The 144179-nt window shown below is 44.9% G+C and overlaps 2 protein-coding genes across 3 annotated transcripts; one reads left to right on the top strand and one right to left on the bottom strand.

Moving 5' to 3' along the window:
* Positions 1 to 29326: 29326 nt before the first annotated feature.
* Positions 29327 to 37706, top strand: ODC1 (ornithine decarboxylase 1; the record flags this gene model as incomplete). Its single annotated transcript, XM_082302569.1, has 11 exons — positions 29327 to 29440; positions 31072 to 31220; positions 31387 to 31560; positions 31714 to 31886; positions 32175 to 32309; positions 32467 to 32548; positions 32719 to 32802; positions 33910 to 34072; positions 34160 to 34272; positions 34555 to 34769; positions 37565 to 37706. Exons 2-11 carry the CDS (start codon positions 31119 to 31121, stop codon positions 37704 to 37706), a joined length of 1383 nt encoding a protein of 460 aa, XP_082158695.1. The 5' UTR covers positions 29327 to 29440; positions 31072 to 31118.
* A 13318-nt stretch (positions 37707 to 51024) lies between these two features.
* Positions 51025 to 120413, bottom strand: HPCAL1 (hippocalcin like 1). Of its 2 annotated transcripts, XR_014227344.1 has the most exons (6): positions 120334 to 120413; positions 104895 to 104941; positions 62045 to 62447; positions 60922 to 61027; positions 57383 to 57733; positions 51025 to 51158 (listed from the first exon to the last, which is right to left on the bottom strand). XR_014227344.1 is itself a non-coding variant. In XM_082302754.1 (5 exons), exons 3-5 carry the CDS (start codon positions 62420 to 62422, stop codon positions 57636 to 57638), a joined length of 582 nt encoding a protein of 193 aa, XP_082158880.1. In that variant the 5' UTR covers positions 62423 to 62447; positions 104895 to 104941; positions 120334 to 120413; the 3' UTR covers positions 56550 to 57635. The 2 variants fall into 2 exon arrangements, 1 of the variants encoding a protein (XP_082158880.1); XM_082302754.1 differs by lacking the exon at positions 51025 to 51158 and having other exon boundaries at positions 56550 to 57733.
* Between the last annotated feature and the right edge of the window lie 23766 nt (positions 120414 to 144179).

The following is a 144179-nucleotide window of genomic DNA, read 5'->3' as shown; positions in this document are numbered from 1 at the left end:
TCCCCACGGTCCCAGCACTAGGAAGCCACCAGCCCACATGCTCTTCTGACACTGGAATGGGGCAGAGGAACTGAATCTCCCTAAAACTAATGTGACAGGAGTGAGATGGACAAGGTCTCCTTATGGGACTCCCCCCATCATCTTCTGATGAACTAACTGAATTCTACTAAGCAGAAGTCACCACAGCCTCCAGATGAGAATGTGGACAGTCTTCTGAAAGGTGAGGCCCTAGATGCTGCAAGGCAATGCAATTCACGTTGGTAACTCAGCAGATCCACTATGACTTTAAGGAAAGTTTCTCAAGGCTAGGTGACATTTTATTGACTGCACTGAGATGGACATTTCTTAAGTCGTTGTGAAAGACTTATAAAACACGTGTATGAAAATCATGTGAGAACAGGAAAGGCCTCAGGTGGTTTATGCTAACCCTGAAAGAAGAGCAAATGGAAGTGTTGAGAGAAGTTCCCGTTGTCAAAAGCATAGATCTGTTGAATGACAAGGATCATGTTAGAAGATGGAGCCTCTGTAACAAGGTGTTATTAGAAACTTTTGTCCTTCAGCTAAAGAAGTCATGCATTTGGCGAGGGAATCCTGCATATCAAATCTAATAATTTTGCTGTAGTATCTGCTGTTTAAGCACATTGCTGTCAAATACAGGCTTTGACATGAAACCATCCAGTACAATTATCCCCAGTCCAACAAACTGGTGGAAAATCTATCAAATTCACAGGAAACAGCTGTGGCAAGACAAAGAGAAGTGATCAGAAGGCAGACAAATGGAGAATAAACATGGGAATGCTCAAGAGTTAGGAAATGGAATTTGTCATTTTGAAAGGAAACACAAGTACACATTAGCTAAACTGTCTGTAATAGCCTTCATCACATGGGGAAAGAGCTGAAGAACTGATGGGAATATAGAAATTCGGTTGTGTGGAAGTAGGGGATATGTTTTAGAGAGATATATATTGAGGAGTCCAATGTAGGTCTGGGAATTCAAGTCAGGGATAGCTTTGCCTCAGAGGGACAAGTGTAGGGAGTTGCTCTCTGAACACTTATTTCTCATTTGTGAGCACTTGCTATGAGTAGTAATGAGTGGTTTACCTTCATGGTAAAAAAACCCAAGCTGTTTGTCCCAGTGAAGGATTTTCTTCCAGTTCTCATCTACGATATTTTGCACAACTAAAGCTGGGAACAACGGTGCGTGGCCTGCCAGAAGCTGAGAGTAAGGTCACTGTGCAGAGAGCCAAGACAAAAGAAGCTCCAGGAGAGCTGGGATCTGTGGGATTGCCACTTCTCTGTGGGGAGGAAGCTGCCTTTTTGGGTGGTACTAAACAATTGCCACAAGCAGCTGTGGGGAGCCTTATGGGGGAGGTTATCCCAGAGGACACATGGGAAATAGGCAGCATCTCCCCCAAAGCCAGAACAGAGAGCCTTGAGCTGGCTGCTCTGCCCAAGAAAGCCTCAGATGAGCCCCAGCCACAGTGGGCTGAGACAGCTGAGCCCCAGGGCATGGCACAGCCAGAACGAGGAGCCTTCTGGTGCTTTGTAAGAGTGTGCTGATGTCTGGCTGGAGACACCTTCCATTAGAGCTCGGCACATGCACAAACTACACATGCGCTCACTCTCTGGTCTCTCCTTTCTGGAGGAGATGCACGTGGTACATCGGCCTCAGAGGTCACCCCTTATATAAACTGCTGGGAAATAAACTCAAGAACAAATGCTTCAAAAGATTGTATTTTTATAGAAGAGGTTGGAGTGGGTGGGGATTTCTTTCAGAATTCAGTCACCAAAAGAAGGGAAGAGCCTCTCAGCTCTTCTGGTTCAGATGCTGAGTCTCTCTAGAGTATGGCATAATTAAGTTAACTGTTCTGCCCCTTCTTCCCTGCTGTGAAAAACAGACAGTGAATTCTCAATGCCAGGCAACTTTATTTAGAGTTTAGATTATTTAAACAGATGATAAATGCAGTGTCAGGACTATCCATGACTGTGGAATGGCCTTTCTCCCAGTGTGAGCACCAGCTCTAAATAATTAATGCTTCTGAGACTTCTCTAAGCCCCCAAATTCACATGGGACCAGGGAAACAGGAATGCTAGTTGTAGAATCATTAGCAACTTTGCTGGACAAAGCACTGAACTCCTCTTCTTCAGCTCTTCTATCTCTAAAACTGGGATGTCTGTTGGTTTTACAGTCATGTAGTGAAGATTGATTTATTGTTTAATTTGTGTAAAGAATTAAATAAATGCTAAGTATTATTATTATCAAGCCAGAACGGTGAGTCAATGACCCATTTCCTATCTGAGCTTGCCTTCAAGGTTTGATGTTTCTGGCAGATTACAAGAACTGAGTATCTGCCATAGGTTGTATTCATATAGAGATGCAAATAAAGCACTTTTTTTGGGCATTGTGTTGCTTCATGCCTTGTGATTACAGAATAAAGGTGCATAGATTAAAACTGCTTTGGGATGCACAGCATCTCCACAGGCTTTGCCATTCTGGGAATCACAGCAGTAGGTTCCTACAGACACATGAAGAGATGGGTGCATGGGGCAGATGCTTAGAGAGGAAAGGATGTTTGGTTCTCGCTTCTGCAGATTTCCTGTATGTCTTCTGCAGGTCAGCTGGGAAAATCCTCACAGACTACTTTGGAAAAGCTCAGATGTCACCCATCTGCTATGGCTGTTGGTAAGGCCATGTGTCATTTGGGCTGTGCAGAACCGGTGACTTCTTATTCCTCGACCATGACATCAAACAGGGAGCTCACCTATCTCTGCCATGTAGTCACTGAAGTACAGGGGTAGTGTCAAGACCATTTCTGCTAATTATTCACTGAGAATCATTGTTCTGATATCTATCATCAATTTTGCTGAAACTTACGGGATGTATGCCAACCCCCATGCTCTCCTGAATTGATCCCAAAGTGCAAAGTCAAAGTTTGCATTAATTACTCAACCATTCCCTGGCCTTTCCCTGTTTTCCCTTGTCCCCTGCAGCCATGTTCATTCCAGTGGAAGTGCTTATGATGGCCCAATCTTGTCCTCATTAAAAACAATGGGATAACTGCCACTGCCTTAGAAATTAATATCCTAAAAGTCATACTGAAGAGGGAGTTTATCTGGATTAAGGTAGACTGTGATATTCAAAGCAAAATAGCATCTTTCCAGAAGGAAAATGCCCTGTCTGAGCCCTTTTATCCAGAGGCAACTGGGAAAGAACGTTTAATTTTTACTTTTTGGGAGTAGGACCTCACTGAAGCTTCTTCTCAGATACTGCTGGGATATTATTTCACAACCCAAAAAACTCCTCATTTGTTAGTGAAATAAATCTCAAGGAATTTTGTCAGTATTTCTTTTTTCAGTTGTGAGTGTCTAAAATGAAGTCCTGAAGCCATTTCCCAGTTATTTAGGTAGCTAAGAAATAGATTGCTGAATACTGACCTTTTGTAACCTTCTACTGAGGTTAGGCTGCTGGTTTTGAAACTATCATTAGTTTTCCACTTGCACCTTTTGGTGCTAAAGTACCTGTGCAAATCTGGCCCACAGTTCCCAAGGACAAAAGGCAAGTGGAAATGGAAAGAGCACCTGCAGCTTCTGTAACAACTCTTCATGCATCCTTGGTGCTGTGAGCGCTTCATTTCATCCACAAACACATTCTGTTCGGAAAAATACAAAATCAGGTGCTTCAGAACTGACTTTTTGCTCCACTTCCTTTCAAGTCTGAATGTAAGGAGTCAGTCAAGTACTGAATTCTGAGTCAACCATCAGTCCTTGTCAAGGGGATCAGCACTGGCACACGATCTTGCCTGATCCTGTTTCCTCACACTCACCTGTTCCTCGTGTTTGCTTTAACCGCTCCCTTGGCTTTTTGTCTCACTGCTGACTTGGCACCATGCTTCATCTTGCCTTTTTTCCTAGAGCAGCCTCCCACTCATGCCTGTCAAGTGCCCACCATCCCCCATCAAAAATACCTTTATCCCAAAGGAAGTTCCTTTGCAATCTTCCCTCAGTGTCTCAGGGTGTGATCCTTGCCTAGTGAGATGGTATCTGCCTCAGTAAACTGGTGTTTGTCTGTGCACTGAAGTCAGCAGAAGGTCAGCAGGGGTGATGCCTGCTAACCTTTGTTGTAACTGGGTCTGTAATGGTTTTGCACTCCCATAGGCCTGGTGCTGACAGCCTAATTAAAAGCAGCAATTTGCTGTAGGGTTCTGGGATTTCCACTGATGTCATTGCTCTGTTATTCCTGTTTGAAAGTCTGCTGAATTCTGGTGTTGTCTCTTTCCTGCAAGGAATCACCCTAAACCGGGATGTTTCCACCATTACATAGAAGACACATTTATGTCCCACAAATGCTTTTTGCATAGTACAGTGGAGCTTTATATACCTTTTTCTTGTATTGAATATGTTATCATAACCATTAAGATGAGTAATACAAAAAATAAAGGGGACAACCATCTCATTCAGTAAAAATTGATGGCAGCTACTGAGGCAGTCTTAGAAGGGACCCTAGAAAGACAGAAAACAATGAAGTTGGCTAGATACAGAACCTTCTCTCTGCATATTGTGCTTAAAGAAGCAAAACTGTCTAGATACTGCTTGATAAAGTCAGTGGAAGAGGAGACCTTTTGGATACATGGACACTTGCAGAAAAGGACAGAATTGGGACAAGAATCTGAAGATGTGATTTTCATCTTGATCACCTTGCTTTCTTCGTACATTTCTAAATCTACCTCAGTAGTTGTCTTTCATCCTAAAGAGATCTTTCACACAAGATAGATTTTTCCATATGTGGTGGTGTTGCGTATATCCTCCTTGTCCAGGTCCAACTCTTTGACAAGGACATGTGAATAATAAAGGCAAGAAAAAGACACCAGGCAGTAAAAGAGGAAAAGAGTTGAGAGAAATGTACTAACACCAGCATAACAGACAAAGGAATTACGAGTCATCTGTAGATAGAAGGAAGAATAAAAAGATATCAAAAACCTAGGACTTATGTGGGCAGGCGAAAGGAAGGCCTGTACAAATGGGCATTGCTGATCAAGAAGAATCTCTGTTCTGATTGTCCTTATGTTTGCAGAGAACAACAAAGTATCCTGGCTTGCCACATAAATTGTTCTGGGAGTCAATTTGACAACCACTTTTAACAGATGGCCAGAGTAAATTGCAGACCTGTCAAGTGTAATGCCAGACTAGATGAGATACATGATGTTAGGAGTTAGCAGTAAGCCTGCAAAGCATGGAAGAAAGCATGGATTAGCAAGGAAAATGGTGTCTGGACAACTGCCAAAACCCAACCAATTTCAGCCTTGTAAAACGGATCATAACAAATGGCAGACTTCTTTGCTCTATAAATTAAAGGAGAAAAGGAAGAGGAAGTGGTTCTGCTTTGCAGTGAAAAGCAGCAGAGATTAAAGATAATATAGGTTTGGCTCCAAAACTGAGTGAGTACTTCACTAGAGATTGTCATTAGGACACCATGGTAAAACCTGTATGCAAAAACACCTTGTCTATTGAGAGAGTCTCTATGTAAATGAAAACTACAGCAGTTGTGGTGGAAGCAAAACCCAGAGGGTTCACTGTGTACACACCAAAGGAAGCTGACTGTATTTTTCTGTCAATATTAAAGAGCTTCTAGGTGAAATTGCAGTTACAGCAAGGAGTCAGGCTACCAAATCCAGCTTGGTATGTTCTGGCTGTAGGGTTGCAGTCATAGTGCTTTGACAGGTAGATGAAAAGCCATCTGGAAACCTTGAGCCATTAGTCTGACACTGAAATAAATACTTTTTTTAAAAAAAGTGTGGCTGAAAAGCTAATTAAAGTCATGTAGGTAAATGGAAATGAAAAAATGCTATAGAGATTTATCTAAAGATGAAGATCATAGAATTAACACATTTCTAGACAAATGATACCTTAGGAAACTGCAACAGATCTAGTCTACTTGGACTTCAGTAAGGTCTTTGTTATTGTACCAAATGAGATAGCTACAATAGGATGAGAAAGAACTGGTTAAAAAGAGGATGGCAGATAGATGTGTCCAGTGGGAAGCTGATGGGCTTGAAGGAGAAGTTCCTCTGCAGAGGATGAGAATTCAGATGGGAAATACTTAATATCCTTATCAATGACTGCAGCAGAAATGGCGAAAATCCAGTGTATTAGTAAAACACGATGGTTATCCTAGGTGCAGAAAAGTACACACCGAAGACCAAATTTAATTTGCAAATTTGCAAATGTAATAAAGAAGCACTTTTCCCTTTAGCCATTTCTGCAAGCTGGTTAGATACCTCTCGCATTTCTAAAGAGTCTCTCTTTGTCTCTAGTGACAAAGGAACAAGTGATTCTTCAAGAGCTAAATCCACTTACTCTGTCTTGACTATGTTGGATTTGCCACATTACTCAGATGAAAAGCGATGTAAACATTTATTTTGGCTTAAGAATGGCCCTTGTAGAGAAGACCTGATGAACAGGATGATGTCAGTTTTCATTTTCTGATCTCAGCCTCGGTTTAAAGATAAGAGATAGATAAACAGCCCCTGGGCAGGTCTGTCACTCTTTGCAGTGAGATTATGGAAACCAAGGAAAGTGGAAAGAAATGGAGAAGAAAATTGCAGTCGAAACACCCCTGAGATGACTTGACCATTGGAATGGTCACTGTGGGGTGGCTGGAAGAGGAGTTTAAGACAAGGCTGCCCTGGGTCTAGCTTGGGAGGTAGCAGCAGAGGGGGAATAGACTTCAGAGAAGTTGTACACAAATGGTTGTGATCCTCCTTGGCTTGTATCAGGGTACTTAGCAGCAAGGGACAGGTGAGCCCCATGGCTCTCTTTGGCCAGGACCTTCACTGGGCCTTCCTGTGCCATGGCCAGAGCAGCCAAACCCTGAGACTTCATCCACAGGGACATAGAGTTCAGTTTTACCTTGACTGGTGGAAAGTCTCAGATTAGCTCCAATCCAGAGAAGTCTGTACTGAATGTGTCATTATGATTAATAATGTTACAATCAAGGCCATTTGCAGTCTCAGACCTGTTTAACACCACTTCCAATGCCAAGCAGACTTCTTTAAGGATGGGTCAAAGGAGCACAGCACAGAACACACTGTATCAATAAAAGGCACAGCCTGAAGCACAGCAGTGCCTGGGCGGAGCTCAGCCAGAAACCGGGGAGGGTGGCAAAACACAGTTGGCGCAAAGTGCCCAGAGTTCAGGGGTGAACAGCAAGGCCTTGCAGAGCAGGAAGCAGAGCCTCTTGGGCCACAGAGCTTGGGGGATTCAGCACTTGTCATCTTCCCCCCTGCTGTGCTCAAGGAGAGGACACTTTATGAACATTTTAGAAATCCATTAGAATTGCATCAAGTACTTTTCAAGTCCTTGTCCCACCATGCTCCCTACCTACATTATCACAGGACCCATTTGCTCTGTTTCTTGAAGTCAGCCTGCAGCAATCAGGTGTTCCATTTTTTAACCTCTGCTGGCACTGTGCAGCAGATAAACTGAGCAGCACCAGAGAAGCTGGCAAGCTGTACACTTAGCAGCTCTATATAGGCATGTCAAAGAATGAGTCATTGACGAGCCTGCAAGAGACAAAAAGATTGATTACAGAAGAGCTGAGAAATAGATTTGATGATGACTCACACTATTCCACCCTTTTTGCATTCACAGACCTGCCAGCTGATTCATAACTGCATTCTGCCTTGCTTCTCCTCCCTGTCAAGGTGATCCATCAAACAAGGGTCCATCAATTAAAATTTCCACTTGAAAGGGGAGGTGTGTGAGGGAGCACCCATCCCTTTCTTCATTCATACCTGGTAAGCCTCTTGTTCTGCCCTTTAGCCTTCTGCAAAGCCCATAATTTAGGATTTAGGATACCACAAAAACTGAGTGATGCAGGTAAGGCCGATTCCTTGCTGAATGTCTGGTTTTATAAAGTGAGATTTACTGTGTTCCCTAGCTTCACCATTATTCTGAGGTCTGGAGACTTTTGGAGGAGTTTATCCATGGTGGCTCACTGTCTGTTTGCTTCTGAAGTCAGGTGAGACATAAGGAATCACAAGCAGAAAGCAAAAAAACTCAAGTAGATGTCATTAGTTGGAACGCGACAAGCAGTTCAGAACATTTCTGAAAATCCCACTCTGTGTTTTTAGTATTTTCCAGGGCACCTAGAATTAGGGATAGATATCTTTTAAGAAGAAAAGAAAAAAAAAAAGTCAAATTTATTATATTTTGCAAGGCGTAGCCTTTTTGGTCTTTTGCCTACTTGCCTGAAGAGTGTCAGGAAAAAAAGGTGAAACAGAATTATCTTAGGGAAGGGTAAATACATGTCTATAGCAAGAACCAGTCAAACACATACAGCTCTTATCTAGGTACAGCCCTAAAAAGCTGGAGGGTTTCAGGAGTGTTCACTCAAGAGGTCTCAATGACTTCACCAGTTTGCTTGGGTTTACGTTTACAAGTGGTGTTATCTGCTAGAACCTTCCCAGCGCACCCGACTTAGCTTCCTATAGCTCAGCTGGGTTGTCATTGCCAAATACATCATCACCAGTAACACGATTGGGGGTGTCTGTCTAAGAGAGGGCTGCTTTTCCTGAACACTGCCACTATACAATCACCTTTCCTGCACCATGATCCCCTGAAGAGACACCATGGACTGGACCCTGGCAGAAAAAGGTGGTCTGGCCACTTGTTCACCACAGACCTGCTCATGTTGTTGCAAACAGAATTTTTAGGAGAGTTGGTGCTGTGTCAAAACTCAGTGACAAGAGAATGGTCATTGCTGTTCCAAGGGACATTTGGGGTGTGAAGCCCTTTGACCAGGTCAAAACCTCCCCCTGGTCTGCTTGCCAACCCCAGTGTGGAGCAAAGGGGCACTCACTGACCCTGCACACAAGAAGAAATTTCATCCTGTATTTCAACCTTTATTACTTAATACCTCAATTGTACTTAATGATGTGTTTTATTTTATAAGCCATTTTAGTTTATGACTGTTCTCTTGGGTGGATTAATCTCTTATTAGTGCATCATGTTTGAAAGGCTTTTGTTTCCCCCGTTAAACGGTTTAATGGGCTCGGCGAGACACTGCTGGGTGTGTGCTGTGCCGTCTGCCTGTGCACGGTGCGGGCGCAGCCAGGAGCCTGCACGCACCCCAGCTGCCTCGGGGGCCAGCTGGGGCTCATTTCCTGCTAGCGAATGCACCCTATGCCACTGCGTAACCTGCACTGTGGAGGACCCAGCAGCAAGGCTACAGACCTGTAGGAGAGGCTGAGGGAGATGGGGTCATTCAGTTTGGAGGAAAGAAGGCTCAGGGGGAACATTATCACTCTCTAGAATTACCTGAAAAGAGACTGTAGCCAGGTGAGGGTCAGTTCTCTTTCACAGGGAACAAGTGTTAGACAAGAGGAAATGGCCTCAAGTTGCACAAGGGGAGGTTTAGATTGGATATTAAGAAAAATTTCTTCATGGAAAAGGTGGCCAAGCTTTAGAACCAGCTACCCAGGGAAGTGGTGGAATCACCATCTCTGCAGGTATTATTTAAAAGTTGCACAGATGTGGTGCTTGGGGACACGGTTTAGTGGTGGACCTGTCAGTGTGAGGTTAATGGTTGGACTTGATGATCTTGGAGGTCTTTTCCAACCTTAATGATTCTATCACTCTATGCACTTGTACCTACTACCTCTTGTCACTGCCAGAGTGTCCTGCCCCTGTGAATCCTGTCTGTTCACAGGCAGGGCTGCAAACCTAGGGTAGGGTAGCATGGCCTGCATGTAGGGAAAAAGCTTAGTTCCCCCACAGCCCTGAGCAGAGTTGGGCACAAGGGGGGAGCAAGGATCCTGTGCATACTCAGGTAGCATAAAGTCAGGCTACGGCCGAAGTGGGAGGCAAATCCAGGCTCCAGAAGTGATTCTGCCTTATACACACAAATAAATACATAAATAAATATTAAAAATATATTTATAGCCTGTGGTAAATAAAACAAGTGAATTATCCCTGCTCAAGTCATACACAGAAGCAGAATTAAGAAGTGGTAGGATTTCAACTTACTGATTGTGTTTGCTTTCAGCTACAGACATCTGTGTAAGAAAATAGATGATATTTGTGCTTTTTTTACATGGAATATGAAAAATAAGTATGAAGAGATGTCTAATTTACACAATTAGGAGTCAATATAATAGAAACACTGATTACTTAACCTACCATGAGATCAGATTGGCCCATGGTCTTTTCAGAGAATTTAAAGGCTGGAGAAACCCCAGAAGATCACCTAGTCCCTTTTCAATGATGCTGCCCAGCAGAATGATTTGCTGGGGCTGACAACGTGCACACATAGAAAGCTCTTTTCTTATCCATCTAAATAATAAGACTATGAATGAAAAGCTTACAATGAATACAATTTTATATTCACTTTAAGCACATATGTGAATAGAAGATGGTGAAACCAGCCATCTGCCAAGGGATAATTAATATATCTGCAAACATGAGAGTCCACAAAAGTGCTGACAGGCACAGAACACAGTGCAGCAGCATGAGCTCATTTCAAGACAGGCATTTCCCTTTGGTGAGTGCATAGTTCACAACAGTAGGTGCAATTTGAGTTGGGCACAGCCCTGCAAGCAATACCACACAGAACCAGATCCTAATCTCCCCTGCACTTTAAGGGCCCTGATCCTGCAGATGTTTGAGGGGGAAACAGAATTCCCCAATAACAAGGTCGCTGCACCTTGCAATGTATAGTCCAGATTTGGCACCTGGCTTTGTGCATGTGTACAGTCATGCTCTGGGGAGATCCCCTGGCTGTGTGAAGGGACTTGCACAGATGCAGAACCTTTCCTGAACTTCTGGCTGCCAGACCAAGGAGGATTTAGATCTCCTGTAAAGCAAAGCTGTCAGACAGCTGTCAAGGAGGAGGTGGAAAGAAGGTAGTACTGATGTCCATCCAGAGATCCAACTCAGACAGCCTCACTGGTGCATGCTTACTCTGGCTCCCCTGAAGGATCAGCTTTGATTAATTTGACTCTACCAGCAGACTGGGCAGCAAGGAAGGTTTCAAAGATTGATGAAGCCATCATGAAGGTAACCTTCTCCAGTGTCTCCTAGGCTCAGATCTCAGGCCCCAGTTCAAACCAGCATTCAGAAGTGTGCTAAAGGACTGTAGATTGCAGGACTTGAACTCAAGGTTAAATTTGAACATGTGATGAAGTCCTTTTCTGTACCAAGACTATGGCTTTACAGATGGTGCCCAAATATCTGGGCAGGACGGATCTCAGTGAAAGCCTTTATGTCCAAAGAAGGGCAATGAAGCTGGTGAAGGGTCCAGAAATCAAGTCCTATGGGGAGCAGCTGAGAAAACTGGGGTTGTTTATTCTGCAGAAGAGGAGACTCAGGGTGGACCTTACTGCTTTCTGCAACTGCTTGAAAGGAGGTTGGTGAGGTGGGGATTGGTTTCTTCTGCCACATCTGAAGTGAAAGGATGAGAGAAAATGGCCTTAAATCGTGCCTGGAGAAGTTCAGATTAGATACTAGGATTTTTTTTTTTTCACTGAAATAGGGGTCAGGCATCGGAATAAGTTGCCCAGGGCAGTGTTTGAGTCACCATCTCTGGAAGTGTTCAAGTGGTGTCTGGATTTGGCACTTGGGGATATGGTTTAAGGATGATTATGGTGGTGCTGGGTTTATGGTACTAGATGATCTAGAAGGTTTCAACCAACCCTGGTGATTCTGTTATTTTGAGGTGAAAATCACGGGTGGGTGTCAGGAGGCTACTGCTTTTATAGTCACTGATATCAGTGGTGCTCACATGAGCTGCACTGAAATGAGTTACCAGCTACTGATATCATACCAAAAGCTCTTGGGGACACAGTAAGACTAAAAAATGAAATTATTTATTAGATAATTTCTAGAAATTGAGGGTTAATTTGTACATGGCAGATACTGCGCTGTGATCTTCAAACAGGTAGAAAAAATGAAAGATTGTTTCAACCAGCTACCTCTTTTTCTCCAAAGAAAGAAAGGTTGCTTTCTTTCTTCCAATCCCTGTGGATCACCTGAGAGACATTTACGGTGGCTCATCTGAAAAGGCAGAAAGCAGCAGTGCTGGAGCACAACAGAGCCATGACTTTAACTAGGACAACATTTCCCAGGGAAGCTTCGCAGCCAGAAATTCTGTAAAGTGGAGCAGCACCCGCAGACCCAAACCTCCCTCCAGCAGCCTCGTAGTGGCTCGCACTTGTGCTCAGGATTCCCGCAGCTTTGGGGATGAGTCACTGCAAAGGCATTTTCATCAGCTGAGTGGCTAGCCCAGCAGGAAGAAGACTTTAGGAAGAAGCAAAACGGCCAGTATCCTTTTGTTTCTCCTTTTCCCCACAAACCCTCTCACGAGCAGCTGAGCACTGAGAGGTGAGCTATGGGAGGGTCAACTGTTTTACTCGAGTCACGCCTGTCAGCTGCAGTTGCCCTCTTGTTCTGCCCCATTGTAGCTCATCCGCAGGCCATCCCTTGAGGCAGGAATGTTCCCAAACGGTGGGAAAGATGTCACAATTATCTCAGGAAAGGGAACAGAAGCAGGGGGAGGTCTGGGCTTTGGCATAGGATTGATGATGCAGTTGGCACAGTCCCTGGAGTGGTTTTGGTAGAGACTCAAGTAATGTCCCAAACGGTGGCCCAGAGGATAGTGTGGGTCAAGGGCTACCAACAGCAGATCTCTCAAGACCAACCTGACCCTCAGTTTCAGAGACTTGAGTTGTTTTGCCCTCTGTTGGCCTCACGACCAAAAAACCCACAGCCCAATTTGTTTGCCAGTGCAGGTGTTGCGGATGCTTCTGCAGAGGAAAGGTTCATTCCTTTGTGCTCCCCCTACCCCCGTTCTTGACTGTCTGGTTCCATGAGTGGAGAAGTTTTAGTATGGTTTTCAGAATGCCTGGTGGTGAAGTGCTTTTTTGCCAAACCTTTGGAATATTTCATTCTATAGAGCAGTGGGCTGCCTCTTTCCAAGTCTTGCTATGGCTGGAAGTGGGCCAGATACATAAATCCGCTAGGACTCAGTGATTAAGCCAGGGGATAAATCAAAGTTTTTCTTAGCTTGAGGACAATGATTTTCATGCAAGCTTTTCTTGCAATATTTAGCCTCAAAACTCTTTCTGATTCATTCTGACAGTGTTCACCCCAAAGGTCAGTGAGTATTACTGAGCCTTTTACATGAATTTTTAACTTTGTATTTAGTTCATCCAGTGGTCTTCCTCTGTCTTCTATTTCCTGGAAGCTTCTGCCAAATAGTCTTGGGGAAAGAAGATTTTTATTCCATTTTATTATTAAATGGGGATGTGTCATAGTTGTAGTCACTTCTCTCCAGCCACAGAATTGGTGGCCATGTACAACATTCAACCTCATTAGCGGAGTCAGTTGCAAGAGATCTCAAAATCTGATTACATCATGGTTCACTTTACCACTTCAATCAGCCTGGCTAAGCTTTCTCTGAAAAATGAGGGAGTGAAGACAGCCAATAAAAACTCCTAGAAAAGGAATGAAAACTGAAACCTTATTATTAGTAGCCATGGACCAATAATAGAATCACTGAATGGTTTGGGTTGGAAGAGGCCTTTAAAGGTCATCTAATCCAATCCCTTTGCAATAAGCAGGGAGAGTAACTAGATCAGGTTGCTCAGAGCCCCACCCAACCTGACCTTGAATGTTTCCAGAGATGGGACACCCACCACCTCTCTGGGAAACCTGTGCCAGGGTTTTACCATGTTTAATCCACAGACTCACTTCTTGTGCTGTCATAGGGAGCTGTAGAGATAGTGGCCACAGGGTCAAAATGGGAGTTGATGAACTCATGGTGAGATGTCCATAGATGGACCTAAAAATGGACTAAAACGGCTGGATGGGGTTGCAGGCTTGAATGTCGCAGTTGACCAAGAAGGTGACCATGCTCATATGCTCTCCTTAAATAGCATCTCCTGCTGCTGTCCTCAGACCCTGGCTACTGCCTGTGTGGTTCACTGGTCTGACACTTCAGGTCCTCTCTAAAGTCCTTTCACCCCTTCTGTCAGTGTCTGCTTCATGTGCATATGGGAAGGAGACACAAGGCAAAGCAGAGCCCAAGCTGTTCCTGAGAGGCCTCTGCTGTGCCCAACCTACTCAAAGGCAGATTGCAAAATATCACACCTGGAGTCAAGAACGAGCATCCCCTACAGCTGAGCACAGTTCTCATGCCCAGATCCTGCAGGAGGGTCAGCTTCAGGAAAGTCAGTGTTCTTACCAGTGTAATAACAGTGCCATCCACAGAGATCAACAATTCCATTTTCAAATACATGATTCTAAAATAGCTTCATCTGTGTATTTTCTCTAAAGCCTGAAAGAGTTCCATATTCATTCAATTCAGCAGAGTTTTGATTTTAGCAGGATTTGCAAGAGGTGTCTTCTAATGTTCTTTCTTCTTTTTCTTTTCTACATAAAATGCAGAGGAAAAGAAATAAGCCAAATGATCACTGCCAAATACCACAACTAAGCATACTTTGACCATCATACATATCATTATCTTTATTATGGCAGCATTTCATGTGGATTATAAAATGTCATAGAAACGTCATTGCTCCCTCTGTCCAAAGATATATAACAATAATAATAATAATCCCTTACAAGTTTAATTTTTTCATCTGTGGATGTCAGAAGCTCTTTAAAAAGGTCATCATCATTATCCTCCCTTTATGGCAGGGGAAAAGAGACAAAGGCCAAGCTGTTCTTTCTAGCTTTAGGCGTCTAGGATCCTTCTGCCGTCAGTGAAGGAAGACAGCAAGATAGACACATGCAAGGAGATCTGAGTTGCTTTTTGAAAAGGACAAGTCCTCTCTGTGACTCCCTCCTACCCAGGAGTCACCTGGTGTCTTGCTGTCAGAAAACTAAAGTCTGGGGGGTGTATTAGAGCCTGACCATTTGTGTCTGGTTTCTACTCATTCAACAACAGAAAATGAAACAGAGCCCAGCTCCTGATTCCCGCCCTCATTCTCCGTCCCCTCTCTCCCTTTCTGAAATAATGACAACGGTGTGCTTCCAGCATTACCCCTGCTGCCAGGCTAGTATGCTGTGCTGCTTTTGGCTTGGGTAGAGTTAATTTTCTTTGCAGTGGCTGGTATGGGGCTGTGTTTTGGATTTGAGCTGAACACAAGGTTGATAATATAGAGATTATTTTTTTTTTCTCCCTGAGCAAGGCTTGCACAAAGGCAAGCTCTTTTCTGCTTTTCATACTGCCACACTGGCAAGGAGACTGGGGGTGCATGAGAAGTTAGTCAGAAAGACAGCCAGGACAGGTGACCCAAACTGACCAAAGGGAGATTCCATACCATAGGACATTATGCTCAGTATATAAAGGGGGGGGAGAAGAAGGAGGAAGAGGGAGATCTGTGAAGTGATGGTGTTTGTCTTCCCAAGTCACTGTTATGTGTGATGGGGCCCTGCTCTCCTGGAGACGGCTGAACATCTGCCAGACCTTGGGAAGAGGTCATTTAATTCCTTGTTGCTTTGCTTGTGCGCATAGCTTTCCCAACTTAACTGCCTTTATCTCAACGCATGAGTTTTCCAGTTTTTACCTTTCTGATTCCCTCCCCAATCCTGCTGGTGGGGAAGTGAGCAAGGAGCTGCGTGGAGCTTGGCTGCTGTTGGGGGTTAAACCACAACACACAGGTCCTTGTGTAGACGAGATTTAATGCTGGATTTGTGGTAGAGCAATTTTTGTCTGCCCATGCCTGATGATATAGTAGATAAATTACTGAAAGAAATGTGCACTCAGTGTACTCTGCAGCCCTGCTTTCCTCAACATCCAAACTGTGTGAAGTAGTTTATCTGAGAAACCTGATCTTCCCACAGCTGTCTTACATCTGGCCATGGCTCTGTGGGGGAAGTAAGGTGGAAGAAGAACTAACCAGCATGCTCCTGTTGCAGATCCACAGCTGTTGGGTCCCTCCCCTGCCATGTAGCCCTGGGAGAGGGGCCCTGAGGGCACAGACACGGGGTTTCCCTGCCCCTGCTCAGCCTCGTTCCCATGGGTTGGTTTGTGTTCCCTGCGCGGGCAGAAGGACCCTCGGGTCCTGGGATTGCCTCAGTTCCTCAGCAGAGCCCCGGCCATGTGGCTGGAGAAATAAACATCTCTGAAACATCTATCAAGAATCGGTCCATATATGTATTTCTTTTCCACAGGCCTCGTTGTCTGATATGTGTGTTACAGTATCCCCACTGTAACAAATGGTAGAGAATTGTGAGCAGAACGATCCCCGATCCCTAAGGACAGCGACTGATTTGTGAGTAAACTCTGGAAACTCTGGATTTCTCTTCTTGTTTTTGTTTTGCTATTCCATATCTAAACTATGGAGGAACTGTGGAAAGACTCTTGGCTCTCAGAGCCGCATATGGACATTTATCTTAAACTTGAAAAGATTCTTGAACAACGATTTGTAAATTTTAGCTTAATTCAAGCTCAAAAGGAACTGAAACACTTCTGGCATGATTGTTTAAGAACTTTTTCTATGTTTCTTGGGATCTGATTCTTACCAAAGACTTTTGGAACACCATTTGGACACAGTTAATTTCTGAGTCAAAATATGTGCTGATGGAAGAATATTTTCGTGAATATTATTTAATTACCGAGACTGTTGAGCAATGTCAGCTGTGTCCTGGCGAAGGGAAGCGTGCCTCAGAGTCCGTGCGACCCAGGCCACGTGGACCGAACCCTCTTCCAGCAGCAGCAAGGCTATTCCCATGCGTGGGCGGAGCAGCACGAGCTGCAGTGTTGGCAGCAGAGCAAGGCGTGGCGGGAGCGGCGCAACCCAGCGGTGCCCGCCCAGCCCCGCACAGCGCGTGGTGGAGCGAGCCCCGGGAACGCCCGACCGAGAGGGGCGGTGAGCGGACGGCAGCTGGCGGCGGTGGCGGTAGAGCAGAACTGCGCCCAGCCGAGATGCATGCTGGAGCAGGGCATGGCGGGGGTCATAGCTCGGGGACCCGGCCAAGACATGGGTGTGGCCCCAGGCAGCAGCAGCACAGCTGAGAGCAGAGGCAGCAGAGCACAGAAAGCTGAGCGGTGCGGCCCGGCCCGGCCCGCATGGCCCCAAATGCGACCCCGGGAAGAGTGCGCAGGCATGAGCAGCCCTGACAGCTCCAATGTGGGAGTGAGCGAAAGCGAAAGAGAAAGCAAAAACGCAGCGAGACAGAAAACAGCAGCCACTCGGAAAAAGGAAAAAATCACTGTAGCTAAGGTTTTAGGAATAGTAAAATGGTATAATGTTAAACAAAATTATGGTTTTATAACAAGATGTGACAACCAAGAAGACATATTCATTCATAGAACTGCTATTAAAAATAATAACCCTGAAAAATGCATCCCAAGCTTGGGAGACAGAGAGGTGTTGGAAATCAAAATTGTGTAAGGTAGAAAAGGGTTACAAGCAGCAGAGGTCACTGGGCCTGATGGTGTTTCTTTAAAAGCCAGTATACATGCTAAATATCGTAGTCATGTTTGACAGTATCTCCATTATAAGCTCCCCCTACAGTCTCCCTTTCCTAATCCCACTTTCCCCTTTTACCTTATACCCAATATGATCCCGTTCCTAAGTTTACCCCATCCCCAGTTTATTCCTAATCCATTTTTCACCCCATGGCTTCCTTATACAATTCCCTTTCCCTACAACTCCGATGCTGAGGGGGGGATGAAAAGGGGGAGGGAAGAAATAAAACCCTCTCCTGCCTCAGTTTCCCCACAAAGCATGCTCAGAGAGTTCTGTCTCCCTTCTGTCAGCCTTAAGATGTTCCAGAGAATCTGTTTGGACATTTAAAGACTCAGGAGGGTGGCTTTTGTTTTGAAACTGTTCTTGTTATGTTTATCCAGTTGTTTTCAATGTTAAGTTTTAAATCTCTTTTTGTTAAAAATAAACAGGTGAAATGTCGGGGTCCCTTCCCCCCTGCCGTGTAGCCCTGGCAGAGGGGCCCTGAGGGCACAGACACGGGGTTCCCCTGCCCCTGCTCAGCCTCGTTCCCATGGGTTGGTTTGTGTTCCCTGCGCGGGCAGAAGGACCCTCGTGTCCCGTGACTGGAACAGTTCCTGGGCAGAGCTCCGGCCATGCGGCTGGAGAAATAAACATCTCTGAAACATCTATCAAGAATCGGTCCATATATATTTCTTTTCCACAGGCCTCGTTGTTTGATACACGTGTTACAGTATCCCCACTGTAACACACAGCATCCAGTCATGACAAAAAAATCACCCAGCTGATAGCCTGCTCTGCTTCCACCAAGAACACCGCGAATCAGCTGCTGGTCATGAATCATGAAGTGTGACTGTCTTTGGCTGTGGAAATGTCCTTGAATTAATGTCTTCCATTGTGAAAGTAATCCTAACATCACCACAGTTTCTCTAATTGCCTTTTTTTTTCTTTCACAGTGGATGGTGTCAGCATTATTACCATTGATTTCACCCACAGCACAGGCTGATCTGGTGGTTTTCCCTGTGTGTTTCTGATATGCTTTTCCTTCCTGGGCCTTCATTACACTGTAATTCTCCTGATAAAATCTATCACAAGTATCTTTTAAATACTGCAACTTCCACACAGGAAATATTTAAGAAACATGATACTTATAATAGAGAAAACAGTGAAGTTATTAATATAATTCCACACACACATACTAGCATTAGTGTCAATGTGTTAATACAAATGTTAATGTAGGCAAGTAAAATACACAAACGATTCTCACAACCCACCTGCAGAGAGGTGCTATGCGTTGAAGCTGCTGTGCATTTATGCACACTGAAGGGCATCCAACCTGATAAGATGCCCCCAAAGTTGGGACTTGTGTTGTGAAACCCACTTGCCTTGTAGACAGTAAGACTCTCTGTCTGGTTTCCGGACTGGGTAACCCTATAGACAGGTAAATTCACTGGGCACATCCATGCTTGGTCTGACAGCTGTCTGGATGTCCATATCTGGTTTGGAGAGCTCTCACTTTTTGATAGTGCTGAGTCCATCTGTGCACGTGACCTGAATCCAAGATGAGTTAATTTGGGAGACTCCTCAGAAGTCAGATGGGTAGTGACAGCACAGTGTTCTCCAGCACACCAGCCAAGTGGAGCAGAAGTTGTGAAGGAGGACTCTGATGCTGTGCCATGAGAGAGCGCTGCTGTTGCTATCTCACCTGGGAACACCCATGTGCTGGATGAGGCTGAGTCACTGTGCAACCAAACGTGAGAGCAGGGAAAGCAGGAAGGAAAGCCTGACTCTGGCCTTGTGATCAGGGCATTCATCTGATGGTTTGGGGACAGGGAAAACCAAACCTCTAACAAAATACTCTACCACCATCACTCAGCCTACTTTGAGCAGGAGGTTGGATTGGGAAGAAAACTCTCAAAACGCTCTCAAATTAAAGAAAAAGTTGAAGGTAAATCCAAGACTTTACCATAGTAGTCAATTTAATTTGCTGTCACCCATGGAAAGACTCAAGAAAATAACAGCAACTAGATAACTGCAGTATGGTTTACCGGTACAGAGCAAGCTGCTTATACTGATCAATTCTTTCATACTTCTTGTTTCAATAGGTTGGTACTCATGGATTAAAACTCAAGGCATTTCTCCTGTGCCACTCTCTATCTGAGGCTGTATTCAGAGCACTTGTTAACAACAGCATGCAGTGAAGGCCACTGCCCAGGGCCAGATGTGTGCAGCTTTGCAGAGGACTGCAATACTGACCAGAAGGGCTACTAGAGAATAAACTACGTTTCATTTTTATTCTGTTTTTTGTTCACTCCATGCCCTTTTGTATGAAATAGCACATGCATATGAAAAATTAAGCAACTGTTGAAGGATTTTTATATTCCATTAAGATTAAATATTTAGATTATCTTCTCATCCTTTTGAAACCCAGAAGGTTGTCTGAAGAGCAAGATACAATTTGATATGGGTAAGAGCAGGGGAATCAAGGTCTTCATTCCTCAGGATACAAAATACTTTGGTCTCATAGTGAAGTGCAGTTCTGCTCTCTCTTGATAACAGCATTGTAACAAGGCTGATAACAACAGGCCATGTGCTGTACCTGTTGCACAGCTATGAATGCAGTGAAAACAAAGGCCAAATGTTACCTACCTACGCAAGGACAAGGTCATTTGATCAGTTAGTAGAAGAAAACATGCCAAGAGTTTGGCTAAATGAGTGGCCTGATAACAGCCAAGTCCTGGCATTGGATTATGAACTGCTACAAAACAAATGCCATTGGTCTATTGTGTTTAGTCATAAATAATTATTATCTCTGCACCTCCAGAGCTCTTCTTGATATCAATTAGTTGATCTGGGCAATCTTCCAGTGGTGACAGGGAGGCAGTGCTGATCTGGGGTGCCCCAGGCTGACCCTGACCTGGCACCCAGGCTCTGCTTTGGCAGCAGACACTGCTGCTGGCATTGCTGAGGACTGCCTGCATGGCCCCTGCAGTGCTCCAGGTCTGCTTGGGCCACGGGACCCACCTGCCTGCAAAAGGCAGACTGTACTTTCTTTTCCACCTCTGTCTCCCTTCTTGGGTGGCTTTTGCAAGGAGGATTCTTCCTCTTATCTATATCCAAAAGACTACACTAGGAGCAGAGTCTGTCTAGCTCCCCATTTTGAGTAAAATCTCATTTTTTTAATAAAAAATTACCACTGGATCTCCTTGATGGCTCTAGTACATTACAGGTACTATCTGCCATACATTCCAACCACACACTCTTGAAAAATGCTCCAACAACCAGTTCATCACAGATTTTACAAAACCTGAGTTATTTTCAGACTTTGCTTTATTTTTCTGAAGTGCAGCTTAAGAAGAGTCACCAAAACACAGCACCTGCTGAGCCAGGCAGTTGTGCACAGCGGGCCAAGGCACGGGATCCCAGCCGAGGGCGGCGGCATGGCATGGCGTGGGTACAAGTGAGTGACACGGGGCGTCTGAGTCATTCCCGCATGCCCGAAGGCGGGGGGAAAGGTGTAGCCGGGAAGGAGTACAAGGCACAGTGCTGCACCGATTGCTCCGTGGGGACGAGGTGCTGAGTGGAGCCCCAGAGCAAGCGTGGGGGCACCCTGGCTGAGGAAGCATCCCTGGAGGCTGTACCACCCTACAAACATCTGAGTCATAATCCCCTGTCCTCCTCCTTCCTCCTGGGAGTGGCAGCAATTTGCTATCCGTGTAATCCTGCCAGAGCAAACGCCAATCAGAGGCCAAGGGATAAGGCTCCACCCTATTGTCCACCTACACCTCACCCTCCTGTTTTGGAAGGAAGGGAACAGGAAAGGCTTTGGCTCTCTCCTCCACGCCTGGGCCCCAGGTCTGAGCAGCTCTGAGTTGTCAGAGGTGTTTTTCCCAGGATGGTTTTCTTCCTTCTATTTAGGTTGTTTGGGATTATTTTTTTTTTTTTTTTGCATTCAGAAGGAAGAATTTGTTCTTGTTCTCCATCCATGTGTGGGCGTGCTGCCAGACACTGGCTCTCAAGCTGGTTTTGGCATCTTCTCCTTAAAGGTAATATTCCATCTGCAACACCAGACCATTGCTAGGTCTGCTCACCCAGCCTTTTCCCAGAGGTTTTACAGAATAACTCTCCAAAGGAGGCTCCAAAGTGGTTCCCAGTGATTTCCTCTTCATAGCTGGGGATGAGTGAAGCTCCTGGTGAAGGATTCTTCCATTTAAAAAAGCAGGTCACTTCCTGAACTTGTCTAGTTCACCAGTTTAATAAATAATAGAGTGAATAATCAATAATCATTTATCACCCTGGAATCTCGATTCCAGCAAGTTATGGAGAAGTGTGTGTCCCAAATTCTGCATGTCCCTCCACTCTGGCCTGATGGAGTATGTGCATTAGTTCATTCACAGATGTCTTTCTGGTTTCCCCATTTAACCTACTTATCTTAAACTATCTTATCCTATTTGCCCCACAATTTCTAAAAAGATCCTAGTCCAGGACAAGATCATTCTTGTGAAATTTTTGTGTGTATTGGTTTAGTTTTGGCAAAGTTAGGAGGTAGTTAAAATGAGTCTTATAATGGAAAGCTAGCTGCTAGCAACTCTCCATAATACATGTCTACCTTGCAGGAGAGTTGTGAGGATTAATTAATTTGTGTTTGTTAAGCACTTTGAGATCCTAAGATTAAAGGTTCTATAGAAATGCAAATTGTTATTATAATGATAAATTCTTTATATGAGCTCATATGTTTTGCCTTAGAGGCACAGTCTCACCCTGAGTTGCGTAGTTATACACGTAAATCTTCAAACATTATGATGAAAATGTACCTCTAAAGGCCTGATCCTTCCTACTGCTCTATCACTTCATGCATAGAGCTGCCCTTGACTTCAGGCAGGTCCCATCCATGGGACAATTGCAGGATTCAATTTGTTTAGGAAAAGACCATTGTGTGCCTCCGGGCTTTGCATTGAGACATATAACTTTCTGTCTCACTCCATAAAACCACTACTGCTGTCAGTAGTTATTCCATCTTATTAATGAAAGGACTGAACAGATGACAAAATCTGGATCTGAATTTTGACTGTCTCAGAATTCAGATTTTCAGAGCTTTATTTAACCTGTTAGAGAATAAGGGAGGTAAAAGCCCACTAATGGATATAGGATCCCATCAGCGTGGCCGAATGTCATTCCTGACACATAAGATGTGCCTGTTTGGCCCGTCCCACTGTGTGCGTTGGCAGGCAAACATTTTCAGGCATAAGTTGCCAAAGGACAACCCCTTGCAGGGAGCAAGGCCACAGCTGCACAAGCTTGGCAGACCCATGTCCCCCTCCCAAAGGCCTCTCTCTGCTTTTCCTTCCCCCTTGCACAGGCTTGGAGCACCACGCTGCCCATCCCCTGCCTGCAAGGGACATTTGACCATCCTGGTCAATGTCCTTGTCCGAAGCACTGGTCCAACACAGGGGCTGTGCAACAGACTGGAAGCAGGTTCCTGGGAGAAGTGGTCACCCATCTTCCACCACAACATGTTTCTGTGCCTTCCTTGCCACATCTCTGGCACACAGACACCTCACCTCACACCATTAAAGGTCTGGGTCAGAAAAATGTCATGAGGGTTGTCTGCATCACCCATGGGTTTATCTGAATGCAGAACACAGTCCAAGAAAAACCAGCTGAAAAAGAAGTCTCCTACCCAACCTCACACCCCAAGTAGGACTATCAGCAGGCACCAGATCGGGTCAGCCATGGCTTTGTTTCACTTAAGCTTGAAAACCTCCAAGGGTGGCCACTCCACCTCTGTCTCAGGGTTGCACCACTCTCCTGGAGAAGAAGTTTCTCCTGATATCCAACCAGAACTGCCAAGGCACAACTTATGGCCATTGCTCCTCCCTACAATATCTGACAACACTGAGAATTTTGCACCATCTTTGTAGCTATCCTTCAGACAATCACCTCTTAAACTGCTCTTCACCAGATTAAACTAATCCCAAATTAAACTCCAATCTTAATCCAAAATGTGAGGCTTTCAGTATGAGATGTTACCTCATGTTTGCACTGGCTAGTGTGTAGGTAATGTTATAACTCGTACATTCCCTGAATATGAAATAAAAGTAAGGAACTCTACCCCTTCAAAGTCTTGTATCATTCATTGTATAGTCTCAAAAGACTTCTGTTGAGAGCCTTTTCAGGAATGGAAGGTATGATAAAGAAATGTATTATTCCCTTCCCCTGACATGAAAACCTTCAGCAGTTCTCAGTATGGGAAGCTGTCTGCTGCATGATATATACCTAGAATTATCACAAAAGAGAATGAATACTTGTTATGTTTAACATATCCAGAATTTATAATCTCCTGGATTTTACACTTGTCTCTTTTTTCCCCCCAAATGTTCAGAGCCCTGCCACAGGTTTGATGCACTATTCAGTATATTCACTTCTACCATTCACATCATCAATTCTTCCTATCAAAGGTGATAACCAAAGACTAATATTGCCACAAACCCAGGAAACCATGCTGACTTCTGATGGGCTTCTTAAATTTTCCATTGCCCGAAGAGAAAAAATGTGTCCTACACCTATCTGAAGACAGCTAAAATCAGAGGAAGGCTGTGGGGAAAACCAAGACACTAAGCTTTACAGCTGTCCTTACTTTTACTGCAAATCACTAGTGTGTACTCAGAGCTCTGCACTGGGACATACATTATGCAGAAGACAAACCTTCGTGAGCAAAGGTCAGTATGAGCAACATGCACACACGAAGCCCAACAGGGCTGGGCTCTGCTCACCAATACATACCATGGGCCACCGTTGTTCCCTGTCTCTTCACACCATGCAGTGAGTTCCCCACCAGCAACTGTAGTTTGCTGGAGCAGTCTGTAATCTCACTGTGTTTGCACAACACCTGAAGATCTAATCTATGGGAGAGATTTTAAGATTTAAATGTGCAAAGTGTTAATTTCCACAAATTGTGGCATATTCAGATCCTGCTGCTGCTCTCATCTGACAGCATTCTACTTTCTGAGAGAGGCAGTATGTGCCAAAGAGGCAGTATGGCAGTATGTGCCAAAGAAGACACATACAGGGGTCAGATCCCACACTGACACATCAATGGTCATCATTTGATTGTGATACTCAATGGGCGTACAAGCACCAAGTGCTTCTTCTCTCAAAACTGCTCAAACTTCCAGGCTGTTTCTGGAGTAAGTCAAGGTCTTGAGCAGGGTGGGCTTAGAAGCTGGCTGTGAATTATGTGTGACAGCAATGCCCTGTGGCCCCAGAAATGTCTTCACTGTGGCAGAAGACAGTTCTTTACATGAGAGAGAGATGCAGTGTATGGGCTGAGCACTGCAGCGCTATGCCAACAGGACTGGCCGTTGCCTCCCCACTTGCTGGCTGCACTCACAGCATCTGCCTGTCACTTCCATGACTCCCTTTCCATTGATCCCACAGAACAGGCTGACCTCTGCTTTTCAAGCTAATGTTCAACAGCTTGCAAGTGCTCTTCTGTTTCTTCCTGACTCTCAGAGAATTTTGACATTGTCTTTGCTGAGAGCAAGATGAGAAGTCTATTAAAATACAAAGTGTTCAAAAACTCTGCTAAACCATCATATATTGCCTACAGAATCCATGTATTAACTATAACAATGCTAGAGTTAAATCTCATTATTTGGCTCACTTCTGGTGGGTGCTGAGCTCTGACAGAGGATGATGATACTCAAACACCTTGATGTATCAAGTATATCTAGCAACATGAAATGAGAGCACTGACTTGTAATTTTATATCTATATATATATCTCAAATATGTAACTATGAAGGATTAGACATGGCTCAGGCACAGAACTGGTGCTGTAATGTCAGAGTTATGTGCTTCACCTCATGGCATGTGAGGTTTTGAACTAATTTTTAACCATACTGTGCTACTAAGCCCAAAAAAGGCAAGTCAGAAAACAGATCCATAAGCATTTCTGGAGCTGAGCTGCAAAGCAAAGCTTTTCAGTCACTTCACAAGAATATTGGTTACTCTATCTCCTCTGGTTTAGCCACTGCAATGAGTTATTTTAGTTTGTGCTCTGACTCAAAATGATGCAACATCAGATTTGTAGCACTAAGTGGCAAGAAACTGTATTCAAATGCCTAGAACATGTGTAATAAAAGATGACAAAAATGGATCCTGGAAACACTGTTTTCTTTAGTGGTCTTTGTTGGATGACAAGGATAATTGGTAGGTTTTCTTTTCTCTGTGCAATGGTCAATGAACTGAAAGGGAACAAAGAGCTGCTGCCCCAGGTGAGCTGGAGGCAGCCCCATGAGATTCCCCCATGCACATATCCTGCATCCCACAGCCCACAGAGGACCTCCACCTTGCACAGGCCCACAGCTCAGCATACCCCTATCTGGAATTTACTCTCTGCAATCCTTGGTAAGTCACTGAATCTTCCTCTGAGTCACTTTTTCATCCATAAAGTGGAAGTACTATTTACCAGCCTCCATGAGCTGTCACAGGGCTTAATTTCTTAAGCGCCAAGTCCCTGGATAGAGGGAAGGAAAGCAGTTGAGAAATGCCAGGCATTACCTTGAGGTTTCCTCCAGCTGCTGTGGTGATGCTGGCCAGCTCATCCCTCTCCCATTGGGCAGCTCTCCCCACCTGGCCAAAGCTGAAGGAACCTGGGGTTTGGCTCCAGCTCCTCCCAAATTTGGGGGTCCGTAAGAGCTAGGACACCCATCATTCAGCAGGGTGAGGGACCACCAGGCTGCTGCTGCTGTGCTGCAAGATGTAGGAGACACTGACAGCTATGGGGAAGTCAGACAGCCCTCTCCATCCCCTGTCCCTCCACAGCAGCAAGGGAGAGAAAATGAGGAGGGGAAACATCAGGAAGATATGGCCACAGTCTCCTACCAACAAATGCTTTTCCAGTGCCCTCTTCTGGAAAACATTTTTGGCCCAAGCAACTGCTTCATAAAAGGTAGTCTGAGACTGGTGGTGGCTTGCCAAGAGCTGTAGGAGCATCCCGCAGCTCTTCACACTCAGGATCTGCTCTGCCCCTGGGACTGGTGGACCTGTGCAGCTGCTCATGCCCTTCAGAACAGCTTGGCCAGACCCTCAGGGCACTAGCCAAAATACAGAAAGCAAAGGAATGCTTCCTTTTCTGTACCTGATATGCCTGAAAGCTGCCCCTGATTGACCCTGGGGTCCTGAACTGGAGCACCTCCTGTAAACACTATGCTCCTCAAAGCCAGCTCTTGTCACCAGCAGCTCTCAAGGATTCTCCAGAGACAAGAACTGGGAGGAGAATGAAATATTTTGGTAATCCCATCCTTTTGAGGAGCTGATAAAACATTGCTATTAAGCATCTGCAAACAGCTAACGAACGCATCAGTTCCTCAGGTAATTGCATCCTCTGGTCATTTTTGTTACCTCGTTCCCTTGGAGCAGTCCAGCCTTTGCTCCCCACCCTTAAGTATTGTTCCATGTTGTCTCACACCAGAGCAGTGCCTACCCACTGGCCCCTGCCCTCCTGCCCCAGCCAAGGTCAGTCAGCCTGGACACTGCTGGGGACAGCTGCAGGCTCTTCTCTAGCCCCAGCCAGAGGGGAGGAGGTGAAGAGGGAACAGCTGGTACCAGGGATGTATTGGAGTGCTGGGGCCAGGTGATGGCCATTGTCCCTATCCAGACCACAGCCCTTGCTTTTGAGCCAGCTCAGTGAGCAGCTGGCTCCTGTGGTGGTGGCACAGCCCTTCCCTTCCCTCTCTGTCTGCTTTTCCAGTGCCTAATTCCAACACAGACTATTCTGTGATTCTGTGATCCCTGTTTGTTCATAGTCAGCAGAAGAAAAATGAAATTAAATTATATCTGCTGCCCACAGAGCCAAATATAGAGGCATGTGAACCCCATTATTTGCCCTGTTAACTGGCAGGGGAGGTGGTGTGAAATTCCTCAGGGATTTTGATGAGTTGTCTTAGCAAAGAGAGTGCTTATGCAGTGACAGGTATTGAGGGCAGGTAGTGTCCTGAGGACCAGCTGATGTGGGTGCTACGCACTGGGACAGTTTTCCCCACTGACTGCTTGCTGTTATTTAGAAAACCTTCTGTAATTCATGCCTGGATATGTGATGATATACACACACCCCAAATATATATATATATTTAAAATATTTTAGGATTTTTTTTTTCCTTCTTTCATTAAATTATTTTAGCCAAAACCAGCAGCTCTATTCCCTGATATTTCTTTTGGCTCTGTCCCAACTCAGCTTTTGTTTATGATCTGCTTGATCTTGGTGTTTTCCTTTATTTCAAGGGATCCTTCAAGGGATTCTTTTGCAGCCCCAGCCTGGCGCCCTCCACCAGCAACCCATCTCCAGAAGCCAGGGTCTGTGGGGTGGACAAGGACATCCCATTGATCTGCTTTTGCCTGAAATACAGTGGATTTTCCACCTGAGCTTGGTGGAAGAGCTGGGAGGATGGGACCTCTGAGCCCAGTGAGCACAGCCTTTTGCTTTGGGTACCTCAATGAGAGCACCCCACACCCCACAGCAGCCAGCATTTCCCATCACTTTTCCCCATGCAGGACAGAGTGTTTTTTCCATGTTGCACTGCTCACTCGCCAGCTCTGCAGGAGGGCAGGGGCTGCCCAGATGTCTACCTTCAGATAGCCATTAAAATTGCCTTCGGTGGCTTGGACATGGGGAGCAGGAGCACCCTGAGCTCTGTCCTGCAGCTTGGGCTGCAGAAAGGTTCCTTGCCGCTCTTATAAATGCTCCAGAGGCGGCAGAGTGTAAAAATCCCCTTTTCAGCATGGCAAAGGCAAGCTCCATCCTCCCACAACATTGACAGGGCAGGGACTCAGACCGTAGGGGATTGCATCTACCATGGGTGAGGCTCGAAGTGTTGAAAGAGAGGGGGAGAGGGGCAGGAAGCCTAGTCGTTCCAGGGCTAAACTAAATGTGGATTGAAAGGATCAATTGATTGTCCTTCTTACACCTTCCATCAAAGCCCATTTTTAAAACAAGCCAGCAATACAAAATAACCTTACAGTGGAAACGGCGACCAGTGTCAGAGCAAGAGCGGATGGAAAAACGGTGGTCAGTGTTACGGGAAGTGTTTTGGGTAAACAACCTCGGTGGTCAGGGATGGAGGCAGGAGCAGCACCGCTGCGGACAGCAGCCAGTGCCGGCGCGCCGAGCACAGCGGCTGCGAGAGCCGCGCACACTGGATGGCTCTGGGCGGAACAAATGCTTCCAGTGTCACCCCACCGACACGCCGGGTGCGACACACGCCAGCTCCCCTGGCTCAGTAGTGCTTTCCTCCAGCATCTGCCAAAGGCATCGCTTGCAGCCGCAGCCCTCCGGCCTCCTGCGGCCGCTTTTTCACGCTAAGGCTGTGGTACCGACCCGGGGGTACCGACCCGGGGGTACCGACCCGGGGGTACCGACTCGGGGGTACCGACCCGGCGGCGGGGGCGGCGCGGGCCGTGCACCTGCTGGCAGCGGGCAGCGCTGGGGGCGCGCACATCACCCCGCAGGTGGATCCCGTCCCGGGCGGCCGCACGAGGAAACGGGCTCCAGGGGGACACAGCCCGCGCAGAGGCTCGGCATGCCCGGCGCACGGCAGGGGCCGGGCAGGGGCAGGGCCGGGTCGGGCCGGGCCGCGCCAGGCGGGGCGGGCGGGGGGCGCGCCGCGCCGTGCGCATGTTCAGCCGTACGTCACAATAGCGGCGGTGGGAGCGCGCCCGGTCCCAGCCGATCGCGGCTGGTTTGAGCTGGTGCGTTGCCACAGCGACGCCGCGGCGCTATAAATAGGAGCGCGGCGGCCGTGGCGAAGCTTTGTCAGCCGCGGCGCCCTGCCTGCCCCGCCTGCCCCGCTCCTCCTCAGCCGGCCCGGTGCTCCCGCCCGGCTCCGCGCACCGCGCCCGGCTCGCAGGAGGAGGGGGAGGCGGCTCGGAGCGAGGGGATCGGCTGCCACCGGGGCTTGACATCAGGTCCGCCACCGCTGCCCGAGGCGAGGCGAGGTGAGGTGAGGCGGGCGGTGGGATGTGCCGGGCTGTGCCGGGAGCGGACCGGGGCGGGCGGCGGGGCCGCGGCGGAAGCGGCCGGCGCAGAGCCACGTGTCTGCGGGGCCGCTGCCAAGCGGCGCGGCCTGGGCTGGGCGCCGGTGCTGCCGCCGGGCACGGGGAATCCCCGGCCCCGGCGGGAAGCCGGGAGGCTCCGGGCGGCTGCGAGCGGGCCAGATCAACTCGCCGGCTCGCCTGGGGAGTGTTGGCTGCGCGTCCCGGCAGCGGGGGAAGGGACGGCCCCGACGTGGCCGCCGGGCTGCTTCCGGGGTGGGGAAAGGCAGGTGCGTGGCAGGAACAGGGCTCGGGGCGCCCGGACTCGCCCTTGGGCCGAGCGGCGCCGGGGCGCGGTGCCCTGCCCTCCTGCACACCCGGCGGGCACTGGCCTGGGGCAGGAGCGAATCAGAGAATCACAGAGTAGTTTGGGTTGGAAGGGACACTAAAGACCATCTAGTTCCAGCTCTGCCTACGACAGGCACACCTTCACTAGACCGGACTGCAGGGTGATGTGAGCTGTAATAAAGGTGCGCCCGGGGCTGACAGGCGCCTCCTCGGGAAGCCGCAGTGTGAGGCTGGGCGTGCAGTGCCCCGCTGCCGAGTCGGGCAGCGCAGCCCCAGCCCGGCGAAGAAGGGCGTCGGTGAGCGCAGGGCAGCCGGCCCCGTCCGGGCGCACCGCAGCCCGCACCGCTCTGCAGACTCCGGAGTCAGGGGCGCCTCGGTCACCTTTTCTAGACGCAGCTTGGCTGTTTGAGTACGGAGCCTGCAGGCGTGACTCAGCTTTGTCTAAATACAGCTGCTTTCTTTGGGGAGCTGCAGACACTTTGCACACAGTCCAAATAGAAACATAGATGTAAAGCTTGCAAGAACTGCTTAAGAAAATCTGTTGTGGCTAGTAAACGTAATTTCCCTTTTACATGTTAATAGGAAAAGTGATTTTCACGCAGTGCTCTGCAGAGGAGAGGTTAAACTAAATTCTTTCTGGTTGTGTTCACTTCTCTTAACCACAGCTGAAGTCGCTCTGAACTGCTTTCTGCAAAGCTGCAAGTCAATGATGAGATGCAACTTCTCCTTAGTAACAAACACCTTCCTGAGAAGTGTTTAATTTGCTGCTTCTTATGGTCCTTTCAAAGAGGCTTTTTAAGAGAAGACTTTAATCCAGATTGTGGGAGAATTAACCTGCACGTGAATGAGAGCAGGGGGAGAATGAGGTTCAATGGATTTTCGGGTTTATTAGAATCAAAGCTTAATCTGTAACAGCTATAAAACATCCTTTTAAAATTGGCTTATAGCCAGACACTCTGCTTAACAGCTTGATGGAGAATGCTGTCATTCTGTATTTGGTCAGTAAAAGAATGCTGTATTCTGTATTTACTCAGTAAAAGGATGGCCCTTGGACTTCATGGGTCATGGATGGCAGAGTAGTAGCCATAATATTAATAGCTTTGATATGGAGGTGAAGGAAAAGACAGCAGAAACTTCCAGGGAGCCAAACTGATTTCCAGGGAGTCTACTGACTATATGAATCCAAGTGAAGTATTGAATGTCAACTATATGAATTCAAATTAAATAATTAACTTTTTTTTTTTCAGCAGTTCATATTCGAGTCCTTTTACATAAACCTGACATCTTGGAAGTCATGAGTAACTTCAGCAAAGAAGAATTTGAGTTGACCTTCCTTGATGAAGGCTTTACTGCCAAGGATATCCTTGACCAAAAAATAAATGAAGTGTCATCTTCTGTAAGTATGAAGGGAAAACCAGTACGTTTCATGATGCTACAAACTTGTAAACTAATAGAACAAGTTGTCCTTGCAAATGATCTGCAAGACAGCCCCCTCGAATGCTGACCTCTAGGCTTATCCTGTTATCTGTTGTTTGTAATGTTAAGACGTATGTTTGCTCTAGGATGATAAAGATGCCTTCTATGTTGCTGACCTCGGGGACATTGTGAAGAAGCACATGCGGTGGCATAAGGCCCTTCCTCGGGTGACGCCCTTCTATGCTGTAAAATGTAACGACAGCAAAGCTGTTGTGAAGACTCTTGCTGTTCTTGGGGCAGGATTTGATTGCGCCAGTAAGGTGAGATCTTGACTATCTTCTGGTCTGTGACATCAGTATCTGTTCAGCTTTACAAGACATGTATATATAAAATTAAGCATTTTCTGTTGTTCTGATTACATTAATCATCCATCTAGAAATATCTTTTACAAGTGTAGTCTTTTCTTTCTTCAGACGGAAATACAGCTGGTACAGAGCATTGGTGTGCCTCCTGAGCGAATAATATATGCAAATCCCTGCAAACAAGTATCTCAAATCAAACATGCTGCCAGCAGTGGTGTACAGATGATGACATTTGATAGTGAAGTAGAGCTAATGAAAGTTGCAAGGGCCCATCCAAAAGCCAAGTAAGTAATGCTAATTGTTCTATAATTCTTCCTTGGGTTCCCAAGATACAGAAATACCTGTTTTATCTGAAACTTGTTATTCATTAGATTAAGATACTCTGCAAATTTGTGAAGTAATAAACATACTTTTAGCCAGTGAAATCTAATCGTGTAGAGCTTACTGGCACTTTAGGAAGAAATACACAGAGGAGCTTGTATCTTTAAGCTCAGTCTCGTTCTGAGGTCATACCTGCCTGATGATGATGTCTGTTATACTGAACTTAACTCCTCATTTTTTCCTGTTTCTAGGTTAGTCTTGCGCATTACCACTGATGACTCCAAAGCAGTCTGTCGTCTGAGTGTTAAATTTGGAGCTACACTTAAGACTAGCAGGCTTCTTCTGGAGCGTGCAAAAGAACTTGACCTTGCCATTGTTGGAGTTAGGTGAGCTGACAGTATCAAAACACAGTCATATTAAATAAGTTTTTTATAAGTGGTCTACCTGACAATAGAGATGCCTTTGCTTGTGGTGGCATGAGTTTATACAAGACTTCTTGACTAATTTGCCAAATAGCAACTGATAATTTGTATCTTTTTGTAGTTTCCATGTTGGAAGTGGATGTACAGACCCAGAGACCTTTGTTCAAGCCATTTCTGATGCCCGCTGTGTGTTCGATATGGGAGTAAGTCTAGTTCTACTTTTGCACTAAAATTGGCAACTCAAATGACTGTTACTTGAACATGAGTTAGCTCTGTTTCAAGTGTTAACGAAATGACTTAACATTACTTTTTAAGCTAAAATGATAAATTATAAACTGATTTTTTGACAGTATTGTTGTTAATCTCATTTTAGGCTGAACTTGGCTTCAGTATGTATCTGCTTGATATTGGTGGTGGCTTCCCTGGCTCTGAAGATGTCAAGCTTAAATTTGAAGAGGTATAGGTTTGCTAAGAACTTCTCAGGTTGTAGCATCTGTTTGAGTGTTGATCTGGATTGAATAAAATCTTGCTTTTTCTGTTTGTATGCAGACACATTTGCAAAAATGTGTCTGCTTGGTCAGAAATGTAATTAAGAGGAAAAGAGGAATTAATCAGAAAACTAAAAATTAGATGAGCTCATTAGATACGTAGCTAAATGACTGCACAAGCATGCAGTGGTCTCAAACAAGTAAAGCAGATTTAAACTAGAGGCTTGATTCTTACTGGCATAGATGTCTTCCATTGATGCTGTTCTTCAGACTGAATAGATTGGCACTGCTGGATATTTGTAGGACTTCTACTTAAAGCAGTGCTGTCAGACCACCTTGTCTTCTAGTTCAAGGAGGTGTTGAATGTTGTTACATATTAACATGAGGAGACAGTAAGTTACATAAAGTTTTCTTGTAATAGTGTGAGCGAACATTGTAGCACTTCTGGTACCTCCTAATGAAGTGTGTCTTCTCATAGTGCAGTATGGGGGCATAGGTGAGGCATCAAGAGCAAATGATGTCATTGGGCTCCATGGCATGATACAGTCATATTGCAGTAGGAGGCAGCTTAATGATAACTTCAGAACTTGTAAATAGCTGTTCATTAAGGCAACTGAATTTTAAGTATGATAGTAAAGCCCTCTGTATTCTTATGATCCCATAAGATGACATCTTTAGGATTCAGTAAGCTGTGGAATAGTGCATGAGTAGCAGCACTACAAGTGGACCACAAATCAAATTTGAAGTGTGGTGACTTGCAGGGCATTAATGTTGCTTTAATGAGCCTAGGAGTGGTGATTTCCTACAGCGTCAAACATGACCTGTTTTGTTACTTAAACTTTAAGGTGCAAGTGATGTCTGCTTTTGTTGCTTTGTATAAATTTAATTGCAAACAAGACTTTGAATGAGGAAAAAAAGCAAGAGCAGTCAATAGAAATTACAATAGATGTTAATAGATGTTATGTGTTTCACTAGTGTATCATTTTGAACTTGAGGGTCTTACTTCATCTCAGACTTCTAAAGTAGCACTTGAGTAGCTGCTGAAATTATAACACTGGCATCTAATTTTTCCTTAGATCACAAGTGTAATCAACCCAGCACTGGATAAATACTTCCCTTCAGATTCTGGAATAAATATTATTGCAGAGCCAGGAAGATACTATGTTGCATCAGCGTTCACGCTGGCAGTCAACATCATTGCAAAGAAAATTGTGTTAAAGGAGCAAACAGGTTCTGATGGTATGTAAATCTAGACTTAGTCTTAGTTCTAGCCAACTGTGTGTTTCTTTCCAAGCGTTTTCTCACTGGTGTCACAACTTCTTCCAGATGAAGATGATGCAAATGACAAAACTCTTATGTACTATGTGAATGATGGAGTCTATGGATCATTCAACTGCATCTTGTATGATCATGCACATGTTAAGCCAGTCCTGCAAAAGGTAAGCCTGTTCAGGAGTACCACATACTGGTCATGTATCATGGATGTAGGAGAATTCTTGTCACAACAGTCACTTCTCAGTTCACTGCTCCCTTCATGTTGCCGGACTTATTTAATTTAATTTATGAAGCATGCAGTGGAATTAACTCAAAGCCAGAGGTGAAGAAGAACCTGCAAGCAGCTCTTCCTTCTCTTCAGAGGTGGAATGTTACACCAACTATGATACTACTTCTGGAAGTTCTATTTTGATAGTCAAATAATTATACCTCACTCTTTCCTTTAGCGGCCTAAGCCAGATGACAGCTGCTACTTCTGCAGCATTTGGGGACCAACCTGTGATGGCTTAGATCGGATTGTTGAGCGTTTTAATATGCCAGAGTTGCAAGTTGGTGACTGGATCCTGTTTGAAAACATGGGTGCCTATACTGTTGCAGCGGCTTCTACTTTCAATGGATTCCAGAGGCCAACAATACACTATGTGATGTCAAGACCAGCATGGTTAGTAACTAAATATCTTGGATCCATCAGTACATTTGAGATCGCTGTAGTGAATAGCTCATATCTGTTGGCTACCCCTTAACAAGCAGGGCTATAGCTTTGATGCCACAGCTCTTGTAAAAACTTCTTGTATGGAAGAAGGCAGTGCCTCTGAAGGTTTTTGCTGTGTGCTTAGAACAATGCTGATGCTACTAATTACTTTTCTGTTGTACACACTTACAGGAGAGGCCCTTTTTAAGGGGTAATGTTAGGAGTCTTCATTAATCTGGATTCTAGCTAGTGTTTTTACTTCTGTACAACATTACAGAATCATTATGAATTCTTTACGTTTAGCTTCTGTGCCTAGTAATCAGAGACCAGTCAATCACAGTTCTATTAATATGTTGTCTTCTAAACTAGTAGCTTACTAAATCCTGACTGCAGGATGCAGGGACTTTCAACAGTGTTGCTTCACAGTATGTTCTCTGTTTGTTTGAGAGCTATTCCTTGGTTTAGGTTGAGCTCTGGCTCAGTGCTCAGTGCAGAGTGCTAGATCTCCATGGGAAGTTATTAAACAGGTAAGCAAAGAAAGCAGGACAACCTTTTAAGTGCAAGGATACTGTGAAACTGCAACTTGAACAACAGTTTGAAGTTACCTGGGTGCTCTTCAGTGCAACACATGTTAATGGATTGTACCTTCTATAAAAGTGGGGTTTCCTGTAAGAGCAAGCCCTTACCTCTCTACTGACATCTGCCTACTGAACTGGCAGAGGGCTTTTGGGCAGAAGTGTTACCCTAAAGCATGATTAGCTCGGCTATTGGGCGGTTTTCAAATTTTTTGAAAATCTTTAAGTTCAGGGGAATTCCTGCCATAAAAGTGACAGGAAGCTTCCTCCATTCTTTTACTAGCTCTGCTGGTGTAAGCAAGGCTTGTATTGTTCCTTCCCCTTAGTGAAACCTGTCAATTGACGCATTTCTCAAACCACATGAAGCTTTTAGACTTCCCTTAAGACATCAAAACTGTGTCTAATTGAACTAAAAATGGCTCTGCAGGAGAATAATTAGCTTTTTCACTGTATCACTAGGTTGCTGTTAAAATTTAATACTTGGTCTGAGGCATGCTGAGCTTAATTATGCAGACACAACTGTTGTCCAAGGCCACAGCACAGCCCTCTTTCAGCCCTATGTCTGTTTTCTGTTTTTGGCAAGAGAATACTGTGATAATTGCTGGCCCTTAACTGAGAGGGATATATCAGTGACATTATGGTGCAGATCTTCTTAGGACAGGCAAAAGTCTTTTGGAATGTCATCTACATATTACAAAGGTGTACAACTGAATTTGTGGCTAGAAACTGAAAGGTAAAAGACAAGACAATTACATGTGTCTAAGTAAACACTAGTAATACATGAGGAGCCGTATAGTGGTACAACTGTTTGCCTTGCATACCTAAGATAACTAGGAACTATAAGAGGGACGCCAAGCTGAGTGTTGCTGTTGGCACACCTGAGGGATGGGACGCCATCCAGAGGGACCTGGACAGGCTCAAGAAGTGGCCCTCATGGGAATCTCATGAGGTTTAACTTGTGCAAGGTGCTGCATCTGGGTCAGGGCAACCCCTCGTATCAATCCAGGCTGGGGGATGAACAGATCCTGAGCAGCCTTGCCCAGAAGGACTTGGGGGTGCTGTTGGGTGAGAGGCTGGACATGATCCCGCCATGTGCCCTTGCAGCCCAGAAAGCCAAACATGTCCTGGGATGCATCCAAAGCAGCGTGGGCAGCAGGTGAGGAAGGGGATTCTGCCCCTCTGCTCTGGTGAGACCCCACGTGCAGTGCTGCATCAGCTCTGGGGTCCCCAGCACAGGAAGGACATGGACCTATTGGAGCAAGTCCAGAGAAGGCCGCTGAGTTGATCAGAGGGATGAAGCACCTCTGCTGTGAGGAAAAGCTGAGAGAACTGGGATTGTTCAGCCTGGAGAAGAGAAGGCCTTGGGGTGACCTTATTGCAGCCTTCCAGTACCTGAGGGGGACTTACAGGAAAGATGGGACAAGACTGTTAACAAAAGCACGTAGTAACAGGATAAGGAGTAATAGCTTCAAATTAAAAGAGATGCCCCATCCCTGGAAGTGTTCAAGGCCAGGTTGGATCTGCCTCTGAGCAACCTGGTCTAGTTGAAGGTGTCCCTGCCCCTGTCAGGGGGGGTTAGAACTAAAACTTAAAGGTCTCCTGCCAACCCAAACCATTCTATGAATCTATGTACTAAGTCCAAAAACACAGTCAACTGAAGTTCTTCTGAGGTTGTTTTAGTACAACTCCTGTCTGAGTATGGAAGGAGTTGCATGTTTCTCACTGGTCTGGTCAGCTCCTTTATACTCCTAGTCTGTCATTCATACTTTTTCTTAATTCAAGTTACCCAGGAATGTGAGAGTGTGGGATAAGTGACAGTCAAGTTGTCAGGGATTTTCACATCTGAAATTCTGAACTATTGAGTACTAAGTCAGTAAGTCTGTATAGCATGAGGTGTACAGATGTAGCTACAGGTATATAGGTGCATCTTTGCAGATCTAAATCCTACACAGAATGGTAAAACCAGCTTTGTATTGGCACTTACCCTAAAGCCTAGCCAGCCACAGGTGACCTGCATGGATTCTGCTTTTACTATTTTTACTTTTCCCCCCTATGATAATAATGTCTGGATTGCAGTTATGCATAAAGAGTTCATTTCATATTCACTGGCAATTAAAAAAATTGTACCTTACTTACATTTTTAGGTAGATTGCAGTGAAACAGTTTTTGACTTACTCTTTTTTTTTCTAGGCAACTAATGCAGCAGATCAAGGAGCAAGGGTTCCTAGCTGAAGTGGAGGAGCAGGATGTTGCTAGTCTGCCAGTCTCTTGTGCCTGGGAAAGCGGAATTGAATATCCAGCAACTTGTGCTTCAGCTAGTATTAATGTATAGGAAATATTTAGTAACTAAGTGCAAGGTTAGTCATTGAATTTAGGGCATTTGGGGGACTGTTAACTTAATTCTTGGTAGAATTTTTAAGTGGTTTTTTTAACATTTAGGTTTGGCATAAATGCAAGAAAAATGACTAGGAGATGGGTCACAATTATCTGTGTTCCTATGGAAACTATTTGAATATTGTTTTATATGGATTTTTATTCACTTTTCATGTATGCTACTAAAGACTGACCCTCAACTGTCGAACAAGTATTTGTAGCTTGTGTATGGCAGAACGGGCTAAGCTTAGTGCTTTGTGACCTACCTGTTTTAAAATAAAGTATATTGAAATAACTGGTCCTGTGTTTGGTTAATATGTAGAAATTTAATGTGTTGTGGATGGCTCTTACAGCATATATGAGGGCAGACCAGAGGCTGCAAGCCCAGAACTTACTAATAAATGCCATTCCCCTACCCTTGCCCTCCCAACTGAAGGAAACCCTCAATGGGTAGGGAAACTGAATTGCCTTTTTTCATATGTGATTAGAAAAGTGTCGACTGTAAACAAATTGAACACTGTGTGAATTCTTGTGAATTCCCATTTTTCACTACTGAACATGGGCTTGACAAGTTGCATATTGCAAGTTCAATGCAGTGCTGGTTTTCTGCAAGTTAGTCTATTGGTGCTGTGGCCAGGACTGAAGGCTATTTATAAACACATCTAGTGGTACATGAGAGAATACAGCACAGGCTCCATGGCTGCCACACTGCTTGTTATGTGTGTGAGAACTAAAATATGTTGTGGGAAAACCCAGGAAGCTGAAACTATGTGGCTGACAGGCTCTCTGACCTGTGCTGCCTAGGCCTTTGATATAAAAGAGATAAGAAATGGGACTTGACATTTTTTGTCTTTGCGATATGATTAGAGGCCCTTAATATTATGAGAAGACATGCTACCCTTCTGGCTTTGGATTAAATGTGATAGATGACACTAAGTAGTACATACTAGGAGCTAATACAGGGGTGTTGGTGATAAAATAGTCTGCTTATTGAATCAAAGCATTCTGACTTACGTTTAACCTGATGCTAGTTTGCTGCCACTTACTGCACTAAAATTGGAAAATGTTTCTGATAAACTAATTGGTCCTAGAGCTGAATTTGATCTGTTTGCCAGAAGGTCCTGGACTGTGGGCATGCCATAGCAAATGCCTGAGAGAGCGGAGAAAGATAAAGATCGTAATGTATCAAATAAATATGTAAAGCTTAAGCTAACTTGGAGTAAGTGTTAAAATTTAAAGGGTTGTCCAAAGGTTGGCATTGCTGATAGAAACAGTGGCTCTAGCAAGATGAGAAATAAAGCAGTTTTCCTATAAGCATCTCTGAAAGGTAATGTTTAACCTCCTTCAGCAGAAATTGTCCATTAGCTGAACTAGTAGGGTAAATAAGAGTGATGGTACCTCATTCCTGACTCTCTTGAAGCATCCCAAGTGATGTTTTTACTTGCTTTATTCCCAGCTTCAAGCTTGTGATTGAAATAGCACTTGCCTTTATTCTTATGCATATGGCAGACTTTAGTACATACACATAGTGGAGCCATAGTCTTAATCTCATAGAAACACTCTGCATCCAAACCAGGGTTTCATTTAGCTTCTCCAACTTCATCTGGAAACTAAATGGTTCTTAAATGAAAGCAGAGATAGTGAATAGTAACCAAATGTTAATACTGTAACAATTCCACATCTAAATCTTGCTCTTAACATTTGAACAGGTATGCAGAAGAAATAGTCTCTGAGAAGCTGCAGTTGACTAAAGGAGATGTAGCTACTTTTTCAAAGTGCCTGTTTGAAGGCTGGAGCTGTTTGAGTGAGAAGGCAGTTCAGCTTAGTGAGATCTTATGTGATACCTGCACTAGCATCTCGTGCCCTGCTGGGCAAGTGGCAGAGTATGCCTTCCTCTACTCACAGCCTGTGGAGACCATCTCCAGCAGGTACTTTGAAGGCAATCACTTATGGAAATGAATTAGTGAGCTTCACTGAGAGGAAGTTGGCAGGTTGCCAATTAGTTTCTTCATCTAAATTTACTTTGATTGGTTATTTTAGCTATTTCACTGGGTTTTGTCTCCAAAATCCAAAATTTACATCTCTGCTGGAGGCCAGGACTGTGGAAACACGCTAACCATCATTTGATCAATGTGGTGCTCCCCAAAGGAGATGTAGCTGACTGTAGTTCTTTACCTTTCTCTCCTATGGCAGGTATGTCATAGACTTGGCTGGTGCTCTCTAAGCCATGTCTAACAAGTGTGTCAGGTGCTTAAAAACTGCTAATCTGTAGCATCTTCTGTGTAAAAAAACCCCAGTGGATTTTGCTAAGGGTCTTTTAGTACTTTCTGGGAGTAATAAGTGTTTACAGTAGTGCTGGTGTGTCTTTAAGCAAGACTTGACTTTCTCAAGTTGGGTTATGCTGAACAGATGTTCTGGGTTTTGGGATACTTCATCTCACAGATGCCTGGCTCCTGGCTTCCACAGAATCTCAATTGCCCATTTGTTAATTGATTTTAAAACACCCCAAGTGACAGCATTTGGTCATAGGGTGATATTACCGCCGGCCTGGTTCCTACGGTATATCACTGTGTCCCACAGCCATAGGGAGGAGGAGGAGGAGAAGGTCCAGCAGGCAGGAATTGTGCAGCAAGCTTGATTTATTATTTTACAAACTCTTTTATAGACTTTTTTTCTTCATAGTCTAATTGGACAAAGGACCAGCCACCCCTTGGGGGTGATTGGCCAAAATCCTAAAACATCCATTGTCAAAATATTTTCTACTATACCATAAACAAGACCTTCCAAGGTTGCAGGTGGCTTGGTTGTTTACATTCCCTGCTACCTCTTCTGTGAGAGAGAAAAGTCTCTCACAGACAGAAAATAACAAGAAAATCCTCGCTAACAGCATTTTTGTACCTACAGGGTGACTGTGGGGATTCCCTAGAATCCACACCAGGGAAATATGTTTTCTACTGGAAGCTGGAGTGAAGACCATGTAGGACAGCAAAGGTGTAACAAAATAAGCAGTGAGCTCATATGGTTTAGTTTGACCTCTCCTTGATGGCCTTTTGGGACATTAAAGCCTTTGCTCTGTTGTGCCACATTTATTGATCAAATACAGTTGTTCTAACTGCACATCTTAATTATTCCTCCCTGGGGCAAGTTTGTCTGATACAGGAAGAAGGGAGGAGCTGCATGCCAGAAAAATTGAGATCAGCTGCATCTGTCTGATGTAATTAGCTCAACAAATACTAAAGTTGGAGCCAAGAATAGCCTATGCCTTTCAGCTTGCTCCTTGCTGGCCTTGCTCTGTATGGTGCTCTGTCTGTCCCACTGTGGGCTTTGCTGGCACATTAGCAGGGGCTGGGGCATCCCTGCTATAAATGGTCCTGGTGCTCACTCCACTCGCTGGCACCGGTGATGGTGATGTCGTTTCTCTTGGGATCACACTTGTAAAAAGAAAGTAATATCTGAGGCAAATACCAGGACATCTGCCTGTGATGCTTTCTCATCATGCCATTTCTCTTTTCTGAACAGTGAAGCCACTTTGAGATCCAGTTTGAGGTCTAGCTGAGACCTTATTTTTAGTCCCCATGTGGCCATATGTGGCCTGTCCTGGAATTCAGCTGACATTCTTTGGTGCAAAGGTAGTATACCAAAATAAGCTGAGAAACACTCATCCTCTGGAACTACATCAGATGGAGAATCAAAGGTGGAAATGTTTTAGGAGAGGTTGGAGAATACTGAAGCTGAGTGGGAGGAAGTAAGGGACGAGGGGAAGTTGCTGATGACAACATACCCTGGGCCGGATAGCCCTTGTCTTACCACATGACTGTTTTCATTTTTAGGCTGCTGACTTCTAGGCTACCACATAGGTCTTGCAGACAAAGTGTCAGTGCTCAATTCCATGTGGAAGAGTCAATTCTGCCACTTCACCTTCACCAGCAGAGAAACCCAGAGCTGGGAGCAGCACTTAGTAGGGACCCCATGACTCCACCTGCAGGAGCAGGAACAAACCTGGAGCTGGAAGGAGCTCTTCTGCCACAGACCTCATCCCCAGCAACTACTATCCTTTAAATAGGTATTTTATAGCTAAACACAGCATCAATTTGCAGAAAAAAGATTGGACAGCTTGCTTTCCAAATCAAAACCAACCCTCTTCCACAAAAAAAGTAAAAAAAATCATTATCCACAAGTATTGCAAGAGGAGCTTGGATGCATATTATTTAATTGGCAAAAAGTAAAAGATCATTATTCATTGCAACAATTATTATTTTTTATTTTCTCTTGAAAGAGGCACTGATCGGTACCAAAAAGAAGTGAGAGTAACTTGCTTTGGAGAAGTGTCCCTGGTTTTGATATGCATCACCTGATTTTCTATACAGTTTGAAGGCATGGCCTTGGTCTGGTTTCAGTACCCATGTCACAAATGCCTCCAATTCAAATTTGTCTTTAGCTCATTAAAACACTGTATTTGACCACCCCAAAAATACACTGAGAGTAGAGAGCATATATGGGGCTGGGACTGGTTTTGTCAAGCCTTGCTCTTGCTCTTCAGTTGGTTTTGTAGTTCTCAGTACAGGAGGTGTTTAGACCAACTCAGCCACGGTGGTGCCACTTTTGGAAAGCTGATGATGAGCACCCAGAGGGGCACAGCCACCAAGATGATGTTGTCCTTTGCATGGTGAGTCTGAGGGTGAAGGTGACTGCTTTGGGCATGAACAACACTGGCGCCTTGATTCCCCTCCACTTTGGCATGGGGAAGCCACAAGCGTTACAGGGAAACCACTGGCAAATGAAGGGAGCGCCCTCAAGGGAGCACACTGCAGTCCTGTGTGTCCATGTAGACTTGCAAGTATTGTTACAGTCCCATAAATATTAGACCCTTATTTGCATGTGTTTCTTGATGCTTACACTGTAGCAACAATTTTCCTCCATCTGTTAGTCTTTGCCTGAGGACAAAAGCATTAGCATGCTGAATCCAACCCTTCTTTTTCTCACTCATTTTAGGGAGCTGGTCCCAGTCTTACCCACAGTATTCCCACAAAAAAGAAGTGCCTTCCAGTTATAGTCTCCTCAGTTCATGCTCTTGGAGTGCTTTGCAAAGGACTAATTGGTTCACCCTGCTTTCCTGGTACAAAGCCAACTGCCATGTTCCAGTCCAGAAAGCAGCCGGAAGACAGCATGGCTGTGCGGCGATTCAGGGAGGGAGAGAAAGGCAGAGACTTTCAGAGCAGCGATGCAGAGACCAGTGCTCCCAGCTGGGTTGCTACCAACACCTTATCACTGCTAGGGATGTGGAGGCTCAGAGTACCTTGAGAACTCAGCAAGTAGTGCATAGGAGCTGAGAAAGGGCAACTGTACCAGCTCAGTACAAAGAATTCCCAAAGTATTTTACAGGTATTATTTAATCCACCCTGAGATAGCAGTTGCCTACAGTGTGAGTACAGGATTTGGACATTCAGTTGTCTTAAGCATCAGCCTTTTATATCTGGCTACTAAGCTCACTAGCTGGCAATCTTGCAAAGCACAGGGTTGCAGTGCTTGAACAGGATAACATGGATGCATTTTTCAGTAAGAACAGAGGTGCTGCTGCCCTTACTGTGAGGGTAAGAAGAAAATCATCTACCGCATTTTTAGATTAAAAAAATCCTGCTTAAGAACTCCATTTACTTGCTGTTAACTACAGTTCATCAGTAGCAACAGCATTGCACTGTAACAGCTCAATAAACATTTCTCAGCGATGGTTGTCCCATTTTTCTGCAGTCAAAACACACATTAAACAATTACAGCATCTGACTGAAAAGCAAAAGAAAATCCAACTCGCCAGAGACTGCTGATTTAGGGGAGAGAGATTCCTCCTGCACCCCATGGGATGGTTCCCAAACTCCCCAGCAGTCAGGTGCTATGGGACTCACCTGCTTCTGCCATCTGTGTTTCATTCCTCAGTGGGTTATTTGGGCAGCTTGGTCTAGTGGAAGGTGTCTTTCCAGGGGCAGGATGTTGGAACTAGTTAAGGGTCCCTTCCAACCCAAGCCATTCTGTGTCCCTGTGATTGATTCTATGATTATACCTGACTGCAAGCAAAGTGAGGCGTGTTCCTCTGACCGGGTCCAAGGGAGATCCTCCCAGAGATAAGGATGTGGTGACTAATTAGCCGCGCAAAAGCCCACAAGATGGAGCTCAGCTCAAAAAAAAATGCATCCAAGAAACCGTGTCGGTCAGAGCCAGGGCAGGAGGAGGAAAGGAGTGAAACGGAAAGCTTTCAAATGAATCCCACATTCCCGATGTTAGACCATAGCATAAGTGAGATGTTATTAGAGAGAACAAATGCAAATAAGAAACTACAAGGAAAAAGTATGTACAAAGTAATAATTAAGCTATTGCACAGCTCAAAAAAACCCCAACCAAACAATGGTCTCATCCCATCCATTCACAGACATGGGAAACAGAGGATGTGAGGGTTTTAATACTAGGAAAACTTCAAAAAGAGCTGGGGTTTTCTTTAATTATTTATTAAGGCTGTTACCTCAAATGTCCTGTCAGCTTCCAGTTTCCTGCTTGGTGCCCAGTCTGAGGCTTGGCTCTTTCAGTAGCTATTACTGTGATGTTTTTTATTCTTCTCTCTTGCTCCTGGGGTTAATTTAGGTTTGCCATTGCCAGAGTTTTTGGGGTTTTTTTTGAGTAACTGCATGGAACTGATTTATGCCGCCTTCTGTAGTGCAGATTTGCAGGATTGCTGATGTCAAATGTCAGTGGACACAAGCTGAAACCGGGGAGTCAGTCTGGATGCAAGGAGCAACTTGCTTCATGGGGACAGCCAGGACTAGTGGGATTGGCCAGGCTCCATCTCCAGAGGCTTTTGAGACCTGACAGGTCAAGGTCTTGAGCAGCCATGAACTGATCTTGCAATTGATCCTGCTTGGAGCAGAAGCCTCGGCTAGAGACCTCCTGAAGTCCCTTCCAATCCTAGTGTGTCTGTCATCACCCTGCTCCCTAGTGGGTCTGGCAGTGCCATGGGTCTGAGCCCTGCAGCACAGTTCCCTCAGTTCAGCAATGGGGTTTGCCAACACTACCACCTCCTTGGCTGCCTTCCCCTCTATGGGGCTTTGCATGGTGAAGGCTCGTGCTCCAGTGCTAAAATGGATCTAAAGGGGCAGCAGCCTCTGAGGAGCTGCTGAAGGGAGAGGACCCACTCCTGCCTCAAAAAAGTTAAAAAGTAGTGGGGAAGAACTGGTAATGGATGCTAAACCAAAGCCACAGTCCGGCTGTTGGAACAAAGGTAAGAGCCTCATCTTGCTCTGTGGCATGAAGAAGATTCCTCACCCAGGAGAGCCCTGAGTGGCTTCTCACCTTCATGAAGCAGTTTTCCTGTTCACCGGCTGAATATGCTGATTTCTGTTTGCTTCTCCTCCTGGGAGAGCGACAGACACTGGAGGGAGCAAACGGCTTCAAAAGCAGAGACCCATTGCCAGCCTCAGGTTTAGGACACTGGTGTTGTCCTTAGGACAGGGTGGTGGGAGAGCCGCTGGATCAATAACCATGCCAACACCAGGGGACGCGGAGTGCCCTCCTCCAGGAGAGGTGACTCTCATGAGAAAGGATGCGGTGCAGCCGGCGCGGCCCCACAGAGCCCGTGGGGAGCAGGGCAGAGGGAGCGGCACGGCTGTGACCCCCGAGCTGCCGCCCCACCGGGCCTGCAGCCGCTGTGGCAGCAGCCTTGGAAAGCGCGGGCTAAACGAAGAGACCTTAAAAGATACCTTCTTCTTTGTGGCTCAGAAGAGGAAAGCCACAGAAAAGCAGCGATGTAGACAGAACATAGCCGGAGAAGGTGGCGTGGGTGAGGGCTGAGCGGCGGCGGGCATGGCTAGATGGCAGCAGCAGCCCGCGCTAGGGCCCCGCTTCTCCCGCACCCTGCTGCATCCATCCCCGAACTGCGAGTCTGTCTGCTGCCACCTGTTCCTCAGCAGCTCCGGGACCTTCCCAAGGCTGTGGTTACTGCCCGCACACTACATTTTTGGGAGGAGAGAGGAAATTTCTCTATAACCAGCAAATAAATTGACTGGCCCTGAGGCAAGCTGAGAGGGAAACGGCTTGCTAATATAATTCCTTAAATGTTTGGCTTTTGAGCTTGAGGAAGGATGGTGGGGAGGGAAGATGGTGAGAAGAGGTCAGAGCAGAGAGGCACAGTATACACTGCCCAGGGTGCGTCCCTCCAGGTGGGTTGCCAGCAGCTCCTGGCATCCTTCTGCCCGATGCCACCAAGTCCAGGGGTTTGTGGGACACAACAGAGACTCCCTGAAGTGTCTGCAGCTGATGAGAGATAAGGGCAGGCTGGTAGAGTGAGGGTTCCCTAAAAAAACCTCTGCAGGAGATGAGCCCAGCTGTGCCCAGCTCCCTGCACTCCTGACCAGACAAGCGTCCCATGGCTCAAGGAGGGCTGTAGACAGGTGTCTTACAGTGCCTATTGCATGTGGGAGGTGGAGGTCACACTCAGGGCTGGGCAGATTTATCTGGGTATGTCCTTAGATCCACCCCAAGACATGCCCTGGGAGAGGTCCTGAGTTTCTTGCACTGCTTGTTGTCTCCTGCAGAAAACCACCCTGCTTGGGCAGAGGATACCAGTGGGACTGCAGCAAGGCAGAGCACATCTCTACTGCCCTGGCTTCCTGATTCTGCCCCCAGAAATGCACAGGGACACTCTGCAACCATCCTCTGCCATCCTGCCAGCCCCTCTCTGCTTTCTGAGAGCCTGTGCATAGGCAGAAAGGGGAAAAGGAAAGACGAAGTGAAAAGGGGAAAAAAGCTACCCTGGTCAAGTTATTTATTACTATGAGCATTAAGTGCTGAATTGCTGGTGCCTAATGAGAGTTTTTTTCTGTGCTGAGCAATACCATGCAATAAAGTACAATTTATCTTTGGGAGAGATGGATGCAGCTGAGCCAGTACGAGACTTGGGACAAAAGAGTATTGACATCACTCTCAGGAGTCCAGTGGCAGATGTTTAGCATCGTCTCCAGCCTCAGGCCAAAGGTACAAGCCTGGTGCACAAATTGCCAAGGCAGATTCGCTGGCCTGCATTAGCTGTGGGGTCAAGAGGGGCTGATCAAAATGTTCCCTGCCCTCATTAGACAGCTGGGAAGCCACTTGCCACTGCTCAGCATGGGTATGGCTGACACTGTACATGATTTAACCAGGTACCAGCTGCCAAGTAGAGAGTTTAAATTGTCAGGCAAGGAGCTAAGGGCACAGGAACATGGGCACGGAGGCTGCACAGGGGGGACATGCTGTGCCAGAGCAGAGGTGGCAGGTTCTGGAGGCCAGTGTAACCCCACATGACGAGTGTGATGCCCAAGGAATCATTTTACCCAGGTCACTAACATCCTAAACTGTAAGGCTCCCCAAAAGCTGCTTTGTCTTTTAAGGTGAGCACTGAGCTGATATTTTCAGACCTCTATCCAAAGTGATACAAATACCTTTTAAATTTGGACCTCAAAGTCTTTGAATTGTTAGAACTACTGTTTTTAGACTCCTTGTTTTCTTTTAGTTAATATTAGGTAACAAAACTAAGTTTTAATTAATGGGTAACTTTGCTGCCTCAAAATCAATACAGAGAAAAAATTCTGCAATATTTTGCCTAATCTTTAATGATCCTAAACAATCCTGTACCACCAGCAAACTTCTTTATATCTATCTATCTATCTATCTATCTATCCATCCATCCATCCATGCATCCACTCCTTTTCAGACCATTTAAGAATGTGTTACCTCTTCATTCCTGCAGAGATCACAGATTTATCAGGCACAACTTCCATTTGTAAGAGCTCATTTTATCTCTTCCCTTTATGCATCACATTTATCCTAGCATCTGCAATGTCTGTACTTTGCTGTATAAAAGCTGTTTCTACAGATTTTTTTCTGGTTCAGACATGAGGCTTACTGATTTGGAGTTCCTTAGACCGTGCCCTGGAATCATTAAAAAAAACCCCAGCTAATAATTTGGTATCGTGTTTGCCTGAGGCTGATTTAAGGAACATTTATCTGTTCTTTGGGTGCACTCAGGTGGCTACCACCTGATCCAAGCAATTTCTTTCTGTTCATTTTAGCAGGCTGTTGGAAAGCCTTTTCTGTGGCATTTCAGGTGGCAGCAGCTCCTCAGCCTGGGTTGCGGTCACCAGTAGCAGCGGTTGCAGCTTTTGATTAAGGAAAAGAAATTAAATAGCTTGGTTCTCACTGCCATGCTTGTGGCATAAACAGTAAAATATCGCTATTCTGGGATGAAAAAAAAATGCTTGCTACTTTAATATACATGGATAAAGGTAAAAACAAGCCTGAGTCAAATACATTCATTTTAGCTCATCTGTATGAAACCCCAGCTTACCCAGGTACTCACTGTGCAACTCCATCCTCTCTTCCAGGACACAACAGCGGGTGCCTGTGGGCTCCAACTCGTTGTAAATCACTAATCAGTCATCCAAGATGACCAGCCAGCCTGGTAAGGCTGTATCAATTCTCTGAAGTACCAACAATCCTCTCAATCCCATGGGAAAAACATGTGAACTTTGAGCTTTATTTCCAGAGGCAAGCCCACCATGCCAACCCCTGCAGCTGGGTCTTAACACCTCCCAACATCACTCTTTTTCACGTTAAAAATAACTTTCTTATTTTTAAGGAAAAGGCATGACCTGGAGGCAAGCTGGAGGGTAAATCTCACTGCTGTTCAACAGTACGGATGGCTACATACCATCAGCAGGACAGACTCCCTCACCCTTCAGGGCTACCTTTCGATTAAGCCCTGAAATCTCTGAGTTCCAGAGGGTGCTGGGCCATCCAGAAAAATCTACCCATTGTGGCCATGAGCTTCTGGTGCAGGTGAAGAGAGGATGCAGGTGGAGATGACTACAGTGCTCTGGTAATGGCCCCCTACAGCACTCAGAAACTCTTTCCTTCTGTATCATTGTCATGCACAACATGACAACTTTTTCCTGTTTGTGCCCTTTTCCTTTCTACACCCACAGCAGAGAAACCAACTGATCCAAGCTTGGCAGCCGCTTCTCAAAAACCCGCTAGAAATTAAACCCATTTCCTAGAAGCATGTTTCTCTTATTTAAGGTGCTAATTTGTCCTTATTGCCACAAGGTGAGGAAATGACTAGTGATTGAAGGGTGATTTAAATCACATTACTGAGGAGGGAATCAACTTCAGCAGTCTAGCTTCATAAAAAGCCTTTAAGACAGAGCTGTGCTGCTGATTGAGGTGAAAATTTTGATTTGACTCAGACTTCAGGGCAGAGATGGGAATTGCTCATCCTAGGGAAGAACAAGGCAAACCCAGAGGCAGGACATTTATCTTTATCCTTAGGAACTGCTTGTGAGTATAAAGCAATGCAGTAAGGAACCACACTACCAGTTGCCATCAGCTTTGGGCACCGCTGGCGGCATCAGCCAAGAGGTGGACATTTGCAAGAAAATCCCCTTGCCACCAGCGGCTGCTGCCTGCCCACATGTGCAGCTGCAAGGAGGCTTGCTGAGATTTGTGGGCATGCAAAGCAACCAAGCATGGGCTGCTTTGTCAATTGGTGCTGGCTCAAGCGTGAAAATGAAGTTTAGAAACACATGCCACATAAAAGCACTGAAACTTGTAGCTGGGTGGAAGAGCCTAACAAAGGCAGCTGGCACAGAAGAAACTACAACTAGAAAAATGATGGTGTAAATGCAAGAAACAGCACAAACCTTTCTGGTTGATCACAGAATCACAGAATATCCTGAGCTGGAAGGGACCCACAAGGATCCTCAAGTCCCACTCCCAGTCTTGTACAGGACCATTCCCAAGAGTCACACCATATGCTCAACTGCATTGTCCAAATGCTTCTTGAACTGTGTCAGGCTTGGTGGTGTGAGCTTTGCTTTGGGAATCAGCTACCAGAATATGGAAATCCATCATAATTGTCCTTCACAGTCCACTCTGTCCCTTTCCCCATATTCTAGGTGATGCCAGATTCCACCAAAAAATGCAGGGGAGAGCAAAGCATAAGTGCCTTGAGTGTAACTTTGCTAGACAACTGCTAGAACGGAGCAGAGAAAGAGAAGACTTGGGTCCCTTCCACTGCCTCCTCACCAGACCATCCCATGGCTGCACTCATGCTGCTGGGCAGGGATGTTGTTCCTTTCAAGCATCCTGCCAAGTGTGGATGCTGTGAACTGTGCAGAGAAGGTGAACATGGGGGGCTGCAAAATCACCCAAAATGGAAGGTGAGGTTTCAAGCAAGTGGCTTTACTTTGGAAGAAAAAAAAAATTAAACTCCTGGCTCCTTTTTTTGTGTTGCCATGGCAACTGAGGTGGCCCTGGCCTCTTCTGTGTGGAAAGCATCAGCTGGGTACAATGTGGTGGGCACAGGAAGGGCCACATGGAGGTGCAGCCAGGATGGCCAGCATCTCCCTCACAGGCACCACAGGAAAGCATCACACTCAAAGGAAAAAAGGGAAAAGACCTTTTTCCCACAGTTTCTAGCAGCAGTGCTGGCAGTTACTAAAGGTCTGAGCAGACTTGGAGTTGGTGAGTTTCATCAGTTGAGCAGTCCTGGAGGCTTCAACAATGTGGCTCATGATGCCTTGGTCCCAAAAGACATTGGGATCCTCATGGGAGAGCTGGACCTCCACAGGGGCCTGCTGGAGGAGCCTTGCTATACACTGCAGCTGTCAGCAGGTCCCACAGGGGACTGGTGGTGACATGCCTGAAAGGTGGCAGATAGCACGAGCAGCTCAATGAGAAGTGGATGTGGAATTCCCTGCCAAGTAGTTCAGAAGGATTCAGCAGCTGCTTTTAAAGCTGGCTTAAGCCACTCCCGCATAAAAGTGAAGTTCTTTTCTTACACACGATTATCTTTAGTCCCCAGGGCTCCCCAGGTGGGGCATGGCAGGGCTACGAAAGCCAGTTTCCACAAAGACCACATTTCTCCAGTGTGGTCAGGGTGTCTGGCAGCAGCAGCTCCCTCAGACATCACTGCACATGATGCTGGTGAGATGGAGAATGGCGCAGTGTGGGGTAAACCCTGGCACCTGAAACCCACTTCGAGCACTGGCACTGTCTGCAGCATGCAGGCAGCCCTGCTCCTCGGTGCCACCACACACATGCAATGGCACTACCTGTGTCCTTTAGCAGGCATCAAACCTGCCTGTCGTGAGCCTCACATGTATTAATAATTCATAAGGAAAACAGCAAAGGAATAACCATGACTGTGCAACACCAACATCTGAATTGCTGAGTTTATTTTATTTTCTCCAAGGAAAGTGTCCGTAATGTTTGTGTTTTGTTCCTGATCATTAATGGTGTATTAAGGCATAGTCGGTGCACTCACGTTTTCCTTGAGGAACCAGCTGCCAGCACTGCGCCTGCTGCCCATGGCATCCGCTCAGCAGTGGAATTTGTCCTGAAAAGGGTCCAGGAAATTATTAAAAAAAAGAATAAAGGGGAAAAATATATGTGTTCAGTTATTGCTGCAGCCGCAAGAGTGAGGTGTTTGCTCACACCAGCTGGGTCTGGTGGGAGGAGGAGAGGTCTCTTCTCTCACTCCCATTTGGCCACTGCACCTTTGCACTAGAGCAGGGCGCACGATGGTCCCACAGCACAACCCAGAGGGAGCTGGAGACAGGAAGCCTGCTGCTCCTGCCAGCTGCAGGAAATGAGGGCTCAGTGTCCCCAAGAGGATGATGCTCCCCATCTCCATGTTGTGATGCTCAACACTCACCATTTCCCCTGGCTGCTCCCAAAACACTTTAAAAACCATTCACAACGACATCTTGCTCCTGAATGACTCCAGCGGAAGACAAATTCCAGCTTCAGGCAGAGAATTATCTGTACCTGTTCTGTTTCTCCCCAACCCAGTTCTGTTTCTCCACAAGAGGAGATGGGCCAATATCCTAGTGAGTTAGCTGGCACTCTCCTCTGAGCCTGGGCTTCTCCATGTTTCTTCAAACAAGCCTGATTTCTCTTATCAGAGAAAGAGGCTGCCTGCCAGATACCTCCTTTGGAGTTCACGACCACTGGTGCAGGCTCAGCACAGTACTGGTTACAACCCAAACCTCACATGGGAGGAACAAGGTGTTTCTTCTTGCACGTACCCACAATGGAGACACCAGTGAGACATGGCAGTTTGCATCTTCTTCTTGTGCAAACAAGTCAAGGAAGAATTAGAGGTGGTTTAGTACATAGAAGAAATACACGGCTGCTCTTGTCACTAAGGACAGGCCTGAGCAGAACCACGCACAGCCATAGCATAGTCACAGAATTATGCAATCATTTAGGTTGGAAAAGACCTGTAAGATCATAGAGTCTACCACTAAACATAGCCACATCTACATTTGGTTTTAATACCTCCAGGGATGATGACTCAACCATTTCCCTGGGCAGCCTGCTCCAATGCTTGATAACCTTTTCAGTGAAGAAATTTTTCCTAATACTCTATCTAAGCCTCCCCTGGTGCAACTTGAGGCCATTTCCTCTCATCCCGTCACTTGTTACTCATCCCCACCTGGCTACAACCTCCTTTCAGGTAGTTGTAGAGAGCAATAAAGTCTCCTCTCAGGCTACTTTTCTCCAGATGTTGCTGAAGAAAATCTGGATTCAATCCTGTGTCAATGTATATATAACCACATTAGGCTTTAAGGATAATATTTATTTCACTTGGAAACTAAAAAGCAAAATGGAAATAGTGACTGGAAAGAACGCTGTGTCCTGACCTGGGAAAAACAAAGTCACGCTGTGGGTGACTTTGACATGGCAGGGCCCTTAGGGCAGGACTTGTCCCTGCTCCTGTTCTCTGCTGCAGTGCAACCCCATCCCCAGGGCTGGGAAAGAGCAGGCACAGCCAAGTGCCAAGGAAAAACAGGCTCCCTTGCTCACACCTCATTTCCTGCAGAATGGCCTGGGTGACACTGCAGAGGCAAATTTCACCCAGGGTGTAATTTGTCATCTTTGCTGTAATATATCTGTGACCAACTTGGATTTTAGAGTGTGACCTGCCTTCTGCACTAAGTTCCCATACTGCTGCATGGAACAGTTTATGCAAAGGAAAAAAGAAGTTAAGGCAAAGGAAGCTGTCAAGGTCATGAGCAAAACAATTGCTCTGTTTTGGAAAGGTAAAAAAATGGTGGGGTGAGAGCCCTGCTAGCACAAGTGTGAGCAGAGGTTTAGTGATGCAGCTCCCAGTGCCAGGTACAAGGTAGAGAAGACACTAAAGATGTGTTCAAAGCTACAGTCCCACAGGCAGGGAGGGTTTGAGGGAGCTGACCGTTATCCATGGTGTCAGTCCCAACCCGCCCAAGCACCAGCAGCTCCAAACACAAAGGTGTGGGAATATGCGTGGAGAGGAGCAAGGAGGGGATCCTGCTTCTCACCTTCATGTGAGAGACAATTCCCTCTAGTGACAGCCCAGTCAATACAGGTTTTGTTTGTGATAAATTGTTCCTCCATCAGGAAGAGCCAGCTTGCTCTTAAAATAACCCACCCAACTGGTGGTCGTGACCGTGCCCGTCTGTCCTCGAAGACATCAAGCAGCTGCCATGACAGCTCCTTGCCTCCTTCTGGCAGTGGCTTCTGACTCATGTGACATGGCTGAAAGCCTGGGATTAACCCGACCCTCTGGTGATGCACTGGTTGCCCTTTAGCCACAGTGAACACGAGAGTGTTTAGAAGTGTGTCTGCCTCCAAACCATCTCACTGGGTACAGGTGGGCAACAGCTAAGGTCCGCTTGCAGGCACACTGCTCCCAGCGATACAGGCACGTCTCCAAAGCTCCTACAAAGAGATGCTCTGCTCTCCTCTCCCACCCTTTTCCTTCTTTTCAATAAAGCATCTCTTCTCCCAAAAGAGATAACAGCAATTATCAGGTTCATCAGCACTGAATCTGCCATGGTGCAGCCTGGGGAGCTCAAAATGCCAGTCTGCCCACTGGACCATTAAAGTCAACGGCTGTTCCTAACCTTTAAATATGAATAGAGGGTGCCCTGCATAATGGATCGAGGACTATCTATGGAGACCATCTGCCCCGTGCTTGCAGAAATGCTCACGTTGTTCTTCACAAGAGTTTATTACTCAGAGGCCAATGCTAAAAATACATTGCAAAGGGCCTGTTTTAAAAACAAATGGCCAATTCAAACTTGGCAAGGGAGACACAAAAGACTGAACCCAAGCATCTCCATCACCCACACTGGAGTTAGGCTGCAACCAGACAGCTTTTAACTTAATCTGAAAGGCAGTGACATAATTTTGAATTAGTTTAACAAGACCTGCAATTCATACAGAAAAGCCTGAATTTATGTAGCAATTAGCCAGAGCTTTCAGAGCATTAGATATCTCCATGGCAAGAAAATAATCACATAGGTTATTAAAGTGAGGTAAAAATGGACACAGTGGTGAGATTTTTTTGTGTTAAATTACTTTTGCTAAGTTAGACTCCATTTTTGACTAAAAATACAATTCACAAAAACACTTAAGTCACTTAATGAGTTGAAATTTTCTATTAATCACTTGGACTTCATTTCCCAAGTGATTAACCCCTCTACACAACAGTCCCTCTACAAAAGACATTCCTGGGAGCCCAACAAGCAGTAAAGCTCTCTTAGCTTTTCATTGATTACTGCATCAGTTTTGAACTCTGCATGCATCAATATTCAAATGACATTCTGGAGAAGGAGCCTGGAAATTGCTCTCCCCTCTGAGTCCTCATTACCGGTAAGGAAAGTAGAGACATCCTTCAAGCCAAGATGATCAAAGTTACCCAGTGACTGTGGATGCACAACCTCAGCCTCTGAAGCAGGTCTGATTTTAAGAGAGCTGCTTGGCAGCAGCAGATAAAATCCTTTCCAGTACTTAGATGGCCTTTTAATTAAAAGATTCCCCATATCAGAAGCCGCCTTTAAAAAGCTCAGCCTGGTTGGGCTTCAGAGCATCTCTCATTTTCCCCGGAATGCCATGCATGACCACCTTTCCTGAGCATCTTCCTTCACTTCTTCCTGAAAGGCAAGCTGGGAGCATCTTACTCACATAATTTGTGCCAGTCCCAGTGTGAAATAATATCATCCTGCCCTGAAGAGAAGAAACTCCCTAAAAGCTATGAAAACAGTGAGGAATAACAAAAAAACCCAAACAAACAAACAAACAAAACAAAAAACAAAAAAAAACAAACAAAAAAAACCAAACCAAAACCCACAAATCTGGAATTGGAAAATTTAAAGAGGCAAAGATGGAAGAAATTGGGTCCGATGAAGCAGGACACAATCCCAGTGCCTGCACAGGGGTGTGCAGGGGCTTGTCAGACCATGGTAGGCAGCAAACTGCATCATGGATACCCTGGCCCATTTCAGAGAAAAAATTATAACATCAAAGAAAGGGGAACTTTCTGTCCTCTAAAATTCAGATTCTTTCACTTTCTTTCTGCAAAAACAAGGTCAAAATAAGCTTCTGTAAGGAGATTTTTTTTCACCCCAAATGAGAAGACTTTGGGCTTTGTTAATCAGCTACTTAAACATGCTATTCACTACAGACAGCAATGGAAACCAGAAGAAGTGAGATGCCAGGAAAAGGCAGTAATATCTCCACTTAGAGGAGCAAATGAATGATGACAGAAGAAGTGCTGCATTTATGAATGCTACAGCAAAAGAGTTTTTACATCTTTGGTACCCAGGATATCATGCAATGCTTGACTGGAAATATGCCTGACTCATTTAAGATTGCACAAACAAGATTCAAATGTTGTGGTCCACCTCAGAGGTACCATCCCGGGACAAGGTCAGACACATTTTTTCACACTCTCCTGAGTACAGAAATGATAAAGCCCATGGTGGCCAATTCACATCTGAACAGCTGCTTTTGGACCCAGCCCATGCAAGAAGAGTCACTAGCGTAAGAACATCTGCAGCATCTCTAACACCACAGCATCTTCTGTCAGACAGACTGACAGCATGAACACAAACAGGCTGGATACAGGCTATCAGCAACCGTGGAATTACATTTTTTTCAATAGCTGGGGTTTATTGCTGGGCTCGCCCTGAGAAAGCAGGCAAGCTTCTGATTAACATCCCTCTTAGGGTGTTTTGGTTGAAAGGACTGTTGGTTTAATTGCTCAAATTTTAATTTCCAGGGGAAAAAAAAGAACACACTCTTTTGCTTGGCAGCACTGACACAAGTTTGTTTAGTCGAACCAAGTCCGACTAAATGTATTTCCACTTGGATATTGCAACCATTCCTGTCTCTTAATATTTTAATCATGTAACCACTACTAGAACATTCTACACAGCAAAAATCCCTTCATTACACGCTCAGCATTAACCTCAGGCCAAATAATTTGTTGATACTTCATTTTGCAGAGAGGGCAGGCTTATGCAGCTACTTGCCAACCTGATCAAAGTGGAGAAAACTGCTTCCCGTGCTACCAGTGTCAAACGTTAGTCCAACAGCAAGTACCTGGTACCTGTCAGGAGTTTTATTTTGTAAAGCTGTGGTCACAGTAGCCCAGCCAACAGGGCCAGCAGTTTTTCCTTCATTGCCTTGAGCTGCTCCACATCCAGCAGAAATTGAGCAATCTTTACCCTGGATTCAGCTGGGATGGAGCTGGATCCCACAGGCACTAACACCACAGCATTAACCCAGCCACAACAGTCGGTTCCCAAAATCCCTACATACTTACAAGGCAACATGTCTTGGACAAGACTGGGAGACGCTGGGCAGAGAGCCATCCATGCCCTTCCCCAAATACCTGACACTAGGAACTTGGTGCATGGTTTAGACCAAGACAGGCAGTGACAAGAAAAGTAGTCTTTTATTTCAATTAATATTTCTTGGCATTAGGCAGATATTAAATAACACTGGAATGCACAAGACTATTAACATATCGACAGCAAAAGGGAGGAGGTGTAGCCAAGTCGAGAACAGCAGTGCCAGTCACGTCACCTCGGGGCACTCAAAAGCCATTTAACGCAGCAACCACCATAAAGTAGGACTCCACTGAGAAATACAAAATGAGGATGAACTCCTTTCAGGTCTTTTGTTAATACAGTAATGCTGGAATGACTGACAGTAAAAATGAACAAATATTTCCATTCAGGAATTAAACAGAGTGAAATATCCACAAACTGCTAGTCATGCATTTCTTTTGGAACAGCAATTTGCTAATGCATAAATATCACAAAAAAACAATCTCCAAGATTTGAATAAATCACAGACGACTAGAAGAAACAAAGCTTGAATTCTACTTTATGCCTTAAATAGATGACCTAAATATTTAAAATTTTACTTCACCATATATATATAATTTATATATATATTAAAAGAAAGTAAAGACCATTAGATAAGTGCAAGCAATTTTCCTCAAAAAGAAAATTGGAACCATGCCCAGGAAAGCTGCTTTTTTTTTTTTTTTTCTTTTTTCTTGGTTTTTTTTTTTTTTTTTAAACTTTCTGCTCCATTCAGTCCACTTTTTTTTTTTTCATCATAGTAATTTCTGAAGCAAAATAAATTATCTACCATCTGCTATTTTGGGTAAAAGTCCTACCTAGCATCTTCTCGGGAACTACGGGAACATCACCTTTCTTACAGACTAAGTGAAGTGGTATCTCACCAGCCATCGAACTCTCTCGTAGCTGCATGTAAACATACCTTTCGATTAATGTTTAAAATGTGCAGAGTGAATCGTAACATTACGGGGAAGCAGAAACGGAGCTGCCGCAGGAGAACTGCACTGGTGTCAGTGGGGGGAGCGAGGGCTGGTTCGCTCGGACACACACGCACACACAATCTGGCAACGGGATCTTATCCGCAAAGTGTGGAGGGATGGTTGAGAAGGCATCCGTTTGCGAGCAAAGCTTGAAGGACACAAGCCGAGATTCTCTGAGCACACTGTCCACTTTCATCAGAATTGACTCGCGCTACTGGGGTCGCACTGTAACAACCGCACGATGGAGGGATCGCTCTTGGCACCTTTGATGAACTCTTCCAGCGACAGCTTACCTGGCGGAGAGGAAAACCAAAATGGAAGCAATTTTTTAAAGTCAGTTGTTGCTGCCACTATTGCTGTAGCAAAGAACCTCTCCTCACAGAGGCAATATAACATCTATTTAATCTATCGCAAAGGCATTGAGGGGAATTTAGTGCAATGCACAGCAGCTAAATCCTACTCAAGCCTTTAAGCCCAAATGCATTTTTCTTCTGCAAAACAATCCAGCATAATAATTGCTATTTCTTTATTTAAAAAGAGAGTCCCAAATCGAAAAATAACTGTTCTGGTATCATTTGGCAGCTTTTTGCTCAGAACCAGACTATACAAATGACATGACACACAAACACAATTATGGTACCTGAACACATGTATGCTTTGAAATGATGTTTGTATTACTGCAACATTTTAAACCTAAATATTCCAAATATCCCTACTTTGTCCTCTTGTTTCTTGTGACACACAGGGCTGAGCAGTGATGGCTTCTCTGGCACCTACAAGGTTGGACGGGGTTCTGAGCAACCTGATCTAGTTCAACATCTCCCTGCTCATTGCAGGGGTGTTGGGCTAGATGACCTTTGACGGGCCTTTCCAACCCTAACTATTCCATGATCCCATGACTCTGCAAGTCAGTTGCTGTGCCCTGCTGGGTGTACAGGAACAGGACGGGTTTTGTTTTTTCTTTTTTTTTTCAAGAAAAGCCAGCCCTGGGGGGGCTTGCCACCTACTGCTATGTGTTCCTCCTGGGCACTTCTGGTTTATACATCTTCAGTTTAGGCACGAGGAGCCAACTTGCATGGACCCTGTAACAGTCTGAGGGTCTGAAAAATGACCTCTGGAGGAGCAACCACCCCAGCGTCCCCTGCCTCCAACAGTCCCATGGAATGGCATGGCACAGCGTGGTACAGCAGGGAGGAAATATTCCATCTGGTCTTTCAGACCTCATCCTCGGGTCACCCAGCCCCCTGGCAGATTTTTCCCAAGCTCAGGACCACTCCCCTGCACAAATACCATCAGGAGCCCATGAGCAGCCTCTGCCTTGCCTGCTGGCACCAATACCCTCCAGCTCCAGCACTCTGAACCATGGCAGAAATAGGACATGGCAATATTAGTGAAAAATGAAACAGTTTTCCCTATGAAGAGGAGGACACAGGCATTCTGTATCCCTGACATCACGTCTAGTGATCTCCCATGTAGCTTGTGCATTCAAGCACAACGTACCCTACCCTCACACAACACCCCAGGGCCATCCTTACCCACCCCAAGCTGCCATGCTGAGACAGGACCCACATCTTGCACTTGGGAGGTGCCTGCTGCCACTTTTGGCCACATGCATCCAAAGAGAGAGAGGCACCAGCTCACTGTGCCAGTTTTCACCAGCCCCAGGATGCTACCAGCTTGTTGTGGGGACAGAAGAGGAATGACCCTGGTGGCCAGCACCCAAAACAGGTTGAACACGGAGGAACTCCTTTCCCAACTAAGCAAGAGGGTGAGAGGAAATGGCCTCAAGTTGCACCAAGGAAGGTTTAGATTGGGTATTAGGAAAAATTTCTTTACCAAAAGGGTTCTCAAGTATTGGAACAGACTGCCCAGGGCATTTAAAAGACATGTAGATGTGGCACTTAGGGACATGGTTTAGTGGTGGGTTTGGCCATTTTGGGTTAACAATTTGACTTGATGATCGTAGAGGTCTTTTCCAACCCAAAAGATTCTATGATTCCATGAATGAGCAAGCCTTCCTCTTGTAGAAATTACAGGAGCTCAAAAACCAGTGGCACACTAATTTCTGGCTTTTGAGCTAATGTTCCCAAACCAAGAGTCTTTAACAAAAAAGAGATCTCCTAACTATCAGGATATTTATTAGTTTGTCCCTTTCCTTGCATTATTTAAAAGCAAAGCCCAAATCAAAATCTATCTGCAATGCTCAACAGTCAGGGAAGAAAATTTTTCTAGCCACCAGACACACATGTGCAGATGTTATTCCTTGGCACTGCATGTCTTGCAGGGCTGGTATTTTACTGGGAATAGGATGATTTTATTTCAGCAACAAAGTGCAACAGATGGAGGATGTATAGATATATAGCAGATTTTGTGTCCACTACTCTGTTATGCATCTGCACACACTGCTAGTTTCCGCAGACCAAAAATATTTTAATCATGTTATTTTAGGGCCCTCCACACGTCAAGCCAGGGGATGAAGTGCTAGTTTGGATGAAGTCAAAGGTAAAATACTTGAGGATTTCAGCAAGGCCAGGAATTTGCCCTGGGGGCTGCAGCAACAGACACCAAAATGCAGCCATAAAAGTCTCTTAAATAAAAACCCTTCTGAACATAAGATAGCATTTTTTAGGTCTCAATATCTCAGTGCTAGAACCAAATCTTTGCTCTCACGGAGCATATCATTAGGACACAGCTCCTGATTTTGATGTGAGCAGTTGCCACCTCAGCCGCTGACAGGGTAATTCCCAGGGGAAACTCCACCTCAACTGGGAATAGAGGAAACATGTCATCAGGCTGATGAGCAGAGGAAATTGATCATTTTTTGCCAGTATTTTTCAAGCCCAAGGAAATGAGCCAGCTCAGGTGGAGGGGTTGTGACAGGTACACTGTCAGTAATTTATCAAGGAGCTCCACAACCTGTCTTGGGAGCTGCTACATCCCCCTGATGCTCATAGTGCAACAGAGGTGTGTGAACATATACATACGTATACATGCCATAAACATGCAGAGAAAATAAGTATTATGGACCCATGGGAATTTTTGTTTTCAGGTGCCCAACCACATTCAGGAGCCGTGTTACTGATGACAAGCCCAGGAGTGCAACTCTATCAAGGGCAATGGGAGCAAAACCTTGTGCCAAGTTTGTGCTATGCCCAGAGAAAATAACCCAAAGACAATGGACTAGGGAATTTCAGAGGAGCCTGTGCAGAAGGGGATTCACCCATAAAATGTTAGGGAAGGACTGGTGGACTGGTCCCCTCCCAGCCCCCCAGCAGGAAAAGTCACCCTGTGCTCATTGCTCAGTTATTCACACTATTTGCCATGGACCAAAGATGCTCAACGAGGTCAGGCAGAGACCAAAGGCACCAGTGGGGACATCCCTGCCCTCTCTCCCCTCTCCCCAAATTCTGCCATATACCAAGGCTGGGCTAGAAAACCTCTGTTTCTAGAGCCTAGGGAGGGGTGCCAGTGGCAATCCTACCGTCATTGTTTGTGTCCATCTGTCTGAAGATCTTGTCTGTTCGCTTCTCAGGAGTGGATTCATCCTCTGGCATTTTCATTACTGATGAAACCATTTTGTAAATTGCCTGAGTATTAAAAAAAATGTTAAAAGAAAAGAGATATAAGAAAAACACAACCCAAATGATAAAGCATGGGACAGAGAAAAAGAATTTAAGCCTGTAGCAATAAAAAAGGCAGCTGACCCTGGCAGGCAGCTGCAGAACCTTATAAACCAAAATGAATGGGAATTTCTGACTGCAGCTTTTTATTCTCCTTTCTTGTATTCATTCATACTTCAAAAGAAGCGCTGGGTCAGTTTAACTGAAAGTCAGGGTCTAGATTAATGTATGAGCACGACTGGGCTAAAATACAAGAGGCAATGCTGTGCAACCCTCTCTTCTGCAGCTGGGCTGAGCCATCACCATCCACCCAGTTACAGGTATGCATGTGGGGTGTTACATGGACTATGGTGAATATGAATATAGAGCAATAGATGTGTTTTTTCTTCATGGATGGGTAAGGAAATGCATCTTCAGATTTACAAGAACATGAATAATGATGAGACCTCTTTAGAGTGTCTGCAGTCCTACCCTTCCACCTAAATTATCCCACCTCAGCCAGGAGGACCAAGTGTCAGGGCACTGGCTGATGCATGACTCCCTTGCACTGCTCAGGACACACATCTCAGCTGCACAGTGTGTCCTCTGCCTTCAGGAGACAGACACACTACAGCCTTTCATCCAGAGTTCACATTGACTCAGATTTGAAGATTAAAAGCACTAATTTTGAGATTAATCAGGTCAGTAGAATTGGCATTTAGGGTTTTTTGATCCCATGAACATCACACTAAGAAACCCCCAGGGAGAGCTGCAGAATTTTGGCTGCAGGCCAGCTGCACAAGTGCTTTGTTCATGTCTCAGGCCCTTTCCTCATCTGCATCTTGTAGGTCCCACCATCTGTCTCTTTGGGTGCAATGGGCTCAGGAACCTGCCTGGGACAAGAGTGAGCCAGCTCAGCAGATCCCTCATCTCCAGCTCCAGCTGTCTGACGACGAAGCGGTTACAGCAACACAAATAAGATGTCCAATAGAGATAATGCCTCACCTGCACTATTTCTAGCATTTCCCCACGGCTGATGTACCCATTGCCATCCAGGTCATACATACTGAACGCCCACTTCAGCTTCTGTTCCAGCTTGCCCCGGGAGGTGACGCTCAGGGCGATGATGAATTCCCTAAAGTCAATTGTCCCATCGCCGTTAGTGTCAAAGGTGCGGAAGACGTGCTCCGCAAACTTCGACGCATCGCCATAGGGAAAAAAATTTGCATATATTTTTTTAAACTCTTCAACAGTCAAATGGCCCGTGGGGCAATCTTTTAGGAAGCCCTTGTACCACTCCTGCAGCTCGTGGTCTGTGAACTCAGTGTTCTCACGCAGGTCCTGGAGCACCTCGGGGCGCAGCTTGCTGTTCTGCTTCCCCATCCTCTTCTGGGTCCGGGTTCAGCAGCTGCAAAGCAAGAGAAAATCTGCCTGAGCTCCAGCCCCACTGGGCAGAGAGGGGCTGGGGAGAGGTAGAACCCTGTGAGAAACACAGACCCCCCTGGGGAAAGGGGGAAAGAGGAGAAAAAGGATGCTATAAATCACCAGGAAAAACCTCATTTAATTTGGCTTCCTTTCCTCTCCTCTAGGCTCTCCCAGTGATTAATATGCCGTGGAAGGGAGGGTAGTTTGGGAGGAACTATTTGGGAAATATTAATTTTTATTATTAATCCTTTTTATATGGGAAATAATAAAGATCTGTATTTTATTTCTCTGCTACAACCCCACCCCTCCATCACATGGCTTGCGATGCCCAGCTCTGGATTCCTCCACAGGCTGATCTGCTGCGATGACTGAGCGGGAGCAGGCAGGGACAGCAGCAGACAGCAGCAGCAAAGAAAAATTCATCTATTCAAAAGTGAAAGTAAATGCAGCTGAACAAGAAGCAGGAAGGGCAGGTGGCTCCGTGCCAGTCACGTTTGCATTGTCCGGATGTTCTTTGAAACTCTTTGGCTTACACAGCTTCTCCTCCCTCCCTGTATCCCTTGCCCCACAGCAGTGGGGGCTTGCCCCTGTGTGGTGGGGCTCGGCTGGTGCTCCTTGTGGCACCTGAGGATCACAGAAGGGTGCAGCAAGGGTAAGCTCAGCACAGCCCATGCTCAACAGCGGCACCCCAAAAGACTTCTCCCTCTTTGTTCCAACTGTGGAGGCAGCATGAGCAGATGGATCACTGCGACAGCAGCACCAGCACAAGGTGCTTTCCAGCCTTCCCAGACAATCAGAGAGCAGGGCTTTCTAAAGAAAAATGTTTAGCAGAACAACTCTTGTCAGGTTTACTGGGGTTTATGCTTTTAGAGAAGCTTATTCAGTAGGTTCTATATTCTGCCACAAGGGCGAAAATGCATTTAAATTCAGGATTTCATCAGGATGTCAGGAGAAGGCTGGGTCTGTCCTCTCCCTTGACAATACCCACGTTGTGCCACACAAGGTGAGACTGCCCAGCAACAGGAGAGCTCCTTTGGCAAAATGAAAGATGGTCAGTCTGCACTTAAGCAACAACAGGAAAAAACCAAAACCTTGGTAATTTCTGGCTTTTATCCCTTGCAGTCTTTCATGGCTATCCAGCAATATCAAACTGTGCTGCTAAGCTAGAGGCTGAGCTGCTTGTCCTTCCCCAAATTCAAGAAGCTTATTCACAAGTGTGCACAAAGTCACATCCAAACCTCTGTGACTGGTTTGCATAAATGATATTACTCTGCACAGACTATTGTGCCTGTTGGGTTCACTCAGAAGACAGGTTAGTAACAGGCCAGCACTGCAGACTACCTGGAAACTGCAAGAGCTGAGCAGCAAAGCATGCAGAGACCAGGAAAAATGGGCTAAGCGCTTCCCAGAGAGTAAAAATTCCAGGCATGCATAAGAACCCCAAAAAAATTTAAAATGCTAAAGGTCAGCAAAAAATAAGTTGCTCTACAGCAGAATGTAAGCTTGTTTTATTTGTATTCCACTTAGTCTGTGCACTGCCTCAGCAATGTAAAAAATCCACATCCTGCTCTGTGGCTTAATGCTCGGAGACAAAACCCAGCCAGCTGCTCGTTAGTTCAGTGCATCGGGCTTAACGGAAAACTCTGCTATCATTAGCACTTCTGTTTGCAAGAAAAGCTGCCAATATTTCAACTCCAAAGCTTTATTTTTGTCCATTATACTGCAGAGTTTTCTCGACATACCTGACATACCTCTGCTTGCCCCCAACACGCAGGGATGCTACAGCTCCTGGTCCCTGCCAGCATCACCCCTAGGAGAACATCAGGCTGCCCTCCAGTTACACCACTAACTTTAAGCTACTGCCACAGCCTTTCCATCTTTGAATCTTCTCTGCTCCAGATAGTCATCCATTGCAGTGCTGAGGGTGGAAAACACAATATTCTACTCTGCTGAAATCAATTTGCAGAAAAGAGCAGCTTGGAGCAAATAATGGATCAGATGTGGTCCTTCTTTTTAAAAAGCAGAAATTGTAAGAGTATGTTCCTGTCCTTGGGTGAGGAGGTGCCTTCAGTTTCCACTGAACTCCTTCAGTAAACCCCTTCACTCCATGATTCCCAGGTGCTTTGTAAGAACTAGTGTCTGGGTCGAAAAGCAGTCCCTGCCTCACCAACCACTGCCACTGCCCTGAGAGAGGGACAGGAGGAACAGTAGAGCCCACTTAATGCAGGAGCTGGGCTTTAAGCAGAAATTACCTCAGCTTTACTGACGCGCAGAGTTAAGGACTGCAAAACTTTCAACTGGTAGTTAAAAGAGGTTTGAGAAGGTTTAATGTAATTTCTCCCTGTTCCTGTAATACCTTTATTATTTCTATTCCCTTAAAAGTAGAGACCCCTAGACAACAGAGAGATAAGGTGATAATTCCACTTACTACATTTCACTGCTTCTCCTAGTGGTAGATTCATCCTGTTTGAAGAGATGCTCATTAAATATCAGCTTCAAAAGCTTTATACTCAAGCAATCTTTGCATTCAAAAGATTACCGGCTATTTCAACCCTTCCTCCTCTTTCACATCGTGTTGTAGCAGAAAATGTGCAATGCTCTGAACACAACCTTTTTTTGCATATGAGCTTTCTGAAAGGCTTCATAACTTGTTCAGCCCAAATGCAATCCTCCAGTTGTAACCAATTTGATGTGAATAACTAAATAACCAACATTAACATTAATTTATTAAAGCCCATCTAAAAAAACAGCTTTGATGTAAATTGTCTTGCAGGTAGCTCCTTCAAAATGAAATGCCTAAATATCTCATTAATCATGACAGCAACCCCTGCTGCTGGCATCCAACTGACATTTCATTCGATTGCTATAAAATGCTTTCATCAAATCACTTTCCAGAGGCTCAGCAGCTGATTTAGCCACAAGACCACTCAGAGGATGGCTGCTAATGGAAATCACAGGGAGCAGGGCTGGGATGGTCTGGTCAGTCCTGTGATTAGGGCTGTGTTTTGTTGGTTTTTTTTTTTTTTTTAACCAGCTAAGTCACTTGTTGCAGTGGGTGTAGAAGGCAAGACAGGAGCGACATCCTTGCACCCAACGTTGCCCTGGGCAGTTAGCAGAGACCTAATTCCAGCACAGCCTGCCTTTCCCTCATTTTCCATCACACCAGGGTGAAATCCAAGGAAGCAATACCACGTACACCGCAGCAAGGTCTGTCCCTGCTTACCTTGATGAGCAAAAGCCCTCAGAGCATCTGGCGCTATCACAGCAGTAAGAAAAACAATCACAGGAATGCCCTTGAGGTGATCAGATAAGGAAAAGCTTGGTAGTCTAAATGCAGAGCTGAGGACTTTGCAAGTCAATAACTGCTCATGAAAGAGATGCTCAGCCATGTAAGGCTTAAACAGCAGAAAATGCAGATGCACTTTTGTTCCAGTTTCACACCAAAATTTTTGTTAAAATTATGTGGTGCTGCTGCCTGCCTTTAATTCTAGCCAGGCTCAAAACTGAGCTGCCAGAGAACTCCTACCTGAAAGTAACCTCTGTCCTTCTAGGCTTACAAAAAATCAACAATAATCTCATGGCAAAAGCCTAGCAATGAGCAAAAAGGTCTTTTACGGAGGCCAAGACACACACTGGTGTCCTGGTTTCAGCTGGGGCAGTGTTCATTATCTTCCTAGTAGCTGGCACAGTGCTGTGCTTTGGATTTAATGGGAACAATGTTGATAACACACTGAAGTTTAAGCTGTTGCTGAGCAGTGCTCACCCCAAGTCAAAGACTTTTCAGCTTCCCATGCTCTACCAGTGAGGAGGTGCACAAGACATTTGGAGGGAGCACAGCCAGGGCAGGTGACCTGAACTGAACAAAGAGATACTCCATACTATCAGAATATAAACTGGGGGGCATTGTCTGGGGAGGGGGCTGATCACCACTCAGGGATGCGCAGGGCTCTGGTCAGCAGCTGGTGAGCAATTGTACTGTGCTTCCCTTGTTTCTCTTGGGCGTTATATCTCTCTCTCTTTTTATTATGTCTCTTTTCATTACAATTATTAGCATCATTATTACAATAAAATTCTATTTTATTTCAGTCATTAAACTGTTCTTATCTCAACCCACGGATTTCACCTTTTTTTCCCCCCAGTTCTCCTCCTCATCCCACTGGGGGCTGGAGTTAAACCACAACTCAGGGTTATGCATCACTGGGGTGAGTAACTAGAAAAGTCTGAAACAGCTAAAGTAGCAATTCTGTGTTTTTACCAACAGATGGACTGGCCGTCAGCATCCACGCACTGAAGTATTTGAAATGCTCGTAACAAAGCTCAGTGCATCCCACTTTCACAAGAACTCTCTGTCAACCACCAGTTACAGCCAGTAGAATCATGCTGTGATCATGTAACGCAGAGAGCCAGAGACCAAACCAGCTTTTTACTGCAAAGCCTGTGAAAGCAAAACCCCCCCCTTGAAATGAGCTCATGATGGGATCCTCTTAGTGAATCAGTCATGGCCGCAAAAGGAGGAATAACTCCTTAGAGATGTATTTCCTTGTGCAAACCCCCTTAGATACTAATTTAGTGCTAATAAAAAGAGGAAAATTGATGAAATGCTTGTCTATAGGACAGAGGTGCTCTCCAGCTGAGAAAGACAGTGCACAGAGAAACAGAAGGAATACTTTTTATATTATCTGAGCTATCTGCTTTGAAGGGGGGGGGGGGGGAAGGGGGGAGTGTAGCACCATTTCTCTTGCAGTGCTCACTTATATAGCAGAATAAGTGTGTCGAATCTGTTAAAGTCATGGAGCTGTAGCACAGTGCCTCCAGGACGGCAGGAGCCCAAAGAAAATGAACAGCCTAAGCCAGGCAGCAAACACTGGTCTGGGCTGGTCTGAAATGCAAGAACCATTTCAACAGGGGTGGAAGATTTTTGTAATAAAAGAGCTCTGTCACTGAGATTCTATTTTTAAAATTCTGATCCTTGTATTAAAAAAACCAAACAAAAACCCAAACAAAAACCTGTAAAGAAACAACAAAACCAACCAACCAACCAAAACCCCACAAAAAACTCCCCACAGGTAGTCCAAATGCAAGGTTCAGCCACTAAAGATCTGTGTTACCACAGTTCATGAACACACCCTCAAGAATACATTTCATGCACCAGTAGCACCAGCTCACACCAACTCAGCCAACACAGATGTGTTTAAGAAACCTCCGGCTCCCGTGGGCCAAGCTGCAAGAGGGAGATGAGTTCCCAGACACCCCAGCTAGTGACAAATGTTTAGGTAAAAAATGATCACGTAGCAACAGGCTGCAAAACAGGATTATAACAACATCCTCTGGACGATGCACTGCCGAGGGCTGGTCAGTGCTTCTCATCTGAGCTGGGGGGGGAAAATGCGCAGTTACATGGGCTGGGACAGATAATGAACTCCAGAGTGAAGAGCAGATTTTGTTACATGTTTTAATGTCAGTATCCTAAGCAACGAACGTTGCAACAGAGAAGGCACAGGATATACAAATACGTTGCTATAGATATCTGGTCCTGCCTGGTAAACTCATGTGAACTTCTTTCCTGCCCTGCGGCAAAAGCTGACACCCACATACCAGCCACTGCAGCACCTGTCTCATTTTCCCAGGCTGCAGACACAGGGCCAAAAGTAACACCTTTAGACAAAGTCTCAGTTGCAAAAAGGAGTATCTTCACCGCTTGAAAAGCTACTAATAGAAGCAGCGAGATAAAAGAAAAACATTAATCAATAATGCCTCGAAAAATTCAAACCCAGCAGGGTTTGAGATGCGAAAGGCTGGTGTCAAGAGGGGCTGAAGTTGCTTCTGCTGCTGCCTTCAGGGAAACAGAAGGAGAAACAAAACCTGCCAAGTGAAGAAAAGACCACTTTAAATAAATAAATAAATGGTCTTTCTAAATTATTTACTTTCAGTGACCATCTCTGCTTTTATTTATATAAGAAACATTGCTTATTTGCAACTTCCTTTCAAGTTCAATCCTTTCCAGAAGTTTATTAAAAATAGTGGGTGAAGGGGAAGGACCACCCTGCGTACCACCCACATTTCAGTTTCAGAAAACTCAGTAACAACTCACATATGTCCATTGAATGTCCTTCTGGAAGGTGGAGTGAATTGGTAAAGAGACCTTGAGCCACCTTACAGTGGAAGTTTATCCATAAACACATACCCAGGAGCTGTGTGGTCTTGAAAACCTGATTCCATGTCTGGGATGACAATCCATTCTAAATAATCACCTACCCCCTACCTTGCCAAAGCAAGATATGATTACAAAGACCCTAACCCTGCAAATGACTGTGTGAGATTAATATTTCCAGGCTGGCATGTTCATTTCATGGAGTCAGCTGCAAAGGCTGAAACGTAAGAAATTCCCTTACAGGTGTCTGGATTGCTCCCATCTATTGAAGTCACTTTGTTCAGGATTATATTCCCGATATACAGGAAAAAATTAGTCACTGACATAGAGCATCAGTACATTAACCTGAGAACCATTTTACGTTCAGATCATAAGAGTGTGGTGAAGAGGCATTTGCAGATCACAGTGGCAGGATCTTTCTAGGTGCTGGAGTCACAGCAAGGAGCCATGGGGTGCTGACACCTGCTGCAGCCATTGCTACCTGCAGTGCCCACCAACACTGACCCCCATCAGCAGAGGACAGTTTGCCATGGATGGCCTGGCTACAAACTAGCAAAAGAAGCACAAACTATCCCCAAATATTCATGAATTGCTGCTAATGAGTAAGAAATGAGACCCATGTTGGGACCAGAAGAGTGGCAGTTCCTTGGGGAGCTCTCCATGATGTTCTCCAGCTCAGGGAGGAGAGTTTATTACTGTAAAGGGCATATATTCCCAATGCAGTAAGAAAAGCACAGAAATATTTCAAGTAAATTAGGAAATTGGGTTAATTTGGGTGGGAGCAGTTTAGGCAGTAATGCAGCTTGTGATTGCAGACAGGAAAAGAAAATCATGAGTGGATTTTCCTCATCTCCTCCCTTTGTCCTTTTTTTTTAAACAAAACCAAGGGAGAAGCAGCCAGTCCGATTTTTTCAGATGCTGTGCAAAGTTGGTAAGGCTTAAAAAAATTACAGTTTGTTTACACAATATTGCAGATGAAGGAAATCCTGTCTTCACAAAGTCTTAGTGCACAAGGTCTTTTTCTGAGACAGTTCAGTTGCATGAGGAAAAACCCACGTCGTGTTCACTGAATATACTACTGTGATACATAATTTTTAATAAAACTCAGTGAGTGCTGGCCTGGAGGATAGGGGAAGGTGCCTGATGGGAACTGGGAAATCAGAAAGAACATTTTTAGAAAAAGGGAAGAAAAGTGATGAAAATTAGCACAAGGCACTGTGTTTTTAATATAATTAAAACCACAGAAGTAGCACAGTTGGGCAGTTTTGTCATTAGATTTTAAAAGTTTCCTATGATGCCTTTATTTAATTGATGAAGGTAAATCACAGAAAAATTCTCTACAGAATAATCACGGCCCTGAGAGAAAGGAACCCAGATTAAATTTCAGAAGAATTAGTCAAACTCTGGCAGTAACAAGAGCCAGCCAATGGCACCTGAGCAAATTCCGCAGCATCAGAGCCACTCCTGTGGAGAAGATGGAGAGTTTGGGGACAATGCCACCAGCTAACCAGACAACGACAGATGATAACCAGCCCTCAGGCATGGTCTGCAAGACCATCCTCACTGCTAATGATGCCTAAATAAAAAACAAAGAAAAGATCTGATATCCTTCCATTCCCCAGCTGCAGGTACTGCGCTGAGATAAGGGCTTAGAGGAATTATGGGGATTTCAGGGTAGCTAATTTGAAATAGAGCAGGGAAGAGAGCTGGTTTTTGTTTCAAAGAGTGAAAATAAACCTTTTTATTTAATTAAAAAAGCATTCTTTAGCAGGCGTATCCTTAGTAAAAAGATGCTCCAAAATGTGGCTTTGGAGATATGCCAACCAGCTACCTTTAACAAAAATTCAACATTAACTAAAAGTACTAAGATACACTGCAGGGAAAAAAAACAATCACCAAAAGAGAAAGATTCTTTGTCACCAACATGTTCAACCTCCAAATATATAGCTATTGCTAACAATTTCTACTACTAATACATGAGGGTTTTTTGTTCCAAAAATATTAAATCTAATATAAATGCATCCATTTATTTTATTAACCTAGATTTCTAAAGTATCTTTTAAAAAAAAATTTATTATCACTTCAAAATAGCACAAAAGCCACTAGTTAAATTCCTCGTAAAAATACACTCCACTAAACCAAATTTTTTCTTGAAACAGTGTTCTATTTTCCCTTCAGTGGTAAATGCTAATAACAGTAATCAAGTTGTTTCACACCTTTATTTTCCTGTTTGTTGAATGAAAAAAACCACTGAAGTTTCAAATCTAATAGCAAACCTAGAGTTTAACTTTTCTGGACTTTTTCCTTACAAAGATGTGAATTAAAAACTGAGACTGAAATAAGTACATGAGAACAGCCTCCCACCATAAGGAAGGAACCCGGTTCTGCTGGATGTAGCAATTCAAGGAGCAGAAGACCAAATTTTCTGCTGGTAGGAATCAGCCCAAGCTCTACAATAGCTAAGGATACTACTCAGGTTCATGAATGCGAGTGTACCAATCTCACAGGGTTTTTTAAAAATTCATTTTTAGAATCAAGGAGCCAAAATTGCAGTGACTACTAGCCTGTGCAGGAAAGCCATGGCCCCAGGACACACCCTGGACAAAAGCATCACACCAGGAACATGACGCAAGGCTTGTGTTCAGGTTATTATCAGGGCAGCCTTCGTGCCTTGAGAACACAATGGAAAGCACCTTGTGCTGGATTACTGCAACATTTATGCTGGTATGTGGACAGCCAGCTATCCTGCAATGTCTTGCTGTCCTCCCCGGGTGGCAAGGACTGCCCATGCCAAGGCACACCCGGGCTGGTGGCTCCCCACAGGCAACCACCTGCGAGGGCAGTTGTGGGCTTTTGCCCAAGGCAGTGACTCGATGGTGTGAACTCCAGACAAACTGATCACAGGGATGAGCAGAGCAGTGGTGTTCCTGTTAGGTGGATCCTGAACGCAGAGGGCCATTTTGGCCAGCAGGGATATGACAGACCATTTCTCTGGCTGTGCATGATGCTCAGGGATACAGTAATACCTTCTCTCATCTCAGCTTCCATCAATAAAAATGGGAGAATTATCTCAAAAAACCAGCAGACGAAACCATATGATTTTATGACTAGTTCCTCTAAAATCCATACAAAAATGGGCACCACCCCTTCACTGAGCTGCCAGAGGCAGCACAGGCGGGACTCTCCCAGCAGTCAAGACCAAGAGGAGGCTGGTGCAGCAGCATGGGCAGGACACTCCCACTCCCAGCCCACACACTTAGTGGCTGCAACTTCCATTAATCCTGAACACTCAAGAGTTTGATTTGCTCTTAAGTGCATTCACTATAAATTATGCAGAAGAACAATATGACACTTTGTCTCCAAGAAAGGGAGTGTTCCATATCAGAGGAGAAAGAAGAGACAATAGTATTTTTAAGGGCACCAAGAACAGCCCTATGAAAATCCTTTCTCTCCTGGCATTTCTGTGTAGGGTTAAACACTTCAATGTAAATCATCTTGGAAGCAAACCATGCAATCTGCACTCAAGACATCACTTTTCTCATTAACCTCCACCACAGGGCTCCATCCCCAGCAATACCCACACCAAATGTGCTTTTTTGAGCGCTGCGGGTGAGGGCTGCCTGGAGCTGAGCCTCTGTTAGCAGGCTGGGTAAGAAGCAAATGGAAAATCAAATCACGCTGAATTTTATATGTAAGTGATGCCAGTAGTCGCCAAATGGTTGCATTTTCCTCCCTAACTGGGTATAGTAACAGGAAGGAGATGTGATGGTTTTGAAGCAGGAAGCATCCCAACAGGCGTGGGATGAGGACAGCTGACCTCCACCTGAGACCACATATGGGGCACATCCTGTCCCCCCGCCTTGGTGCCGCATCGGTGAAGGTCTCGATTGCAAAAACAGGAAATGTGCCTTCTCTCAACAGTGATGTTGAAGATGGACATTCATGTTCACATGAGGAGAAGGGGATGGGGGAGAAAACCTACTCCTGATACCCCTTTTAAAATCACTCTCTCAGATGAACAGATGTTCATGAACTTCATTTCAGCAAATGCAAAAAAGAGCACCTAATCTGTAAGGTTTTACTATATCAAGCCATAGACAGATAAGCTTTCCTGGCTATGGCCACACCAGGATACTGACCTCAGCCACTTTGTAACCTCTTAATTTATCACTCTGGTCTCTGCAAAGACCCTAAACTACACCTGGTATCAACTACTAGTCTGCTCCACTTCTAGAAGGGCTAAAAAAATCCTACTAAACCAAATTCTGCATCTTTTGCAAACCAAGATCCACGCAACATCCACACCAGCCGGGCATTTTGGGTTTTTTTTCTTTTAATTTCCCTTCCCCAAGGATAACATTATCTATTTTTCTGGAAACTTTCAGCAACTTTTCTGCAGGAGAAGAAGGTATCCTGTGCAAGAAACCGTGTCAACAAGATCTTTCCGTAAATGCAACATTTGCGTAAGATCAACACAATAATTTATCATTTATTTTTCCTCTTGAAAGGAACAGGAAAAAAGTGTTTAAAGGCTGCGGCAGTGGTTAAAAGGAGAGCTCCGATGGTGGAGGATGGTGCAGGAATTGAAAGTTTCTGAAGTGATGCTTTCTCCTGGGGTGTGCACACATCATCTTTCAGCACACAACAGCAAGGCCGCTTCCCTTTGCCTTCAAGCCTGCTAACAGCTCTTTGTTGGCACTACATATGTTGAAAAGTGAAGGCCAGCAAATGTACCACCCTTAGGGTCAGAGGAGTCAGTTCCACAACTGATATAGATGTTTGGAGTCACACTGGCACTGGGGAAGAGGTTCCTGCCAGAGGAAGATGAAGTTTGATCTGTTCAGCTGAAGGCAGTCTGCACCGTGGAAGAACCAGGTAAATCCTCCAACTGGCACCTGCCCTGACTGAGCCTGTCATTCAGACTCTTCTTCCCCCTGCAAACACAGGCATGATCCTGCTGCTGGACTTCTCTGAGATAAACGCAGCATAACAGAAATAATCCCACATTTCCCCACCCCTGCTCTGAAGTAGGCAGTAGTACCTTAAAAGCATTTTAGGCTCTCGCATCTTTGTGGTTAACACTATTTTTTTAGCCTCTTGACCCTCTATTGCAGAGATTATGACTTGTCAGACCTATTTTGAGACCTCCTTTAAAATTCACAACTAAAACTCAGTGGCAAGAATCAGACAGACCAAAGAAAGGTCGACCCTCGTATTTCCTCTGCAACACTGACATTTCCAACTGCAGGAGGGATGGTGGGGCAGGGTAGACAGATGGCCATTTATACATCCCATAGCCCAGGACAGAGCTCTTCAGCATTTTGGTGCCGAAACTCTGTGTTTTGGAAGAGGAGAGGAGCCACAGCTAAGGATGACCCCACTGAACAATAGCACACAGCCCTGGAGTGCTGGGTTTTGGAGCGACTCCAAGCAGGGTGGGACTGTAAGAAAGTGGACAAAAGCTTTGGATAGAGATCTACAGGGAGGAAGCACTTCCTACTTCCTCCACAGAAAGGACCAGGGCTTTAAATAAACCTACTCCTGAGCTCTGCTGAAGACCAAAAGGGTTGCTGCTGGAAGAAAGTCTTGTCTGGCTGGGACCCGGCTGAAGGCTGATGAGGCTCTCCCCCAGGGAATGCAGCCACTCTGCTGCAGCTCCCAACATGCTGGTGGCAAGAGGGGGAGGCCTGGGCTGCCCACAGTCTCATTGTGACTGGTATCATCTAGACAAAAAAACCTGTAAAACCTCAAGACAGGGCTCTCAGCTCTGCCACCAAAGCTGCAGAGCCAGACTTGTCCCTCAAGCGCATCTTTTGATGAAAAAGGTAAATGAAAGTGTACATTCACACTTTGCAATGCCATTTCAACATCATGCTATTTCTCAGACCCATTTACCTCCTAGCCCTTTCTTGTATGGCCTATAGGGCTGCAGCAGCACCTTTATTCTGACGGACAGAGACATTCAACCTGCTCCATCCCCGCCAGCTCTTTCCTAACCTCCCCACCTCTGCAGCCACATGGGATCTTCCCCCCTTGCCTCCTTCCTGCCTCTCACATGGTCCCACACTTAGACCGTGAACATGGGATCCAGGGTTGGGCTATAGGTCGGGCAACAGTACTGATAAGCAAATGACTGGCACTGACAAAAAATCACCCCCCTCCTAACAAATACCAATGGAATATTTACTTTTCCTGGATGTAACAGAATCAGATCCTAAATACAGTAATACATACTTGTAAAGCATCCAGATCTTTCCTCATGAATTATCTTATCCATCCATTTTAGTGTACATATTCAGTTATAATAACCCTCATCTTCCCTGTTCTCCACCCTGAGCACTGGCCCACAGCAAGAAGCCTGTTTGTTGTTTTTCAACCTGTCCTTAGTCTACTAGAGCGCCCATTGCTTACAGCCCAAAAGAAGACGACTTGTGCTGTGCCAAAATTGCTAAAACTTACATCTCAGATATTTTTAATGGTCTGGAAGACTTAATAACAGAAAATAAGGGAGAGAAGGAAGGAGACCACAGGTTTGGAAAAAATCAGGCTCGACAGATTAAGAAGCAATGTGGAAAAAATATACCCCAACTTATATTCTCAAAACAAAAACAAAGCTATAGGCAGGTCAGAAAGAACTGAGTTGTGCACACATTTCTGCTACAGTAAGAAATGGCATTGCTCTGAAATGGGATCAAATAAGCAAACTTCACATTCCTGGAGGAAAAAATTATTTCATCAATGGCTTGGCACAAAGCAATTACCCACCAGTTTGGAACAGACATCTGTGATATTGACCTGCCGAGACAACCATTGAAACTGCGCTTGGTCCAAATTTGGGAGAGAAAGTTATCAACTCCTGTCCTGCTTTACAAAGGAGTGAAAGAGTCAAAACTATTTCTTGTAGCAATTATCTGCCAGGCTCTGGCTTCACTGGACAGCAAACTACTCTCAATAAATGTACTGTTCTTAAAAAGTTCCTGGATTTTCTCTACTAATTCATACCCCATGGCAATCTGGTGAGCACCCAGCTGAGGTGACTCTCTTGGGCTGAAATAAGGCAAAGTGCAGTAAGAAGCAGCCCATGCCAACACCAAATTTGCAGTCAAGAGTGAGAGGGGCAAACCTGCTCAACTGCCAGCCCTGGAGGAGTGGCATATCCACCACTGGCATGCACTGAAGCAAAGATGCTGAATGCCACTGTTCCTGCAAATTCAATATGGCAATTATAGTTTATTTCTCTACTTCTTGTTTCCAAGCTATCCTAATGTCCTATCAGCTTTTGTTACTCAGCTTTGTCCTAATGGCTTCTGTACAGAGCTATGTCAGAGTGGATGTATCTTAATATACTTGTGCTTTAATGCAGTCAATACTCATTGTTTTCAATATTCCTGAAGATGAGCTGCTCCTTTAGGTAAAACTATGTTCAGGCCCTGATATGGCAGATGTAGCATCACTCACTGACTTTCTTCCTGAGATTTATCCCAAAAGCCAGACAGGCTTTGCTCCCACCACCCCAGTCAAGGCCTCATTTCTGTACTGGCTCAAAATCATCTTCTAACTTGAGCTCAAATGTATTCAGTGCTGGCGACCACATCTGCCCTGGTCCCAACACCGTCTTCTCTGGAACTTCCCCTCTGCTACACACATGGATAGAAGGCCATCAGTCCCACATCAGCCTTGGCTTCCCTGGCTTAACTGACCAGGTTCTTCTTGCCTCCTCTCAGACACACAATGTCCTTTCCCCACGTCACAGAAATCCTCCCCTGCACTTAGTGCAGTGACAGCCTCCTGACCTCGGCACCGCACGCACCATCTCAACACCAAGTTTCCTTATCTGCACTGGGAGCTCATCCAAGAAGGGGATTTGCCTTTTGACCTTAGTGCCTTGGGTCAATCTGTGTTCAGCTCTGCCTGGGCTCTCCTCCACGCTTCCAGTGAGCAGCTTCTCTCCTGTTCAGGGACAGACTTTCCCTGTGTTTCACGCCTTTTCTGTGCCTGCCATCCTCAGGGATACCCTGCTCTCTCAGAATGACATCCCCATCTTCCATGCTGATGGCAAATGGCAGTGTCACTGCACCAGATACATTACCTGTGCCTCCCCAAATGTGGAGCTTCAAAACCCATCCACTGAGAAGGTCTAATGGATGAGATGTAAAACTCAGAGGAAAAATAATGTCAAGAAGTAAGTGATCCAGCACATTACTGGAACACCTCCATGTATAAAATCTAGTACTACAAGTCATACAAGGATTTTTCCAGTTTCTTCTCCAGCTCTCAGTGTCAGGTGAATGAGGAGGATCATTTCTACCACTCATCCAGTGCGTGAACAGGGAATAATAAGCTATTTGTTTTATAAACAAAACAGTAGGATTGTACAAAGCCAACCAACCAAATGTTATCACACCCTCAACTAGGGGAGACCACAATCACTCTCTATTTGCGGTTCAGTAGGATATGTCTACTACATACGTGTATTTCTATTTTACTCAAAATAAAGTTGGGGTTTTTTCCTCATAAAGGGTGAGATTCAGATCTGGCACGTCAGAGGGACAGCTGAAACAAACAAAAAGGCCATCAGGCAGTTTACCCTGAAAATACAGTAAAAAAAATCCCCTTTACTAAGCAGTAAAAAAGGTGACTGAAAACACCCCTGAATGCTACAAGCGGGCTGCAGCCCACTTGGAGTGTGAGGAGCCTCGGGATCCACTGAAGGGGCAGTGGAAGGAGTTCAGCAAATGTTCATGCACGCTGGATGCCTGTAGTCAAAGACAGATTTGCTGCTGAGAAAAGCACTTTTTTTCCCTTTTTAAAGAAATTTTACATCAAAAGAAGTGTGTCTTTGCTGCTCTAACCCATGGGTGAGCCCACAGGGATCGAGCACAATCCTTCCCCTAGCTTCAAGCACCACTCGCACCAGAGCAACACAACATGACCTTCTGCAAACCAGAAACCTCTGGACTGGATCACTGTGCAAGCCAATGGATGGGGGGAAAACTGTGCAAAAATACCCCAAGTTTGCCAGAGCTTTGGGCTATGCCATAATGGCATTTGGATGCACACTGGGGCATGCAGGCAGCCGTGGCCAGGCACAGGTCTGCACAGCGGGGCACTCACTCCGAGGGCCCATCACTGCTGACATGTGAGTCGTGAAACATGTCTCAGCATGCCACTGAATAAAGCTTGTGTGTGCACATAAAACACCCCATATATTGGCTTTTCCTATGGAAAGCAACTGCTTCTCCACCAACACTGCCCTTTCCAGCAGGGAGGAAGCTGCAGCAGCACATTCCTGGAGGCTGCACCACGAACCCCCAGGGGCTGCTGGGAGCACCTCAGGCAAAGCTTACAGAGCTCCTCAAAAACAGAGCGCCAGTCTCCACCCACAAATAACCCCACTAAAACACATCCAATTTCTTGCTGCTGCTGTTGCTACCAGCATTTCCAAGCCTGCAGCTTTCCAGGAGAAATCCATGGCATGCACACACACCAGACCGTACTACATTTGACAAGAGTAGCCTGGTTTCAAGCATCCATAGAAGCAGTGGGAGCTCCCATTTTTTCACTAGGAGCACATCTTAGGCTAGTACAAATTAAGGTTAACCAGCGGCAAAGCCTGCTGCTCCAGCTCTGCAAGGGGGATCGCACCTGCCAGTGGCTGCCCCAACAAAAAAGCAGGATGCTGGAGGGCTCCTGCTGTGATGCAGAGAAGTGGCAGCTGAGATCTTGCTTCTGCTGTGCCAGGCACCATGGATGGGGCCAAAAAGAGCCTGTTGCTGTGCCAAAAAGTGGGTAATTTAAGCTGAAAGGCAGATGATGGGACTTCCCTGCTTTGCCAGGCAGCTGGCTGCAGAAACACATTTTGCAGCAGCAAACATCACCCGGCACTGATGAGATGGAGAGTCCTTTCAAGTCAGTCCTTAGCAGGTCTAAAGATGGGCTAGAGACAGAGGAGCTGCCTGATAAATGGCAGTGCTTGGCAAGCCAAAACCAAAAAATATGTGCTTCCTCTCTCTCAAAAGGTTATGGTCCTTTTTCCTACTGCTGCCTCCCAGTCCATTAAATATCATTAAATTTACCCTGACTGAAAATATTAGAGGTCTCATGTCTTAAACTTGGAAGAACATTTTTTCCACTCAGAGGAATTTTGCTTACCTTCATCAAGTAGTAGTGCCAACAATTGTTAATGTACAGTATAAATATCAGCCCTTGCCAGTAAACAAATGCAAATTTTGGCACAAGATCACAGTGAAATAATCACATAATCACAGAACGGTGTGAGTCAGAAGGGACCTTTACAGATCACCCAGTTCAACCCCCTGCCATGGTCAGGGACACCTTACACCAGACAAGGTTGCTCAAAGCTCTATCCAACATGGCCTTGAACATTTCAAGCGATGGGGTATCCACAACTCTGGGCAACCTCTTCCAGGTTCTCACCACCCTGACAGTAAATTTCTTCCTTATATCCAATCTAAACTTATCCACTTTCAGTCTAAAGCCACCACCCCTTGTGTTGTCACTACAGGCCCCTGAAAATACCCCACCTTTCTCCATCTCTTTTATAAGCCCCTTTGTATTGAAAGACTGCAATGAGGTCTCCTTGGAGCCTTTTCCAGGCTGAACAACTTCAACTCTTTCAGCCTTTCCTCATAGGAGAGGAGCTCCATCCCTGTGACCATCTTCATGACCCCCCTCTGCACTCGCTCCAACAGGTCCATGTCCTTTCCTGTGCTGAAGGCTCCTGAGCTGGACACAGTGCCCAGGTGAGGTCTCATCAGAGTAGAGGGGCAGGAACACCTCCCTCATACATGTCAACACCTTGCATGGAAAAGCCCAGCTGAGGAATACCAACATGGATTGAGCAATCCTGCCTGAGGGAATGAAGAATGTATGCACAGCTATGGACCACAATAGTTAGAAACTCCATTTCCATGCTTTATTATTTGTATTTAACAAACTAAAACCCTAAGTGCCAAACTGAAGGTTCAGTGACAACTCATACTAAACATATTAACTACTCAGATTATTAAAACACTCAAGAGCTGCTTTACTTCCTTCTGTGTATGCTCTACTAATCTCTACACTTCTCTCAGTCTGATAAAGCAATTAAAAAAAAATCCATTTCACTTTCAGTTTCTGACCAGAGAAAGCACTATGGGTTCACAAGCTATCAAGATTTTTTTTTAATGAGAAATGTTATTCTCCATATACTTTCATTAAATAATCCCAGTGAGTTTAGGTATGAAACAGATTGGCAAAAGTAAATAGGCAAGAATGTAAACTTGGTGCCTCTGCTTCAAAACACTTCCAGCCTCACCTAAGGAGTGACTTGGCTGAAGAGCTATTTATTGGAACAAAGAGGCTGAGTGGTGCAGGAGTGGCAAGGAGGGCAGGGAGTGTAATACCTAAGCCAGTTATGTAAGCGGGGAAGCACGGGGTGAAAGGACGGGAGGACTCTGCGGGACGCGTGGCAGCCAGCCTGGCAAAGCTCATAAGGAGCTTTGGCAGGAGCCGGCTGCCCCGCTGCTGGGGCAGGTGACACAAGCCAGGCTCCAGCACCCGGGCGGCAGGACCCAACCCCGCGCCCTGAGCCACAGACACAGTGCTTTGCTGCTGGGCTTTCTGCTCACGGGGCACAAGAGTGGAGCCCGTGGGATGCTGGGGAAAACAACAACAGGGCTTTGGTGCTTTCTCTGCCATCTATTTCAGGTTTTAATGCTGGTTTTGCTTTTTTCCCCCCCTGGATTCGCTGCTGAAGTGCCCACGGACAACGAGACTATTCAGCATTTACTACCGCGTGAGATTAGTTTGGGTTTCAGTTTCTGCTGAGCCAGCTCATTTCCTTCCACATTCTTACAGGAACAGATGCTAAAATATAAAAGGGCAGTCAGCATCATAAAGGCAGAAAAAGGAAAACCCTTCATACAACAGCATGAAGTTAAAAATACTTTTTCACAGCTTTAGCCAGAGCCATTCAATAGCTTGCTCTGCCATCTAATTACATTACATTAAAGAGACAAAAGATTATTATTTTTTCCTAAGAACAACAAAGCCACAAACACATACACAGCTCAAAATATCAAAAACCCAACCGAACATCCAACAACAAAACTGGCCAAACGGGCCAGATTAAAAGAAGTGTTCAAGGCAGCTAAACAGAAAAATTAGTTTTGTCCCCTCCCATCATGCATGACTGCAGTGCTGCCTTCAGACACCAAATTCAGTTGCTGCAGCAATTAGTCACAAAATTCAAGGGGAGTTAAAACTGCCAGATACACCAAAGAGCATCCCTGTGCTAGAATCAGTTCTTTCTCCCAAGGCAAACCAAGCAGATGGACAACCTGCAGATCACAAAAAGCCATGAGCCATCCCTGGGCTGCAACAGCAGCAAGGATGAGGTGATGGCAGCCCTTGCTAAACAAACACCCGGCCAGTGTGCCGTTCCAGTCAATGCAGGAGCACCTCTTCCTTGGAGCATCTCTTCCCTGGGAGCTTTGGTGCTCAATGGCCACAGCCCAGGGCCTTACAGCAGAGACAGAGCCACCAGGGCTGGTACTCTCTTTTGGGAAAAAGTAGGTGGAAAGAAACCCAGATTGCCTAATTGCACCACACCAGCCACGTTTCTCTTTCCACAAAGTTACATCCATCAACTTTATTCTTGCTCAGAAAAGTCCCAAGCATGGCAAGATGCTTCCCCATGCAGCTCTGACATTCAGATGCTTTGCCAGCTAGATGGGCAACTTGCAACCCCTCCAGGCACTGTTTAAAGTACCTTTTACACACAGATGTAATATCCATTATCCTATAATGTCTTTAAAATGCTTCTCATTAGCCGCCCCAGATGTGCAAGCCACTACTTGGCAAGCCCACACCTTCCTGATACTACTCCACCAGCCCATAGCTGAACCTGCAAGCTCCTGCAAGCTGTGGAAAAATACACTGAAACAGGCCAGAAAACTGAGATCACAAAGGACCAAAGCCACTGATTCCCCCATCAGGTTGTTTCACTGCTTGGTGCAAATTTTTCCAGGAGGTTTCTAAGCCTCTGAGAACTAGCAAGCTGTGAAGTATAAACACACAATGTAAATACAGAGACATTGATAGGACTAATGACATGAAATCACTGATAAAATTTAGGATTGTCAGACCAATCTTTCCAAATCATTAGCTTCTGGATTTAAGACAAGTGAGGCAGGTTCGTGGAGGCTCAAACGAGGTAGAGTAAAGCAAATTTAGCTCACATGGATAACATAAATGTCCCTGCTGGCAGCTTGGACCAGAACCAGGCTCCACAACATCTTACTGACCACAACCTCAGGGAATTTCAATCCTGCCTCTAAAGAGCAGAGAAAATGATGCAATTTCCTATTGCTTTCGTCAACTTATTCATAAATGTTTTAGTATTATGAACATTTTAATCACCTGTGCATTGCCTATACTGTATCATTAGGTTTTCTTTCAAAACAAACAAACCAAAAAAAATGTAGTATCCTTCATGCAAAAATAAACTCCCAGGGCAGCTCTTGACAAGCACAGCTCCACCATCCCTTCAGCCAGGGGATGCCTTTCTCCCCTCCCTGCAGCTCTCCCAGAAATGGCTCAGCAAACCACCCCAGCACCCACTGTTCCTCCCTGCTGGGAGAGCGAAGCCCTGTGCAGCTGGCACAGCTGGTGCCACACAGTGCCCAGTGGCTCTCAGGCCCAGTTTTGGTGCCAGTAACACCACCCTACTGCCACACTGCTGCATCAGCACAAGGGGCTGCCATCACATTATACATTTTTGATGGCTTCACTATTTCCCTGCTTGTTCACCCATTTCACCTAGACCTCTAAGCCATTCCAGACCTCCTAACTACTCTCTGGGATTTAGGGTTTAAAGCCAACCCCTTCCCTCACTGACAAAACATACACTTGGGACTGATGGAGGACCTAAACATTTGCCCCACAACAAATATTTATGGGTGTAGAGGGACTTTGCGCAGCACCCCAAGCAAGACAGACACGAGCTGACTGCAGTGTCACCCCCCAGAACCCAGAGAAGGGACAGCCCCACATCACCAGCCCCACTCCTCACTGGCTGCCCTGTACTCACCCCCTCACCTCACCCCTCCAGGTGCCCTGGGCTCAGGCAGGGGGGTCTCCAGGCTGGACTGGCCACCCCATCCCTTCAGCTGCTCCTTCACAGCCCTGTGTGAACCAGGAAGTAGAGGCGAGCCAGCAGTTTATTTTTAACTTTTTTTTTTCCTCCCGTAAATAAAAAGCTAAACCACATGCATAAACCACATGTTCGCACTAACTCCACCCAGTGACGGGTTTTACATTTTGCATCCTTCCAACACTCAAAATTCCTGGGCAATGATGTAGAGCAGACATCACCCCACAGATTTCCATTACACCCCTCAGTATCCCTGTTCCTACACCGGCAAAATAGGAGTCTCTCAAACTCTGAATTAAGTCTCTCCACAAAGCAGGCAAAGCCTGAAGAGAGAGCTCAGTGAGGGTGACTCTGCTCTCAGCCTGTCTCCCCCTTTCCCTCCCTCCCCAAAACTATCCAGGACATCCAGGAGCACTGGCAGAAGTTGCAGCTCACACCTCCAAAGGTTTGGAGAAAGAAGAGCTAGTGTGGGATTATGAGACCCCTCCCACAAGTTAAAGCACAGCTCTGAATCCCTACTAACCAGAAGTTGGCTCTTGCTTCTCTTCTGCAGCTCCTCAGACATCATTGCTTGTAACATTATATAAATAAGTTACAGGATCTCAAGTGACGCCCCAAATTTTAGTTTCAGAGGTGCAGGCAGGTGGAAAGAGTTAAAGGGTTTCCCAGCAGCTGGTAGTTTTGCAGTCTACAGGTTGAATTTTTGGAGCTAGGAGGAGACTACCCATTCACCATGGGAACTTTTGGTACAGCACTTAAGCTTCCCTCAAAGTTAAAATAAAAAGTTGAAAGATCCCCTGTTTTTTCCAAAATGTCTATTGAAATTTCACCTTCTTTAAAAGGAAGGGGGGCACTAGGTCAGTACACACATACCTACACCTTGAGCAGCAAGACCTCTGAATCAAAGAGACAAAAACCTTCAAGAAGCAAATACATTAACACAAGACCCAGTTTGTGCCCACAGTCTGATGAGGCTACACATTCAGGCTCTAATAGCAAAATTACGTGTTTTCAACTCCTGTGCAAAGAGCAACTCCATACCAGCAGAGTGCCACTTAGACATGAACATTATTAATACAAAAATGCCTGTTTCAGAGCTCTGAAGACTCTAATTAATCACAGCACCGGCTCTGTGAGTGATGATTTGCAAATGCCACACCCGCTCTGCACCACCCTGACATTGCTGGCAGTGCCTCATCCTAGGCAGAAAAATGTCCTCACTGCTGCTGGATACCATACTGCTTGTACAGCAAGTGTAAGCCATTTGTTTTGATGAAAGCAAACTTGAGAGATAAAATAAGGCACTGGAAATCAATAAGAAGGCATCTGCCTCAATTTTAATATTTCCGTACTGACTTTTACCTCCAAGACAAGAAGAATTTGGTGAGTTTGCACAGCAGCTCAAGGATGGACTGGACATCTTCAAGCATTACAAGACTTGAAGATACAAGCTTTGCTCCACAACCTCAACAAGAAAAATATGTGAATATAAAAAGGTGGAAGCTAAGATGGTTGGGTCACTCCAACTACTACGTGTTCTTCTAAACTAGGATGAAAAATAGATTCAATGCAGCCCTGCAGATACATTAATTAATTCAAAAACCTTCCGGAAAAGCTGGCAAACATTTTTTTGTGTATTTTAGGAAGCAGAGCTGAAGTGGAATGTCTTCTCCCAGTCCAGCCTAACAAACACATGGTAAGATGTTGGCTTTAGGACAGCAGATTACATTAGCTAACAACCATCCCTTGCTTCACTCTTGCTCAGCCCTCTTGGCCCATCTCATCCAGCCAAACTGGTTTTCAAAACAGCTCACTTTTGGTTGTTGCAGGTGTCATTAGCCACCTTGTTCATGCTTTATCCAATTATTTACAGTGCCCAACAAACACCCTCTGAAAATGCACCAAGGTGCCTGGTACCAAGTTTAATTTTTCCCTTGCTGAAGAACTGCAGGTTATTTTACACAGAGCGATGGGGAGGTGTATTTGCTGGGCGAAGGGAAAGCCTTATCTTGTGTCCCATTTCCTGAAGGAGACTTGAATTTAAAGCTACTTAACTAACCAACCACACTGTGCAAGGAGCAGTGTGCTTATTGCTAGGAAGCATTGCAGAAGCACCACAGCCAGCTACAATTTCCTTGCTCTGCAGAAGCAGCATATTCCCCTTCCCACTGCCTGAGGCTCTGCCTCACCTCCCTGCCAACGGGGTGGATTTGAAACTGCAGTAACAGCAGCCCCCTGCTCCCTTCCCACACAAGACCACCCATAACAAGGCAGCTCCCTCTTGTCTCACCACAGGGGTGGACACAGACACCCCACAGAGCAGCACCAGAGGGCTGAAACAGGCTGCCAGCCGCCTCAAGGAATGCTGGCACAGAACCCTCATGCCAAACACCGTCAAGTTCCCAAAGGAAAAGCATTTAAGTGTCAAGACCTCTCTGTCCCAGCCTCCAAAGAATCCTACAGATTTCTCCAGCAGCCTAGCTGACTGTGTTTATTGCTGCATCCTTCACTTTATGGCTCAACATATACCAGAGAGACAGCAATTCTCAGCTAATCAGATTTCTGTGTAGACTGACAAATGGCTCCCAATAAGAATATAAAAACCCAGTAAAATCAAGAGTCTCTCTAATCAACTCACTTGATGTGATGCAGTAAGCCTGTAGGAAGCTCATATACTTTGTTAACACATTGGACTGCACTTTATGGCAGGATCTTGGGGGGCTGGAAGCAGTGGGGGGACCCCAGCCCAGGCCAGCTGCTGGAAGCAACATGTTCATCTTTGTTCTTTGTGCTCCACTCAATGCTATGTTATTTTAAAACTAATTAATGGAAATTCCTTGACATACCTTTACTGTGCTTGCCAAATGCCAAAGCTTCAAACTGCAGTGTGAACACACACTCACAAAGAAGGTTCTTGCTCCACTGCTGGATTACCCCAGCCCAGAAACTTCTTATAGGTGAATCCTTCCTATCTCCCCAGGCAGACCTGAAAAATCCATGAACTGACATTGCTGATGGGGTGCATAAATCATCTTTCCCATTTCCCAAGCACCTTGCCTTGTTAACTGACCCTAAAGCTCTGCCACATTCTGTCCTTCCAACCTCCTGATCCTACACACTTTACCCCACAAAGCTCACTCATCATGGAGAAGAGCTTCAGAAATTTAATGACATCACTGACATATACATATGGCACCCCTCCTCTTCCCACGGTAAGGCTCATGGTGACAGCAGGGCACTGCATGCCCAGGAGTCAAACGGCTGAACCCAGTGAGTCAGGAGAAGAGGAGATGATGTGCAGAGAGGCAGGTGGAAAATCACGACCTCCTCCTCCACAGTGGCCCTCAGCTGGTCTTAGAATATGACCAGGATTTCCAGCAAAAACACTGGTGCTCTCAGAGGTCTGGCACCCGAGCTGCTGAGCAAGTAAAGAGGACAGTGAATCTGTCAAGGTCCCTTTATTAGGTGTGAAAGAAAAATCCTGTGCACACAATACTCTTACTGAAGCTATAAATAGTCCCCTCTGCACCAAAGTTGTGCACACTGTATTGACACTGCTGAGTTAATAGGATTTCCTAGGTAGCCTGAACCAGCTTGAGCTGCTGCACGGCAGCCTTGCTGAGCCATTTTCACAACACACGCATACCACTGTGACTGGGGGAAGCATGGGGGATAATCCCATGTTTCAGTGTCCTGATCACACTAAGGCAGGAAAAGACTCTGAGAAACTCCTAGAGGGTCGGAATGAGTTTGCATGCACACCACAATAGGGAGAAAACTTCCAGGACGGCCTTTTAGATGCAACAAGCTTACCTCCCAGCTGCATTTCAGAACTTATTACAAACTCAATTTCTTTCTTCTTTATATTCATCCTTTTTTACAGTGGTAGAGAAAGGTAAAAAACAATGCTCTAATAAAATATATAATATCATTTTTATATCAAATAATGTAAAATACTATTTTCCTACTCAAGAATATCATGTCATTTCAGTTCCTGTAAGTAAATTAAACCAGTTCTCCCACTAATGGCTCATTATTGTCTTCAAACAAACATGTAAGACAAGAATTTAAACATCTCTTATGCTACTTTATTCCTCCTAAAGAAAGCCCACCCTGTTTGGGTTACTGTCTGTTAACCTAACAGGCTAACCTGAAAACTGTTAACCAAATAATCTTTCACTGTAACATTTCCACTACATTATCTTTGCCTTTATGGTGCTTAACAGCTTGCCACTGGTGCTGGGAATCATGTCCAGGTTTTGCCCTGACCCTTTGAGCCTGTACAAGATGTATTCCCTGTCCTTGGATCCAAGGATGGGCTGCGCTGCCGAGCCTATGCCTGCCTTTCCGGGTACAACCACAGTATCGCTTCACCCAGCCCTGCCTCATCACCTCCATCACCTGATAAAGCACTCCAAAACCTGCCCAGTGATCTGCTATGGAGAAAGCCAATATTGATCCTTTCATGCCCAAAAGGTACTCGTACCAAGGGCCCCAGTTAAGTACCTGACTGCATAGCCAGCTACCCCACTTTGCCCCGAAGTTGCAAGGGTTGGGCACCACCTGGCTGAAAACATTATCCCAGCACCTTGGGGCCTGAGTCCCAGACCAGGAGGCAGCAAAACTTTATGTCATACAGATGAAGAACAAAAAGATGTTTTCTGGTACCTTATGTCATTCCCATCATCACTGCCTCACAGGCAACTTTCCTCAGCAAGGAATGACATAGGACAGTTGCCTATTGCATATTTCCTGCCAACCCCAGCTTCTTTCAACTGCACCATCACTACAAGCAACACAGGAACCACGCAGGGCAATTGTACCTGTCCATCCACGTGCTAAGTATTGCACAGTGCTGACCCGACCTGCTCAAGATGAGCTCTCATTTGTGCCTGTAACCCTGGGCATGCTGTGTCTCCAGGGCTTAGGGATGCAAACTTTCTGTGCAGCACTTCTGTGTTTTTCTGGAATGACATTTGGCTATTTGGAGCACTGGGAATTTGTAACACAAGAAGAAGAAATAATAAAGTTGACCTCAAACTGGTTCAATACACTCATTCTGAAACTAAAGTAGCTAGAACATAGTGCATCATTTTTTCCTACCACAGTCTTAGCTGTTATGGAAAATGCAGCAGTGAAGAAAAGAGCTGGTTCATGAGCTAACATAACTTGTCTGCACTTCATCTGCTCCTTCAGTATGCTCTGTACACCACGGCAGTGATGCACATAGTGCTTGCATGGCTATCTAAGAACCCCAGGCAGAAGTGATTGCAAGAGAGACATGTAGTTCAAAATTTCATTAAAGAAATGGCTATAATACAATCACAAGCCACTCAATGCACTGGAGGCTGAATGTTGCTAAGGAAAATTATGAACCTCCTCCTGCAAATATCCTTATCTACCCACAACAGAGAAAGAGCCAATAGTGTAGCAACATCTATATTCAGCACAAGGACTAGACCAGAATAAGGTGATCATTAAATAGTTTAAAACAAAGAAGATAGCAAAATGTAATGAACCTCAACAAACCAAGCGAAACAGGGCTAAGAGGCTCTACCAGCTATGTCTTGCACTTAGTCACCTCTTAGGAAACCTTTTGTAGGAGATGGAAGGACAATCATCTTCCCAAGAGCTTCCACACTGGATGGATGATGGACAGGTGGATCCTTTTGGAAAACTGAGTTTCTTTATTCTGCACAGTGGATAATTCAGCTCAAGGGTAAGGAAAAAAAAACCAGAAGGAGAGATAGGGAAAGTGCTTGAATGTTAAAATAGGCAAATTACTGAGCTAGAAAATCTAGATTAAATTAAGCATTCCTGCAAATGTGTAATAGAGAAATGAATGGCTCCCATCTGGAAGCTCAGCAAATTAACTTGGATCCTGGTTAAGACAACAGCACCGGAGTCTGCTTCCAGAAATGTAAATATCCAGTGTGCATTTGCAATCCAATCACAGGCTAAAAATACAAGACAACTCGGAGTGGAAATCTGATTTTGTGTCTACCCTCTTAATGGCAAATAAAAAAATAATTCTTTAGACACAGCAATCCGGACTTCATTTTTCCTGCTTGGAGAGATGATGCAAAATGTCTTTGCACCAGCAAAGTCTTTCAGCTGCTTCTGATTGCAAGGCCACAGCCTGTTGGAGACCTGATTCTTCTTCCTCCTATTCCACTTCCCCATCTTCTTTTCCATTCTGTGTCCCCTGGTAGCTCCACTGTACTGTCCTCAGCTCTGTATATTTACATCACTTCATTTGATTCTTCTTACTATGAGTATTCTAGTTTCTTTTTCCCTCAGAGATTTATCTCTGGCCTTCCAGTAAGAAAAGGGCTCTTGGTCTCAGTGGGCAGATGAAAAACTCAGCCACAGGCATGAACCAGGCTCAGGACTAAATTTAGCCTGGAAGAGGATAGTCTTTCTGCCGGTAGACCAGGAAGGCAACTTGGAGCAGGAGCCTATTTTAGATGCTCTCTGGTGGTGTCTACCTCCCTCTAGGCTATAGAGAGAGTCTGAGGAGACCAGGCTTAGACTCTGAGCACCATCCCTGAGGACTTTTGATGCTACAACAGGGAGGAAAAGCTATTACAAGTTAATGTCATCCATATGGTTCAAGAGCTGATACTGGAAGGGAAGTTTAAGAGTGTTTCACCACCAGAAGGCATTCATGGGAAAAAAGCACGTTTCTCTATAGATGAGGCATGTCCTTCTGTGATCACAGCAGGCACAGCCAGGAGCTTTAACCTACAGAAAAAAAATACCTCTAGAGACAGGATAATCAGGAAAATAATTTAATTCCCACATCTGGTTTTAATAAACAAATAGGGGGATTGGTAAATGTGGACAAAAAAAGCACATATTATCCAAACTTAGGAGAGCAAAGAGCATATGAACACTAATAGCAGCAGTCAGATAGGATGTTAGACAATTAGCCAGAATTCACAGATGATGAATAAGAAACAAGAGCACGGATTAACATACTGATACCAGGAGAAAGGGCACTGCAAGAGAAAACTCACGGAGCAGAATAAGAAACTCCAAAGGGCAGCAGTGGTATGGGGTCAACACTGCTTGGAAGAAGGAGGGACAACAGCACAGGTTATCCTACACCCTATAGAGTCTGCATGGCAGTGCAATGCAGACTGCAAGGCCCACAGCAAGACAGAAGTGCCAGCAGGGCTTATCTTACTGTGGGACTGCAACTTCCCAAAATACTCAACTGAAGAACCCACTATTAACGTAAAGAGCTGACCACAGATATTCCTGGAAGCAGAAGACAACAATTATAATCCTCCAGCTGCTGAACTAGAAAAGGGCAATTCTAATTTAGACACTGTAAGTAGCTATAAGTGCTCAATGAAAGCAACTCTGGAGGCGATTGTAATCATGGGGAGGTGATTTAGGGAAACACAAAAACTCATCTTGTCAATTTCCCATAAGCTTTGAGGACTCTAAGGAACTCGACATGGAAGCCAACTGGAAGAAGGTGCTCAAGAACACGCTTGTGAGAACCTTAGAATATCTGTATGGCAAAGATGAAAAAAAAAAAAATTGTACTGATCAACCCCAAACAAAGTAGGGGAGATATCTGCAGAATGAGTCCCAATCAACTACAGAAAAAAAAAAAAAAATCACTAAAAAGGGGGTTTTTAGGACTAAGCAGAGTGTATGCAAGGAATAGAAAGGAAGAGCTGCTCATCAAAGACAGAGCTGTGTCAGAGGTCAGGAAACAAGGGGGTAAAGAGAAATTGCCCAAGTCAAAGTGAATTAGATCATGCAAATAAAAGTAAAGAGCAAAGATCAAAATGCTCTTCAATGATGCAAATTTTAAAAAAAGAGTAAGGAAAGTGGAAACTAGTAGCACTTGGCTGATGTATCTTAAAAGCACAAGAAGGGAGAGGAGCTTATACTGTACTGCATCAGGATGGGGAACAGCAGATTGAAAAAATAAACCCACAGCACTGACAAAAACCCCTTCAAACTATTAAACGCCCATGGTCAAGTTGAAATTGAGTGTGGCAGTTTCTAGTCAAGGTGGTGTGAACAGCCCAAGGGGCAAGCACCCAAGAGGGGAGCAGTTTATTTGGACTGAAGTCTACTTTCTGCTCGCTGCAACAACAGGAGATAGTGCCTTGCAATCAACACAGCCTCATGAAATCTGCTATTTTGAAACATGGTGACCACAACCAGTTCACAGAACAACCTAAACAACAGGATGATGAGAGAGTGTCATGATGTGCGTAGAAAAATATCTTAAAAATAAGATTAAATGGTATCAATTGCCATGTATAGCCTCATCCCACAGCATCCAGAGACAAGGGTGCTCTTGGTTCTCCCCTTGCATCCCTTTTCTGACTTCAGCACTGGTCTCCCACACTTGGAGGTTGAGAGGAGGGGAGACTGCTTATTTATAAGCACTCGTCATTTGAGTCATTTTTGAAGAGGCACCAAAGTTATCCCACCAAAACAATAATAATCTGTTGCTGGGTTGGAGCAGTCTGTCTCACGTTTACATACTAAAATTCAGTAGCAAATGCATTAAGACCAAAAAGAAGCTTTGCTCTGAATAACCTTAACATAGCACAGATCTCTTTGGGAGCTCACTCCCAAACTTCAGCATCCTGAGCAAATGCAAACAACATCATTTATAAGCACTTCGGGACTGTTTCTTCCACTATATGGAATTAAGAAAGGTGATTCATGTACCTGAGAAAGCTGAGCAGTAGGAGCCAGTGTTAAAATTTTCTCATTCTCCAATGAAAGCGTTGCTGTCAGAGCACAGAGTTGCCTTTAAGGGACAAGAAAATATTTCCAAGTGCAGACAAAATCTGCTATAGCTTCATCAAGTCATGGTCAACCATGCACACAACAACTGCCTTTGTGCCTGTTGTTTATCGAGAGCAAACACAAAACCTCTGCAACAACAGAATTGGCACCACACAAGCCAGAGAAGCAAACCTATTATTGTCCAGAATTATTATTACATTGTATTATTAAACAAAACAACTTAAGGAAAAGATTAAGAAGCTGTGAGTAACTCCATGACTTATGCCCAGCGCCACCGCTGCTCATCGGCTCCAAGTCGGCTCAACAGGGCATACAACCAAATGTATCATTGCTATTCAGAGTAATGAGGAACAGCTTAACCTCTAACCTCAGGTCACGTTTGAGGACATCTCTTTAAACAGCAAGACAATTAAAACCAGAACTAGCACATAGGCAGGTCCACACCATCAACAGGTGTTGGAGGATTCCTCTGAGTCAGTCTTGATGCAGCACAATACACAAGTGTTATGACTTGTAGCTGTGAAAACGTTAAAAATGTACAAGTTTACAGAATGCATGAAGAACCAAACTGGAATCTTTTCTGTGGTCTTGCCTTTTCTCTCACAAACTATTGGATTTTACAGTGTTTTGTCACCTCCCTGAATTCAGCTGCAGATTCAGCTCAACTAAGCATGGGAAGCTCTCCCTCTACACTACATAGCCAAAAGCAGAGACCTTCTGAGAAGAAAACCAGGATACAAGCAGGTATTCCCATTACAAGGACTGCTCCAGACAATGAGATACCAATGAATATTTTCACATGCTCTGCACCTATGCCACTAACACAAACCAAACCACTTGTGACTCTCATCAACAAAATCTTTCAAGTATCATTATTCACCCAGATTAAGCATGCACTTAAGTGTACAAATAAATCCAGCCAGCCCCAAGATAATTTAAGCATATGCCTCAAATGAAATACAAGACTGGAAGTTCTGGCAGAGGGCAGACTTCAGATACTTTCATTACATACTTTTCAGTGCAAGACAGAAGCACAATGCTGAAGCAAAGGAGGAGACTGAAAAAGAACCAGGCCACACATCACAATTTATTTTATGGTCATTGGCTTATCTTGAAATCAGACTTGCAGGGAAAGAACAGCAGGGAAGAGGCTCAAAAATGTTTCAAAGACACTATTGCACTGGCTGTCTGGTAGTAGATTAATCACTGAGTGTCAATCTTGCAATAACGATAATTGTTTTGGAAGACATTCATATTGCAAAATTATAAGCGCATATAGTAACAGCAAGTCAAGTCAAATCTAACCCTTCTTCATTTTACATTTGCTTTAGACATGTTTTCTCCAGCACAGAAAGAACCAACTTAAAGGAGAAAATTCCCATCATGTAGATTAAAGTTTATTGATTACCCAGACACTTATTCCAGCCCAGATATTTGAGATCTCTCCAAGGGGAAAGGAAGAGATGGTATTTACAGAAACTGCTTCTAAAGAGAAAACCTTAAGGCAAGGAAGGTGAACCTGAGAGCGATGAGTACCAATTTTATAGAATATTAACAACTGTTTGCTCTTGTAATTGCATTTGCCTTTCTAACTGCAGTCCCTATGCTCTACCTTCCTCCAGAAACACCCACTGCTAGGCAAGGGTGACCAAAGCTGGATTACATCACTGTAACTATGGGGAAAACATGTTATGCCTTGCTTAAGCTCACTTTTTTCAGGGAAAGCCTTAAGTTTATCAGTTTAAAAAAAAAGTTATAAAATAAGTGTCACAGAGGGACTATCCCTTTTTCCCCAGTGATTTGAACAGCACAGTATTGAATAGAGCTCTATGATGAAGGACTCTTTTATTTCTAGAGCAAAACCCAATGTCCCGAGCAGCTAAGTTCACATCAGAGAGGGCACCAAGCCCAAGGAAATTACTTTTCTTAAAAAAAGAAAAAGAAAAAAAGCTACTTCTTCCAAGCGCTCTCCTGACAAGCCAATTTTGTTGAAGGTAAGGATGAAGTCTCCTTTGCTGGCTAAAGACCTAAGCCAGCAGGACTTTCACATGGTTTTCTGCAGGCAGAAGACACTCACTCCTGCAAAGCTAATCCTGGTTACACTCCTGTGTGATAGCTACAGGGTGCCAAGGGTGCTGAAGCTCCAACACTTGCGGTGGCAAGGAACCCTGACCACACAACTGTCACACCTTCTCTAACAGCTCTTGGCTCAGCAGGTGCTGGATTTGCCTCCATCAGATGTGAAGTACCTGCAGTTCCTCCATTGCCAGAGGAAGAGAGCTAAAAAAAAGCAAATGAGTAAAAAGCAACTACAGTTTAAAGAATGCTCTGAACTGAGCTACAGCTGAGCTTGCATGCAAAGAGATTTGGCTTTCACGGACAAGCAGGAATGACAGGACAGGAATTAAGTAAACAGACATTTGCCAAATATAACCTTCAAAAACAATTTGTCAGAAAATGGCATCTTTGGTGCAGCGTAGCAATAGGATGGAATGGACGTTCTCACAGCATCACATTTTTATTTAGAGAAGACAACCAAGGAAAAAAATAAATACATTTTGCAGATGGTCCGTCTCCAAGCGGCCTCAATAAAAGCTGCTGTGCCCTGACTCTGGGCCAGCCACATTCCATCTCCAACTGCACAGCCTTCAGAAGCATTAGCAGTAATTAAGAAAAGCTAACCATAGTGATAAGCCAGATGTCTATAAAAGAAATACATGCTGCACTAATATAGATTTATTTTTTCTTTCACTTTTTGGTGGACTAACATGGTACACTCCTTATAAAGACATTTTTCAAGTGATTCACACTTATTACTCCAGTGTTGACTCTCTGAATCCCAGATGGGATCCTTGGCATCACTCATCCCATCAGGTCTCCAGGACAGCACCAAAGACTTCATGTGTGGTCACCGTGCAGACACTGTTCTTTCAAATTGCCACACAAGTGTCTGAAGCACAGTTCCTGGGAATTTGCTGAGATCTCCCAGAAAGCATTGAGAACCACTGATCTAGTCCAATACCTTTTCATTCAAATAATTTCTCCAAGAATTTTGGCACCCAGCCACCACCCATTTGGCCTGTATCACCTGTTTTCAAAAGATAGATAATCCTGACCTAAAAGCCTCCAGAGGATGAGAACCCCCCATAGCCAGAAACAATTTTCTTCCAACACTGATGTTCTTCTACCATTAAGCAAGCAAATGGTGCACAGCTTTTGCTGTGGTAGAGGTAGGATAGGGGAATTTGATCACTCTGTGTCATCTCTCTCTTTGTACCATATATAACTCAGTGCTCAGTTGTGCAGCTCACTGAAAGATTAGTTGGCTCGTTCAGACAGGCAAGGGTAGACTCTTAAGACGTTTAAGTGATTTGGGCCAGGATGATCATGTCTCCTCCCTGCCCACAATTAACTGTTCCATGGTCCCTGTCTGTGCTAGGGCTGAGCATGCTGGGGAAGTGAGAAAAGCAGAGGAGCTGAGCTCCTTCCACCATGACCGGGAACATCTCCCTCACCTTCCAGTGCTTTAAAGGAAGTTGTCACAAAGGGAGCCAATCACATTGATGATCCAGGATCCTGCTTATTCCACCTAAAGCTCAGTATTTCAAATTACAAATTAAACAGGCAGGGAAATTAAACAACAAAGCTTTGCAGTAAGCTAATAAATCATTGTGTATCTATGCTCAGATGGTTGTAAGGAGCACAACAAACTTGAAACAGCCTGCAAATTTCTAAAATTAAACAGTTCTTGATGTTACAGAGGTCAGCCATCTGTTCGCATGTTCATGTTTTAGTTAATATAACCCTTCTTCCACTCTTCTCTCCTGACTCAAGCATACTCCCTAGGAAGAAGAGAATATGACTCCCTAGGAAGAGGATAATATGGCTGAAGTCACCACAACTAGAGAGCCCTCTTCTTCCACAAAGAACTGCCCACAGAAGGCACATTTGTGGTTAGGACTATGGAGGCAAACAAGAAAAGTGGTGGAAAGAGTACTGTGTTATGGAGGTCTCACAGAAGAGCCAAAGCTTGCAGAGAGCCAGGATTGCTGGTGATGTTCGCAAGAGAATTTGTCAGGTTCTGAAAGCTGTGCTCTACATCCCTGACTTGTCAGGAGACCTCTGGACCTCCAGCCCACCCTCCATCACATCCTTCCTAACCTCTGCTTAGTCTCATAGGGCTCCTAGAAATATTAGAAAGCATTTCAACATTCAGCTTTTAAATGCCATCTCATGACAGGGAGAAAGTGAAATATGACTGCTCTCAACAGCTTTCACATACATTTCTAGTGGAACTGCTTGCTTTATAAAAAAATGGGAATTATCTGGAGTTACTCAGCAAGCAAGGCCAGACCCAGGCTGAAGCTGGGTTTTTAGAGCAAGAAGTGGGCTCCAAGTTGCATATGGTATGAAGAGATATGATGCAAAACAACCAAATTCAGCTGTCTGACATCCTTTCACAGTCTGGGTTATTCTGTCCTCTGGTAGTAAAAGGAGGAACAAAAAAACCATGAGTCCTGATAAAAATGAAGAATGAGGGGGTCAGGAAGACAGAAGCCAAACAAGAACTTTCAGGAAGAAACCAAACTTGGGCAGGGGAAAAGCAAAAGTTAAAAAGGTGTGAAAGTGGTTGACTGAGAATAGGTTGCTCTTCTGCAACCATCAACCTGCTTAAAATGTGTCTTCAAGGAAACTGGCCAATGTCTTTCAGATACAGGTAGCCCTTGTCTGTCAGGACCTCTGGCATGAAGGAAAAGGAAAAACATGCATATTTACAGTTTTGGCTTTAGGCTGGGAATGACGTCCTCAAAGGAGACAAGGCAACATTCTGCTTTACTGTGCATAATTTTAAACCAGCAGGAGTTGGAACAGGTTTTGATGAAGACATTTGGATAAAATTCTGTATAACAGAGATATTGTGCAAAACTACCTACTAAGTTAAACACTAAGCTGAGTTTAGATGGAGAAAAGTTTCCCCATACTCACTTGTAAACCCATCTTGGAACAGGTGTGAATCCTTGGTATTACACGTGGCTTAATTCAGGGGAATAACAGTGAATGAATTACTGGAAAGATTGCCATTCATTATTTTCTAACACCTTCAGTTTAAAGACTAGCAAACGCTTCACAGCTTGACCTTTGGGATGAATGCAAAAGCAGTACTACAGCAGCAAACCAAAATATTTTCCTGCGTTTTTTAAAGTCAATAGGACCTGTATTATTTGAAGAATGGTTGCCTCAGGGAATCTGTTTCACTGCTAAGCCATTTAGGCAGCTGTCATTAGTTTAAAAGCCCATTTTTGTTTAATGACTGCTGTTTCACAGACTCCCAATGCCATGCATCATAACTGTCATCCCTAAACCCTAAGATTTATGAAAGCGTATAGCAGCAGCATTATACTCAGGGGTCTGCATATTCCCATTATAAAACCACTTCTTACAAGTTTTGACTTGTGTTTAGGCATAACAAATCCTGTGTTCTGCATGGGTGCTGTCATGGAGGTGGATGCTGCTCCATTCCCCTAGGATGCCTGGCTGTCCAGGCAGAAACATTATCATCCCTGAGTGGGGCATCTTGCAGAGCTTGGGAGAAGGATGCTTGAGATGTAATGAGAAATAAAATAAAACTTTTAAATTTTTTTCAATATCCTTTATCATCCTGGGAAGGATTCAGAAGGGGTGGAAAGCATATAAGGCCCAGTCTCCTACTAAGTCACACTTTATCCAGGGTGCAGAGAAAACCTGTGGCTGGAGGGGAACACTACCACAAAGTTGTTAAACATATGGAAACAACTGAAGAACCAGATAACCTGCAAAACAAAACCCCTTCTCCTAGAGTCCCAGGCTATGATCTTTAAAACACACTGATTCAGGAGGACACACACACAAAATATGTAATTTAGTACCTGCTTGCTGTGAAATGCCTTTTGCTGATCTTCTATCAGCCCTCCACTCAGCTGCCACCTTGCAGGTAAATTCATATCCCACTATCTTTATAGTGGAGAACAGGGACCATTCAATCCTCTCACCTCACTCTGTGACTGAGGAGCAGTCTATGCACTACACGTGGTCAAACTTAAAACAAATAACCAACCAAAACAAAAGGAAAAAAGCTCTTTTCTTCAGATGCAAAACAGTTAGAAAACACATGAAAACTCAGAGAAGGTATTCCTGGCATATTCTGAAACCAATAAGCACAAGGTTTTACATTCTCAAGTTTCTATTTTCAGGCACTTGTATTAACATACCTATCTATTGTGTTCCTTGCTACGAAGTTAAAATATTTCATCCATCATTCAGAGATAAGGTATTTTTACCTAGAAAAAAAAGGACCTAGAAAAAAAACAACCTGCCTTAGTGATTCCAATATAAATTATCAGAACTAGATAGTTAATTATTTTGACAAATAGGCAGTAATGGTAAATACCAAGCAATGAGACATGATATACACCCATAAGAATATATGTCTTAATACTGATGAGCCACAAAATAATTTTTTGATGGTAAATACCTAAAATCAAATTTCCTCGCCAAATTATAAAAAGTAGTATTTTTCCTAAATTTTTTTTCCTGTAGCATTTCATTGAATAAAATAACGAATTATATTCCCTTTGAAATTCAGTGAAGGCCAAATACGATTTTTTTGGTGAAATGAAAAATTCTGCAGTTTAATCCACTTCATTTTTACTGTAACAGATTTACTACACTCCATTTACTGATGAAATCAATATTGAGACAATTAATTCTTGGGCTTTAGGGTGTGAGATAGCCAGCCAGCAAGCACCTAGCAAAGAAAATCCATCCCAGCACTCCTGCACCAAAGCAGAAGCACAGCTACAGCTGGGATCTACAGCCCAGTCTTCTTCCAGCTTTCCAATCCTGTCTGCACTGGAATAGAACAGAGTAGTTTAGTTGGAAAAAGACCCAGAGTGATCATCTAGTCCAACTGCAGATCCCAAAGCTTCTTTCCAGACAACAAAAAAATCTAGACAAGGGACTGATGGCCATGTCTGCTTTTTCTGGGAATTCATGTCAGCTCTCTGGAAAGCAACAATTAGGATTTTTACTGCTGAGAAACCAGATTTTATGGTAACCCAAGGGTGATATTTATAAATACCAAACACCTAGGGAGAAGGAAACAAAACTGCCCAGCTTAACTGAGACTCTCTTTGTTCACACAATAAAGTTTCCACCCCACCAACCCCACTGATGCTCTGCTGGAACTTCACCAGAACACCATGCAGGAGGAGGGCAATGTCTGGACATGACAGCAGATGTACATGCAACACTTGGTGGTGTTGTGGGAACTGCTCCCCTCCCAGAAAAGTCCCAAACCAAGCCTGCCAAACAAAACCATTAACAAAGCAATGTGCATCCTTTGTCAAAGTTATCTACATATTTTATTATGGAAAAATTGACAATTTATGTTCCTCTACCCTAAATGGTGTAACAGAGATAAGACTTCACCAGCTGATTTTCACACCTAATGCAACAGCTTGTGGTCAGCTGGGAACAGGACTGTGCAAGAACCTGGCTGTGAAGCTGCTCTGGCAAACCCACAGCATCTTCTCACCCATCCACTGGACATTCTGTGCTGCCCACACCGAAACGTGGAGCACCCAGACACTACCACAGGGATCTTTTCTATTTACAGTAGTAGTCAAGCAGTTATCGAATGTTGTTCTGCATTGCTGGTAATTAAGGAGAAGGGTGTAAAAATCCACATATTAAATGCCTCCTTCATTTCAAATGAAGGCTTGATGGGGACAGAAATGCTCATTCTCTCTCTCTGTTTGTACTCACACAACTGCAGACCACACTCAAGACAACCATGGCTGCTTGTGGTAGCATTCCCACCAGGATCCTGCTGCCTTTGGGTGCCATGAGCCAGTTACAGCAGTTAAGCTCCTCGTCAAACAGGCTGTCCCAGGATAAAGAACCCAGGAGGATGCCCACATTCATCCTCTCTCTCCCTCACCTCTCCTTCCAAATGCTGATGAAGGCCAGAAAGATTCCTAGAAACTCCCCCTCAGGAGACAGTGTTGCATTCCCTGCCCTGGACCAGCCCCCCATCCCAGTGCATCCGGGAGGTGGGAAGTTTAGGAGGGGCAATGTCCTTTCTACTGAGTTCCCCAGAAAGGGAGCTGCATCCAAGCAGCTTACAGGAAACCTCCCCTGGGCTACTGTAACTCTGCTACGCAATTCCTAGATCATCAAAGCAATGTTGTCAAGTAGTTTTTGCACCCACCATCTTTGCAAACCATGCTGATTTATAGTGGTAACTCCACTCAGACCCATTGCAAAGGAACTTATTTTAATCAACTTCATATTTGTCCCAACTGAGGAAAATCACACCTCATCTCATTGCATTCCCTTTTCAAGAAGGGCCATGATTTTTTTCCTTCCCCTCTGGAAACACAATGGTTGGCAGTCTATCCAACCTGCAGGGATCCACCTGGACAGACATGCTGTCTGTGGATATTTCTGACTGCATCCCTTAGCCTACCTCAGCCCTAGGATGCATGTTTATCTTTGCATTACCAGGATATCAAGCTGCTACAGGTTAATGAGAAGGAGCTGAGCAAGAATCCACTCCAAATTACCATTTTTTTAAAATTAAGACTGGTAGGGCCTGATATAAAAGCCAGCAAGGTGGAGGGACAGAACTGCTGGTCAGGGGAGGTCTCATTTGCTTGAATTAGATGGCTCCTCAAAGATTCAGGTGGGTGAAACCCACTGCACTCCCTTGGTGACTGCCCAGGTAATCCCACTGAGCATCCCCAAACCTTGCTCCCTCTTACACCAAAGCCCCCCTCTTGTACCAAAGCTTCTCCCAGCAAGTACCAAGTCCCTGAGACCATAAGCCAAGGCACCTTCTTATTTTATTCCAAGCCTGCCCCACATGATGGAAGTCACAGGAAAATTAAAAATGTAACAACTCACTGTAAAGGAGAGGGGGAAAAGAAAAATGACTAATCTTTGCAGCTCTTGACATGGACAGGATTTGTACACCCATGTTGATTTTTTACAAAAATAGTTAATCGTATTACACCCATGCTGCAAGACCAAAGATTCACAACGATACCTTAATACAGCTTAAATAAAAATAGCACTACCTGAGTCAATCTGAGCATGATAATACTTTGTAATCCCACACTCTTAGGGGATGAACCGTTGTATAGCAGTGAATCAACACGAGATACTTGCATTAGGAGACACTACTTTTTCATGCCATATAGCAACATCTCTACAAAATGGAGAAGGCAGGTGGTGTTTGAGGGAGCACAATGGGGAACACAGGGCAATTATAGGGCCCCACTATCTTCCAGCTTGGAAATCTTGGCTAATAGTTTACTTTTTGAAAATGAAAGCCTGCTTTAATTTTTCCCCATCACAGTAAAGAATTAAGGAAAAAGTTTGAATTTTAGAAGTTTTTGAAAAGTGAGCAATCCCAAATCCTGTGAACACTCACACAGAAGATTCATTCATAAAAACAAACACAGACAAACAGCAGTGCTCCACATTCATTCTGGGGTTTTTTTCTTAACATCCTTGAATGAGCAAACAGTGTACATGGAAAGCAAATGTGCAGTACAACATAGAAAATTCTCAACAGAGAAAACATCAGTAAAACCTATTTATAATGAGAATGTAAAACACAAACATTCAAATAGCAATTTTTAAAGGTCGTTAAGGAAAAAACTGGAAGCTTTGATTAAGGACACATTAAACCATAATGAATTATTTTTAATTACTTTGTTACATAAGTTACTCAGAAAAGATACTTCATTTGCTATTGTGCTGCCCATTTGTTCTTTTTTAAGACACATTTTCCATTAATTGCATTTCCATCTCCCCTCCCTGCACCCATGGTATAGTTTTATGTATGGCAGGTATCTGGCCCTCACAGCTCCCTCCAGACAGCAGGGAAAGGTAACAGGAAAAGTTAACAGAACTGAAAAGTCTCTCTTTCCCCAAGAGGACTTGACTTTGAGTTCTGAAACAAGGCAGATTTTCAAGGCTGTAGTGCAGATGATGCTCAGGGGAAGGAGAAAACAGCCTCGAATTCCCACTTGTCTTGCCTGCTCCCTTCTACTTCCCTGCCGTGGTGCTCAGCCTGGCACTGCTACTGGCTTTTTTTCCTGCTTGCAGAGCCTGAATATTCACAGGAATGGTGACCCCATGGGACTCTGGATATGGGGACACAGGTGGGCTACAGAGAAGGCAAGGAAATGCTGACAAGGGCAGTAGACACAGAGCCGTGCCAGAAGGCACCAGGACTCAGGGGTGACGAGATCCTGGTGAGGGGGTATGTTCTAGTGATGGAGAAGATCCCAGAGCCACATCATGGGGAGATGCCCATGGCCTGGCGCTGTGCACAGAGCATAGAGCATATTTCCAACAAATATACTAACACCTATGGCAAGAACATTTCCTGATTTCCACATCTTGCCACAGGTAATCCTGAGATATGTTCAGAAACTCAACCCTCCAGTACTGCTTGCAACCCCCCATTCAAGGGGACCCTCCTTCCCACAAATCTCTGCAGAGATTTAAACTCAGCTTTCAGTTTAAAAATAAAATGTTTCTCAAAGCCGGTTTGGCAGGACAGATCTATTGGTCTGGCTGCAAAAAGTTGCGCTCTCACATTGCATCAAACACACCAGCTCTGGACCAGAGAGGCAAGGGGCCCTGTTCCAGACTCAGAGCCCTATGCCCATGCAAGCAACAGGCAGTTTCGGAAATGATGTTCACACCATTTCATGTCCCATGCTCTGCCTTCCCTGGCCATGGGTCACAGCCACTTATGTGCTCCTCCAGAACAGCACGGAGGTTACAGCAATGCCACCACCACAGCCCCCTGCATTGCACCTGGGACAGAGACAGCCCTCCTGCCCACATCCCAGCTCCAACATCCCAGCACAGTCACTCCAGCAGCACCCTGAAACACACCGAGGCACAAGGCCCCCCGACACAGCTGTCCATTCAGGTGTCCTGCCCAGGGTGGCCCTGACAGACACATCTCTCGTCATGTGTCTGGCTCCCTGGTCTTCCCTGCCCAGAGCTGCTTATGCGCTTACAGGCAGAAACACAGGTAAGCAGCTTGCTGCATCAGAGCCTGTGGTATCCCAGCAAGAGAGCACCCAAATGCCAATTTCCCCCTTCCCTGGCCAGCACCTTCACTTCCAGATGTGCTCAGCTGGGGTAAAAGTGAAGCTACTTTTAGGCACATTCATACACATTTTAGTTTTGTACTTTATTCTGAAGCCACCCATGTGCCATTGGCCACACATTACATTTTGGAAAATGCCCATCAGGCTCAGCACTAGTCTGCCTTCAAGTCTGTCTCTTCCTACATGTTAAACATGAACTGACACAGCCAGACCACTGTAAAGCTCCATACAGGAGCTGTTATGCTCTAGAGATGTACCTTCTTCTGGCATGGATCATATAAATTCACAAATTGAAATCATGGACACACCTGAACTTGAAAAGGCAAGGAATATAGACCATTAAAGCATCAAACAATGTGATGTACAAACACCCAACAACTCTAATCTCTGTTAGCTAAAGTGCATCAGGAGCCCAAGCTCCTCTGAAAGACCACAGGAGCTCCATGCTTTTAAAAGCACTGCTCAAAGAGACTATCCAGGAGAAAGACATATTAACTGTGGCAAACAGTCTGGAGTATCAACAAGTGGTTTTTTACTCATACCCTGTTCAGGTGTTACCTGAAACAAGAAAATCCTATTTTAATTCAATTTAAAGAGACAGTTTTAAATTACCTGGATTTTACACACATGGTATTAATGTCATCCATCTCATACTCCCCTGTCCTCAGAAGAAGAATTTTGTTTCTTTTTTCAACCTCTCAAAAAAGATCTGCTGAATATTCAGGTTCTAGTACAGAAATCAGCAGTACAAACCATGCAAGTTATCAATACAGACCCCATCATAGCTGCAGGGCTGGGGCAGAGGAGGGGTTCACAAGCTACTGCTCACAAGAGCATTTTGGTGAAAGGCATATGGGATTCATGATTTGGCCTTGTAAAACTCAAGTTTTAGGAACATAAGCCTCAATACAGAAAATAAGGATAACAGATCTTACTAAGTAAGGGATGTTTTCATTGATGAAAGATGTAGTTGGTAACATACACATTTAAGAGGTGTTAAGTAAGCCCCTTATAAATGGTTAAATAACCATTTTCTAGCCACAACAAACACATATTTAGGTGGACAGACACACCAAACTCCATCATCCTCCCCTACCCTGAGAAAATACCAGTGCAGATGGCTACATTTCAGCTGCACGGACACTTCAAATCAACCTGGGACCATATGTATCAAAAGGCATCTGATCTATGGGAAATACACAGACTTAGAAGACAGAGAAGTCCATTAGAGGTTTGGGGCATCCCGCCATAGTTCATTAGTCAGTCTGAACACACAAGAGCTCTAATAGCTTGTATCCTGTGCACTGGGGAAATGCAACGAAAGAATGAACTTCCTGAGGAATTAATGGGTAATTATATAATTTGGTTAATCTCATGGGAAAGAAATCTAGAATTGAAAGAGGAAACAGTGTATGTATTTCTCTAGAAACAACAAAAACAAACAGCAAAGGGTGTTACAGAGCAGAGTCCCAGCTGGCACCATTGGAGAGATCACCTCCAGCAGAGGAAAAGAAATTGCACTGATTTACATCAGCGTAAGAGGTGCCTTTGCACCTGCAATGGCACCACATTGGCAGTTCTTAGCGATCTCATCCTCCTGATTTAATGTTTCACTTACAAATAAGAACCTAAGGAAGTGCATACAAATTAAATACATGGAAGTCTTGGGTGCAGGCAGAACAAAATCAGTCATATGTGGCAGAGATTAGAATAGGTTATGCAGCTCATTTAACTCTCTGGAAGTTGCATTCCTTTAAATTAACACCTTTGGACAGAACACAAGGGAAAAAACCCCTAAGGTTGCTTTCTGACACAGAAAACACCACTGCAGTAGGATGTGTAGGATTTCAGTAAAAGTACAATGTAATTTGTTCAGCATTTCCCTAAAGTCAAGTATTTTTCAATATGTAACAGTTCACTTATGAAATCTCAGGAAATTCTTTTTAGTGCAAAGGTAAACCTTAACATTTTGATGACAAACCCCTGCTCAAAGATTAGCCCTGCCAGCTTTAAAATTAAAGCATGCCATTAACTCAGCAAATGCAAACTTCTGCACTCAATGAAGAACAAAAAACAATGCTTGCATTTTCTATTTCTCATTTAGTTTTTCTATTACTAAATTAAAGAGTGCTTTGAAAGGAGCAGGCTCTGCAAAATACTCACCACCTATTTTGGAATCTCTTCAGAGAAAGTCCACGGGGCTCTATTATCTGGAAGAGAAGACACAAACCAAACATGCTTTACATTACAGCTTTTCTCTAAGTAACAATCTTCACTCTCTTGGCCTCTTCTGTAAAAGCTACCATTCCCAGTAGAAAAAAAAACTAAACAGAATTAGTCTAAGCATGCAAAAACCCTGCTCCAGTTCTTACCCTACAATGGGGAATAGCTTTGTTGTGCATTTGCATTTTATTATTTGTCCTGAAAAAAGAAACATTTCCATGTTGAAAAGTGCACAGATTTGTCTTGAATTCAGACAGAAAATTCTTCTCATATTCAATAATCTGTTGAAATCACCCTTCTAACTTTAAATACTTTTTGTAAAAATTTATCTTTCAAAATAAGCAAGTATCAAGTTCAGATTCAGAAGGTTTGCTTGACTCATACCACAGAATATTATCACACCAATATGTAAAAACGGGAGCAAAATCAACAAAAAATACGAGCGAGCCCGTTCCAAGTTTACTGCAGCCACTAAGCATTGCTCTGAAACATGCTCACTTTTCTTCCACTGAGCATGTTTCCCAAGGAAAAAAAGAGTATAATAATTTGCATCCCATCAGCATCTGTCAGCTCTGAATGCTGAGGGTTCATCAGCCTTTAAAAAGTCACAGATAAGAGCACCAGGAGCAAGTTCACCTCCTCCTGTGATTCCTAATCTCTCAAAATCTGTGGATTAGAAAATCCAAAGCAAGTGACTTGCTCTGATTCCCTCTCTCACAGAGCTGACCACAATTTTCCTCCACCAACAAGGTGAAGCTCAGCTGGGAAGAATTCATCTTCTCCAACCCAACACACCAGCTTCTTTTCTGCCAGATCCCTGTCTGACCCAGTAACCCTGTAACTTCTACAGACAAAATCCCACTGTGTTTAGCTCCCAGGTGCCTCCAGCCCACACCTAACACACACATTTGGTCTGCCCAATGCCAAAACCAAGCCATGGACATCCCAGACAAAGCCTCCCAACAGTCTCCTTCGACACTTCACCATCCCTACAAGCAGGAATTCCTGCCTTTCATGATACCACTCACATTCATTTCCACTGGCCCTAACTGCTACAGACACGGGGTTTCACATTACAGCAAGCTGCCACTGTTTGCTGGCACTGCAAACTCCTCAGGCCAATCCTGCACCTTCTCTCCAGACCAAACACCCTTACTCCTTCTCATGCAGGCTTTAGTACTCCAGTAATGCCAAAGCACCAGGAAATCCCAACACTGGACACGAAGTCCATCCTCCTGTTTATGGAAGCATGAGTCTGCTGCTGTTGGGACAGGATGACGCTGGAAAAGCACTGTATGACCCACCACGACCCCACAACACTTTTCAGTGGAGGCCCTCCAATCACCCCTGAGTATTCTGTACAGCCAACCCACCCACCAGAGATAACAGCAAGCCCGCACTAAAGCCTTTTGGCGAGAACGATGGACCTTCCAAGGTCATACTCTGGTTCTGTCCAAAGCTACTTGAAAATCTAATACCTTTCTCCCCCCAAGCACTTGTAACATCCCCTAGTTTGGTGCTACTTGTTGAGTCTGAACCAGCATTTTATCAAATGCCTCAATGACAATGACCCATGCCATAGGGTCCACTTTTGGAAATCCTCACACAACACTACTTCTGAATTTGATCACACACAGAAGCTAAGTCTGGATCATGGTCAGCACACCTACCTTGCACCATCCATAAGTTTCAAAAAAATTTCCTTTCCTTAGTTTTTTTTCTATTAGTATCAAAACAGCATCAAAAACCTAAGTAGGATTGGAGTAAATCATATAATCTGCTCTTTTTCTATCTACAGGACCTGTTACCCTGTTCCAGAGGGTAATTAGGGTGTCTGACATTATTTGTTCCAAACAAACCCATGCTTACAGTTACTCATAAGCGTCCAGAAGATGACTAGGTGGGAAATAATTTATTAATTTCCAGAAAAACACTGTAATAAAAGTCTGACTGATTGTGCTGCAATTCCATCTCCTCCTTTCCAAAAATTTAGTACTATATTTTTTCCTTTTTGATTGTTATGGTAACCTCACAAATTCTCCACAGGTTTTCAGAAGTAAACACCAACAAGAAATTGAAAAGAAGTCAAGCAGCCAGCTGAAATGCAGCTCCTTCTACAAATCACAAGAACAAAACAAGTGTCACAGAAGTGAGGTCAGGGTATCCTGCCCTGACATGGGGTCACCAGTCATCCCCTGAAGGTGCCCTCTCCCCTGATCACTGGTGAGTGATGCTGGTTGAATGGCTTTTACTGAAGACCAACCTTCCCACATGCATCGTCCCATCATCTGGGAAGCAGTTTCAAACAAACTTCCCTAAAGCCTGAAGAGCCTGGAAGGAAAAATAAAGAGAAAACCCCTTAAGTGTGTGCCCCCTAAATGACTGCGTTCTTATTTTATCCTGGTAGCTTCCGCCATCAATGCAGGTTTTAACTACATTAGTCTTCTGCTCCCAGGAAGTAAATTCCAAGAAATTTTCTGTTACCATAGAATTTTCTATTACTCTTGACATCCCTGGGCAGACACTCATAAATGTTGCAACCTGGCAGCAACAAAAACATTTAAGCAAATTGTATTGGATTCAACATCTTTTTATGACAAAACTTAGTATCCTCATCGTACAGAGTGATGGATGTTATTTCTCCAAGCTGCAAAACAAATGAACCCCAATGGAAAGACAAGGTAAGGATTGAACTTGGTCAATGGCAAAATAGGAAACACAACCCACAAACTGTTTTAATTTCTCTTCTGTGTTGCTGCTAAAAAACTGTCGGGCCTTCCCCATCCAACAAACCAAATAGTGCAATATTATTAGGCCATATTTATATGCTCAAAGTAAATGGAATTTCACAGTCCAGATGCTAGATTTTGGCATCCCAAAAGACTTTTGGGGATGTCTGAAATCATACAAAATCTTTGCTCCAAACTGCAGGAGTAGAGGGTAACTGGATAGCACACATTAATTTCTATGTTTACAGTTCATGCAATATTCAAATTCACTGACAATTAAAAGTGTGCTATAAATGAATTAGCAGAAGAAACTCATGGCAGAAATCCAATTACAAAGCAGAATTAAAGGAAGAGATGCCAGAAACTTTTGGAGGCTGGGCGGGAAGAGGTGAGTGCATCAGTCTACTATTTTCAGAGCTGCTAGCAAAAAGCTTAAGATGCATGCTCCAAATAACCATGTGTAAAGATCCTACTTACAAAAAGAGCTTCATTGAGGCACCAGAGAAACTAAGGTGACAAATTATTTTTTCAGACCCCATTTTGATCTATCTGACAAGGGTAAAACTCCCCCTGAGTGGTAAGACATCACCCACCCCTGCCTGCCCCATAAGCATTGCAGCTCTGCCACGTCCTGCAGAGTCCTTGGAAAGGCCTTGGCTTGCAGCAAAGACATTGCAGACACCTTTACTTTTCTTTTGTCTTGTTTTTCAAACAATTTTAACCCCATTCCTTTTCTTTGAGTCATAGGCATTATATTTTAAGCAGATTTCTTTCTATTTGATGGAGAAGCCTCAAGTGCTGTGGGTACTTTTCTTCCTTTAACGGTCACCATTTTACCCTGCCCTGCTCTAGCCTCCATTTGCTCCCCTTTGGCTGATACTATCCTTCATCAATCTCGATGCAAATTACCAATAAGGCCCTCCTACACCTCTGAGGTTCAGCTTTCATAACTGCATTAAGACAAATCAATACTGTTATTAACATTGCCACGTTTGTAGATGGCGTGACCTGCCTGCAGACACAGCATGCAGCAGGGGAGATATTCCCAGGACTACATTAAGTCTCTCCACTCCCTTATTTGCAATTCCTTTTTCAACTTGACTCTGCCATTTTATAAATATGGGGTGGGGTTTTTTTCTCTTTTTCTTGCAAATGCAAACTGATGAAGGCTTGTAGGACAGACAATTTTGCCATCCCCTTCACGTGTGGGTAGCAATACTCCACAGACAGCCAAGAACTAATTGTCCTGTCACTTTCTTTGCAGTTGGGCTCAATGATCACTGTAGGACCTTTACAACTCAACTGCTCTATTCTAAATTTACTTCAGTCACCCCCAGCCAGCTCACTCATCACCCACCAATGCACCTCAGCTTTGGCTGTTCACTTCTGCACATGCCTGTGGATGCATCCAGACAGCACAGGCAGCCATACCAGCACTTGTACTGGCTGACTGGCTGCTCTGGAGTGTGTCCACTCACCCCTTCCTCTAATGCACAGTCTCTTCCCACTCACCTCTTGTGCCCTTCTCCTCCCCATCTTTCACACCAGGCCCATAAGCCACCATGCCTGGAGCCCATCTCGACATATGATCCAACCCACAATGCAAGGAAACTCCCAGAGGCCTCTAGGTCCCCACATTCCAGAAGAGCTGTTGGTCAGTTCACTCTGGCCATCAAAGGATGGTCACTACCTAAGAGCATAGTTAACCTGACTCAAGAGAGCCCAGATGCTATCACATCCCAGCACAGGCTCTTGGGCAGGTTTTCCAGCCCTTCCTGACCTCCAGGGTGCTACAATTAGAAAATTAGACACTGGCTAATGTAAAAGGTAATTCAAGCGTTCTCCTCAATAGCCCGCTGTGGCTGCAGTGCAGAAACACCTCGGACTGTGCGTCACCTGAGAGGCTGGTACTGCTGAGAGAGATTGATGATGTGTCCTCAGCATAAACTGCTGCCCCTCCTTTTTCTTCCTCAGATTCCTCTAGTGGCACCTCTCCCATTACCATTTCACCTAAGCAATGTGCTTGCAACACCCCTAATACCTACAATAATAGTAATAATGCCAGAGCATAAAGGAAACACCAAGCACTGACAGTATCAGGAAACAGCAACAGGAAGGAGTTCAAAACATTCCTCAGAGGCCACGTATGCTTATTTGGAACACCTTCTACACCTATTGACTGAGCAGCTTCAACAGGCTCCCAGGCTGCTTTGATTTCACATGTTGTAATGCAGCCTGCATTTTTAGAAGGTGTCCAACTCCTGCCAGCTCTCCGTCTCCAGGGTTTCCCGTCTGCAGTTTACTTAGACAACCTTCCAATATAAATTTTTGCAACCTGAACCCTGTTGCTGTATCACTGGTACTTACATCTGCTCACAAAGCCACCCCAACACTGCTTGGTGAATTTAACCTTTAACAATGAAGTGAAATGCAAAGCCATGTTCTCCCCTCAGCAGGGAAGAAAGAACAAAGAATTGTGGATATAGCATCATAGAATAGTTCAGGTTGGAAGGCACCTCTAAAGGTGATATAGTCCAACACCCCTGCAATGAGCAGTGATATCTTCAAATAGATCGGGTTGCTCAGAGCCCCCAGAGCGTTCCCAGGGATGGGGCATCTATCACCTCTCTGTGCAACCGTGTTTCACCACTCCTACAGTAGAAAACTTCATTACATCTAGTTTAAATCAACCTTCCTTCGGTTTAAAACCATTACCCCATATTGTGCCATTAAAAAAACAATCAAACAACAAAACAATCTCATTCTACAAAAAAAACCCCAGTTTAAAACAAAGGAGAGTGGGTTTGCTGGGTGTTGCAGGGATGGTGGGATAATCTCTACACTGTTTTCCTTCAGTTTCCCTTGGCACTCAGTCTATCAGGGAAGTCAGCGAGTTCTTGAGAGCACAACAAGATACTCACCTTGGAGCTTAAATTAAACTCTCCAAGTGAATAAGAGACCAATGTCTTTTTCTGGAAGGCTATGACTTATGCTCCTGCCCAAGCAGGAACATCACGCCTTAGCTGTGAGACATTGGAGCTGGGCTCACAGGAGCCATAGAAAGCCTACCAAATGAACACATCTATTGCCTTAGATTTTTCCTGTGGAATTTTAGAAAATGCTCCATGCTGCCCTGTACATGTTCTTTGCATATCTGCTGTGCTGGAGCTCTCCTTACAGCGCAGAAACACTTGGAGCACACGCTAAAAAGGTAGGCTCGACATTAGTAGCTTAGGTCTGCAGTGACTAACTGTTGTTCCACACCTCCAAAAACCGCATTCTGAGCATTCCCAAAGGTTTATTTACTGAACACAGCTGCAACATGGTAGTTAAACTATTGACAGCCTGAAGCCTTCTGTACAAGAATCTTATCTCTGACTGATGCTATCATAATAAGCAATTATCCCTGCCAGATTCAGGGAAACAGCAGGGAAATCACCAGAAGCCAGAAGCTTGTGCAAAAGAGAAACCTGCATGTCAACCAGGCCTCTCATGAAATACATCATGGGCTACTCCACCACAGATGCATCTCGGTGGAGGAAGAAGCAATTCCCCCAACCCAAAGTTCCAGATTGCATTTCTGCATTATGTATCAGTTTTGGCTCCTGTCCCTCCCGACTTCCCTTACTGAATTGCAGAGTTATTTGGATGTTGGGTTGGTTTTTTTTCCCCAAGAAGACTATTGACAAAGGCCACATACTGCCTAGTCTGACTTGCACACAAGCAATCAGCCTACAGCTAAACAGGGTACTGGCAGGTGGGGACAGAACCATGCCAGTCATTTACTCTATTTCCTCTTAAACTTTTTTCCAGTACAATTAACTAAATTGTGCAATTACACATTCATTGGCCAGGAAGTTTCTCTCTTCCCCTTTTTAGCCTCCTTTTCAGTTGTGTTTCCCTGCTTCACAGGATGCTCTAAACTAAACATTACATTCAAGCTACACAATAAAGATTTGGGAGGGATAGAATGAATGAGGAAGGTCATGGGAAGGGAGGTATCTGCTAAAACAAGATTTGCTAAGCAGCTACACAGGACCTAGTGTCAACTGCCTTTTATTAAAGGAGACTGTAATTTATATTAGCTAAGCTACCAGATGGAGGGACATAAGAGAGCAGTAGTTAAAATAGCTCAAAAACTTTCCAAGGACTGAATGAAGCCTGAATTAATTCAAAATCCAAATTATAGTGATATAAGCTGTTATGGCAGAGCCTAGGTGCTTCACATAACCTTAATCCTCTCTGAATATTGAGGCTCTTTTATGCTGTGTAAAACCACACTCCAGCTGCAGAATATGCAGCTGCATTTAAATAAAGTTTATCACAAACTAGTGCTCCTGGGCAGATCATTTATTCATTTAGAAAAATCTACACACTCTCATCTTTATTAGGGGAAAACCACCTTGGAAGTGAAGCAAAAACCAGATGCACCAGTGTCTTTTTAACCTCCAGAGATCTGGAAAAGCAATGTTAAGTGCAAAACTTCCAGCACACATCAATCATGGCTTCAGAGGCTGTAAAATATCAGCCTCAGGTGACAAAGATTTTTCTGAGCTGAGGGGTCTTCCCTGCTCTGCCAGGACAGGTTGCCACTTCCTCACAGGCAGCCCGCCTGCAGCTTACCTTGGCACAGGCTGTCCCGACACAACCACAGCATGTGCCGATGGGTTCAGCCAGCAGCAGGGCTGTCTGGAACACAGCTGGCTCTCCCTCAGGAGCTACAGGGACACGTGGGTGACAGTGCTGGAAGTGCCCTTGTCTTTGTACTTGGTGGGAGCCATGACCTGAGAGAAACCAAGCACCTGGAGAAGTCTGATGGTGACCACCCTGACGTCTTTGTGACCTGTCACTGTTGCTACTCCAGTTAGGGATTTTCCCCTCTTCTTTCACCCACTTCTGACTAACAATTAAGAAATGGGTTTAAATGGAGGCTGATATCATGAGCAGCTGCCTGGCATCTCCATGGCTTGATGTGGGCAGCAGGGTAAGGACAGGAGACAAGTAATGACAAACAGGCACCCTGCAAGCCCCACGGCACACCAGCCACAGACACAGAACCTGGCACAGGGATGTCACAGTCACAGACAGAGATGGCAGTAACCTTGAGTAGCTCAGCCTGTGGCACCGCTCTGCCCCAGCACCTGCACATCTTCCTCAGGCCCGGCTGCATTTGAACACCAGGGAGTGCACTCGTGTGGAAAGCAGCCGGCACAGCATTAAACCCCTCGTGGAACTCACATGCCACTGACAGTTCATCTTTCTGTCAAGGCTACTCCACCTCAAGACACACTTCTCACAAGCCCCTGAAGAGCCATTAATATTCAATAGTCAGCCTGGACTTTTGCACACATACAGCTCAAGAATATCAAAACTTCCACCAAAAAGTTTTTGCAATGCTTTCCTGGAACTGAGCAAGCAATGCAGAGCATTTTTGTTAGAAACATGTCTCCCTATCAAGCATAAAAAGCCATCAAATCCATTAGTGATTCATACAAGACCTCAGCACCAGCAACGGGCATCAAGCATCTGGAAACAAAGCTCGGCACCAAGGTGCAGCTAATTCAAAATGTCCCAACACAAACTGCCCAACCAATGCCCGGCCGTGAAGCCCCTGGTGCCCAGAAGGTGATGGCTCAGCCAAATGCTGAGGAAGATCATCATTGAATGTGTCCTGCAACAAATCAGAGCTCTGGAAATAGCCAGCAAGTGCACCTTCATTTCCAAACTGTGGCTTCTGAATAAAAGCAAGCACTCAGTAAATTCAGCTGTTTCTGGTGCTATCAGTTCGGAACAGCTTGCCTCACTTAAGGGACAGGGCTTCTGGAAAGCTACAGCACACACCATGTGCACAGCCTGCCAACAGCCCCCAGCAGGGGCCAGGAAAGACAGAGTCAAACACCAGGAGATCTGAGAGAAGAGAGATCACAGTTGGCGTGACTGAGCAGATCAGATCTGGCAAATCCTGTGTATACCAAGACATTTTGTCAGAAGAGAGACAGAGAGATCCCCTCCTGTGACAGGCTCAGCAATTGCATCCGTCCTCCACTCTGGACAGTCCAGCAGTACTTCATCAGGTGTCAGCGATGGAATTTTCCCCTGCAAAGATTCCTCTCTTTTTTGTGACTCGTAGGGACACATTGCTGGAGCCACAGATTATTCCCCCTGAAACTGCAAGCTGCGTAGGAGGGCTGTTCCACCTGAACAGGATGAGATGGACTCTTTGCTCCCTTGCAAGTCCCATCGGGTTCAGGAAGCTTCCCATGAGGACAAACCTGGGATACAGAGCTTTAGGGCCAGATTTAGGAATGAATGCCATTTAATGACATGAGCAGAACAGAAAGTTGTGGCTGCAGTCTACAGAGCTGAATCTCATTTACTTTCAGACCATTACCACAGCTCAAATTACCCTCAGCTGGAATGAAATCTAATTTCCATTAAAAAAAATTATCTTTTGATGCATCTTCTGACAACCCTAGAAGAAATCCTGACTGGTCCTGGCAGAGCTGCTGCTCCTGGGACGAGCCTGGCACGGAGGAATGTAGCACCTCAGGCTCACACTGTGCTCCCCAGAAGGGACAGGCACGTGCAGTGACCAAACTCTTGACACCCAGAGCAGGGGCTTCAGCCATCACTGGGAGTGCAGCACCCTCAGTGAACCATCCCCAGCCAATGAGCAGGGGAATCACCTGACATGAAAAGGTCTCCCACAATGTATTTCAGTCGGTTTGCTTCTCATCAAACCTAAGCCAAGGGAAATCATTTGCCATGGGATTTGGGGGAATCAAGCTTCTTACACCAGGGGTGGTCTTGGTCTGCATCCTCCACCTGGATGCAACCATACATGGTTCATTGCACAAAGCCACTAGACAGGATGGACACAAGCACATGCTCATTCCCATTTAAATGGTTCTGACTTTCAGAAACACATGTGATTCCACAACTGTCAATATCTGTGCTTCCAGCCCACGTTTTATTTGGCAAAGTGCCTCCTTTAATAAACTCTTACACACAGGAGCACCCATTTTCTGGAAAGCCTGCCAGAATCCCTCTGAAGCAAAGCTGACATCCATGAGCTCAAGAGCAACAAAACTCAGCCCAGCAAAAATCATGGAGATCAACCATGATATGCTGACCCCACTTTCTTACCCCCCCGTCCTCTGTACAGTGATTCCAGCTCTGTCAGTACAAGAGCTTTAGGAGGATGGACACCAGGGAGGGGAGATCAGAGAGGTGACACAAGACACAGGGGTATTGACTGTTGAAAAAGAATCTTGAATTGGAAACTAAAAGGAAGAACAGAAACCCCAACTTGTTCCAGGACGGTGCTTTGATCACTCTGCAGAGGACGACAAAAAGCAGCTGCCTGTGATACCCACCGGCCAGGCAGCTCCTGCCAGGCCCCTGCTCCCAAGCCTAGGTTTCAAGCTGGTGCCTTCCCTTCAGCTCTGGTGAGGGAAATACAGGATTTTCAAGCGTCTTCTAACATATTGAACAGATGTTGCTTCTAGGCCCGTTCCTAAGCCCTGCAAAGTATGCTTGCTTTTATTTCTTGAACATACATTTCATAATTAAAGTTGGTGTTAATGGTTATGCATCCACAACATCTTCCCATGTAACTCCCACTCTCCTCACACACACAAGCAGCTTTCATCCAGCAGCCCTGAACTGCTCTACAAAGAAAAGTCTGCTTCTCCCCAGATAAGTTTTAAGAAAGAGAAAGTGATTGTGTTTGGAGAAACAAAATTTACCTGCTAAAAAACCCCCTCTTTATTTAAGAGAAATAGGAAAAGATGCCCTGCAAATGCTAACTGGCTTTGACAGCGGCTATCTGCATTGTGACCTAACCAGCGAGCTTTCTCCCCTCACACAGTGGGCGAGCTGCCAAGAACCGAGCATCCTGCACACAATACCCTTTTGAAAGAAAAAAAGAAACCTGAAAAAAATTCCTGCTACCTCCGAGCAAGGAAAAGCTGCTTTCTGCACAGACAGGCCAGGCTGTGTGGAGCAGAGGTGAATGAGAAGCGCGGCGCGGAAGGCTGGCGAGGCCGGCTTGCAGCACGCCCACACGCTGGCTCCCAGCCCCCTGAAGGCATTTCTTTTCCTCCCTCCTCCCACCGCCGCCCCCGACTATTCTAAAATGACTTTGCATGAGCCACGCGTCAACTTCTAAGCACAGGCACCATGCATTTCCTTGTTCCATGCCCAAGCTATACCATTCATCACGTTTGTATTTTCAAGAGATTACAAGAATCTGGTGTTTGCATACAAGGGACACACAAGGGAGACACAAGTGTACATGCTCCCACTCCCAGACAATTCGTGTGGAATGCTTCTTGTACTTCCATTGCTGGGAAGTACGTTCCCCGGTGCTGGTATGCTGCATGGTTGGGGAATCAGAAACAAACCCCTTTGCCACTCTGACCAGTCCACCGGTTAATTCATTATGATAAACCCATTGTCCAAAACAAAAACATTATTTAATTGCTAAACCAGCTGCCCAAGTTTAGCTGTTGCTCTTGGCAAACATATCAGGATCTCAGTATGCCTGTTTTTCAGCAAGTGTCTCTGTAGATGCAAGCCATGCCTTCCACCCTTAAAGTCTCTGAGTGTCCCTGCCATCAAATCCAGTGTTTTTCAACCCAAGTGGATATTTAAAGGGATACCATCAGCTCAAACACCTCTCTGAATACATTAAGATTACAGCAACTGAAATACTAGCAAGCATCCTTTCCCCCCCACCAGCTGTTAAATGAGCAATTAATGCAGCTGCACTCTTCCCCATCAGAGCTGATTTCCTTTAAAAACAGAGGGCAGAATAAGAAAAAAAGGTTAAAACATATTTGAAGGAGTCACCAAAAAAACTGTCAGAAGGTCTCAAAGGCTGATGCCTGAACTGTTTGTAACTACAGCTATGTCTAAGTTTTCTTGCTGCTTTTTCAAGTAGATTGTGCCGCTTGAGACAAGCAGCTCAATCACTGGGAAATACGTTGCATTGCAAGGGAAGAAAAAGGCTGGCCAAGTTGTAACTGGCATCTTTTGAACAGAATGCTGCTTGGCATGGGTTTCCAAGTATCTCAACTGACATGGATCACCAGGGAAAATTCTTTAAAATACTTGCTGCTTTCTTTGATTTTAAAAAGATACACATCTACAGGACAAGAAACACTGAAAAAGCCCAAATACCACTGCCATTTCTTTCACACTAGTTACTCACAGGTATCTATAAACCTACTGTGCAAATGATAAGCAGCATTTCTTAATAATAATAAAGGCATCTTTCATGTAGTGCAATCCAGAAGAACTGCAATATTTCTTAGATTACAAGACTGATCTACCCTGCCCACCATCCCCCCCACCCCCCCCAGTTCCTGCCTTCTAATTCCAGCACAATCAGAGCAGGAGAATGCATAATTCATCCTGCGGTCGACCCTGTAGGTCTCACAGTCATTAAGCAACATAACACCAAACTTCCAGAAAGGTCATATTTCCAGGAGATTCAGCTGAAGATTCTCTCCTATCCACTGAAAGACTCTGAGAGGTAAAGTAAGGAGCTCCTCATGTAGTATTTGCCCCCACTGTTCAAGGATTCACAATTACTTTGCTAGCAGAGCATGACAACAGGCAGAGGATATTTATCTGGGTAAGCCGAGAAATGCAGAAATCAATGGGTTAATTAGCAGGTTAGCAAAACAAAACCGACTTGTGGAAGCTTTTATACAGCAAAAGACTGATGAAATGAAGATAACTGCATTTGTTATACTCTCCAGCTGGTAGAGGATTATTGGAACAATGGAAATTTCAGGCACTGATTCAAAACAATTTCTGTTCATTAAAGCTAAACTTGAACAGTTTTGCAAGAGCAAATCTTTTCACTATCCATGGGTAGGTTCCCACACAATACAGTAACACAGTTAACACAAGATAAGATAAACCTCTTGCCAAAAGAAATTTAACTTCAGTCCAAGTTAAGCTCAATGAAGATGCAGATGTTGGACACAAACAATTTTCTAATACAGATAGTGAACGAAGAAACTGATCCCACATATAGACATTATGGAAAGCATCCTAGGAACATGAGGGAAAATACACCTAAAAAAAAAAACTCTGTAGTTCTTCCATAAACTGGAAAACACATTGCATTTTTTTCCTGAATCTGACCTAAAAGTCATGCTTGAAGGAAATTCCAGCAGTTCTTTGGAAATGTGTGAGATCGTCTTCCCATGAGTATCTGTGCATCTTACACATGAAAACTGTACAACATCACGGATGACAGTTTCACATCACTAAAAGGAAGTAAAAAAACCCAATGATATAGAATTTTAATTCACACTGCTCCTTGGTCTACCAGCATTCTTTTCTCACCCATGTCAAAGTAATCAATACTCAAAAGAATGCTGCCTTGCTTCTAAAAAAAAATAAAATCACATTGCATGCGTATTTTTAATTGCAACATTTCTAAACCCAGATCACATGCTTTTTTTTTTTGTTTTTGTGGAGTCATAATCCAAGTTTAATGTTGCTTAGGCTACAAATTAATCTCTATCCCCAGCTCCCAACAACTGGCCCATGTCACTGCCATGCCCATGAGCTAGGGTGGTAGAATGGGGGCACCACAGTGCCAGCTGCAACACACTGTGAGCGAAGCATCGCCTGCACCGACAGAGCAACAGCCTCATCTGAGAACTAGAAAGGTTTGTCTACGCAAGTTCCTGTCGGTGCAAGCAGCCAGCTGCAAGAGCAAACCCCACTCCAGCACCATTGCAATTCCCTGAACAGATGAAGCTATGCCAACAAAAGCACTTTTTTTGCCAGCAGAGCTGACTCCTCAGCAGAGCTCCTGACAGTGTTGCGACAGCCACTCTTAGAGTGGCACCCTTTTTCTCCCCTCACAGTTTCCTACACTTTCACCTCAACACAGAGAAAGGCAAGAAACAAAGAAATGCAGAGAATAGGTGTCAGGACAAGGTGATGCGTGTCCTGCTGGCTGGCCAGCACCTCCTCATCTAACCTAAGGAAAATGTGAGGAGATTATCTGCCTTCTTCTCTGAGCCCCTCCACACTACATGAAATCACACACACTCAGCTCTAAGATCCTTTTGCCTGAATCAAAGGGTTCCCAATGCAAGCACCTGAGAAGAGTTGAGGGGTCAGGAGTGAGGCAGATACTTGGCCCTGGAACAAGCAATGCTCCTCCTGGCTCTGCTCCCTGGCCAAAAGTACCCAACAATGCTGGTGGACCCCATGCAACATTGCATATCAGACCAGTGATATCAGTGGCTGCTGAAATAGTCCCCCAGTCTTTGCTCAAATTTCATCTCAGGCAAGAAGAGCTTTTGAACTGAAACTATGACAAATGGCACCCATTAGGAAAAACGGGAAATATTTTGGGGAGGGAGTGATTGTTTCCTCCTTTCTTCCTCCCACAGAGAAAATTTGATCTTCCTACCAGATTTTCATTTGTGAATGGGATTACAGGACAATGCTCAGCTACAGTGCTTGCCTACAAGTATTCCTGTGAAAAAGCTCAGGATTTTGTCACATAGGTATAAATCACCCAGCTATGAGCAGGAGACACAGACCTACTGAGCACCCAGCTGTTTTTCTCAGCGAACCTTTCGTTCCCGATGATGCACTAGATGACCTTTTCCCAAACCGAGCAGGAACTTATTTACATAGAAACTTACTTGTAAACACACTTGCCTTATTTCTTATTTCTTGTAATTCTCCCTACTTCGGCAGCTAGTGTGTGCTGGAGCCATGTGCTCCAGCAGGTCCCCCAACAGCCTGATGAAAATCACGGCTGGCAGACGCCTTTGCTGCCACAACCTCACAGGAATAGGGTGTCCCCCCTTGCTCGGCTTTCAGGGAGCTGGGGTGACCTTGGCCGCAGCCATCCGGCCTCCAGCACAGCCCCAGACATTTCCCAGGCAAGGAGACAGCCAAAAAAGCCAACTCACCAGAGGCAAACGCCATTAAAGGCCGTTTGGGAAGGTTGGCAATAGGAAGTCCGGGTCTGTAGGAGTTGACTCAAAGCGCCCTGCAACATTCATGCGGCGGGAACTTCTCCGGGTAAACCATTAACCACCATAAAGCAGAGCTGCGAAACGCCCCTCACCACCGGGGAGGCTCACGCACACCCGAACACACGCGGGCTGCACGGGGATGTGCACACACAGAGATACAGATAGCCACACACATACAGACATACAAGGACGCAGATACGCACACACGGCTTGGGGTTTTCTGAGGGCAGGGGAAACACTGGCAATTCCCTCTGCTCGGGGCGAGGCGAGCGCTGACACCGCAGCCCCGCGGCGGTAGAGGGGGGATCCGCTCGCATCCCGCGGACGCGAAGAGGGCACCCGGATCCGCTCCGCATCCCCTGGCGGCGAAGGGAGCAGCCGCCTCGGCTTCGCGCCCCGCGGGGATGTGAGAGATGCGCGGAGCACCCCACGCCCGCAATACAGACAGGATATTTTGAGCCCACTCTCCCCAAAAATACCCCGCCAAAACCCAGAAATCTGCCCCCTCCCTCCAGCTTCGCTCTCCGACAGCCCCCGCGGCAGGAGAGAGAGCGCGGACCTCCCGCAGCCCCACCGAAGTTTCCGCGCCGCTCCGCGGGCGGCGGCGGAGGAGCTCCAGCTTCTTACCCGGCTGGTGGAGCGGGGTCCCGGGGCGGCCTGGAAGCGGCGGCGGCTGCGCGGGGGCGCGGCGGCTTCCTGGGAGCTACAACTCCGCGGCGGCGCCCGGGCGAGCCGCGCGCCTGCGGAGCGGCGGCGAGCGGGGAGGAAAAGAGGAAATGAGCGGGAGGCGCATTGGAGGGAGGGAGGGGGAGGAAGGAGCCGTCGCCGAGGGACCAGGGAGAGCGAGGGACAGAGCGCAACTTCCCCGGCGGGGCAGCGGGCGCGCCGGGGGGCGGAGCGCACCGTACCGCCGCTCCGCGGCCGCCCCGCGGCGTGCGCAGCGCCGAGCCCCGCGCAGGGGCCGCCCGCCGCCGCCGCTCCCGCCGCGCCGGACACTTGGTATCGCCCTGCCCGGCCCCGCCAGGGCCGCCGCGGGCAGGAAGTGCGGGGCCGGGGGGGCAGCGCGGAGAGGCAGCTCCGCGGGGCTGCGCGCCCGCGAGGGGCTGCGCCTCCCTGGCACTCGCTGCCGGTCCCACCGGCACCGCGGGCGCGTGCATGGGCAGCGGGGCGGGAAAAGTTCTGATTTTTGATGCTGGGGGATTTTTCCTTTTTTTTTTGTTTGTTTGTTTGTGTGTTTGTGTGTGTGGTTTTTACCTCCAAAACCACTAAGGGAACGCCGGGCAGGGACCTCTCCTGCGGCCTCAGCTCGCCCCAGGCCCTGCACGCATCCGCTGGCGCGGCTGAAAGTGCCCAGCGCTGGGGACGGAGGGAGGACGGCGGCAGCAGTGGCCGCTGGAAGCGAGCGCAGACGCCTCCCAGCACATGGACCCCACGCTTCCCTCTGAAGAGGGCAATGTGACAAGCCCCCTACCACCCGCAGTGCCCTCGTCCCGTGTCGGCAGTGGCCCCCAGCAGGGCGGAGAGCGGCACAGGTGAACTTGGCGCCGTCGGCTGAGTCTGTGGACGGGCGCCGTCCCACTCGCCGGAGACAGGCGCCCACCCTTTGCTCACTGTTCTGTGCAAGATATGAACTTGCAGAGCCTCTCCGCGTACCCCATCACAAAATGGAGGGGATTTACGGATTGATGCTAGTCTGCTTCCTGAGGGAGATGATTGGAAGCGTTGCTCAGAAATATGGCATGTAGCACAAAGAAGTGAATCTTCCTGTTAGGATATTCTTCCCCACCCCTACCCCCAGCTCCTGCCCAGCACATTTTCAAGTCAAAAATATATGGAGAATTTAATGTAGTTGTCACTGTGCCTTATCGGTAGCTTTCATTCTGCGTCCCCTTATAGGAGACTCCATGAGCATATTCAGTGCTGTCGTGAGATAAGAACTGAAAAGAGCTGAAATCAAGGCCACACCAGGAAAAATATACTAAAAGATTTAAGCGACAAACCTTGGGGGGGGGGGGGGTGGGGGGTGAAACAAACAGAAACATTTCACCACCAACAAAGCAGCAGTTTTTCAAAGCTTATCTGCATTAAGTCCAACAGATTTGCATAGGGACAGGGGAAAAAAGAAAACAACAGCAACCCACAAAAAAAACAAACCAAAAAAAACCCCCAAAAAAACCGACCAAACAAAAAAAAACCAAAACCAAAACAACAAAAAAACCCACAAACCAAAACCAGAGAAACCAAACCTTTCCCATGTACTCCAAAGCTGTAATACCTTGAAACTGGATACATTGATGCAAAGAGAAGAAAATGTTACTGAGCTTAAAATGTTACTTAACAATAACCAGTTTCTCCAAGGCCCTTCAAAAATAGTTGAACCATTTTGTCAGCTTAAAAAGAAATTAATAAAAATATCAGCCCAAGGAAAAGAACAAACTTGGAAAATAAGCAACCTGAACAGTTTAAACTAGAAGCAACTCAACCAGGAGCATATAATGGAAAACTCTATGCAACCACCATTGCTGCCAACTTCACCTGCCTGAAGCTGGGTTCTCCTGGCAGGAGATATGTGAGTAATCCCCTTGATTTCCCAGCTAATCCTTCCCTGTGTAAGCATTGCCGACGTAAGCGCGGCCGGACGCAAGGATGGGGCTGTGGCTCCCGCCGTGCCTCTCCGGCTGCTCTGCCAGGGAGGGCGGTGGCACAGGTGACGGCACCACTCCGCCCAGGAATAGGTGGCAACAGAGCAAGTACCTACTTGAGGCCTCCTCCAAGATTTACAGCCCTCGGGGCTCACGTCTGACGAGAGAAAACAGTTTATGGCACTCAACCCCACTTTCATTTTTAACGTGGCTGTCACCTGGTAGCCCCAAGAGCAGCAGGTTTCCCTCTGAGTGGCACTGCCCTGTGTCCTGTGGTGGACAGGCTTTGAGGTGAGACCTGCAGCCGTTTCTGAGGCTGCAGTGGCTCCTCTCCAGGATGCCCAGGTTCCAGTGAGGATTGGCAGCTGTGAGTACTGTGTTCTGTTTGGGACGATCCTCAGATGAGTCTCTTTGTGCTGCTCTGCACCCTGCTCAGCACGGCTCTGAACGTGTCTGTCTGGAACTGCCTGTGTTGGGAGGCTCAGAGACATTCTGGGGTCGGTGGGTACTTACTTGAGCAGTGCCTGTAGCTGCTGCTCTCTTTGAGCCCCCTAGTACTCTGTGTATTATCCCACAAGAAATTGCATAAACACTGAAAATAATTCTGTGTTCAACAGTTATTGGGGTGAGATCCTCCAAAGATCCAAATGAGGTGTTGCTGTCATTTATGCCCAACTTCTTTCTTCAAGAAATGCACCTTTCCAGCATACAAGATGGTTCAATTCAAATAGATGGCCGACCAGAGAAATACCACCAAGATGTCAGATGATTTAGAGTCCTAATGCTTACTAATAAGCAATTCCTAAGTTACAGAAATCCCTGGGGAAATGAAGAAAAATGGATGTAGAAAGCTGACAACTGCTCACAAACAATCTGAGATGAAAAGAGGCTGCAGATTCACTCCTGCAATTCGTTTGTGAGGGCTGCTGCTCCCCTCCCAGATGGGTAATGGAGCCGGTGAAGAGTCTAGAAATATATCTTATGAGGAGCAGCTGAGGGAACTGGAGGTGTTCAGCCTGGAGAAAAGGAGGATCACAGGGCACAGGGGACCTTATCACTTCCTGCAGCTACCTGAAAGGAGGTTGTAGCCAGGTGGAGGTCGATCTCCAGGATAACAAGTGGTAGGGTAAGAGGAAATGGCCTCAAGCTGTGCTAGGGAAGGTTTAGATTGGGTGTTAGGAAAAAATTCTTCACAGAAAGCATTGTCAAGCACAGGAATGGGCTGCCCTGGGTGGAGTGTTGGAGTCACCATCCCTGGAGATATTTAAAAGGTGTGTAGATGTAGCACTTACGGACATGGTTTAGTGGTGGACTTGGCACTGGTTAGGTTAATTGTTGTACTTCATGATCTTAGAGGTATTTTCTAACATAAATGATCCTCTGATTCTATGAAGGTGTTTGCAAAATTGGTCCCACTGGGTATATCTGGCTTATTGGAAGTTCTCCTTTTGATGGTGTATGTTTGTTAAGCCTGTCTGTAATAATCCTATGATGACCTAGCACAGACCTTCACAAACTTAAATCCACAACCACTCTGGCATCTCACCTTTTGTTTGATTTTCCTTTCTGCTTTTCATTCTGGTTCTGTAGTCAGGAGTACAAAACAAAGAGGAATTAAATTAGATTCATCTGCATCATTCCAACTATGCTGAATTTGAAGATAATGTGTGAAGTTCCTTTTGCTGTCTGGGGTTTAATCATCAAGAGATTAGATGTAAACGAAGGTATTTGAGGTGTGTGGCTTTTTAAATTTCTTCCGTAATAATGTGAGCTTCATAAGGCTATTGCTAATCTTGAATTACTATCTGGCTTCCTGTGGTTTGCCATGATTAACTGGAGGAAGAGAATAAAGTGGTATTTACCTTTTTTGAGCAGTTTATCGACTTGACCTGGCCAGCCCAGCACCAAAAACAAAGGAGGAAAATTCTGGCAAGGATTAAGGATTCAAGCCACTCTTTCCCCACTGGTCTTCTGATATCTGTCTAGATTGTTGTGATGGAAAGTGCTGGTGGGGTCCTTGAAGGTGACCAATTGCTCCAGACGAGTCCAGGCCAGGTGTCTGGCAAGGAGATTGCTGTGGGTCAGGCTGGCTCTGATCTGCTTCTCCCAGAAGAGCCAGGACTTGCCTCCTCTGCAGGCAGTGACAGCAAAAGCACACCTTCTGGCTTTGAGCTAGGCCATGGTCATCCTGGTCATCCCCACACTGTCATCCTGGAGGCACATGGCCCTTCCCCAGGGAAGCTGGTGGCCAGCAATTTTGCCTGAGAAGGAGCTCCTGCCTGGCCAGGCCATTTGCAGAACAGCCCTGCAGGAGAGGGTGGAGGAGCACCCCTGAGACCCCCTCCATTGCTGAGGTTCCTCACAATGTACATTTGATGAAGAAGAAAGCAATGTTTCAAAAAACAATGTAATTATTTTTTTTAAAATCCTCTTTTAATCTTGTTTTTGGAAATCCCTCAATGAGGGATCACTTTAGGGAAATTCAAATGGGAACAGTAATGGAGACATGAGCCAGTATTATTTGCCTGTGATAAAACCAAGCTGGTTGGGAGGTGCTTGGGGAAATAAGAGGGAAAATTATGTATCAGAACTATATCCTTTGTTAAATTTTGAATTCCAGTGATAAACCTCTGGATGCTCATCTATAAAGCCTCCTATTTTTGCTACCAGATGCTGGGGCTTGAACCTTTGACTGCATTGGTTTAACCCCTCTTTGCGCTCCTTTGCGTTTCCAAGTCAGACTAACCAGGCAAACAAAACTCGGGAAATTCCAGCTGCATCCATGGTTCTTATGGGCAAGCAGCATCACCTGAACAGACAGACCTAGTATTTAATGTACTACCAAACCAAATATGCCAAGGGGTTTTGCCAGTCATCTGGATCACAGAAGCTGGAAGTGAAAAAGAGCAGGTAGACTTTTACAATGCGTTTTCCTGCCAAAGCAAGATTGCTCCCTGCAGTATATTCTAGTGTACTTCCCTGGCCTGTTTTAGATGACCTTGTAGGATGGGGAGAGGCAGGAGGAGGGAATCTGCTAGCTACCTCCAAAGGCTCTTTGTCTACTTTGAATAATGTAACATAGAGCAAGGGAAAATGAGTGTTCAGAGAATGTAGCTACAACACAATATTTAATGTAATTTTTGCATGTTTTTCATCTCCAACCTACTTGCTATGCCTGCCACTGTGCCAGTAACATCAGATAGATGAAAAAAGAAAGTAACAAAAATAGTGTAAATAGTCCACCTTTTCATGATTGCTCTTCTTTCTCTTAGCAGGAGATTGTCTTGGGTGCTTTCTTCCCCTGTGAGGAAAAATAAATGGTAAGAGCTGCAATGATTGGCAGCAAGCCTGAGAACGGCAGATGTGAGCCTATACAGCTGGACAAATAAAAAATGTACTTTCTACCTACATTTGTATTAAAGTTGCCCCAGGGATACCCCAGTGCCTACAGGGGGGCCTTAATATTTGAACAGCCAAAGCCATCAGGCACATTTACATATATGAGAACACTTGGTATCCTTTTCAAAGTCAAAAGGAGCAACAATTAAAGTAACATAAAGGAAAATTGGCTGCGTGGTTTTTCTCTCCCATAATAGAAAGACTGAGGGTGGAGATATTAAAAAAAAATTAGGCTTGACAGAGGTGAAGAATTTATGAATTAAACTGACACGTTTTCATTTAATTTACTGTTGTCTACCCATTTATTACATGGAAACCTAAAAAGGACCTGATTTTGCTTCCCAGGCTGCAGTTGCTATGTCAGATGCTAAAGTTAGGTGTTTTAGACAAGATTTTTATGTTAAAGTTTCTTACGCAAAAAGAGAAAGACTTTGCTAAATAAGGAAAATTTAAAAGCCTCATTTCTCTCTATGGTGCTTTGCTATAGTTTTTCACTCTGGGGTTTGCTACGACATTTGCTGAGGTTCATCATCAAACAATATTTGGGGCCAGGGGCATTTTTAGCTGTATCTATTAGCAAAAAAATGGAATTTCTTACACTCTATAGCCTGCTCATGATTATTTCCAGTTGCATCTACCAATAACCCTCTTGTTCCACAGGATCTCTGCACAAGGATATCCACCATCAGGGCAGAGCAGCAGGGCCTTGGGTGTCTGCCTGTGATCCCGTGGCATTCCCACCTGGGCTTGGCATTGCCATCCAGGTTATTTCCTCATGCTGGCAGCAGCAGCAATTTCAAAACACAAAATGATATGTCTAATTTGTCTGAGCAGAAAATAACAGAGAGCCCTTGAAACGGATGAGTTCCCACAGAGAGAAGTAGCCACTGAAGAACTCGTTTCTGTGAGATAGAGTGAACTCTGGTTTTGTGGTTCAACATGGCAAATTTATGCTGAGAACAGGGGAAAAGAGTAAGAAGACTCAAGTGTTTCAGTGCAGCAGAAAATATCAATGTTGTTACTTGTTTCTATTCTGGAACATGACAGGAGAATGCAAAAGTCAGAAAATCAGTATGAAAAAAATACTGGTGTGCCTAAATGAAAATCAGTTTTTGCCTTGCAAAGCTTTTGTAATGCCAAGTGTTTTTGTTCAATAAGGGCAATGAAAAATAATATTCTAAGCCTGGTATACCCCCACAGCAACTTTTGGTTTTGCTGAGACCACTTTTTTTCATACGGCTGAACAAAAGAGAAAGATAAAGAAATCTGACAGTGCTTCCTGGGATGTTGGAGCCAACAAGATGATACCATAGTGCTCTTGCAGCCTGCATGCTCTGGGATGCCTTCCAGAGCCCTGCAAAAGCCAGGGTACTCCACACACTGGCATCAGGATGCTGCTTCCCCAGCACCCTGGGGTTAAGGGACTTTGCACCGTGTTTGCGCTTCTCATCCAGGGCTCAAACCTTACTGCTGGGACACCCACATCCCCATACCGCTCTCATCTGCATGAAACCACCCTGAAATACTTTTTATTGAAATTAATTTCCATCCTTAAAGTGGACTTATAGAAATATGGGGACACTGTTTAGCAGGGCCTGTTGCAGCAGGAGTTGGGGTAATGGTTTTAAACTAAGAGAGGGCATGTTCAGACTAGATACAAGGAAAACATGTTTTACAGCAAGGATGGTGAAACACTGGAATATCCACCAGAGAGCTGGTGGATGCCCCATCCCAATAAACTTTCAAGGGCAGGTTAAATGGGGCTCTGAGCAACCTGAGCTAGTTGAAGATGTCCCTGCTTATTTCAGGGGGTTTGATTAGATGACTTTTAAAGGTCCCTTCCAAACCAAATCAATCTGTGGTTCTTTGAAAACAGAGTGCCTCATAAAGCAGCATTTCCCGTGGGATTGAGGTCTTCTGCTCAGTACCTGAAGGCACAACCGTGTGTCTCATTCAGTGCAATTTGGAGGAAGTCAGTTTAATTTTGGCACTGGCAGTGGAGCACTCTTGTATTGCTCCTGTTGGTAATTAAGAGAAAGCAAATCACAGGGGAGGACACTAAAAGTATTAATTAACAACATTTTCAATGAGAAAAAAGTTAGTAATTTTGGAAAGGTTGCTTTATGCCTGAAGAAAATACTTAAATAGTGTAATCATTCTGTTGGACATTTGACAAATGCACACTAATAAGTAAATGGGGATATTGATTATGCATTTAGGTAATCACCAGATCCTCCATGCTCTTGCAGGCACATGCCAATTCTCTTGCCTCAAGCTTTGACTTCAAGTAGTGAAAAACACACCTAACTCCAAGCATGCAGACAACCATGTTCACTCACTGGCCTGAAAAATCCATGTGTGTTTCTCATAAACTGGAGCACCCAACATGCGATCCCACAAAGCCACAGGGGCCAGTTTGTGGCAGGCACACAGGGGAGCAGATCCCCTGACTGGGGCTGCTCACCCAGTGGGATATCACAGCCAAGTGTAAAGGACTCCTGCTGGAATGGCAGGAGTCCTCCCCAGGGCAGGCTGCTTTCCAGCCTTGCCAAGCATCCTGCGCTACCTTTGCCACAGCACTACCAAAACACACACTTTTTTTATAAAACCAACAGAGAGAGAGGCAGCAACTTTGCAGCTAAAAAGGCTCACAGTTTCCATGGATGTTTGATCACCTTTTATCACAACACAAACCATGAGGCAATTTGCTTCAAGCAGAGGACATATTCTCTTCTCCAAGCAGACAGTAATCCAATAAAAGAGCCCACTAGCAGGATCCTGGACAATGTGTGACACTGTGTTATTATCAGCATCCCATTGGTGTTCTGGCAAGGTATGGCCACACTCAGCTGATCCTCCTGACAGCGTTCAAAGGCACAGCTTATTTGAGCCACAGCAACTCGTCTGAGCTCAGATTGCCATGCAAATACCACCAGATTTTTTATATTATCACGATACCAGGTGTCCTGTTTTATATCAAGTTATATCCAGGCGACTTAGAGAAATTCAGTTACTTACTCCATGCTGGTGGTATCTGAGCAAAATTTATTCTGACAGAGGTTTTAGGTACATGCCTTTATGCTGACAGAGACTGAGAAAGAGTAAAGAGCACTCAATGATTTTCTAAACCAGATGTATTCCTAAAAATGCTGGACTGGGTTACTTCCATGTAAGAGTTTCAGCACTGATTAATTAAAGTGCAGTTTGGTTTCAACCCTGCAAAGAGCATGTTTCTGCCCTTCCACACCTGGACTCCCAAGAATAAAAAAATGGCTGCTTTTCTTTGAGATCCTGTCAGGAACAACCAGCCTTTAATGGCACTTAAATTTAATTTTTGGTAACAAAAAGATAGGTAAACAAATTACACTGGCAGGGACAGAAAGCAAAAGTAGGGACTCTGGAGTTTTTGGGGTCTTTCCAGTGTCTTCCTTTCCTAGCTTCTGTTAATTGTTTTTCTTTCACACTGACAATGCATTTTTTCATTGGAGAAAAGGCTGCTTCTTTTGAGTCATGACTGCAGGAAATCCCCTGTTCTAGTAGGGTTCCCTCTGCCAGGCATTGGTGGCCACTGGCAGCCACCCCTTCCTCAGGGCAGGTCCTATCTCGCAGTGGTGGCATTGAAATAAAAACACAGACATCCTATTAATAGCGAAACTGTAGACAATTCCAGATGTGGAATTTGGTTTCTGAAATTACAGATCCAACCAAGCCAGTCCTGAACCAGTAAAATTCAGTTGTGTTTCTTCTGACTCATAACTGTTTTTTCAGAGAAGTCTTTAGCAAAATTTCTTCAGCAATTCCTCTGTTGTTGCCTGACTCATACTGAAACACCAAAATCATTATTAAAGTGAAATCGTAGCAAAGGGGGTGTGAATATGTGGCGTTTATCAGTTCAAAATGCTTTAAAAACCATATTTTGCTATGAAGCGTGCTTTGTCCAATAATTAAATGCTGTCTTATTTACAAAAGCAAACAAAAATCTGTCATATACGGCACAGAGGAAGTTTAGCACTTAGGGAAAAAAATTAAATTTAAGGTTAATTTATTCTTCAATAAACCTTCATTTATCCTTCTGGCACATGTGTAATATTTGTGTTCAGCATCCCACCTGCTTTCAGTCTGAAGCCCCATCCATGACAGCAGGAAAGAGGATGCTCAGTGTGAAGCATGAGCTGTTCAGATGTCCCAGGATGAGCAGCAGTACAAAGTACACAACTGTGAGCAGTGACTCCTGATCATGGGAGCAGAAATACATGCAGGGGTGGGGGCAGAGGTGTCCTCACAGCCCCCCTGACAGTGCAAAGGGATGGGAGAGTAGTCAGGCTAGTTGGCAAGCCATTCAAGCCTCCACTCCTGAGGAAAAACTCCAAACCTGCTGTGGTTTGCTTCTGTCAAAGGGTGATCTGCTGCAGGAGGATTTGTGGTATCGTGTGGGTGTCAGTCCACCACCCTCACTGTGGGTTTGCAGCGTGGAAGCAACAGCCCTTTGCCTGATGGAACACTGTGCCTGGGAATGGCCCAGCCCCCAGCTACAGTGGGAGCCCCACTAACCCACCCTGGCCTTAGCAGTTCCATAAAGCTCAGAGGCCTGTGAAAGTGGACCTCAAAGGTGGCTTTTGGTGGGAAAAAGCGTTGCAACAATGATTTGTTTGCTTTTTGAATTAAAACTCAAACTGTTGCTGCAAATGAATGGACAAAAAACATCCCCCCAAGTCTGGGAGCTCATATTTACCTTCTTACCAGCTCTGCAGATACTTAATTTGAATGTTGCTTCATCTCCTGTCTCCCTCATGTATCATCGCTAATTAAAGTACACACTCTGCACTTACCCAAAGGAGGATGTGGGAGGCAGAAGAGGCTCAATCTCATTTGCTGCTGCTGCTGTATTGCCTCTGCAGAGCCAAATGCAGGGGAACCAGGGTCCTATTCAGAGCCTGGCAGCTGCAGCACAGACCTTTCCCTTCACTGCTCTGTGTGATGGAAATCCCCAGTGCACGAGTGGCCTTTCCAGGGGAAAGGTTTCAGAGAAAGAAGGGGCTGTAACTCCCTGGGAAGGTGGGGTGAGCCTGGTGAGGGCAGGAGCAACACCTCAATGTGGATATCTCCCCCCCCCCCCTATTTTGGAGACTGCTCAGGCCCAGCTGAGTAAGCCAGAAGAGCTGTGCCCATAGCAGCCCCAAAGATCTGTGATTTGGCACCTCCATGCCCTCCAAATATTCCTACTAACTTCCAGCTCAAGTGAAATTCAAACAAAGCTTTATGCTTTATTTGGACACATCTTCCCCAGGCTGCATCACAGGGACACCCCTCTCGCATGTCCCCAAGGGCCCAGCCATCCCAAATGTACATCCGCTCGCTTCCAGCAGAAAATGAGATTGCTGACTTCTCCCCAGCTTCAGGTTCCAGACTAGAAGTCTGTGTCCTCCAGTCTCCACTGCACCCCAGCTGCACCTCACCCCCATCCCAGCCAAAATGTGGAGGTATTTTTGGCAGTGCTCAGCTCTGCAGCCACACTGGTCCTCATGCTCGCAGCAGCCCCACTGGCCCCACAGTGCTACAGGTGGCATCAACCTGTAACAGGAAAAGAGAGGCTTTAAAGCCTACAAAAGCCAGAGAGGGGATACAGAAACTTTTAGGCTCAGAGATTATCTATGCCTCAAAAGATTCAAGAAGATGGTGTCAGAGGAGGATACGCTGAACTCAGCGTGTTTAACATTTGGACAAAGATTTTCCCTTGTCCCCATCTGAAGTTCTAGTGCCTGCTCTGCTCTACATGAGTGAAATGCATCCGTGTCCATAAAAGCTATGGAAAAGCACTGCTGAGAACCTCTACAGCTCTGAATAATTAATTCACAGAACTATAAAAAGCTACAAGGGAATGAAATTTAGAAAAATCTAGTTTTAGGATAATTATAGTTCAAACCAGAAGAGCACTTGGACCCAAGACAGATGCATTAGTAGGACAACTGAGCATAGTGGATCAAATTCAGACTTGGCAGAACTGCATTGTCTTGTAGACAGCTCCTCCCGGGATGGATTCAGCCCAGGGAGAGAAAGCAGCCCCTACAGATAACTTGATAAAGTGATTGGAAATCTAAAATAACCCTCTTAGTAGAGAAGGCATAAAAGAAAGGAGTACAATTGTTTCAGGTTAGCATTCATGCCCCAGGTGTAAATAGGGAGTGATATTTTCTGAAATATTTTGGTTTATGCTAGTTTAACCTGTTTCCCTTCTATCTTGCTTTCACTGCCATGTCTACTGTGTTACCACTGGTTCACAAAATCCCAGTTTGTTTGCAGACCATATCACATTTAGGCTTTTTTTTCAAAGCCCCAGATGCTGGAATTCATGTGTTGCTTGCAGACACAGACCTTCAATTTCCTAACCAGTCATATTTCTAGTCATATTTCATGGCAAGTTTGAAAACATTAACCCTGAGCCCTGAGTCACCAGCAAGCAAACACAGTTTTCTTTCATTTTCCTAAGTTTAAAGCCAGTCATTACTGTACCCAGTTAGATGTTGAATCCTTGGGACTGCCCATCTAACTCACCCCTCTCAGGCAGGGACATGTGGGATTTTTACAGTTTATGTGCTAAGACACGCAGTCAGGCTGTGTACTGGACATGTTTTAATTGAGTGCTGGAGGAGCCAGCATTGGGCGACTGGTTTATGGAAGACATCATGCAATCCCAGTGCCCTCAGCATCTCGGAGGGCTCCACAAGACTCTGCACAAGATGCCCCAGACCAACTCTGCCTTTGTTGTTTTCTGGTAAAAGAGCATACCCACAGAGAGGCAGGAGTTTATTGCTTTTTCTTAGTAACAGCAGTGGATCACCTGAGAATTTAGTTTTATGCAAGACAGAAGTGGCAGGCTACTGACAACAAGGAGATTATCACTACTTCGGAGGAGCTGTTTTAATGTCCAGTGTCCTGTTTGGCACAGGACCAGGCACTTCCAGTCATACTTCCTGACTGAAGACATATGTGAATTGACAGAGGGGTCTGTCCTGTGTCAGCTCCTGTTTCCACTAGCTCCCTGTTATGGCATTATTCATTAGCAGTATGAAATTGGGCACAGCCATAGCACACTATCAAACAAGGGTTTTTTTCATAGTGGTGAACTATGGTTTTCTAGAGGCTTCATTTATTAAGAGCATTGGCATCTTCCAAAGCAAAAGGCTCTCCTATATGCCATTGCTATTGAGTGTGCATCAGAGGGGTATGTATTATTAAGCAGATACCCTCTCCTTCATTTGCAAGTGCAGGAGCTGTTTGACACGACATGAAGCAATTGGAGAGAGGAAGCAAGCATCACTGTATCAGTCAAAAATGCATCCAGCTCTGCTGTGGGGTTCCTGCTACAAGGGGATCAAAATCCATTTCTCTGAAACTCAGCTCTTTAGAGCTCTAAAGTGGGTAGCAGGTAAAGCATCACGTATTTTCCTTGTGTCCAAAAACATTAGGGTCAATTAAAGAGAAGAGCATCTGCTAAGGGTTCAGATGATGGAGAAATGGAGAGTATGTCTATCAGCTCATGGATAAAGCAAAGCAGGTGGGAGCTGTGGGCAGGATAAGGACAGAATGACAGTTCGAAGCAATGATGACAAGATGGGGAAAAGGCCTGGGAAAAGGATGCGGTTCAGTAGAGACACGTGTGAGGTAGGCAGGAACAATCAGCTGTGCAAACACAACCTGGGTTCAGCTGCCAAAAAAAGAGATGAGAGGGTGGTTGTGGATTGCAGAGTGAACATGAATCAACAATGTCATGTTGTTGTGCAGAGCCTAGATGTTCTGGCGTGGATATAGTAGGAGAAGAATCCATACAATGGGAAATTACCCTTCCACACCAGACAGAGTGATGTGCTGTGGCTCGAGGAGTGGAGCTTGCAGAGAGCCCAGCTGCTCTTCAGCAGGGGCTGAAAACACCCTGGGAGCAGAGGCTGACTGAATAGGGGTTTAGCCTAAGTATGTAAAGCCTGTAGGGAAACATAATCCTCCATCTATGTGAAGTGTTGTCATAAATCGATTGTCTACCATAAACAGGAGCAATGAGCTTGAATTAAAGCAAGTAAAATTCGGAGCATGCATGGGAAAAAAAAATCCTGCAGGTAAGGACAGCAGTTAGGGAGATTGAAATTTCCATCATCCTACAAACAGGTCAGACAGGGGTGGTTAGAATTGATAAAGAGGTACAGCCTGCCTTGAGGCTGGAGAAAAAATTAAATGAGCCCTTGTGAATCTTTCTAGCCCTGTTTTTCTGTGATTTATCAGAGCATTCACAGCTGCAGTTTTCCACATTTTTACAGTTTAAAAATCTAGTTCCACTGGCCAACACAGCAGTGGAGATGCCAGGAGAAAGTGGAAGACCTCTTGTCTAAGCCCAGTGACACCTCACCCATTTTGGAGCAAAGCCCCCATGAAGCCACCAGCAGGCTTTGCTCTGGTCTCCTTTGGAGCTGAGAAAGGAATGCTCATGGCTTTTATCTCCATTTTCATGGCACTGAAATATCAACAACAAATTACAGATGGGTCAAAATAAGGGCAGTGTTTCAGTTCAGCTTCCAGGTTGTTTAACTCTTCTCTCTTCCATCATTCCTTATCAGTTTCTAAGTCTCCTCAAAGTCATGGTTAAAGAAAATCCCCTCAAATTCCTGTCCTGGAAGTGCCAATGCCAAGCTGTTCACTTTTTTTTGATTCGTTCTGCTTTTGCAGCAGAAATGATTCATAAATTGAGATTCACATGGCCTTTCAGTCTCCCAGAAGCTATTAGGAATATATAGGCTCAATTCTAATTCCTTCATTTGCTATTTTTGAGGGAAGCTGCTTAATAGCGTGGTGGATTACAGGGAAGGACAAAGCACCTCAAAAGGTGCTTCACCTCTTCACAGTTGTGGACCTCAAAAGGACAAGGAAGAGTGGTCAGAGACACAGCAAGGGAATCAAGCAAGACATTTTCATCATGAGGGTGAATAGTCAAGCATGGGATATGTTACCCAGGGAAGCAATGTTTTCTCCATCCTGGAATTTCAAAACTCAGTGGAATGAGGGAGTGGACAATCTCACCTAGCTTTGAAGTTGGTCGTAGTGATCAGAGTGGGACTAAGACCTAGAGGACTGTTCTATGATGCCAACAGAGGTAAACCAGAAATTTCCTGAGTGCCAGCAGAATTTCCCATACTTTTTCATACCCAGAACATACTTTTCCCCTGTATATAAGTTGCCAGTGGTTAGGGTGTGTCTCCAGGCTGCCCCAGTCACACCCAGGGCCACCAAGCAGCTGACCCAGGGCATGCTGCTGATTCTGTTCCACACCACATCCCATCCCTCATCTCTTCTCGGCTCACTTCTCCTGCTGGATTCTGTCTGGAGGCCTGTTAATAAGCACAAACATCTCATTTGCTTGCTTTGTTTCATGATAATGGAATAGGTACGTGTGTCTATGTGGTCTCTAAAATAAAATTTAAAGAAAAGAAAAATTAAAACTTTCTTTTATTGGTGTGCCACTGCAGCATGGGAGAGAACAATTTATGCCATCTCCTCTCACTTTCTTATAGCATTTGTTGAGGTTTTAGGGCCTCAGTAAATCCACCAAATGGCAGTCAGAGAAGACACACCATAGCCGTAATGGCTGTAGTCAGAACAATCTCAAAATGCACTTTGCAAATACTGAAAAGCATTCTCCCTACCTGAAAGAATAGAAAAAAAAAAAAGTGAAAATCACCAGCATGTTACTCAGATCAAAATGAGCACATATTTTTACGCAGGCTTTGCTCACAACTGCACCAAACAGTTTTTGCCTTCACTGTGTCTGCTGGATGTCTATCTGTAATTACAGGTCACCAGGAAGGGCAAAAGCCATTTTGACTTTCAGAGCCTGGGTGATGTGGCAAAATAGGGCTATTAGAAGATGACTGTCTTGTAACCAAGCCAATTTTAGTGCAGCTCTGGAAGCTCTACACTGATGCAACCATGACAGTATACATAAAGAAATTACCCTGTCTTCTTGCAACACTTTTCTCCCTATTAGCTGGACAATAAATTTTTAGGAGTATTCTATTTCTTTGCATAGACGTCAGATATCTAGAGCCAAGATGATGTTTAAAACCAGCACAGAGAATTCTTGATTAAAGTACTGAAAATGTGACCAAAATGAACGTACCTTTACATCCACCATTGTAAAGGAATATGCAGGACTGACAGGGCTTCCATCCCCTCCATGGTTTGTCTCTCCTGAAAAGAGGGGTGCTCAGTTGTAGGTGGTGCTAAAAGAGCCTTTCCGGGTGCTTGCATAGGCACAGGATGGACGAGACAATCGATCTGCTTGAATTTAAAAAGACAGATTTGTGAAGAATAATTGCCTTCCAACTTGGCAGACAATGTGTACTGCCTTGAAGGGACTCACAGCTGTGTCCTGTTCTCATGGAGTTAACTGAGCTTAGAAAAAACCATTTGATCTATTATTCCTTCCTTAATTCAACATAGCTGAGCTTCTCCCAGGATATTCCATTTGAATTGCAGCAGGCTTTCCATTTTGATGTGTTGGCAGTGAATATCTGTTACACTGATGACATTTTCTACGCGGAAAGTATCACCAACACTTACAGTAGACAGCAGCATATTCATCACCCAAATGGCTGACTGTGTTGCAGGAAAAGCAAGATGGGCTACCTTAGACTATTAATGCAGGTTGCCTTGAGCAACAGGAGTTTTGCAACCAAATTCCCAGTTTTGTACCATTTCTGAGTTAGACTGACAGCTCTGGCATTTAGCTTCATTTAAACCTAAGGCACAGTTAAGTACATAACAAATAGATCAGGTAGCAGCACCACTCATGTTCATAACAACCTTCCAAACTTCATCCATCATTTCCTACAACTCTGTGCAAAGATGTCTGGCTCTCACCTTTTAAAAAGACAGATTTTTCACTTTTAAATTTCATATTTGCTCAGTACTTGAACACAGCTGGAAAATTCCTACATAACCTTCTTCCCAGGGAAGAGGAGGAGGCACAATCCCCTGCAGGAGCTCTTGAAAAGTGACCACATAATTAAATGAGTAATACAAAAACTATGAGCCTAGAAGAAGAAAGAAAAGTAAATTTCATATTCAAACTGAAGCTTTTTTTCCTTCTCTCTTTTTTTTCCTTCTGGAGACACAATGCTGCTTCATTAGGCCTATGTTGATGGTATCAGCACTGAAACCAGCATTTATAGAAATAGGATGCAGCCACCAGCAGTACCAGTTTGCAAACCCTCTCAAGTGTTACCTGTCTGCCCTGACTCACTTTGAAGCTCATAATTTATGTTCTTTTAGTTATATGAAGAACATCAGTAAATCTGTAGAATCATATTTCCAAGGTAGATCATTAGTACTCACAGAAAAGTCTGTCCTGTGGAAACTGTCTTCGGGAAAGTGTTACTTAGGTATGAATCCCAAGCTCTCTGAGCATGTTAAGCGCATTATTCCTTCACTGAAAATGTGTCTCAAGGTTGGTTTCTCTAATGCAGACCTTTGCAAGGCAAGAAGAAGCCTGTTGTGCTACACACAATATCTGTTAGGCTCTGCTGGATGTAGAGAGACCAAGATATTGTCCAGGTCCATGTCAGGACTCTGGTCCATGCTAACTTCTCCCTTCACTCTGCAGGAGGGAAACCCTGAGCTTGGCCCCAGTCTGGGGACTGAGACTGAAGGGGACAGGGCAAAGGAACTGCTCCATTTTAGTCTCAGTCCAAGTGCAGGTGAGGCAGCACTCAATATGAAATTTACATTAATGTATTTTTAACATGAAATCGTTAAATTACATGTTTATGCTAAATCCAGTATTTGAGAGTCTTGAAACCTGCCCAGTTTTAAAAGTAAGAGCCCCAACACACTTCTTTGTATTGATATGGTGATCAAAACGGGCAGTTTAGGCCATGTCTATGAGAAAAGCATTGCCCTGGAGGGAAACTTTTCAGTCTTGTCTGAAATATCCCTGCATTTCCCTGAGGGGCCATCCAAAGGTCTGTTTCATGACCTGCATATTCAATTTCTTCTGGCATATTACAAGACATGCATATGCTAAATACATGCAGATCTCAAACATGGCTTCAGGAAAAAAATTCCAAATGAGTAAGTTCAATTAACTGAGTTTGCCCTTCCAAATTATTTTTTTTTTTCTAACAGTCTACAAACAACCGTTCAGTGACCATGGGATCGTCCATATTGCATCCCGTCAAGGTGGTCAAACTCAGGATGTAACTGGGAGCACAGGGGAGGTTCCTTCCCTGTATGAATATCATGACAGTACTCAGGAGAGGTCTGAGAGCCAGCAGCCCCTCGACTGCTGCTCAGTGGGCCTGCTGACACTGCTCAGTGGTCTCCTGGCCCTCGTTCCCCAACAAAGGTGCACCTGATCTCCCTGCAAGACGAATCATCTTTCACAAAAGCCTCCTCAGCTGGATTCAAGAGCACTGATCTGGTACTGGAAATGTGTTGCTCTTGCAAATATTAACTCCAACAAATACTTCACAGAGATTCAAGGCTGCTTCTTCAAACCAAGCCTGCATCAGTCATTCACAACTGAAATACTGCCGCTCACATCTCCCTGGCACTGAATGGAAGCACAAGGCACCCCACACACATCCCCCCATCCTCCTTCCTTCATGACTCAGCTGCATCCCTCACTACTTAGTCAGTTTTTCACTTCTTCTCCCAGCCAAGGTATCACACTCAGTCTGTGCTCCAGCTGTAGGACTGTCACTTTCCTGTGATCAGTGCCCTGTGCCTATGCACTAATTTTAATACCTGCCTTGTCCTTTAATTGTGTCTCTACATCAACCCTGCTTCACAGTCCTTTCCTCGAGGAGAAAAGCAGACCCTTAACACAGATGGCAGTAAGTGCTAGGGTTTACCATATATGGTGAATGGATCACTTCAGATTTAGCATAGAAACATAGAGGGCTCTATTTTCTGCTGTCAGCGTTAATACAAAAGGTATTAAATTCAGTGTCTCCTGTACTTCTCTCCCTCGAAGTGTCACGCATCCTGCAGTATGATGTGCTCTGCCAATCTGTCCCAGTTCTCTCGATGAAGCTTGGAAAAGCAATTCATTCCTTAGCTGATGTTATATAAGGTATTAGAGTGTTCTGAAACATGTCTGCCAGCATTTTGATGGTATTGTTCAAACGCTATCACAGACTAGCCTGCTTAATGTGGCAGCAGTGTTCCTCAGTGGTGGCTTGTCCCACACAGTGACTGAGGAGACCTTGCACTGACATGTCTCAGCGTTTTTCTGCTGCCCTCTCATGCCCTAGCCTGTTGTCTCTTGTGTGTATGAGGGGCCTCAATTGCCTCTATACTCCACCCCAAAGCAGTCCTTACCCCCCTGGGCTGCTTTGATCTGTGAATACCTTCAAACTCAGCTCATGGAGTTGAGAGCAAACCCTTGCCTTCTGTATAGGAGGACATTCACATTTTACTTGATGCTATTTCTGTCCGTTTGTTAGGGAAGATGCTGAAGAAATTCACCCATCCTGAATTTGATCTCAGAAGGTCATATGTTCTATTGATTACAGACTCACCTGCCTCCCCACCATCTTCTCTTGCTTCATATCCCAGCTCCTTACTGTGCTTTTTTGCCCTGCTCCTATTCCTACCATCCAGATTACCCTGTCTATCTCTACATCTGTTCTCCACTCACTAGTCTGTCTCCACCTGCTTTTCACAACTTTGCCTTATGCATCCATATGCTTGAACTGCAACCATGGCATTTCTTCATCCTTGGCTCCAATGCCCAATTACAGAGGAAGACCTTCTCTGTTGGGCTGGAGCCTTCAGTCCGGAGATGAAATCATCCAAGAACTTACCCACAGCACCATATATATAAAATGTAACTGAAATAGTGATTTTTTTTTCAGAGGTTTATGTCTTGGCCAGATTTGAGGAGAGGGAAAAATGAAAACTGATCCAGTTGCAAATCAAACCCTCCTACTGAGCTTCATTTCCTGCTCCAAAATGAGGCACTGCAGTTCAGGCTAAAGAGCTCCAAGAATTCTGGCTTAAGGAAATTAAACTGGTTTGTGTCAGACTTTTTCCAAATTTGATGGATCAAATTTGCTGAAGCTTACAAAGCCACCAACCCCTGGGATAGGTAGTATAATATGTAATTCATTTGGATTCAATCTTATTTGACAAGGCATAATCAACTGAAAACAGGACTTGAGAATGGAAATTGTTCAGTAATTCTAAGTCTACACAGCTGTGAAACTTTAAATGTTCTTCTCTTCCAAGAGTGGAAGTGCAGAGAAAAAGTAATGAAATACAAGTTACTAGTAATGATCTTCATATTCAGTATCATAAAAGTTTAGACACTAAACAAGGTTTATTTCGTTAAGTGGCAGAAAAAAAAGTCAATGTTTTTGTCAGTAGTCATCTTCAGCCCCTCCTAAATGCCCAGTTACAGTTTCTGAAGGACAAAAAATGCAAGATTGAGCTAGGAGCTGATGGAAGACTTTTCATGGTCATGTGTTACAGCTCCAGGATCCCATGCTCAGTTACCTACAGAAGGTGTTTCTCTATGTTACCCTGCATCATGCTGCAGAACATGACATTTTCAAGTAATTTGGGCCTCTCATGGCTTTAGTTTACCCTCATTTGGTTCTCACTTCAAAGCAAAGCTGACATTCGTTCTGATTTCTTAATGGCAACTACATGTTTACCCAGCATTCAACAGAGCAGACACCCAAAAATTTGCCCTCTGAATGTTACAATATGAATCAACAATATTACTGCTCTGTCATCAGCACAGCTTTTCCCCAGCTCGCTCTCTCAATCTCCACAGTTCACATAAGCAGGTGCCATTAGTCTCTCTCCAGCAGCAGCAATAGCTGCACTCTCTGCTTCCATTCCCATCCCAATCCCAATGCTGCAGGATGCTTTTCCCAACCCAGTCCTTTTTCACATGTGCAGAGACAATGGCCTCTGAACATGATTGGGAGCTCTGCCTTCCACTTAATGAGTACCTGCAGCTTCTTTCCACAGGAGCCTGGGGCACTACCTTTTCTGGATTTGCAGACCTACTCTACCCATCCATCTATGGTAAATGAGGAAAACCCAATACCTCTGGGTTAGAGATCTGCTAGACCCTGTTTCAGGTCTTTATGCAAACCTTTCTCCTTGCAGATCACGAACCATCCCCAGATGCACGTGCCTGAGTTTGCTCTGAACCTCTTTGCACAGCACAGCCCCTGGACAAGTGGCTTCATCCCACCACCCTCATCCTCAGCCACATGTGCTTTCTCCAGCTGCTGTCACAGCCTTAGAGAGGACTCCAGCACTGCAGAGGTCCCTTTGCCACTCCACCTTCATGACTTCATCTTTACTGACCTCACGGTGGTGAGTGGGGATGTTTCTGTCTCTGACAATAAACCCTTGCAAACTCCCACCTTCAAACAGCCAAGCAGGGTCAGCTACAGGTGGCCTCTTGCAGACCCTCAAGGAGTTATAAAACTCACACAGCGTGACTGCAATACCTATACAGCACATTAGCCACATCTTCCACTGCACAAAATTTTAACACTGAGAGCCAGAGAGCATCATCAGTCATTTACCACAAAGAATGACACAAACTTCAAAGAGAAAATACAGCTGCAAGTCTCAGTAACTCAGGAGAAAATATGCTCTTTCAAGACTCCATACATATATCTTCTCACATTATATAAAATTAATTTCCATGTCAGACAAAAGCAAAGAATTATTAGGATGAAAGGTCATTTAAAATGATCTGTTACTGATTTTATCAGTCACTACTTGCAGCTTTAAAAAAGTCAATGCCATCTAATAGTGTCCATATTTCATCTGTTGAGAAATCTAATACTCTCAGAAAGGAAGCAATATCAGACTGCATGGTCAGCCTCACATGGAAGAGAAGTACAATTCTGAGAAACAATAAGAGAAAGAAAATCATGGAACTCAGCTAATATGTTGCATTTATACATGGAAGGAGAGGAAAGGAAGGAGAGAAAAAACAAAATTATTTTGATGAATAGTGAGAATATCTTACAAATAATGCAGATGCCAACATAAGATATTCTGTTTCTGGAGCTGGTAATGAAAGAGATGAAGATGGCTGCAATGTCACTCCAGTACTATGAGAGCACGGTCAATCCTGTCAATAATCCCAGTTACAGAGTGGAGTGCATATGCAGAATGTATTGGTTTCTGAAATTCAGGAGTGCAACGGTAGGTGTCTCATATTAACATCCCTTTTTCCCAAATTTTATGTTGCATCTCCACCCATATGCTGCTGTTGACCCTACGGTAGCATCCAGATGCCCTGACTCAGGGTCCCATTGTGTGAGAAGCTGCAGTCTCAGCTAGCAAAGGCTGTGGCTGCTCCCAGTGGGTACCAACACGTGGGTGAAGGGCAGGGAGAGACACACAGTGCCTAGGAAGCAAGAGAATCCTGAAAAAGGAGCATGTCTTTTCTTCATTCAAACACACCCATAAATGCAAGCATAAGGAAACCTAACTAGATTTATCTAAAAGCAATGAAAATCTCTCTCCAAGGGATAATCTTGCCTCTCAATTGGCAGCGTTTGTGTCAGAGCTTGCTTACTCCCTCACCTAGTCCAAGACAAGCTCATGCACACTTCCATGAACTGTATTGAGTGGCAATAACAGCAGCGTAAAAGAGGTGCTCCTGCCTCCTGTCAAAAGGAATGCAACTGTGGCACGTCAGGGCATCATATGTGGAAAGACAGAGCATGTTTCTGCACTAAGACAGGTGAGCTCAGTACTGGGCACCAAGTTGCCTTAGTTACTGACTCCCAGCTGGTGTGGCAGATTGTCTCCTTTGGTGCAGCCACAGACACCTGAGTCCTTTATCCACCCTTGAAAAGCACTTCACCTTGTCATCCCCAAGGGCCAAGCCATGTGCAGTGTGGCCAGCCTGGTCCCTGTGGTGGCAGCTGTTCCCTCCCTGCCACCGGCTGCCAGGACTGGGAGAGCTGGGCACAGGAGGTGTTTCCAGCAGTGCTCCCACCACAGCTGTGATTCCACATGTCCCCACATTCATTTACACATCCTCATGACTTGCAATTATCCCTTCCTGCAGCCTGGTGGGGGCAGCTCCCCAGGGCAGGCATGGTCCTTTCTGAAATGCTCCAAGTGACCCAGATTGGCAGAACCTGGGCAGAAGTATAGTCCTTTCCTCTTATTTTACCCCATGCCACTACTTGTTCCTGTTTTGCATTAAGAGATATTTTTTTCTCTCCCTCATTTCATATTTTAAAGAATCAGCTTTGTCGGTGTTCTGGCTGCCTGAGCTATTGCAGGAGCACTGCATTAACTTGGGGGGCAACACTACTGACACAAGGCTTGCTTTTTAGCTGGTAACACCATTACAGGTATTATGCTTTGGCAAGTTTAGTACATGAGATTTCAGCATTTAACACCCTTCCTTCGCATTTTAGTTCTATTCATATTTTTTTTGCTAAAAAGGTGGGGGTTTTTTTATCTTTACATTTTTAATCCACTTTTTATGAGAAGCTCCATCTCCTTGATCTGGTCCATCCATGAAACTACCACAGTCAAAGGAAATCTGACTGCTTGTACTATACCACTGATTTGGGGTCAGAACATCTGCTCTCAAGTTCTGCCTCAAATCAGCAACTGAGATACTATCTCCCTAATCAAGCAGTCTGTTATAATTTGCTTGAAAAAGCTATATGTGATAAAAACAAGTTAGCTGACTCCCTGAAACATTTAAATGTCCTTATCTATATATATGCATCTTATGATCAAATCTAATGCATCTCATCTGAATGCTTACCGCAGTGCCTTGTTATCCCAACTTAAATCTAGTTAGGAATGTTATTCACAACTGTTCTTTTAATAGAAAATCAATCCTAGAATTACCCATCTGATCAGGACTTGTGTTCAGTGGATGAATTTCATGGTCTTGCAGAATTAGGCCTTACATTATCACAATTATGTGCAGAAATTACATGACCTTGTTTTGTATTTCCCTGACATGAAATTTTGTGTTTCCTATTAGTTCCAGATTTTTATCTGATAGCACAGTGATAATTTCTTCCTGAACACCAAATATAGTGTACTTGGCAATTACAGACTGAGAAAAGAAGCAATTATTTTGCTTACAATGCTTTATGAACTAAGTTCACAAAGGCTGAGACAGAGGTGTCAGCTATTCTCCATACAATCTGATATTTGCATGTTAATTGAATCCTCCTCCAAGAAGGCCACCCTGTTTAGCTCATCAGAGTAAAAGCAAGAAAGCTAATTCACACCTCAGAGGGGGTAGATGAAGAAGGGCAGCCATTATCAAAATTAACAATTACCAAAATAAACAATTACCACGTTTCTTTTATATTAGAGGTAAAACACACACATATGCATAAACAAGGCTCAGTCCATGGCTGCTGACAA

The sequence above is a fragment of the Coloeus monedula genome (assembly GCF_965178545.1).
Source record: "Coloeus monedula genome assembly, chromosome: 2".
NCBI lineage: Eukaryota > Metazoa > Chordata > Aves > Passeriformes > Corvidae > Coloeus > Coloeus monedula.
This window is presented reverse-complemented; position numbering and strand designations above follow the sequence as displayed.

Bases quoted from the DNA above. Each gene is read 5' to 3' on its own strand.
- HPCAL1 (XM_082302754.1), bottom strand. From the start codon at position 62,422: ATGGGGAAGCAGAACAGCAAGCTGCGCCCCGAGGTGCTCCAGGACCTG. The intron at 61,028-62,044 runs GTGAGGCATTAT...TTTAATACTCAG, and splicing joins AAATGCTAGAAATAGTGCAG to GCAATTTACAAAATGGTTTC. The intron at 57,734-60,921 runs GTAGGATTGCCA...CCTCTCCGCCAG, and splicing joins GATGGACACAAACAATGACG to GTAAGCTGTCGCTGGAAGAG.